At 28.7% G+C, this 144,179-nt stretch overlaps 6 protein-coding genes across 11 annotated transcripts; 3 read left to right on the top strand and 3 right to left on the bottom strand.

Moving 5' to 3' along the window:
* Positions 1–94,096: 94,096 nt before the first annotated feature.
* LOC134834208 (proteoglycan 4-like) lies at positions 94,097–97,466 on the bottom strand. Its single transcript, XM_063848793.1, has 6 exons — positions 97,399–97,466; positions 95,649–97,205; positions 95,185–95,510; positions 94,919–95,127; positions 94,749–94,857; positions 94,097–94,694 (listed from the first exon to the last, which is right to left on the bottom strand). The coding sequence occupies exons 2-6, from the start codon at positions 97,169–97,171 to the stop codon at positions 94,507–94,509; spliced, it is 2,355 nt and encodes a 784-aa protein (XP_063704863.1). The 5' UTR covers positions 97,172–97,205; positions 97,399–97,466; the 3' UTR covers positions 94,097–94,506.
* Positions 97,467–98,407: 941 nt separating this feature from the next.
* LOC134833415 (DDB1- and CUL4-associated factor 10 homolog) lies at positions 98,408–106,252 on the top strand. 2 transcript variants are annotated; one of them, XM_063847727.1, is made up of 6 exons: positions 98,408–98,848; positions 103,979–104,092; positions 104,147–104,713; positions 105,286–105,779; positions 105,840–105,953; positions 106,011–106,252. In XM_063847727.1, exons 1-6 carry the CDS (start codon positions 98,655–98,657, stop codon positions 106,250–106,252), a joined length of 1,725 nt encoding a protein of 574 aa, XP_063703797.1. In that variant the 5' UTR covers positions 98,408–98,654. The 2 variants fall into 2 exon arrangements, with proteins under 2 accessions (XP_063703797.1, XP_063703796.1); XM_063847726.1 differs by having other exon boundaries at positions 105,286–105,953.
* On the bottom strand, positions 100,764–103,386 carry LOC134833429 (serine/threonine-protein phosphatase 5). Its single transcript, XM_063847744.1, has 8 exons — positions 103,182–103,386; positions 102,890–103,069; positions 102,491–102,834; positions 102,133–102,432; positions 101,834–102,076; positions 101,596–101,774; positions 101,450–101,531; positions 100,764–101,385 (listed from the first exon to the last, which is right to left on the bottom strand). The coding sequence occupies exons 1-8, from the start codon at positions 103,222–103,224 to the stop codon at positions 101,326–101,328; spliced, it is 1,431 nt and encodes a 476-aa protein (XP_063703814.1). The 5' UTR covers positions 103,225–103,386; the 3' UTR covers positions 100,764–101,325.
* Positions 106,253–106,257: 5 nt separating the features above from the next.
* On the bottom strand, positions 106,258–109,747 carry LOC134833414 (zinc finger protein 91-like). Its single transcript, XM_063847725.1, has 4 exons — positions 109,677–109,747; positions 107,470–109,609; positions 106,573–107,236; positions 106,258–106,518 (listed from the first exon to the last, which is right to left on the bottom strand). The coding sequence occupies exons 2-4, from the start codon at positions 109,591–109,593 to the stop codon at positions 106,319–106,321; spliced, it is 2,988 nt and encodes a 995-aa protein (XP_063703795.1). The 5' UTR covers positions 109,594–109,609; positions 109,677–109,747; the 3' UTR covers positions 106,258–106,318.
* Positions 109,748–110,327: 580 nt separating this feature from the next.
* On the top strand, positions 110,328–111,686 carry LOC134834301 (probable trafficking protein particle complex subunit 13 homolog). Its single transcript, XM_063848922.1, has one exon. The coding sequence runs from the start codon at positions 110,379–110,381 to the stop codon at positions 111,645–111,647; it is 1,269 nt and encodes a 422-aa protein (XP_063704992.1). The 5' UTR covers positions 110,328–110,378; the 3' UTR covers positions 111,648–111,686.
* A 641-nt stretch (positions 111,687–112,327) lies between these two features.
* On the top strand, positions 112,328–133,906 carry LOC134836175 (guanine nucleotide-releasing factor 2). Of its 5 annotated transcripts, none has more exons than XM_063851432.1 (15): positions 116,871–117,040; positions 121,936–122,408; positions 127,053–127,221; positions 127,500–127,599; positions 127,803–129,127; positions 129,616–129,773; positions 130,077–130,100; positions 130,267–130,691; positions 131,026–131,206; positions 131,695–131,863; positions 131,926–132,285; positions 132,346–132,498; positions 132,741–132,866; positions 132,927–133,058; positions 133,121–133,906. In XM_063851432.1, exons 2-15 carry the CDS (start codon positions 122,072–122,074, stop codon positions 133,296–133,298), a joined length of 3,837 nt encoding a protein of 1,278 aa, XP_063707502.1. In that variant the 5' UTR covers positions 116,871–117,040; positions 121,936–122,071; the 3' UTR covers positions 133,299–133,906. The 5 variants fall into 5 exon arrangements, with proteins under 5 accessions (XP_063707503.1, XP_063707502.1, XP_063707499.1 ...); XM_063851429.1 differs by having other exon boundaries at positions 116,968–117,040; positions 130,267–130,934; positions 133,121–133,905; XM_063851433.1 differs by lacking the exons at positions 116,871–117,040; positions 121,936–122,408 and adding an exon at positions 112,328–112,477 and having other exon boundaries at positions 130,267–130,934; positions 133,121–133,905.
* Positions 133,907–144,179: the final 10,273 nt, after the last annotated feature.

Genomic DNA, 144,179 nt, shown 5'->3' with positions numbered 1-144,179 from the left:
TTTCGGGCTCGAGCCTAAAGGATTACTTACAAATTAAAATGTATTTTTTGGTAAAAAGGGGTGTCGATGCCGCGGATTTTGACCAAACACGTTAAGATAACCTTCCGAGCGCACCGTTGGCATCCCTTTTTTAATCCCTCTTATAAATTGCTGCGTGCGAATAATAATTAAAGTCATAAAATAAAAGAGGACACACGCAAATTAAACGCTCAATTTATTTAATTTTGTTTTAGATGTCGATAAATGTGATGTTTGTTGGTCGTTTACATGACACTGCGCACGATTTCGATAAAAATCAATTAAAAAATCACTTCGATGCAAAAGTTTTGGTCCCGCAAGGAACAAAGTTGCTGTTAAAATTGTCGCTTGTAGCAATTCTAAGCGAAACAGACCGACCAAACTTGATAAAATATGCAATTTAATAATGGATTTCGATTTGAATTTACAAAAAAAAAAAAAAGAAAGTTTGAAAGAGATGAAATCCAGAGAGTGATTTTAATTGATTCCCATGAATAATTTATTGCGTTTGGTCTGGCACGATTGCTTTTCAAATAGAATTAAAAGATCTCTTTAAAAACTTTTTGTAACAAAGCTCAAGAATATTAATTTTTCGTTCGTCAGGTTGTCTTTTGTCAATTATTCTTCAGGTTTCAACAAATATTCTTCGAAATTCTTGGAAAAACGAACAAAAGAAGTAGCTTTAACACTTTTGCAATCTTGTTTTCTTTAAAAACGTCGAATTTTTCCCATTTCCAGTTTGAGCGAAATTCATATATTAAATCTATTGAAAATACGTGTTGTGAGTGTTACGAGTGATATCACGATCCAAATAAAATTTAGATCCGATTTATCTATTTTTTTCCTCGTTCATTTTTTTTTCGTTGTCGTCGTCGTCGTCTTTCATACATTTTTATGAATTCAATATATCTACATATCTCGAATGAATACGATTTTTTTTTTTTGCGTGCAAAGTCATCTCCTACACACCTTTTATCTTGCCTCCAGCCAGCGCACGTACTCGCCGATCATGAAAAAAAAGCTCGTCTCATTTTTATTCAATACATTTTTGTATTTTTTTTTTTTTTTTTTTTTTTTTGAAAAAAAAATATATCCGAGAAAATAACGATGTAACAATAAACCAAATCACGCCACACACAGTTCATTGGGAATTATTTGTGGTGAATCTGCCTTGAGCCACGAGAAATCTTAAATCGTAAATATTTTGGATCATGCACCACTAAATTTGTTTTTTTTTCTTCCTCTTTACCTGTCGTCGTCTTCGTCGTCGGATTACTTAAACATACACAGACAAAAATATTATGATTCAATTTTCTTTTTTTTTCTCGTTTTCACGTGCGAATGGTGCCAATATATGATGAAAATGATGATTTTGGAATGTAAAAGGGTCGTATTTTATTAAAATTTATGCAAGTTGATTTTTTTCTTTGAATGGTTTTTCTTTTTATTTTCAGAAAAAATTACAACTTCTAAGAAAATTTGACTAATTGACGTTCGTTTTTGATGTGAGTTGTTCGAAGAAATATCAACAGGTCAGAAAACTTCGTGGAAAATGTTCTTTTGTTCAATTTTATGTGTTTTTCTGCCTGTAATTTTCAAGAATTGTATAGAAAAGATCATAATTATATCCGTTTCGTAGAATCATGAGGAAATAATTTTCCATTTTTTGTGGGATTTTTTCCTCATGTGTTGGAAAATATGTATAAAAATGCTTTTTGCTTATATTTGTTGTTTGAAAAAAGAAATTTCAAATTTTTTTCTTAATTTTTGTTAGCTTTAAATTTTTTTCTTTAAGTAAAAATGACTAATTGTTGATCCCTGATCCAATTTTAAAATTTTTTGTACGAGTTTAAGTGACTTTTAGTATTGATGAGTCACAAAAATGCCATATTCCATGTATAAAAAGTCAAGTTTTAGTTCAAAAAGTCATCATTCAATTTTGAAACCTTCAGAGAAACACTTGAAGACTTGAAAAATCTAAAAATGAAATTCAAACAAGAACAAGAACTCGAAGTTTTCGACGATTTATCAACAACTACGAGCAGCAATGACAGCGGCTTAAGTACTCGTTCCCGCAAACGTCGTCGTTCTTCATCAAATTCCGATTCAAGCTTCGACATCAAACCCGAACTCAACTCGAGCCTTCGTTCCGGCCGATCAATCGTCATAAAACCCGTCGATCCAGCAACAAAATGTCTCACGCATGCAACTTGTCGTCGTATCACGGATCCCATTCGCATCGCCATCAATCGAAATTTTGCCTCCTTGGATTATCAAGAGAAACGCGACTTTATCGCGAAAAGTGTCTTGTGCTCGCAAGTTCAGAACGAACGCAACGGAAGATATGCGAGGAAACATTCGAACGAGTATCATCTCTATTTCACTGACACGCTCGGCGAGTTTCAGGATTTCACAGTTTGTCGTGCCATGTTCATCTCGACAATTGGAATCACGCCATGGACGATGCGAAATTGGTTGGGAGAGAATTTGTCGTTGCAACAAGCGAAGGAAACGAAAGGAGTGAAAATTTTCAAGGGAAGAAAATCTCTCAAAAAAGTCAAAAATGAGATTCTGGAGGAAAAATTAGAGGAGAAGCCTTGTAAGAAATTCAAAAGTATGCTTTTGGAACGATATTTGAAAGAAATTAATTCATAAAATAAAATTTTGTACTAAAAATATGATAATAAAAAACGTTCTAATAGAAACAATTAATTTTAATTATTAAAATTAAATTTCTCTTGAAATTATAAATTTTTGTTGAAAATTATTTTTTTTTTAATTTTTGGTCAAATTAAATTAATTATCATGTTCTAAAATAAAATCATAATTTAGATTTGAAATTGATAAATTATATTTAAAAAATTAAAAAATTTTTTTTTTTTTGAATTAAAAATTTTGCTTGTAACATGTATTCAACCAACAAAAACAATAAAAATAATTTCGTATTTTTTTACGTATTTTTTACGTATTTTTTTTACGTATTTTTTACGTATTTTTATTAATTAATTTTCAAACTTAAGAACTATAAACATTCAAAAATTTATGCATTTTTCCATGAATTTTTATGAATTTTTCTCTGAATGTCAGAATTAAGCTACAGATGGCTTAAATTAATGTTAAAGGTCTAAATTGCTTTAAAAAATTTTTTTTTGAGCTGATAAGATATAAAAAAAAAAATGTTAAGGCAAAATTTGTCTCTATGAGAATTTCGATATAAATTCAAAGTAACTTCAGCATGCGAAATATTAATTAACTTTTGAAGACGTATCCGCAGCATGCATTCAAAGAAAATTCTCACAAAGCTTGATTGCATGACGTCTTGGAAATTTCAGTTCTTGTTCTGCAATGAATTTCAAAATGTTCAATTCTTGGAAGAATGTAAATTTCGACGCGTTTGTCACCTAAAAAGCACTAAAATATAATATCTCATTAGTACGATGGCAGAATATTGGTGCCTTGTTTCCATTGTTCTATTAAAACCATTATTGTTCGTGTAGAAGTAAGTAAATAAATTATCACAAGACAATGGAACACAATTTATGCACCAGTTGTCATTTGCTTTTAATCCGCGTGTTGTTGGATTATTATGATTATTATGTGGCTACTGCTACACACAAAGGGAAGAATTAACAATGATAAACAGACACCTACACCCTTCGTATATTCAATTAATGGCGAAGTAGCGAAAAACTCTGAAGATAACTCGTTCAAAGGGATTTTTTTTTCATTTTTTTGCTGAATCTCGAAAATGGGGAGAAAAACAGAATAATTCCAATATTGGCGGATTATCGTAAAGACAAGCAAGGGATGATAGCGCGAGCGTCAGATTTAGCGATAATGTCTACTTTTCACCTGATTTAAGCGCCTGCTCGATGATTTGTGCGACACTGATGCCGAAATTGCTCGCACAAGTGTGCGATTTAGTCAAATGTGTCAAATTGCCAAAAAAAAGAATCAAACGTGAAAATTGATGACCTTGTGTGTCTGTCAACGTTACCTTAACATGTTTCCCTTTTAATCCTGAGTTGAAATCGGAGCAACAGTCAAAATCACACAGATTACGTCAAGTTTATTCAAAGTTAAATTCATTTATCAAGTGAGATTTGATGTCATTTGCAAGTAATTTTCATTTCATTTTCACTTTTTGTTCTCTCGCACGTACATGTGTGTAATTTGTGTCTTATTGTGCTCCGAGCCCACATTGTCACTAAACACTCTTACTTTCCTCCCGATTTTTTTTTTCGGGTCGTTTTCCGTAAATATTTTACATTTTCTCGATTTAGATAACTTCGTCGCATGGCAAAAAAGAAGAAGAAGAGAAGGAAAAGAGACAGGCAGCAGGTGGGCTACGCAAAATTTATAGTAAGCACATGCGATATTTAAGTAAAGGCGGTAATGGATCAGATAATGGAAATATATCTATTTTTTGTCGTCTTGTAAATTTTTTTCTTCTTTTTGGCGAAAATAGGTACACGCGAAAATAAATAAAATTGAATCTCTAAAGAGATGTTGATATATTTGTGCGTACTATTTGCATAAGAAGGTACATGAAAACATGAAAACGAAGGAAAAATTGAGACATTTGACGTTAAATGGAGTCGCAACGTTATTTTTGTTGTGTTGTATCTTTGGCTTCGGTACGAAGAAAAAGTGTGAAAAGCAATAAAGATTGAACATGATAGAAGTAAAAGCGTCAATGAACTGGAATTTATCGAACAGGGTGCAGTTAGTGAGAGTTTTTGAGGTGCGTAAGGGCACTTTTTACTTTTAAAATTTTCGAAATGGTTCAATTTTCTTAAAAATTATTTGAAAAAATGAAAAAAAAAATTTTTTTCAAAAAAAAAAATGTTAAAAAATTTTTTACGTTTACCTTCAAGAAATTTTTAAAAAATTTAAAAAAAAAATAATAATAATTAAAATTTAATAAAATTAAATAAAACAAAAAAAAAATTAAAATTTTAATTTTTCACGAGAAATTAATAAAATTAATTTTTTTTTTTAAAATGAATAAATTTAAAAAAAAAATTAATGAATAATAATTAATAAATTAAAAAAATTCATAATTTCGACTTGAATTGTCGAAAAATTTAAAAAATTTTGAAGAATAAGCTCATTTGTTTTTTTTTTTTGAAAAAAATTTGTTCATCCGAACTTTTGTTTAACTCATGCAAAGATAAAAATTAAAATTTCATATTTTTAGTCAAAAAGCGTCCCATTTTTCATAAAATCAGACTCTCTCGTGTGTACTTTGCCTTGATCATGAAGACATGGTCTTATTGAAATATTCATTATGTGCCAAGAACTTGATGCTCTCATGCTTCAGTTGAACGTTGACTCACCTGGAAAGACATAAAAAGAACAAGAAGTCATGAATTAGTATTTTTTTCGCTTTTAATCCATAAAAATCGACAAAAAAATATTTTTTTTTATTTAAATTACATTCAAATTCACACATATTTCAATCTTTCTCAGATTTTATTATCCCAAAAAATCTGTTGTTATTTTATATTATTTGTTTTAAAACTGTAACTTTTTCAAAGAAACCCACAAAACTTCTGAGATACGTACATCGGTGAAAAAGGGAACAGGCTCAGTTACTGCAAACTTTTATTTTTATTTCTACTTTAAAACTTTTGGGTTTGCTCTTTTATATTTGACTCGTCCCAAATGTTTTTTTGCTGCATACTTTTTGCGAAGAATTCTTGCAAGCAAAGAAAGACGTAAATTTTCGTCTATTTTTAGTTGCTTGTGTGTGTTGAAGACAGCGTCGAAGAACAGATAAGAGCATAAAATTAGTCAGATTTTAAAATAATAATAAAAGGGAAAAGTTGCAACATGCAAGTGTCTGTGAGAGTTTTGCACAAAAGTTACACAAAAATTCTTCGTGAAATACTTTGGCGGCATTGGAAATGGAAGGAAGAGATAAAACTTGTGGGTGGTAAAAATTAATTTGAATTTACAGCAGCGATTCTTGCTCCAAATAGTTCAATGTCACACGTTGCATAAGACAAAAGCGTGGCTGTGGTCCATTGTATTAAAAGCGTTATTATTACAATTTCCCCAAATAATAAAAAAAGTCAAAAAAACTTACGAAAAACGAAAACGGAAGGCGAAAAACTATAATAATGCAAGCGAAAAGTTTTAGTGAAATTTAATCAAAATGCCATAAACTTTATCCTTTTATTCGAACCTACTTGATCTGACTTTTATATGAGCGGTTGCTTCCTCACGAGTACAAAAAAAAAAATTCGAAACAAGTTAACTGCCATTAGCAATGATGATTCACTCATAATATTAATTAGCAGACAGTGTTCACTTTATTTGGCCGAAACTAAGGAAGAAAATCAATTTACCGAACATTATGGCATTTTCGTCTCAACCTCATCATTTATAATTTTCGCCACACAGTAGAGGTTGTGTTTGGGGGCATCATGATGTCATGTGTGGGTTTATTTTTAATGTGTCAGAATGTCATGAAAATCAAACAAATGGTCTTCTTCTTCTTCCTCGTGCGTTATGTATCTGGCTTTAATAGAAAATGTGAGGAGATTTCGATTTTGGGGAAGTTTCAAAAGCTCGAGATTTGAAATGAACTCTTAAAAATTTGAAATTTTTTTTTATTTAAAAAAAAAATTATTTTTTTTATTTTATTTAATTTTTTTTCATAGAAGGATTCAAAAATAATTAAAAAAAAAATCACTTAAAATGTGCAAGTTTTAAAATTTTTTTATTCTGTGAGAAACTTTATTTTTTTATAATTTTTTTTTATTTTTTCATAGAAAGAAGCAAGAAGAATTTATAAAGAAAATTCACTCAAAATGTGAAAATTTAAAAATTTTAATTTTTTTTTTTTTTGAGAAATTTTTTTTTTTTTTTTTATTTTTTCATAGAAGGAAGCAAAAACAATTTATAAGAAAAAATTCACTCAAAATGTGAAAAATTTTAAAATTTAAAAAAAATTTTTTTTTTTTTTTGAGAAATTTTTTTATAATTTTTTCATAGAAGGAAGCAAGAAGAATTTATAAAGAAAATTCACTCAAAATGTGAAAATTTAAAAAATTTTTTTTTTTTTTAAAAAAAATTTTTTTGAAAAAAAAATTTTTTTTTGAAAAAATTTAATTTTTTTTTTTTTTAAATAAGTTAATAATTCGAAAAAAAAAATTTTTTTTTTAAATTAAAATAATTTTTTTTTCTTATCATGTTTAGCAAAAAAATCATTTTGAATACTCGAGATTCACACAAAACTTTTTTTTAGAATCCCCAAACTGTGCGAATGACAACTTCTTGTATCTATTGTCGTAATTGATAGCGACTATGTGAGAAAGTAAGCTACCAAGCTCATAACAATAAATAATAAGGAAAAATTTCATTACATTTTCGGTCGTTATTTGGATGAGAAATGTTTGGTTTTCGAATTGCTTTTCGAAACATTTGGCGGTTCTTTGTAAAATTCTCACACACATGAAAGAAACCTCAAACGACAAAAATGCTTATCATACAATTGCACAACTTTCAGGAAAGAATTCTCATTGATCGATTTGTTGCACATCGTAAAACTCGTTTTGTCGTTAAAAGACCTGTGAGAATATTGACACCGACTGAGTTAGCAATAAGTGCGTATCATAATTTGTTTCACCCCTGCTGGTCTCCGTCGTCGTGTTTTCATTTTTATTGCTACGAATTACAACAACAACAACAACAACAACGAGAGAGACGAAATATGACAGAGTGAATGAAAATCGAGAAAGGAGAAACAGGAGAATTTGATACGATTACAACTCGTATTTATTGCTTCTGTAATAATATTATTCTCTTATTATTTATCGTCATTATTATGTTGTGACAGAAATGTAATACCAGCAAAATTTGTCGTTCAACTGGCATGGGGATCGCTTTGATTTACTTCAAAGTATCAAATTTTGGTGAAATTTTGAAATGGACTCCGCACAAGACACGACGAGTCGGATTGTCGTAAAATTTTAATTAAATTCCGATATTGATTTAGTGAAATTTTCGCACAGTTGTCACTTTAATGGCACGAATGGCACATTTAAATTAAGATTAAATTCATCAGGGGAGTTGCTCTCGGTAAACGCCTACTGAAAACTTAATTAACTGTCTTCCTTTCGTGCTGCCGTTCCTTCAACAGATGCGAAATTCGGTTAACCTCGAGTTACTTATTGATTCGGACTTGATGATTTTTTAATGCGTGAGATGATTTCTCTCACACGGAAGAAAAAATCTCGGGGGAACGCTCAACAAAACTGGGTCAAAATGTGTCACGATGACGACAGCCGTAAATTTCATCTGTCAAAAGAAGGCACAAAAACAAAAAAAAACAGTGAATCAAATAAAAGTCGTAAAAGCGTGAAATCGTGATGATTTTCGTTGTGCATTTCTACTCGTGTGGAAGCGTGACCCAAAGGAGTTGCTATGACTTGATGTCTCGCAGAAAAAACGTGCCTTCATCATATCTCAAGTCTATTTTTAGTCGAGTAAAGTGCAAATGTTTGTAAACAAAAAAATGTTCTTATCACTCGAAATTCTTGCGTTTCAAAAAAAAAATCTTTTAATCTTCGGGCATTGTTAAATTTAATTTTTTACAAGTTTATTGGCTTTTTTTCGAATATTTTTTTAAAAACTTTAAATTTTGGCCCGCTTTTTAACTTTAATTTTTGTTAACTTTTTTTTAATGTTTAAGAATTTTTGTATTGAAAATCTTATTTTAATATGAATTTTCTTCTTTTACATTTTTTGAAAAAAAAATTATTTTTTCAACAATTTTCGAAAACTACATATATGAATTTTTTGCTTAATTTTTCAATTTGAAATACTCTGTGATCAATTTCAAATCAATTATCAAATCTCAATGCAGAAAAAAAAAGTTAAAAATTTCATAAATTTTTTTTTTAAATTTTAATGTTTAAGAATTTTTGTATTGAAAATCTTATTTTAATATGAATTTTCTTCTTTTACATTTTTTGAAAAAAAAATTATTTTTTCAACAATTTTTTGATAAACTACATAAAAACTGTAATTTTTTCAAAATTCCTTTTATTAAAGGCAAATACTTTTTAACAATCCTTCAAATCAATTATCAAATCTCAATGCAGATCGCTTAAAAACATTTATTGGGGTAAAAATATTGTTTACAGGTTCATGATTCAAAAACTGCAACTTTGCACTCCAACAGCCAAAAATAGGCACATCAATAGTACGAGCAAGGTTTTGAGAAATTTCATTTTTTTTTAGAACTTTTTGTCTCGATTGTCAAAAAACAACTGAGATGCGAAAAAAGCTATTAACTTGTGAAAATTAAATTTAGCAATGCCATGGAAATTACAAACATTTGCACTTTACTCCGCTATTAATAGATTTGATTGTATGGAAAATTTTTTTTTAGCAATCTCCTTCATATTTAACTTCCTTCATGAATATTTTTTATCATATCAGGGTTCGTTTAATTGGAAACTCAAAATTTTTTTTTTCAGGTAAAACACAGGTATTTCAAATTAAAAAATTAAATAAAAAAGTTTCATAAAAATAATTGTCGAAAAATTCTGGAAAAATAAATTTTGTGAAAAAAATGTTAAATTAAATTTTAAATAAATTAAATTAATTTTTTTTATAATTTTAGGAAATTCTTGAACTCTAACAAAATTGAACACTCCAACTGGGCCTGAGGAAAGACTGTGATATATTCAATGGCAACGAAATGTGAAAGAAAAGATGAGGTTTTTTGAGCTTAATGCTTTTTCCTCCATGATGTAATCTTAATTTGATGAAATGAATAAATATGAAAGAAAAAACCAGAAAAACGGTAATTTTTGATGGAATTATTAACTTTACTTCATTTAATTTTCGAATTTTGAATGAGGCATGGGACAAAAAGTTCAACAAAAATTTGGAGCATCCTTATTGACTTTTTTTTTTAATAAAAAATAATTTTTAATTTCCAAATTAACGAACTTTTCAAACTAACCAAACTAACGAATTTAAAAACTTTTTGTCTATAATAAAAACGAATTTGCGTAAAATCAAAATTTATTTTTATCTGACAAAGTCTCTGAACTCTTATCAGAACGAACTTTATTCCATCTCTCAATTATTGATTTTTTTGCGTTTCAAAAAATTCTTTTAATCTCCGAGACATTGTTAAATTTAATTATTTACAAGTTTTTTGACTTTTTTCAATCCATTGAACAAAAAAATGTTCTTATCACTCGAAATTTTTTCCTTAAATTCATCGTCTTCTCGATTTCGCATCTCAGTTGTTTTTTTGACAATCGAGACAAACAGTTCTAAAAAATGAAATTCCTCAAAACCTTGCTCGTACTATTGCTGTGCCTTTATGTAGCTGTTGGAGTGCAAAGTTGCAGTTGTTCCGCTAATGATCCTTATGAACCTGTATGCGGCACAAATGGACAAACTTACGAAAGTAAATGTGCTTTTCGGTGCGACGCATTGTACAAACCGGGTTTGAAAATCAGACATGAAGGACGTTGTTAAAAAAAATTGTGCCTTTAATAAAAGGAATTTTGAGTAAAATTACGAGTTTTTTTTTAAATTTAATTTTTGTCTAAAAAAAAATAATTTTAAGTCTCCAATCAATCGAACCCTTCAAAAATCATCAAAACACTCACTTAATGATGTGAGATGGTAAATGATGTCGCAACAAACTACATCATTTACTGCTTCAATAAACATCCTCTTTCGCATCTTCTTGCTCGTTCGCTCAAAAAAAAAAAATATTCCGTTCCATCATTATTATCATCATCGGTTATGAGAATTTATGGCAAACACAAACAAACTGATAACCTGAAACCGTGCATCGTTCGTCTTCTGTCTTCTCACACACGAGCGAACATGTTGCGTCGTCTAATAAAATGGACAATCAATATTATTTTTTATCATTTCTATTGATTCGCAATAAAATTCGCACACTTTCGTTCGCAGGAGCAAGAGTGAGTCACAAATTGTCAGAACTTCATTCGAAGAACATTTTCGGTGTCTTACAAGCAAAATGTCATAAATTCTTCCATAACGATGCCATATCATAATAATAACGCGATAGAGTGAGAAATTCAACCCTTTTTCCCTTCAACTTGCAAAAACTCCAAAAAACCATTCACAACATAAGGTTTCGTTCATCGGTCAAAGAAAGCAAAGCGATTATTGTAAAAATTCATTGTTATCGCTATTTTTTTCTCTTTTTCAACCTCAAATCAAGACAATTTTATTATCATTATTATTACGAAGCGGCAAAAATATTCGAAAGTCGTCCCTTAATGCGATTATTATATCGTTACGTATGCAAAATGACAAACTTTTCATCGATCTAAATGAACGGTGTCATGTCGTCATCATTTTTATGGCGAGAAAAATATTCGAACGCATGTAAATTTTTTTATTTGATTTTCCTAGATTCATCGATCGACGAATGTAACGTTTTATTTGTGCGAAAGGAAGAGAGAAAAAAAAGTGAATGAAGACACAAATCGTTTAGGGAGCATTTTAGTCTCATGTGTGACAAATCATGTTTTTTGACGGCGCTCAGACTAAATTTATTGAGTTTTTGTATGGAAATTGATTGGTTTTGATATTTTTTATCGCATTTTGTGATGTCATCTAATTGTGTGTCAATGAAACGTCAAAATTTACATTTATAATCGACTAAAGTGAAAAAAATTTAAATTTATTGATATTGAAGTGAATGCTTCTTTTTTACTTTTAAGTTCGTTTTTTGGTATTTTTTCAAGTTTTAATTTTTTTATTTTAAAAATTTCATTTTTTTTATTTTTGAAATTTTAATTTTTTTTTTTTTTTTAATTTTAAAAATTAAAAATTTTTTAATTTTTTTTTCAATTTTAAAAATTTCAAGTTTTTAAATTTTTTTTTTAATTTTCAAAATTTTTAATTTTTTTAGCTTTGAAAAAGTCGTTTGTTTTATTAAAAAAAAAAAAAAAAAAATATCCATCCTTGATGAAGCTATAAAAATACATTCATAACTATGGGAAACGCTTTTCAGTCCAATCAAGATTAAAAATTCCTTTTTGCTAGAATAGCCTTCTCGACAATAAAATTATATGAAGCGGAAAATTTGTATGAGCTACATTAAAACGGCAAATGCATTTTTTTATTAGCTCAATTTCTTTCAACTCCTTTTTTTAATAACGGACTCTGTGAAAAATCATTCGTTTGAGACAAAATTCGCGGAAAATCATCGCACTCTTTTCATAATGGCCTTAATTATTCACTTTTTACCTGTTCATTTGCTTTGCATTTATTCATTGAGTCGCGCATGATGATGATGATCGTATCAAAAATAATGAGATTGCTTCTCTCTTGTTTTCGCAAAACATAAAATTTCACTTTTTTATCGCATTCCAAGCTTTTCGGAGAATTATTAGCAATCAACTGTCATGTTGTTGTGTATCTCTCAAGCTTTATTTTTGGAATTCATTAGAATTATTTTGAAAGTTCCCCGAAATATGGTTAAATTATTTGCTTTTCGTGTTAGTTGCACAAAATATTCTTGTTGAAATTACTAAATTAACAAATAAATGCAAAAGTAGAATAAATACAATTACCTCGAAAAATAAACAAAAATGCTTGTTTATCGTGAAATTCAGGCAAAATCACAAACAGAAATTTTCCTGTGGTTTTAAGAATTGCTTCAAGTGATAAATTGACAAGAAATGCCCAAAAATTATTCAATATACGTTTCATGTGCATCATTCATCCTCCCTTTCGGGCAGACATGAATGTCCTCCTCTCGCATCAACTAGTTGTACGCCTTTTTAGTCGAAATTGTATTGTGAAAAATTCATGTCTCGTAACTAAAAGTTTTTATTTTTTTTCTTGAAATTTTCAATTTTTGTTTAAAAATTATTTTTTAAGAATTTCTTTTAATTTTACAAAATTTTTAAAAAATTAACTTTCTTAATTTTTTTTTAAATATTATTTTTTTTTTCATGAAGCTTTAAGAAAGTTCAAAATTTATTTTCTTAAATTTTTTTTTATTTTTAAAAATTAAAAAAATAATTTTACTTATTTTTTTTTTTAATTTTATCCTGAATTTCTTCTTTAAAGTTTTTTTTTTAATTTTACAAAATTTTTAAAAAAATACTTTTTTTTATATTTTATAATTTTTTTTTGTAAAGTTTTGTTTAGTTTAGTTCAAAATTAATTTTTTTACAAAATTTTATTAATTTTAGAAAATTAAAAAAAATGTTTTTCTTTTTCAGAGAAATGCAAAATTTGAACAGTCTCAAATAAATAACGTAACACAACGGGACACAACATGGCAAAAAGCTGCTTGGAAACCAACCCAAAACAAGTACTTTGTCAAAATATGCTAACAACGTCAAACATATCAACGCACCTTTCGCAAAACGAAAATGACCTATATTGTTATTAGCAAGTGTCTGTGCTCATGTCTCTCCGCACACACAAAATAACGACAATAATTCAGGGGGACTCGGACCATACGTTACGCCATTTATGGACAAAAACTATTATTATTATAATTTTGTCGGGCGAACGAGCGATGTTGACGCACGACATCGTCGTTGATTATTATTATATCATTATTATTAAATTTGAAGGTGAAAGCAAATAAAATGTGGATGTGTGCAAAATGGGAATTGATATCGGTCTCTAAATATCTCTCTCTCTCTCTGTCTCGTGCTTAATGCAAACACACACAAAAAGCGACACGTGTGCAAATATAATTAATCATGTGCTTGTTTCGGAGGCAGGTTTTGACAAGCACTGTGTGTCAAATAGACAATTTCCCATCGCATTGCACTGGAAAATTGTCTCTCGGACTGTTTTTCACTCGTTTGACCCGTGAATTGAACACAACAATGAATTAATCTAGTTTTTGTGTGCTTGCTGTTGATTATTTCACGACGAAGTACTTAACGTTTTTCGGCATGCGGTTGACGGAATATTATTTTAATTAAATTTGTTTACTCTGGAACAACAAAATTTTTGGCATTTCCAATGAAACATTCCTAAATTGCATTCAATTGCACGGGAGCAACCGAATTTGTGGGCATAACCAACAATAAAATTCAATTTCCTCTCAAAGTAACTCTGAATATTTTAATCATTTCAGGATCTGGTCATCTTTTTTTTTTTGAACTACGCTTTTTACAAAATTTATATTGAATTTGCTCTACAAAGTCTGTTGTGACCTTATAACTCGAGAACGATGCGTCTCCGAGCATATGTTTCATGGAGAAAAATTATCTACTCGAGTCAGCGCATAATGTTAGCGAAAAAATATTTTTAATAAATTTTTTTTTAAATATTTTTAATTTTAAATTTTTTAAAAATAAAAAAAAATTTTATATTTTTTTTTAATATTTTTTTTTTATTTATAATAATGAATAATCAAAAAACACATTTTTTGTGTGTGTGCTCATCTATATTTTTTTTTCAATCATGCTTCATGAAACGAATAAAAAAGAGATCTTTGATATTTGGAAGCTATTATATTCATGTGTGTGTTATGTGATCCTTTGTTGATTTTTTTTTTCAGTATTTTCTCTTTTAATATGTAATATGAAAACCTTTTTAATTCATTCATAAAGCAAACATGAGAAATTTATTTTTTTTATAATAAAAAATGCTGGTTTAATTTTTATAAATTTTTTTACGTGCAAAAAAAGTCCATAAACATTAAATTTCGTCGAAGGTCGTTGCAAGAACGTTTAATTTTTATAAAAAATTCAACAAATTTTAAACTAATGAAATTCATTGAAGCTTTAAAGTAGATTTTTAACATGAAGGAAAAATACGAAAAACTTTAAAAAAGAGAGAAAATCGATAATCTCCTGTTAAACGTTAGACCATTATCGACTTTTGCCCAGAATTCAGACCACAACTCGAACTATTTCCCCCTTTTGGTTCGTTTTTTTTACAATTTAATCAAATTTCCGTAATAGCACATGCAGAGAAGTGCCTTTTAAATCCAGAATTTTGTATCGAATTTTATTGCATCGACATGGCATGCTGTTTTTCTTATGTTTCTATTAGTATTTTATGTTATCAAATTATGTTTGTGTTCGAAATGAATAAATAAATAGGTGAAAAAATAACAAAGAAGGAGCAGCAGAAGAGAGTGAGAAACGGACGTAATATAATAATACTACCGGTTAGTCGGTCAAATGCATGAATGTTTTCTTCTTCATTCGTTCCTCTCGATATTTTTTTTGTATTTTTTAAGAACATCCGCAAACCATACTATTTCCTGTGCTGTTTGTGAGACTGAGTCCCTCATCGTGTTTTTTGCCTTTGATGCGGAAAATGTTCCGTTATGCGAACGACGACGAGGGGATGAGGCTCTAAACCGGGAAAAAAAGATAAAAAAATAATAAAAAAAAACTGAAGATGAGAGGAAAATTGAATATGAACGTAGAACGAAATCTTGTTTGCTTGCAAAAATGTTTCAAATTTAATAATGAGTGTCTTTGTGCACGTAGAACGAAGAAAAAATAGAAGATAAGCAATCAAAAGCAATGTAGAGGTACATTATGTGGTCTCTCGCTTTCATACAAAACACAATTTTTTTTTTGCTTTCCTCTTCCTTTTATAATACGATGATATTCTATGGGGAGCTTAATGATACAAAAAATAAAGAGGAATTATCTCATTCAATGCTTCTTTTGTACAAATACGAAGAGGAGATGAGACAACAACACCATTCATTGACACACAGAGACACTCACAGAGCGAAAGAGAAACACATAAGAAAATGCCCTCTTTGAAATGAAGAAAAACTGGGATATTGTTTCCTTTTTTTGTTGTATCAATGGCGAACAAAATAGTCAAAAGCAAGCCATTCATTCAAATATTGATTGGTTTTTGTGCGCTTTTATGCTCGATGTTGTGCTTCGGATTTGCTCTTCGGTTTTTTTTTTCTCTCCCGCATTTCTCGGAATTTGATGTAAAGATTAATCAAAAGATTAAATCGCTTTTTCCGTAAACATTTCTATCTAAAAAAAAAATAATTTCTTTAAAAAAAAATTTTAAAAAAATAAATTAAAAAAAATAAATAAAAAAAAAATTAAATAATTAAAAAATTAAAAATTTTAAATCAAAAATTTTTTTATAAACATTTCATAAATTAAACTTTAACATTTTCATCTAAAAAATTTATTTTTTAAAACAAACGAAAAATTAAAAAAAAAAAATAAAAAAAAATCAAATAAAAATTTAAATAATAAATTAATTAATTTTTTTTTCAAAAAACATTTTTTTAAATATTTCATAAATTTTTACTTTAATCTTGTAAAGGATTTCCTGAAATAATTTTTCCAAGAAACCAAAGGAAATCGTATTTTGTTTATTTTCCTTACAAAATCTATTTTTTGCAGACAAATCTCGAAAGATAAAGAGATAAATGACCTTTTGTCCCTTCCATCGCTTATTTTTTTCGCAAAAAAAATTTTGTGATGCGATGAAACAGATTAAAAAGTGGCTATTTTTTTGCTTTTTCATGGTGAAAAATTAATTGTCAAAAATGATTTGAATTTAATTGAAAAAAAGCAACAATAGCCGTGACATTTGCAAAATGCCTCGTTTAACTCCGAGTGAGAAATTGCGGAGAATGATAGACGAAAAAACGTCAAAGACGAGAGAATTCAAAGTCATCGAGACGATTAGAAGAACCACTTGAGCAGGGTTAGAGAGTCATGTTCCGGAGTTTTGTGAAATGGATTCAACCACATTTTTTTTATTGCCAATGTGCGGTTTGTGTTTGCGTTTCTCGCTAAGTGGTCTCTTGAGGCAATAATGGTTTTAAAGAAAAAACATTTCAAATCAGTCAGATTTGTCTCAGAGGAGCTTTTTGTACAAAACACATTGAAGTAAAAAAAAACTTTCACCTTGAACGAGTTTGATTGATTTTCCTTTTGAAATGCGATTTGTGTGTGTGTGGAAACTCTCAAAGTATTTTGTTATCTTCTTTCCTGATTCATTATGCGCTAATAATATTATTCACCCCCTTTTTTCCAGCACATTATATACCATCTGTTGTTCAATTACTGCCACAAGTCTCTCGATCTTTGTAGCAAATTGGGTTTGTCTCTCTCATTTTTACCGCATTTCGATGAAAAAAAGTTCGTTTTTATCAAAAAATTAAATTTTTGAAAAAATCACGTGGTTAAAATTTTCAAAATGTGCATTGGGTCAAAAATTCAAAATTTGCATTGGGATAAAAATTCAAAATTTGCATTGGGTTAAAAATTTAAAATTTGCTGTGGGTTAAAAATGTGAAATTTGATCACAAATTGTATGTTTTGAAGAAGTCACGTGGTTAAAATTTTCAAAATGTGCATTGGGCAAAAATTGAAAATTTGCATTGGGACAAAATGTCAAATGGATCAAAATGCGCCTTTTTCCTTATTTTAATGAAAACTCTTAACATATTTTTATTATTATTCACTTCCTCCTTGATGGAGGTACTGTTTTGCTGCGCGAGATCATATATCGCCAACGAGAGAGAGAAAGAGCTTACATTCCAATATAATGAATGAAATAATAATAATTTATTCCTTTTTTGTTTCAAACGTTCGACGTACACTCATTTGCGGATGTTTTCATAAATAAATAAAATATATTCCGACAGGCAAACCAGCCAACCTCTTGCTCGTGTTTTATGTGTTATTTATCAGATCTAATCAAGTGTAGTAATTTTTTTCTTTCTCTGGCATCGAATTTCATTGTCTATGAAAGTTGAGTGTGTTGTTGTTTATTACACGAATTTCCGCAGAAGGTAATAAACAAAACTCGAAAACTTATCACTTGACAGACACGCTTATGAGCATTTACACAAGCAAATGAATTAGAATCGAAGCGAAGTGATAACAACGTTTGGGTGTGTTGTAATTGCACGAGCGAGAAATAAGCAATAAAATTATAATTTGTTTTTTTTTCGGGGAAAAATTAGATTTTGACCATTAGAAGGATTTTGTTTGATTTTTTCCATTGAATTTTTTTCTCTTTTCTAATTTTTTTTTTCTCTTTCTTAAATTTTCTCAATATTTTTGTTTTTTTAATTTCGGTATTTAAAAAAAAAAAATTAAAAAAATTACAAAAAAAAATTAAAAAGCAATTTTCACGAATGTTCTTAATAATTTTTTAAAATGTAAAAAAAGCGAAATTTATTTAAAAAAATTATTTATAAAATTTATTTTATTTTGTATTAAAAAATAAATTTAAAAAAAATATTTTTTTGAAAAATTCAAGTTTGATAACAATTAATTTTAATTTATAAAAAATTTAAAATTTATTAAAAAATAAAATTTTGAAAAAAATAAATCTTGAAAAAATTTTCAAAAAATTAAATCTTGAAAAAATTTAAAAAAAAATAAATATTTAGAAAATTGAAAAAAAAAATAATTTTAAGAAAATTAAATGATAAGAAAAAAAATTTAGAAAATTAAAATTTTGTGAAAAATGGAAAAAATAAAAAATTCTCACATAAAATCGAATAAAAACAATCTCAAAAACGATCCAATTTCCCATTTCTCAATAACTTATGTTTCAATTGTTTGTGCGCCCATATGAGCATATTTATCGTTTGTGTGGTTTGAGAGTGTTGTTAAGGTATTTAACTGAATTCGCGGAAAATTCTTCTTGTTGTTGTTGATTGAAATATTTCTTTTTTGCTCACTCTCAATTTTTTCTCAAAAAAAAAAGAAAAAAAAAATGCGGAAAGAATCCAAGCAACTGGTATTTCACCGGGTTCCCAAATTGAAAAGAAAAAGCAAAAAAACTGAAGGACGACGACCGAAGATAGAAGAGATAAAGTTTGTCAGTAGAAAGAGTTAAACGTTACACGAGCAGGAGAACGAGCAACACATGCAAAGAAAAAAAGGTTCTTTTTTTTTGAGTTTTCTTTTCATTTTTTTGCTTTCTAATGACAAACAAATGTACAAAGAACGAAAGCATTTTACAGAAATGCCGGGATTCTTTTTTTTTCTTGTGCTATTTATTAAATCATACAATTTTTTGTCTTTTGCTGTGTGTTTGTTCCGTTCCCCAACCTTTTTGTCATAACTTTCTCTGACTCAACATAGTTAACTGACAGTGTTAAACAAACTTTGTATCCTTTTTTTACGTTTTCTTGCGAAAGAGCGAAAAAATCTGTCGTGATGAATGTCAACATTCGCAAAGGAAGCAGAAAAAACTCTCTCGAGAGACTTCTTTTAGTGCTTTTTGATTGCGCGCGTGTACCTTTTGAAACTTTTTCTCGTGAAAAGTGGCTTTAAGCAGAAATTATTTGAGTTTTTAATGACGAAAGTTTTATTTTTTTGAAAAAATTGCAACGAATTGCATCTTCAGGAAATTTGTTACTTCGAAACGAAATTTATTGCTTCCAAAAATCAAACTCATTCCGACGATTTATTGTAATCGCATGTGTGATGTATGACTCGTCTCGTGAATAATGTGTCACCGATCTCAAGTAAAATTTATTTTTCTATTCAACAGTCGGGCGACGTGTAAGGAAGGAGCCTTTCTGCAATTTTCTCTTTCAAAAGATGAAATTATAATATAATAAGGAAGTCGGAAAAGAGAGAAACGGCAAAAAGATGAATTGAAGGTAAATTGTTGACGACATTCGTGCTGACTTCTAAAACATGCCGAGAAGAAGGTAGAGGGATGCAAACGACAACAACGAAGGAACGGAGGAAAAAAAAACGAATAAATTGGAAAAAAAATCGAAGTTTTGGTTTAAATTTAGATGGAAACACAGCGGCGAATGGAGGTAAGTGACTTTCGTAATATATCACAAAGTTAATTTATTATTTTTTTTCGTTTTCAGGTCAGAAATTCATCAATTTCGGATATTGAGTGATTGTTTCTGTATAAGCTTAAAATAACCGGGCGTTCTCTCAAGAGAATTTTTCTTAAAAAAAAATTTTTTTTTGAGAAATTTTAAAGTTTTTTTGTATATTACTTATCAAAGAGACTTGCCTAACAAAAGGCTCTTATTTCCAAAAAAATCTCCTTTTTGAGGATCAAGTCGAGAAAATTTCATGAACGTCATTTCAAAAGAGAAACAAAAGAAAAGAAATGACGAATTATGAATTTTTAATTTAAAATTTCATAAAAAAAACTCGCTTCGCCTTGGTCACAATTAATACCCATTACACGTATTGAACATTTTCCAACAAAGTAATAAAACCATTTGCCTCCTCTTTGTGCTTACTCAATGTTACTCAATGAATGCAATCAAAACTTTTACCCATTTAACTCTTTAAAGTATTTGTCAAATAAAGACTTTTTACGGCAAAAAGAAAAAAATGTGAAAGAAGAAACTTTTCCAAGTAATGTTTCTCACCGAAGTTTATGCAAATGTAAGAAGAAAGAAGCAGTTGTCAAAATAAATGCAAAAGTTTTGATGAATCTTACAAGAAAAAAAATGTAACATTGATGTCAACCGCAAAACCTATCGAAGAATTGCAAAAAAAACTTTTTTCAAAGTGTAAACAAAATGATCATCCAATTGTTCGATCATGGTCTGAGTTTTCGCTTCATCCATTTTCACTCCCACATCCTGCGCGAATAAACTTGATACCGTTGCAAATATTGCGCTAAAAGTTATAAAAAAATGCATTTGTGACGCAATGTTTTAGAGTGCATCAAAGTGCATTTCACACATTTAACAAACACAATTCAGGTGCGATATGTAAAAGTTTTGCGAGTGTTCTTTGGATTTAGTTTTGTGCACAAAAATATTATTTTCATTGTTCGTGTTTTTTTTTGTGGGGGATTTGCTGCGGTTTCAAACGTTGAAATGCAACTCTCTTGACAAAAGTTTTTTGATATTTCCTTTGTTTCTCGGGTGTTTGTGTCTTTTTGATGGAACAAGTGTTTTATGTGAAAGGTGTTTTGTTTGTGGGTAACAAAATTATCCTTTGCTTTAGAAAAATGGAAGAAAAAACTTTTGGATTGACTCAAACGTAGAAGAAAGTTGTTTAAAAGAAAATGAGCCCAATGCACATTTTAAAATGTCTGCATGATAGATTTTCGAAAATTTTATCCCAAAAAATATTCCGAGTATTAAAATATTAAATTATTTGAAGAAAAAAAATTAATTTTTGTATCTAAAATTGGTCTCAAATCATATTTTAAGTAAAAAAGGCCCAATGCACATTCTAAATTTTAATCCCTATGGAAATTTTAAATTTTGTTAGAGATCGTTTAGAGATCAAATTTGACATTTTTAGTGTAGTTATCATGAAAAATAAGAAATTTTTGTCAGAAAATGTAACATTTTATGATTTTTTGTCATTTTTCTTACGCAAACTAACTTTGCAATCAATATACATAAAAAAATAAACATCCATTAAGCTAATAGGAAATCAATATTCTCCTTCTTCATAAATTAATCTCGATGCCCAACATTTGTTAATAATTATAGATAACCGCAAACATCTATTCACTCCAACTAACCTACGAGAGAGACACATTTCTTGCCAAACCATTTTCATATTATATATTCAAGTATTTAAGTGGCTCCAAGATATTGTCACAGTGTAACAAAATTGCTTTTTTCCAAGGGAAGGCGTTAGTTTCTGTGATGAGAGATTGTGCAGCAGCAGTGTGCAGTATTCCTGACCAGCTGCTACAGATATTTAATTGCCTTAATCGGATATTCAACTAAAATATGTGGTTATAAACACCATAACTGGAACATTCTTCGTGTGTATTCGTTCACAAGTGGCTAATATCTGAGAGAATTTCTCCGTCTGTTGTACACAAAATGAAATCATAATAATAATTTTGTTCGTAAATATCGAATTATAATGCGCTTAACATGTGTGCGTCTCGTTGCTTTTTGTGATTTGACGATAATGATGATTATTGTGGGTTCATTGAACACAAAATTGATGAAAATGGCGTAATTATGTGGCATTTTCACGTAAGACTTTGCGATGTTATAAACTATTCTTATCACAAAAAAATATTTCTTCCGATTTATTTTCACAGAAAGAGAGAAACATCAGACGTCTTTATATTTTTGCCCGGAGATGTTGCTGTCATCTCCGTTCGAAATCAATATTAAAAATCTTTTCCACATTTCCCCGAATGGAAAAACGCAAAAAGATTATCTCGCGTCAAGAAAACTTTAAAAGAACGCTATTAAAATCGATTCAGAGAAATTTCAAGTCTTGACATGTTTTCACGGGAGTTGCGAAAAATATTCAAACAAACACAGACATAAACATCGCTTGCATAAGTAGCATGAGGCGCATTCCTCATCATCATCATACACGCGAAAGCTGCTCGCAAACAATAGAAGAAAGTAGAATAAATACCATTCCAGAGATATTTTTGCATGGCAACTACTTTGGAATTCACATCACATTACAATCATAATGTCATAACATTATAAAATCATTTTTAAACAGGCAATGTCTAGGCTAGCGCTCGTCGGTACGTGCATGGCGTGCTGTGATAATGTTACTGTATTTGACATTGTTCGGCAAGGCAAAGAAGGCATTTAGCAGAGAAGGAATGGAAACTCTGAGCAAAATATATTCTTTTATTACAAATACATGACGACACCTCTTTTCTTTTTTTTTCAAAAAAAAAAAAAAAAAAAATAGTGTGAGATGCTTTTGAAGTAATTTTGCTCGAAAAAAATTGTTTTAAAATGTGAAAATCTGGAAACAATAGAATGACGTTTTTTAGGGTGTCATTTATTTTTCATGAAAAAAAATAATTTTAAATTTAAAATAATTTTTTTTTTAAAATTTCCAAATTTGATAAAAATTACTAAATTTTCATTAAAAAAAATCAATTTTCTAAGTATTCATTAAAAAAAACAAATTTTAATTTTTTTTAACAAAATTTTTAAAAATTGATGAAATTAACTAAATTTTCGTTAAAAAATCAATTTCGAAAGTTTTTATTAAAAAAAAAAAAAAATTAAAATATTTTTTCAGAATACTATGAAATTTACTAAATTTTTATTTGAAAAAAAAAAATTTCGAAATTTTTCATAATTTTTTTTTAAATTTTTTTTTAACAAAATTTTTAAAAATTGATGAAAATTTTTAACTTTGAAAATTTTTATAAAAAAAAATATTTTTTTTAATTTTCAAATTTGATGAAAATTACTTCATTTTCAGAAAAAATTAAAAAAAAACTTCGAATATGAGAATTTTTAATAACTTTTGTGAACCACCTAATGAAAATCCTCCTTATAATAATCTTAAATTACCGTAAACGACTCTCACACACTTTTAAAAATGACGACAAAGAGACGATGATAGAACGGATAACATTCAAGAAGATGTATAAAAACCCGATAAAATTGGCCACTTATGCACGTTCCGTACTTGTTCATGTAAATAACGTATGTAACGTATAATGATGATGATTACGACAAAAATGCAAGAAATAGGTCCTTTAAAAAAAAAATTGAATGAACTCACACAATGAAAGTAAATTTCAATTGGATCAGATCGGATTGAAAAAATAAAAAAATGAGCAATTTTTGCGTTTCTCTTCCCTCTTTCGCAAAAATAATAATGGTAATAATTGTTATGAAGCGCCATTCACTTGAAACATGAGAGAATGCGGGTGATCCGAAGCACGTGTGTCACTTTTTGTCAAAAAAATTCAGGGAGGAGAAAAAAGTTGACAGATTAACCTAAAATAATAGGCGAAAAAGAACGAAGCAAGAAAAAAACTGTTTCTAAATGTCTTTAAATTCACTCTGAAATGGTGTTTGTTTACACCCAATCTACTTTTTATTTTACGTTTATTATGATTACTTTGCACGGCGGCAATTTTTATCTAACTTCATGCTAAGCACACAGCAAAAAAATGAATGTTTAAACAAAAGGCATGACAGAAGAAGACGAAAAAAAAGTTTTTGAGACACTTTTCACTTATCATCGTCATTTTTGTACGTGTGTATGTGTGAAAAAAGTTTATTTTAGGCCATTTATTTTTTTCTACTTGCTTCTTGGTATTTCCGAAAGTGCTGGCACGCATAATTTATGAAAGTTTACGTAATATGACGAAGTGTTACAGACAAAAATAGACTCGTTAAAGTTGATCATCAGGTGAGTTTATGTACTTTTTCATCTCTGACGTTACATAATTCAACATAAAATGCAAGAAAATTCTTCATATGAGACAAAAATAGAATTTTTCTCTTATTACTATTAAGTTTTTGGGTTTTTGATGCCTCAAAACCGAAAATTTATCGAGTAACTTCACAAAAATTCAAATCTTTTCCAATTAAGAAAGAGACACGCCATCATCTGCGTCAAATAAACTTCACAATTACTCGCAAAAACCAATTATTTCTTCGAGTGCCTCGAATAAAACGTCAATTCCCATCAATCAATCGCTCGAAATTGCAGTTCGCCATAAGCTAAATTTGACGCAAACCACGGTAGTATCAATTTTCACGATGAACAGAAGACGATAAAACTTTTTTATTTTTGTTTGTACGCGATATAGCTTTAAATTAGAGGCGAGACGAGGAAAGCAAACAATAACAACTGACACACAGCAAATAAGTTATTGCTTCACAGAGCCGGGTTGAAAATTGTTTTTTCATGGAATTTTCTTGATTTTGTAGGCGGATGATGATGATTCTTCGTGTTCATTGAATATCCATACTTACGATGCTGTTTTTTTAGTTACATACCTGAAAAGAGAAAAAAAAACATTTTTTTAGTCTTTTTATTGTATTTGCCCTACAAGATCTGTTGTAATTTTATAACTTGAGAACGATGCGTCTCCGAGCATATGTTTCATGGAGAAAAATGATTCTTATGACTCAAGAAAGGTAAAGCGCGAAAAAAAATAAAAAAAATTTCATTGAAATCCTCTTATCATATATTTTTTATATTTTAATTTTTTTTTATTTATTTAATATTTTTTTTTAATTTTATTTTATTTTTTTTATATATTTTTTTAATTATTTTTTTTTATATTTTTTCCAATATATTTTTAAAAATTTAAAAAGAAAAATTTTATTTTTTTTAAATATTTTTTCAATATTTTTTTTATATTTCCTTTTTCGGAGAAATATTTAAGTAAGTAGCTTTTTCAGGTAGCTTTCGAATAAGTACCTATTATTTATTTAACTTTTAGCTTCTTATGTTATTTTTTTCCGCGAAAAGGCCGATAAAAAAGCAAATTGTCGGATTGTCGGTTATTCTAACATGACAGCGCTCATTGATACAAATTTAATGATTGATTGACAAGGTCGTCAGTTATCGCGTGCCTTTTTCTCCGCTTGATTGGAACAATACTCTGTCAAAAGTTGTTTCTTATCTCACAAAAAAAAGGAGCGGAAAAAGTACCTTGTCGTTGTCATTATTACAAAAGATGATATTTTTCAAAAAAATAAAAAAAAAAATAAACGGGCGACGGCGTGTAATATTTTAACATGCAATGCACGCATTAAAAATTCATTCATTATATTCACTAATGCCTTTTCTCTTGTCGACATCGTCCTCTTCGTCGACGACGTGCCTTGTACTTGCCAGTCCATACACAATATTTTCCACTTTTTAAGCAGAAATTAACAATGTAAAGTTGTTAAAAATAGCAGAATATAGTCAAGGATGGAGTGGAAATGTGTTACAAGCAAGCATAACATCCGCATTGGAAGCAGCCAGGCAGCATATGAAATGTAGGACAACAACCAGATAACACACACACACTGGCACGAAGCGTAAAAAAGGAAGCAAAGAAAAATTAATCTCATTTGCCTAATTGTAATCACATAATCTTTTTTCATTGTCAACATAATATTTTTGCGTCCCTCTATTTTGACATTCTCCCAAATTTCCTGTGTCTCGTTCGGTTATTAACGTAGATCCATGGGAGAATAGTAGTGACTGCCATGAATAGATAAATGTTGAACATAATAGCACACAGCAATAAACATGTAAATTTAAATACAACTTCCGGGCTATGTACACAATTTACTTTTTTTTTGCGTTCCTGTATTTGTGTATTTTGCGCCCAAATTTTAGTTGGCATTTATATGAAATGTTAACGACCTAAAATGACATTTTTAAAGTAATTGCGTTACTTTTTGGACGATTATCTGTCTGTTTTTAACAAACTTTGGAAAGAAAATTATTCCTTATGTTACTTAATTTCATTTGAGATGCGAAAAAATCAATAAATTTCATCAAAAATTTGAATTTTGTGATTTGACATAGTTTTGTTTTGAAAACTAAATCAAGAGCAAAAAAACTGTGTCAAAGCATTTTTTGTCAAATTTTGCTCCAAATGGATAAAAATTTGTCAGAGAGCTCTAATTTATCATTTTTAATCATTTTACAACTCAAAACTGCCAAAAAATTGAAACTGAAAAAAAAATTTTCCTTTGACATAGTTTTGTTTTAAAAACTAAATCAAGAGCAAAAAAACTGTGTCAAAAACTGTGTCAAAGCAATTTTTGTCAAATCTTGCTCCAAATGAATAAAAATTTGTCAAAGGGCTCTAATTTATCATTTCTAATCATTTTACAACTCAAAACTGCCAAAAAATTGAAACTGAAAAAAAATTTTTCCTTTGACATAGTTTTGTTTTAAAAACTAAATCAAGAGCAAAAAAACTGTGTCAAAAACTGTGTCAAAATTTTTTGTCAAATTTTGCTCCAAATGGATAAAAATTTGTCAGAGAGCTCTAATTTATCATTTTTAATCGTTTTATAACTCAAAACTGCCAAAAAATTGAAACTGAAAAAAATTTTTTCCTTTGACATAGTTTTGTTTTAAAAACTAAATCAAGAGCAAAAAAAACTGTGTCAAAAACTGTGTCAAAGCATTTTTTGTCAAATTTTGCTCCAAATGGATAAAAATTTGTCAGAGGGCTCTAATTTATCATTTTTAAGCATTTTATAACTCAAAACTGCCAAAAAATTGAAACTGAAAAAAAAAATTTTTCTTTGACACAGTTTTGTTTTAAAAACTAAATCAAGAGCAAAAAAACTGTGTCAAAGCAATTTTTGTCAAATCTTGCTCCAAATGGATTGAAATTTGTCAGAGGGCTCTAATTTATCATTTTTAATCATTTTATAACTCAAAACTGCCAAAAAATTGAAACTGAAAAAAAAATTTTCTTTTTTGTGTCAAAGCAATTTTTGTCAAATCTTACTCCAAATGGATAAAAATTTATCAGAGGGCTCTAATTTATCATTTTTAAGCATTTTATAACTCAAAACTGCCAAAAAGTTGAAACTGAAAATTTTTTTTTCTTTGACACAGTTTTGTTTTAAAAACTAAATCAAGAGCAAAAAAACTGTGTCAAAGCAATTTTTGTCAAATTTTGCTCCAAATGGATAAAAATTTGTCAGAGAGCTCTAATTTATCATTTTTAATCGTTTTATAACTCAAAACTGCCAAAAAATTGAAACTGAAAAAAAATTTTTCCTTTGACATAGTTTTGTTTTAAAAACTAAATCAAGAGCAAAAAAACTGTGTCAAAAACTGTGTCAAAGCATTTTTTGTCAAATTTTGCTCCAAATGGATAAAAATTTGTCAGAGAGCTCTAATTTATCATTTTTAATCATTTTATAACTCAAAACTGCCAAAAAATTGAAACTGAAAAAAAATTTTTTCTTTGACACAGTTTTGTTTTAAAAACTAAATCAAGAGCAAAAAAACTGTGTCAAAAACTGTGTCAAAGCAATTTTTGTCAAATCTTGCTCCAAATGGATAAAAATTTGTCAGAGGGCTCTAATTTATCATTTTTAAGCATTTTATAACTCAAAACTGCCAAAAAATTGAAACTGAAAATTTTTTTTTTCTTTGACACAGTTTTGTTTTAAAAACTAAATCAAGAGCAAAAAAACTGTGTCAAAAACTGTGTCAAAGCAATTTTTGTCAAATCTTGCTCCAAATGGATAAAAATTTGTCAGAGGGCTCTAATTTATCATTTTTAAGCATTTTATAACTCAAAACTGCCAAAAAGTTGAAACTGAAAATTTTTTTTTTCTTTGACACAGTTTTGTTTTAAAAACTAAATCAAGAGCAAAAAAACTGTGTCAAAAACTGTGTCAAAGCAATTTTTGTCAAATCTTGCTCCAAATGGATGAAAATTTGTCAGAGGGCTCTAATTTATCATTTTTAAGCATTTTATAACTCAAAACTGCCAAAAAATTGAAACTGAAAAAAAATTTTTTCTTTGACAAAGTTTTGTTTTAAAAACTAAATCAAGAGCAAAAAAACTGTGTCAAAAACTGTGTCAAAGCAATTTTTGTCAAATCTTATTCCAAATGGATAAAAATTTATCAGAGGGCTCTAATTTATCATTTTTAAGCATTTTATAACTCAAAACTGCCAAAAAATTGAAACTGAAAAAAAAATTTTTCTTTGACACAGTTTTGTTTTAAAAACTAAATCAAGAGCAAAAAAACTGTGTCAAAAACTGTGTCAAAGCCATTTTTGACAAATCTTGCTCCAAATGGATAAAAATTTATCAGAGGGCTCTAATTTATCATTTTTAAGCATTTTATAACTCAAAACTGCCAAAAAATTGAAACTGAAAAATTTTTTTTCTTTGACACAGTTTTGTTTTAAAAACTAAATCAAAAAAACTGTGTCAAAAACTGTGTCAAAGCAATTTTTGTCAAATCTTACTCCAAATGGATAAAAATTTATCAGAGGGCTCTAATTTATCATTTTTAAGCATTTTATAACTCAAAACTGCCAAAAAGTTGAAACTGAAAATTTTTTTTTTCTTTGACACAGTTTTGTTTTAAAAACTAAATCAAGAGCAAAAAAACTGTGTCAAAAACTGTGTCAAAGCAATTTTTGTCAAATTTTGCTCCAAATGGATAAAAATTTGTCAGAGGGCTCTAATTTATCATTTTTAATCATTTTATAACTTAAAACTGCCAAAAAATTGAAACTGAAAAAAAATTTTTCCTTTGACATAGTTTTGTTTTAAAAACTAAATCAAGAGCAAAAAAACTGTGTCAAAAACTGTGTCAAAATTTTTTTCAAATTTTGCTCCAAATGGATAAAAATTTGTCAGAGAGCTCTAATTTATCATTTTTAATCATTTTATAACTCAAAACTGCCAAAAAATTGAAACTGAAAAAAATTTTTCCTTTGACATAGTTTTGTTTTAAAAACTAAATCAAGAGCAAAAAAACTGTGTCAAAGCAATTTTTGTCAAATCTTGCTCCAAATGGATAAAAATTTATCAGAGAGCTCTAATTTATCATTTTTAATCATTTTATAACTCAAAACTGCCAAAAAATTGAAACTGAAAAAAAAATTTTTCTTTGACATAGTTTTGTTTTAAAAACTAAATCAAGAGCAAAAAAACTGTGTCAAAAACTGTGTCAAAGCATTTTTTGTCAAATCTTGCTCCAAATGGATAAAAATTTATCAGAGAGCTCTAATTTATCATTTTTAATCATTTTATAACTCAAAACTGCCAAAAAATTGAAACTGAAAAAAAAAATTTTCTTTGACATAGTTTTGTTTTAAAAACTAAATCAAGAGCAAAAAAAACTGTGTCAAAAACTGTGTCAAAGCAATTTTTGTCAAATTTTACTCCAAATGGATAAAAATTTATCAGAGAGGCTCTTATTTATCATTTTTAATCATTTTGCAACTTAAAACTGCCAAAAAAAATTGATACTGAAAAAAAAATTTTTACCGCATTTTATTTGAATGTCTTTTAGATGATTTTTAAGCTTCAAAATTGAAAAATTAAAAAAATGTAAAAAATATTAATTTTTTTTTCAAATGTTTTATTTGTTTGTTTTTAAGCTTAAAAAATATTTTTATAGAAATAAATTTTTACAATTTTCAATACAAAAATTTTTTAAAATTGAAAATATTAAAAAAAAAATTTAACTGAATTTCAACAAAATTTTAACCTTGAATTAAAAAAAAAAGTTTAGAAAGAAACCGAATTCAAGCAAAAATCATGCTGGTTGCTTTTTAAATGCAAAATTTTTTCCATGATTATCATGCAAAGGCGGAAAAACAGAAGAAAAGTAAGTAGAGTTCTCATTTTTCTTCAAACAAACTGATTAAAGTTGCAAAAGAATTGTACTTCGGTATGTGTGTCGATGCGAAACTTTGTTTGTGTTCCATAACTTTTTTTATGCTTTTCTGTCATATCGCGTTGCACTCAGTTGCTTTGCATAAGCGTGCTCGATGATCATGGTAATCCATGAGCTGTTTAAAAATTAGTTTGTTTTGCCATAATATGCGAAAAACAGCAATTGAATGAATTTTTCATGCAAAACTTTTTCTTTTGCTTCGACGTGGATTTCTTTTTTGTTTTTTCTCGAAATTTTTCGTCGAGGACTGCAGCACAAAGAAATCAAAGTATGACGACGAACTGCATCACCGCAAGGAAAAAACAGCAGTACAAAGGTTAGTTTTTCCGCCGATAATTTTCTTTTTCCCCTGTTACGTTTCTTCGTTATTTTTTTTTTGTTTTGAGAAAAGTTCCTTTTGAAAAGTTGTTCGTTGCTGTTTTTTATGTAAATTTTGGCAGATTTTCCTTTGTAAAGAAAAAAAGGCAGATGTTTGCTCAAGCCTTTCAACGCCAATCAATTAAGCCCAACTTTCTTCGACGTGATCGGTAATTTGTTGTCTTTGCTCTCGAAAGCATGCAGAAATCGAAGACTAATGTAATTTTATTGGAAAAGTACATAAATATAAATGAAATGATTGCAAAAGTTTGTGTATCCGTGCGAGATGCGGCGCAACGGAGAAAATTCATCGGAGGAAACGCAAACGAGACAAATCAAATGATCAACTTTTTAATGAATGCTAAATTAGTTATTGATTACATTTTCCGTGAATTTACGAGAGAAAATATAAATAAAATTTAAATTGCATCAAGATTTTGTGCGCAAACACATGAGGAGCAATGAACACACGCTCGCTTGAAAGACATTTTTTAATTACATCAAGGAAAAAATTACTTTTGCCTCGTACGATCTCCTTGACGATGAAACACTAATTTTCTGCATCCCAAACAAGCACAATGTGTCACATGTTTGGGCTTCTCTGCCGTTTTCTCCATTCTTTCGTAATTTAATTAAAAATAAACAAGCATTTAAATGAAAATTAAGAGAGTTCTTGCCTGTTCTCTGCACACATATGGGTGACACGTGAGTGCTCTTAAGTACGAGGCATAAGAGGAAACGGAGAGAGAAAAAAATGTTAAAATGCATTTTCCATCATATGGCATCATGATATGAAACGAGATGCATTTTAGACGTGTAAGAATGTTTTTGATTATGTCCATAAGTTTTAATACACAAGAGCAGGATAAATTAACGAGATGAGGAGGATGAACGTTTTTATGCAAGAAAATTCTATAAATAATTAAAAAAAGTCAAAATTTGCATTAAGAAAAGGTTTTACAATGTTCATCGGGATGAAAAATTTGAATTTCGCTATGGGGCATTTTCAAAAATTTGCATTAAATTATCAATAAATCGAAAGAATTTTTCACATTTAAATTTCTGACGATCCAAAATCTCTCGTAAGTTGTAAGAAACTCGAAAAATAGGGAATTCCGAAGATTCCTATGCTTCATATCCTTCCCCCTCAAAATGAATTTCATGCACATAACCGTAACTTTTGTGGATCATTAATTTTATTTAAAACAAACTAGAAACGACGTGAATGCTGACAACCAAACGAAAACGACGACGACGACGAGAGTGAATGCACATGGCACGTGTTTATTCTTCGAGTTAGCCTTTCGTTTTGGTCGAAGACAACATTCAAGAGTTCCATAACTTTATCCTTTGCGACCTCATTCCCGCACAAAATGCCATGGAATTGGGTCAAAAAGTTTAAAATTTTCCGAAAATGAACATAACTTTCGACAAAACTTGTATTTAAATGACCTTAGGTTATTCCTCTGCACTAAATTTTCTGCAAAGAAGTTTATTATTATGATTATTTTTCGGAGAGAAGACGACGAGAAGCAAACTTAGAAATGAACATTTTTTGGCGTACGTTGTTCTCTCACACACAAATTGTTCAAATATTGACTAAAAATTTAAATATCAAAAACTTTGTCGTAAAATTCACTTACCGGAAAAAGGAAGAATAAAGAGAGTTTGGTTAAAATATTACTCGAGTCCCGTTATCATCAAGGTCAAGTCTGTGTGTATGGAGATTTCCGTCGTTTTTTGTACTGTTTTTAACGGAAATAAACTCGGATTTTCCATCCGTTAGAAACTTTTAATTTTAATAATTTCAGCCACGATGGTGCTCTAACTAATTTTCACGCTTTTTCATTATCCGAGAAAGTTTTGCTTCGTGTAAAAAGCTCATGTTTCGCGAAATTTTATGAAAAAACTCGAAAAAATCAAAAAATTTCGTTCTATGAAATTTTCATTTCATCTCAAAAAAAAAATTTTTTTCTCTTTAACATCGCAAAAAATCTCACTAAAATTGCAAAAATAAACTTTCTTACACTGTATCTATCCAGAAAATGTTTCGTGTGCACACTAGAAAGAGGTTTATGCCCATTAAAAATTCAGTCAATTATGGTTGTGCGCGCCTTTTATGTATTTTTGTTATTAAAAACGCTTAAATTTTTCATGATGATGAAGTTTTCGCATCTACTCACCGCTATGGCTCCGTTTGTGTATAGCGCGAAATGAACGAGAGAAAAGTATAATTAGTTGAGTAAATGTTGGGGGCAATTGTTTTGAAGAGGTTTCCGTGAAACGAGAACAGCAAGTGTGCTAATTATGTTCAAGTGTGAAAAATAAAATTAACCAGACGCCTCCATTAGCAAAAAAAAAAAAAACAAATAAATTGATAAATAGACAAAAATTCATAAATCTCGTCTGACATTAAAAATCTTTCACATGTGACCTCAGCAATTAATTACGAGTTAAAAACTTAACACATTAGTGCTAAAAATTATATTTTAGTAGCGCACTTTTTTGCTTCACATGGAGGAAAATTTTACAGTCGTATTACTTGTAGGGTGACAAAATTTCGTGTCTCGCTCAACGAATGCGGCAGGAAATGTGTTTGTTGCACTCTAATTGCCGGATGCCGTCGTTCCATCTCAGTGTATGGGCAAAAATTTGAGTTAAAACCAAAATTTATTATCTTTGCTTCATTACACACACACACACCCATAGTGCATGTCACTGCTTAGCATATAGCGAGACTTTTATAGTAACTTTATTGCAAAATTTTTCGAACCAACACTTTCGAACGGAGGAAACGTACGAAAATGTAATTTATTTATTATAAATAGTTTCGTCGTTGACGTTGTGCAAGATTTTCAGCCAGATTTCGCCTCCGTTCTACGTCATACGGAAAGGAAAGGAACAAAGATGTTTTGATTATTAATATTCTCACTCTTTCTTTCGCTCCGCATGTGACGCAGTTTTTTTCTCGGATAATGACAGGTCGTCCTTTTGATATGATTATCATGATGTTAATGCCATTAGGCGTGCCTAATGTGGTGTGCAAGGAATTAATGACATTAAAATGACTAAATTCGTTCGTTCGCATCAGATCTTGCGGGAGACTCACCTTTTTGACGAAGAATTTTAGGAGCAAAATCCTGCAGCATGACGAGACAAATTCCCGATTGAAGCGAATCACGACCTCGAAACAAAATTCTTTTGAATAAACTTCTTTTTTTTCGCTTTTTTCGGTTGGAAGAGAAGAACAATCAATCATTTTTTGCCTCAGTCATATATTAAGCTGGTGTCATGATATGTTGATGTCGTCAGTTGGTCGTCTCTATGTCGACATTTTTGCGGAACATTTTAGATAAGTGAGTTTTTTTGTATCTTTTTTATGATTTTAGGCAGATACGATGAGTGAAATTGTTTCATCATTTCAAATTTTTTTAAATTTTTGTTAAGAAATTAAATTCTTTCAACGAAAAATTTAAAAAAATTAAATTAATTAAAAAAAAAATATTAGAAGTTTAAGAATTTTTTTACAAAAATTACAAATATTTTTAAGAAAATGAAAAAAAAATTTATTAAAATTTTAAAATTTTTTTTTAATTTTTAAAATAAATTTTTATAATTAATTTTTTAAATTTTTAAAATTAATTTTTATAAAAAAAATTAGCATTTTCTTAAATCAAAAAAATTATTTTTTAAAAAATTAAAAAAATTGTCATTGTAAAAAAAAATAATTTTAAATTTTTTTAATTTTTATTTTTTTTTAACTTTTAAAATTTATTTTCATAAATTTTTAAAATATTTTTTTTTTATTTTAAAAATTAATTTTTTTAATTTATAGTTTTAAAATTGTTTTTTTTTAATTTATAAAATTCATTTAAAAAAATATTATTTTATTATAAAAATTATTTCTCATTGTATCAACCTTAAAAATTTGTTTTTTCATAAAATTTATCAAAAGGAACCTCAATATTGGTCTTTTGTACAACATTTTCACATGTGACATAACAACAACAACGTTTGACCCTTTTTCGTGGTTTTCATCGCTTTACCAACAAAGAAAAAGAAAAATCCTTTTCTCAACTCATCACAGCATTTTTAACCGTGTCATTCAGTAATCGTTTGTCAAATATTTATAATAATAATTTTTTTTCTCCTTTACTTTATGACGAAACAGATCAACGACGTTCCATCTAACCTTGAAGAACGCATGTGAGGGACAAATATTTGTGGACACATGTTTTTTGTGCGTGCGTGTGACAAAATTCAACAAAAACTTTTTTTTTATTTTTGCGGTTAGAGTGATGGAGGCGAAAAGGTCGTACCTTCCTCACTCGGGAAATTATTCTCTTTTTCGTCTTTGATGTGTTTAATTCAGTTATCCTCTTCTTTCGGCGCCCGAAAATTTGTCAAAAGATGTTTTTTCCGGGATTAAATTGAGATTTTCATCAGATTAAAAGTTCAGAGTACGGAAAAAAATGATGCTGCAACTAATGGCAACGCATCAAAAAACATTTGAATTTTAAACAAACGCTACAAAGAGCGAACAATTCGGGCGAAACATTTTTATTACAAACGAGATTTCTCATGAATTTCACACATGAGTTATAATGAAATTTATTGTGTTACATGTTGAACGTTTTGTTTTCCATGCGCGCCTTTGTTGCAGTAATAATTCTTTGCCAATGGCACGATTTACGAGAGAAGTGCAACAATTTCTACGCCTCTAAAAAAAATTCTCGACTGCAATAAATTTCTGGGCGAAAATGTGTGTCGGAGTTGTAATAATAATAAATGTTTGGAGCGAGCGGGCATATCAGTTTACTTACAAAAATGCATCAAATATCATTTATGTTCATCAGCAACATGTATGTCGTCTTGAATTTGTCGGAATTTTGATTTATTTTTCAGATACGAACGAGACGCCGACGAAGAGCCTCAATAATAAATTATTTTCACACAAATTGGATAAAATTTCTTGCAACAACAACAATAACCGCATACTGTTGCGTTTGCAGTAAAACGGAGGAAATGCAGCATTTTTTGTCTTTCCCACAGGTTCCAGATGTGTGCTCGAGAGTTCAGACGATATGATAATGTAAACTCATTTCTCCAAACACACAGAGAGAAATTGTGGTGCGATGCATTTGTCGAGTGTCACAATGTGTAAGAAGAGACGTAGCAGAAAGCCATCTATTACCAAGGGAGAAACCGATTTAAGAAATGGTTTACCATGACATTATAAATGGTTTGGATATTATTATTTTTTTATCTGGTTTTGATGCAAAAAACGTCTGAATGCGGTTTCGTAGATTTATTTCAATTAAAATTACTGGTTTCCCTTAAAAATTGAGTCAGATGCAAACATTTTTAATTTTTTACAAGGATTTTTTTTTAATTTTTTACAAGGATTTTATTTTTTTAATTTTTTTTTTTGAATTCTGAATTAATGAATAAAATTCAAAATTTTTAACTTTTTTGAAAAAATTATCAAAATTTTTGACAATATTTTGTTTTTTTCTAAATTTTTTTCTTTAAAGCCATCAATTGCTTTATTCTGACATCAAAAGAGGAAATTACAACTATCTACTGAAATTTTTGATTTTGCTTGATTTTTATGAATTTCTATTTGATGGTTCTTAAGCTTAAAAATAAATTAATAAAGATACGTAAAAAAAATACGTAAAAAAATACGTAAAAAATACGTAAGAAAATACGAAATTTTTTTTAAAATTTACTTTGAATGTTATCGTGTAACATGAAAAATCTAAATTTAAATTTTTTAATAACTCAAAGTAAGCTTTTAGCCCAAAAATGCAAAAAAATATCGAACATTATTTAAGGCTTAAAATTTCACATCGAAAAAAATCAGGACAAAATCCTCTCATAACTCACGAAACCGCCAACTATAAATTACGGTAGCGGGCATTCCATACCGTAAAATCCCATATATGAAGGATTACATTGCAAAAAATTGCCCGATTTAAAATATGATGTGAACATTCCGACAATGATTCTGATAAAAAAATTTTTTTTCATATCCCAATCCATCAACGGCAGAACAAACAAACAAAAAAGTCACATTAATTCTAAAGGTTCTTATTATCGGGGAATCTTTGCCTCTCACAAGCTTACTGCTAAAGGACTTATTGATTGCCCTTGGCTTTTTGATGAGATTTTATAAATTGCTCGTCTGTCTGCGTTATTTTTCTCTGCGGTAATTTTACACGAACGCAACAAAAAAAAGCGAACGAACATGCAAGTACCTCTTAAAAACAAAGAAATGAGAACGGATTTAACCGCTATTAATCACAAAAATACGTTCTAGTTGTTGTGGGTTGTTAAATTTACCTTTAATTTTTCTACTTCTCTCGTTCTCTCGTAAAGATTTTTTTTTTGGGGAAAAGTTGTCTTCGAATGCGGCAATCTGTTTCTACTTATTTTTTGTGCTCGTCGTAATGGTGCTTGGCTAAAGTCTTTATTATATTATTATTATAGATATCTGCAAAAAGAGAGGGAAAGAGGAAAAATGAGTATTCGTTATGGCTCATGGCATAGCAAGCAAGCAAGTAGACCACACACAAACACACGAAAGAAGAAAAAAACGAAAAATAATTTATGAGTACGTTATAACGGGCTATCAATTTTAAAAAAAGAGGAGAAGAAGAAAGTCTCCACGCCCGAGTTTCGAAGCAAAAGTAAAGAAGAGAGCAAAATATCGAGGATAATACATTGTTTTGTCTGGATAGTTTTCGTTGTATTCGTAAGAAGATTTATTTTTTGCTGAAAAAATGCGACTTTTGTCGTTCGCGGCACAGATTTGTACAAGAGAGTGTAATTTTCTTTGGGCGGAATTTGTGTTGTGTTCAACAGAAGGTTAACAACGAATAATCACATAAATTTCTGTAAAGTTTATGGTGCATTTTTCCGATCATTGATCATAAAAAATGTCGTTTGTTACTTTTTTCCCTCAACGTGCTTTTGTTCAGTTAATGGCAATGGATTCTGATAGGAAATGACCTTTCTTGTAATTTTTTAAAGAAAAAATTAACATTTTTCTTAATGTTTTGAATAAAAAATTGCATTTTTTCGTAAAATTCAGATTAAAATAAAAAAAAAATAATTAAAATAAATTTTTACAATAAATTTCTTATTTTTTTTTTGTTTGTAAAAATTCAGATAAAAATTCGCAATTTTGAATAAAAAAAATAAAATTTTAAGCCACAAAACGAGTGAAAAAACATTTTTTGTTGATATCTCATCAATTCGGATCCAACATAACCTAAAAAAGACCCTCATCTGCTCAATTATCGTCATTCCCATTAAACGGGCTTGATATATTTCAATTAACAAACATCGAAAAACTATTCAAATCACACCATGAAATTCAATCGACTCGAACCCAAACGTTGTTCGCATTGATTAGTTTGATTGGCCCCATATTCATTTCCCATATCTGCGTAAATTGCTTTGGAGAAATGTTTGTGCGACCTTTTCAGTTTTGACAACAACAACATCGGGGGAGATATGCGACTGTGATTTGATTTTATATGGGAAACGTGACATCTAGCACTAATTTGACGATAATTCGGGAAAAATGTGTGCGCATTTACATCCTTTTTCGCCTGAGGCACTCCAACGTGGCATCTAATGAGGCCATGTCGCTTGATTGCTTGTTTATTTTTCCGTTTTTCTATTTTACAGCATTTTATGACGATTTTTATGCGACCCAAATTGGAGCAAAACAAAACAATCAACATCTATCAATCAATCAATTACTTAATTTCTCAGTGAAATTAGGTAGATATGAATTTCGGTTCGTGCGGCGACCCGACAACAACTATTATCTGCCATCTTGATATGGTAATGAACCGTAAACGACGATTGCTCATTGATTTTCGTTTGTTTGCGCGCTCATTGATATTGTCCTTCATGCGGCAAGGCATGAAATATTCAAATGTTTGTGACGTCGCAAATAAATTATATTATCGGGACAATTAATAAACACCTTTAGCGCGGATGTGACGTCACGAAATGTCATGAAACTCACAAAAATTTGTGTTTTGTAAATTATAAATAGAAAATATTCGAAAAATATTTTTAAATAAAAATTCAGAAAAAGAATATTTTTTTTTAAATTAATTTTAAATTTAAAAAAAATTTATTAAAAAATAAAAAAAATAATTTTTAAAAAAATTTTCAAATTATTTTAAAATTTTTAATAAAAAAAAAATTTTAAAAAAAATTCAATAATTCAAATTAAATTATTGTAAAATAAATTTTTCTAAAAAAAATTAAAATTTATTTTTTCGTAAAAATTCAAAAAATAATAAATAAAAATAAAAATAATTAAAATTTATTTTTAGAATAAATTTCTTATTTTTTTTCATAAAAATTCAGATAAAAATAATAAAAATTAATTTAAAGTCAAAATTAAATTTTTAAATAAATTAAATCAATTTTTTTATTTAAATTTAAAATTAATTTTTAGATAAAATTTCGAAAAAAAATTTCGTAAAAATTCAGATAAATTTTTTTTTAAATTTTTCTTTTGAAAAAATATTTTTTTATGAAACAAGTTACAATTTTTCATCTGAAATTTCATCCAAATTAGCTGTGAATTCTTAAACAGTAATCAGCATGTTCATTGAACACGCGCCAAAGCGTCTCCCAGCAATTTCGGAGAAACTTGATTCACGCAAAACTGAATAGATTCGCAACGAAAGATGATAAATATAATAAAATTAGTTTCATTATGGGAATACGAAAAAGTTTCGTTCAAGTTCATGTTTGCCGACAACGTCGACGACATCACGTAACAACTATCGCAGCGTCGTCGTACACTTTCATTACATCATTTATTACCTACTTAACATTTTCCAACAAGACATTTAATTAGAAAGAGAGATTGTCTCGTGTATGTGTAGTGCAAATATTTCGAAAAGTAACAACGTTTCGTGCTTTCGGGCCTCCTTTTGAATAATCATGTGTGTGTCTGTGTGTTGAATTATTATTACACTAACTACAAATAAGTCTTTTCTCCATGGAGTAACAATGTGTCGTGTTTCTCTGTCTTTTTTTTTTTGTCTTCGTCGTCGTGTTTCGTCGCTGTTGTGTGCATGAGCGCGAAAGCATGAAAATTTTTCATAAAGGAAATTTTTAACTTCTCACAAGAGATGCATCTACTACGTTGTAATGATTATTAAAAAGTTTATCATGAGTCGCATCGTTGAGTTTGTCTTCCATGTGTGGATAAAACTCGAACAACAGAAAAAAAAACATATGTATACTGCCAATTTATGTCATAAGCGACTTTCATGGTGTTTACCGAGAATTTGGTTGGATGGAAAAACGGTTTCCAAGAATAAAAACATCGAGGAAATTTTGACAAAATGGAATTTCAACGAAAACGAGACAAAAATTAATTAATCCAATGAAAAGTACTTGGTTGGTGAAATAGTTTTTCAACACTTTGTGAGAAATTTTTAAGAATTTTTTTCATTTTCAATAAAAAAAATAATTTTTATGAATTTCTGAAAAAAAAAATATCAAATCTTTTTCAGAAATTCATAAAAAATTATTTTTTTTATTCAAAAAGAAATTTAAAAAAAAAATGAACTTCATTGCCTTTGATGTTTGCCTTGTTAATTACCGTTCGCTTGAATTATTCGCCGGATATGATACAAAAGAACAACTTCATTGGAAATATTCCCCTTGATTGTTATTTTTCTGAGAGAGACAGATATTGCACTTTAGATGCATTTTCATCAATAATGCTTTTTTTGCATTAACTTTTTTTTCTCTTTCTGTCTCTTTATCCTCATGGCAGAGTAATATCCTTCGGCAAAAAGTGATGCATCATCATCATCATTATTATTATGTTTCTTTTTTCTCTTTATTATTGCTATGCTACGCTAGAATAGAGACAATCTAAATACAAATAATAATAGTGATAAACAATAATAATGAAAAAAGGCTTCATTGAGTAGTAACTGCACTTTGCACTTTTCCTGCTTGTTTTTTTTTTTTGCTCTGTAGGGCTTTTTAGTATTGTTATTAGTTTTTTGTTGTTTTATATTTTTATTAGCTAAACGGAAGTCACTGTTTCAAGCATTAAATTACCGTATCGTCAAATCTGTGTCATAAACACTTTTTTTATTTATAAGAAAAACGGCCCAGATTACTGTTAATATATTTTCATAACCTTAGGTTAGGTTAAAATACATCTCGTGCTATATCCGCTTCATCTCGCATATTGTCATCAACAAAGATAAACACACACACGCCATGCACACATGTAGCACATTTGTGTGTTTTGTGCTTTCTAAATTGCAATTTTAATAAAAATGTCATATCAGCTGTTGCTTTTTTTTTGTGCTATCGCTAGCCTACCTATGGTGCCTCTTCTTTCTTTTCGTTTCGTTCGTGCGTTTGTAAGCCCGTTATTATTATGAATAAATTTTTTCGTCTCGCACACATTTTTGAATCACCGAGGCTTTAAGTCATGTGTTTCCTGTTAGAATATGGAAAAAGTCGTCGTGTGTGTGTGGAAGGAAATGACTTTAAACGTATCTACGCACAATAGCGACACAAAAAGTGGAAAATATGGTTTTTCTAATCTAGATGCCACAACTTTTATACACAATATATTTTGTATATAGATGTCATCGGTGCGGTATATGTGTGTGTGTTTATACTTATTTATGTGTGTTTTTCGGTTTTGTGGCAATTTTATACCGACGCCATATAAATAGAGAGAAGGAGAGAGAATTTTCATCATAGCTTTGGTATTTTGTAGATTTTTCGAATCTCTTTTGTTCCTGATGTTATTATTATTATTATTTTTGCTTGTGGTAGTGTCATAATTTGTACATTGTACGATGATAAAACTTTGATGTGATGACATAATTTTTTCCTTTTTGCTCCGCTTTATTATTCGTTTATGCATCACCGGAGTAGCGGTTTGGTTTTGACTTGTCTTTATTCATTTTTTTCTACTTCCCTCTGTTTTGTGAAAGGCTTTGGTTTGACAAATATAAAAGTTTCCATCAAATCGAATACTTAACAGCATTGTCATTTTTCATTAAATTTTGAGAAATTTTTAATTTTTTACAAAATTTTTTATTTTTTTTTTATAAAATTTTAATAATAAAATTAAATTTTATTTTTTTAATTTTTCACTTTTTTTTTTTTTGTGAAAATAATTAATTTGAAAATTATATATTTTTTTTATTTTTTATTAAAAAAAATTTTTGAGACTTTTTTCTTGTTAAATTTTTTTATTTTTTTTTATAATTTTAAATGTTCTATATTTATCATTTTTTGTCCTTCCACGAATTCCTTTAGAAATTTTTCTAAATAAATCTTAAAACTTCATGTTTCAATTTTAGTTGACCTGCAATGTCATTAACAAGTCGAAAGAAAAGCTTCCAAATACGGTAAAAGGTCAAGCAATCCTTATCAAAACGAGCATTTACGTTACTTTTGATTTAAAACATCATATTTTTTTTTTGTTATTAATTCTCAGCATGAAAAGGCCTAAAAGCTCATTTTTGTTGCTATTTTTATTAAAACATTATATTTACGGCCCTTTCAACGATATTTAAATAAAATGTTGCTAATAAAAATAACCTTTTTTTTTACTCGCCGTCTCTGTTGCGAAAAAATCACTCAAATCTGAAGCGCATTTGCTAAGATGCCTCTCGAAAAAAAACTTAAAGCCATTCAAGTGACGCCGCATTTCTATCTATTTATTACTTAAATGCTCAACATCAAAAGCTGGCAAGTACCTATCATGATGATAGGCTTCATCTCAGTTTTTTCTGAATGAAATTTGTTTCAAACGAACATAAACACAGCATAATGCTTTTAAGAGCATTGCTTGAACAAAAAAAATAAAAATATAAAAAAATAAATAAAAAAAAATGCAATGAAAAAAAGGATCCAGCTTTATGCAGCATTTTGTGGTAATAAATTTTAATGTGATTGAATTTCTTGTCTGTTTTTTTCCAGAAGAAGAAAATATAAACAGCGCGCAATTGAATAAAATTGACTCATTTTAATGAAATTTTTCGCCAAGTGCCTTGCAGTTGTATTTGCTTTCGAAAAACAGAGGAAAATGCGTCAGAAAAAATCAATTAGAGCCGAAACGTCATTCATTTATTGACACTTCTCGTCGTTTAATTAAAATGCCATTAGCTTCATGTTAATGATAATCCGTGTACGCAACATAAACCTATTAAAGCATGAACTAGTTAGAAAAATCCATGTCGCAACTTCTACTGCATTAACTGTCACTTGTTTCGGAATCCACACACACAAACGACGACAACGACGACGTAAAATGGCTTTGGTCCAGTTATGGCGATAAGAGTTTGCCTGTTTGTTATTCATTGTTAAACCTCTTGTCTGTTATTCTAACCACACCTTGCATGAGTGTATTATATAAACATATATATTTTTTGGACAGTAACTATGGCAGGCAGATTAGTCCCTGAACGAACATCAACTGTTTAGCTTGTTTTTCTCGCACTCGCCATTCAAATACTACATGCGAATCCATCTTCTTTATTACACACGATGCGAGAAAAACATTTATTTAGTAAGGGTAACACCGACAAAAAATTAGCCAAACTGTCGGGACGAGGATGTACGAGGAGCATTAGTCGGGTCGCAAAAGGGATAAGCACGTTATTTTACGGAGGAACCGTATCGAAATACCCAAATATTGACAGATTATCGTATTGATGCACAGTGAAATATGAAACAATTACAACGAATACTCTCTCTCTCACTCACGAATACTTGACCTGCTTGTTTGCTTGCTGTCGTTTCTGATGAAAATTTGATGAAATTGCACTCACCTGGAAATAGAGAAAGCAAGAGAAGGAAATGTTTTTATTAGAAATTTAATATTGTTTCAAGTAAATCAAGAAAATTAATAAAAAACACAATATTACTTGTCATGAATGGGTTTGGAACGCAAGTCATCAAGAGTTGCGAAATTTGAATAATTTTTTTTATTAAAATAATTTTAAAAATTTATTATTTTATTAAAATTTTTTAAATATTTTTTTAAATTAAAAATTAAATTTAAAATTAATTAAAATTAATTAAATAAAATGAAAAGAAATTTTTGAAAAATTTTCCTTATTTAAAAAAAAATATAAAAAAATATTAAAAAAAATAAAAAAAAAAATATAAAAAAATAAATTTTGAAATAAAAAACGAGTTTATAAAAAAAATTTTTTTTAAAAAAAAACCTTAATTTTTTTTTTATTATATTTTTTATTTTTTAATTTTTTTTTATTTAAGAAAATTAAGAAATGTAAAATTAGAATAAAATTAAGTACATGTAAAATTGTAAAAACAAAATAGGAATTTTTTATAATATTTCGCAATTTTTGATGAAAATCGAAGCAAAAAAATTTTTTTTAACAAAAAATATCCATTACATCCGCAATTCATTTTTTATTACGTCATTTCCATGTTTAAGTAACAAGCAAATTCTTATTAAAGTTTGAATTGTTTTTCTCATAAAATAATTTTCTTCTTATTGGCATCACAAAAGAAAATTTTTTAAATAAAATTCATGCAAAATCTTATCTACCTGCCAAGAAAACGACCATTTTTGCAACATACACTCAATGTCCCAATTGAAATGTCGTAAAAAGGTTTCTTTCCTTTACTTTAACACACAGAGACACACAAAAGATGAGATGATACGAAACAAAAATAACAATCATAATAATAAATAAATACAGATAGTCGGAGAAGCATTTCTGACAAAATAAAGTTTAAATAAAAATTTCTCTTTTTTACTCATTTCTCGTGCAGAAAGAGACTCTGACACAAAAAATAGTGAACCAGCAAAAGAAATTGGATTTATAATATCTTATTTCTTAGTTATACAAAACATTTCTTGCAAGATGTTTCATTTTACTGAGTTGCTTTGTTGTTACAAGAATTTATCTCTCTTTGTGTTGCTGCTTCTTCTTCCTCGGCATGCAAGGTATGTGCACGAGAAAAAATATTAAAATTTTGTGCTCTAATACACCTTTTTTGTGTTATTTATAACTGCTGTATTGGCAAATGTTATTGGTTCTGCTTATCAACTGGATCGGGTCATCGGCACGAACAGGGATTTTTCAGCAAAAAAAAAGGGGGAGCAACCTCATGAAAATGTCACCCTTTTTTGTACTGAATTTATTGTCGCACTAATCTCAGCTTTTCAACTTATCTGATCTTAAAGTGGATATTTATGCTCACGCTGACATATTTTAAATATCATTTCTTTTTTGAGTTGAGTTGTGTATGCGAGAAGGAGAAAAAAAGTAGTATCTGTTATCGGATAATCAGATTAAAAGGAGAAAAAATATGTATCTCGAGAACTTTGTTTACGCCGTAATCGGTGACCTAATTTCATTAACGCGATGATGATAATTATTCATGTTGCGTTCGTAGCAAGGTAAGAAACATTGTTTTTCTGCTTCTCAAGAGATTTCTTCTGAGACGACAAGGGCGTTGTACCAAAATGGCGTATGTCTTAAAAAATAATAATTTAAATTTTGATTACGATCAAAATAATTCGAGAAACATAAATAATAAAAAAAATATTTAATAAAAAAAATTTTCCATAATTTAATTTTTTTTTAATTTAAATTTTTTATTAAAAATAAAATTAATTTTTGTCTAAAAAAATAATCAACTAATTGAATGTTTGTTAAAAAAAATAAATAATTTTTTTTCTTTTATAATTAATTTATTTATAATTTTTAATAAATTTTCTAAAATAATTTTTCTTAAAAGTTTTTATTAAATTTTTTTAAACGTAATTAAACATTATTTTTAAAATAAAAAAAAATATATTTCAATTTTAAATTTCTCATTAACTTTTAATTGCATCATGAAAAAACAATTAACTCGAATTAAAACTACAAGAAAATATCCTCTTTAACCTTTCAACTTTTCAAAAGTAACTTTACAAGATTTCCTTTCCACGAACTGTTTTTTCATATTCCATTCGTATTTTGTAATGTTTTGAATTTAACATGGCCTCTGTTTACAAACTTAAACAAAAAAAAAACAAAATTTCTACCCACACAATTTTTTTTTTTTTGCATGAAATATAAACTATCATAATGGGATTTGTTATGAAAAAAAAATTCACTATATTTTATATAACAAGACCATTAAGTATCAACCATGGAATAGTAAAAAATTGGTCTATCGCATAGACAGAATCATAATATCTTGTTAGGAAAGCACACACACAAAAAATAACAGAAAAACAAACAACATCGTCCCATTTCATCCGTTCTTACTTTGCTGCTATGCGTCGTCGTCGACTGTGGGCCTGAGTAACTGCAACCATTTAATGGTGTAAAATTAGACAATCATCTTTTGTTGTATTTTTCCTCTATTGTTATGATTTTTTTTTATACTTTTCCTAACTATGTTTGCTCGTGCATTTGGTATTTCATAAAATTTATTTTTGAAAAAACGAACAAGAAATCCTATAACGAGTCAAGAGATTCTGCACATAAAAAAGTTGTTTTTCTGGATTTTAAACCGACTTTTTTTGATGCAACGAGAAAAAAATGAGAGAAGTGGTTGATTGGTTGCATGTTGTTGCGTTTTATTAGTTCACTTTTTGTATGTTTTGACAACGGGTTTTAACGAGGCACAATTTAAGATGATTTCATGAGAAATATTTTTTTTACGTGAAAATAATTTAAGAGAGAAAATTTTTAAGATTTAATGAAAATTTTTTTTTTAAATTCGATTAAAATTTTTAAGATGATTTTAAGAATTTTTTTTTATGTAAAAAAAATTTCATGAAAAATTGATTTTTTTTAGATAAAAGAGAAAATTTTTGAGATTTAATGAAAAACTATTTTTTTTATTTTTTTTTTTCAAATTTTAATTCACGAATTAATTTCTTTCAAATATCGTTCCAAAAGCATACTTTTGAATTTTTTACAAGGCTTCTCCTCTAATTTTTCCTCCAGAATCTCATTTTTGACTTTTTTAAGAGATTTTCTTCCCTTGAAAATTTTCACTCCTTTCGTTTCCTTCGCTTGTTGCAACGACAAATTCTCTCCCAACCAATTTCGCATCGTCCATGGCGTGATTCCAATTGTCGAGATGAACATGGCACGACAAACTGTGAAATCCTGAAACTCGCCGAGCGTGTCAGTGAAATAGAGATGATACTCGTTCGAATGTTTCCTCGCATATCTTCCGTTGCGTTCGTTCTGAACTTGCGAGCACAAGACACTTTTCGCGATAAAGTCGCGTTTCTCTTGATAATCCAACGAGGCAAAATTGCGATTGATGGCGATGCGAATGGGATCCGTGATACGACGACAAGTTGCATGCGTGAGACATTTTGTTGCTGGATCGACGGGTTTTATGACGATTGATCGGCCGGAACGAAGGCTCGAGTTGAGTTCGGGTTTGATGTCGAAGCTTGAATCGGAATTTGATGAAGAACGACGACGTTTGCGGGAACGAGTGCTTAAGCCGCTGTCATTGCTGCTTGTTGTTGACAAAATGTCAATTTCTTCGGATTTGATAAAAACCATTTTTTAGTACGATTTTTGAAGAGTGAATGATGCAAAATTTAGAAATGTACGAGATTTTATATGGAAAAAAGGCTCTAAAATGACTGTACCGAGCAATTATCACAAAAAATGACAGGAACAATGAACGACAAAAAAAAATTATTCGAAATCCGAATGTAAACAAATTCAATTCACGTAATTTTTTTTAAAGGAAGATTTTTTCAGGACTTTTTTCACTAATTTTTGAAAAATTAATTATTTTTCTTGCAATTTATGTCCTAAAATGATTAAAATTCACTTAATTTTTTCATTTTTTAATATAAAACACGAGCAACAAGCAATTTCCTTATCAAAAAATTTAAGGAAGAAAAAAGTGACGTCTTTCCTTGAATTTAAAAACTATCAAAATTTGCATACGATCGTCACCATTTTATGACAATGACTCATCAGAAGAGCTCTTCTCCGCACTTGTCTATGAATATTAATCACTTTTGGGCACATACTTAGTGCCGTTTATCGCATCGCCCTCTGAGATCTTATCTCGCAAGACATTTACGGAAAATAACAATTAAGAATGAAATATTAATGCGACGACCTTCGCGTCTCACTTAGCATTCAGGTATCGTGTCGTAACCTTACCCAAAAATAATTACATTTTTTTCCGTCGGAAAATTCTTTTGAAGTGTCCAAAACATCATCTAATTCTCTTCGTCTTGACAAAGGCCGAAACGAGAAAAAAATCTTTATGCAAAAAAGAATGAGACGACGACTTTTTTTTCATATAATTTTTTTTATTATGCAAAACTGACACTAAAAGCACCTTTTTTCATGCGTTCACAGTTCGTTCGAGGTGCCAGCAGACGATGACGGTTTGTAAATAAGACGTAAATGAGCAAAACAACAACAACAAAAAAAAATTGTACGAAGAAAAGATTTGTTGTTAAGCCAACCAACAATCCAACTCCGCCTGCAAATCGGCAAGTAGAACAACAAAAAGAAGAAGAAAAAACTTTTACAGCATGAATAAAAATAAAATAAAAATGAGTACGAGATGACATATGTTGTCGTTGAATTTTATGCCGCTCTCAGCAGCGCGACAGACAACAAAGATTCAACAAACCGAGAAAGATGACAAGAAAAAGCAGGTAGAAAATCCTTTTGAAAATTCGTTGAAATCTGCGGGTGTCGCACAGGATAAAAGTAATTCAATATATATTCACAACTTTTCTTTTTTTTTCATCTCAAAAATAAGATTTCTGATTAACTTTCGGTGTCACGTACAAAAGTTAAACGAAAATCAAAAATTCCCACTAAACGATACAAAATTTCCAGCAGACTCTGTTAATCATAGTAATTTTAATTAACCATTTATGTAAGTTTTCGACATCAAAAGTTGTCTCCAACGGCAACAAAAATGATAATAATTATTGAAAATTTCGAACAAAGAAACTTGATGCCATTATCATATTTTCTTATTAATAATCAAAGCAATTTTTCCTTCTCTCTCATGTTTCGACGAGAATATTAAATTTTAGCAAATATTTTTGCCAGATAACGAACACGAGGGTAGGGAAAATATTTTTTTAATATTATTAACAAACGAGGATTAAAATTTAATTATCTTGACGTCAAAGTTCTAATTACGCAAAAAAGAGACAATTTGTGGCATTGATTTTTTTACATGCAAAATGGAATTTTACGCTCAATTAATTACGTTTAACATACATGAAAAAAAAGTTCTCAGAATTCATACAAAAAATTAAAATTTTTAAATTTTTTTATATAAATTTAAATATTTTAATTTATTCAAATAAATTTGATTATATTTAAATAAAAAAATTCTATAAAAAATAAATGAAATTTACATAAAATTTTTTTTTTTAAATTTGAAAACAAAAAATTTAAAAAATATTTTATATATTAAAAAAATTAAATGGTATTTCTTGAAAAACTTTTTTAAAAATTTGATTTGAACAGAATAAAATTTTAAATTTAATTTAATTTTATTTAAATATTAATATAATTAAATAAATATTTTTTTAGTACAAAATATTTTAAATATATTAAAAATAATATTTTTTAATAAAAATTAAATAAATTAATATTTCTTCAAAAATTTAAAGATTTTTTTTTTATTTTGAAATTAAAAAATTAAATTTGAAATTTTATTAAATTAAAACATATTAGAAATTTGTAAAAAATATTTAAAAATATTCTTTTAAATTTCTTTTAAAAAATTTGATTTAAAAAAAAATAATTAAAGCTACCTTAATAAAATTTTTAATTTAATTTATAAAAAAGCAAATTTTACAGTAATGCTCAATTAATTACGTTTAACATACACACAAAAGTTCTCAGAATTAATACAGAAAAGTATAAAAAGACGTTCTTTTGTGTGTAATTGCTTCAAAAAACAACAACAACTAATTTAGTGCAAACGTGTTGTACTCATCTACCGCAGGAAAATATTCATCTCCATTATAATCTGTATGCTGCTGTAGATATTTGAATGGCACTTACAAAAGAAAAGCCAGCAAAGTAAACATTTTCAATTTCATTCATTTACTTACCGCACACCCACACACACGCACACACATTTTGCACACAAACAAACGGCAGATAAGTTGTTTGCTTCCGTTTGAATAATCTTTTAGCCAAATATTTGTAAATGAGCCCAACAAGAACTGAGATATGAGCAGAATTGATTAAAAGGCCCGATTGTGTGTGATTTTGATTGAATTTGACAGGCGAAATCATCCAGAAAAGTGCTCTTTGTGCAAATTAAACACAGAAGGAAAAGCACCCAAGGCACAAAATTTGACGTAAATGACCAGGCGTAGGCATTTTCACTCAACTTTTAGGATTTCTTGTTAATTCTAACACTCGATTATTGAGCTTAAAGTCTTTAAACTGTCAAATTCAATCCAAAATATTTCATAAAATTTAATTTTTCGAATTCTATGAAATGAAAAGTTGTTTTCTGCAATCCGATTTTCACAATAAATTTTTTTTTGAAGATTTTTCCATGAAAAGCGATAAATAAATTTCGACCTACGCATCAAAAAATTCACAAAATTTCACGTATTTACTTTGATTAATGCTGTAATACCGCAAAAACTCAAAATGTGGCGCAAAAACTCTAAGAGGCTTTTATTGCGAATTACGGATTTCGCAACCAAACACTACAAATTAATTAAATCTCGTAAAAGCAAAACCATGCATGATTTCCACGAAAAGTCTCGCGTAAAACCTTGTCGTGTTTTTATTCCATTTCCCCATTTTTTTCTTGCTGGCAGGTGCCTCAAACTCTTTTTTGTTCTTCCTTGACATGCAAAAATTATGACATCATCTCCGGTACACTAAATTAGAGTCTAGCAGAGAAAAAAAAGGTTGTCGTATGAGAGACAAGACAAAAAATACAAAAAAGGGGGAACGAGAAAGTGCCTTGAGCCAAATAAAACATATAATAAAGTAATGTTGTTTTTTGTGAGATTTTTCGCAGAGTTTGAGGTCTCATGAAGGTGATAAGTAAACCACAAACACACGTATGAATGGAAAAATCTGAATAAGAGGATGAACGAATGAGTTGCGCATTTCGGCGAAAAAATAAAACTCGTAAAGAGATTGAATTTCTGTGTAAATGGAAAATGAAAGAGTTTTGAAAGCAAATGAAAAAGAACAATTTTGCACAAAAAAATGAAGAAAAAAAAAACAAATTGCTTTTCAAGATCTACCGGAATCTTGTCTCATGCTCAAACGTGACAATGAGGTCATTTTTTGTCTTTTTCTCTCTTTCACGATTTGGGTTTGTCCTCTTAAATTTGTATGCGAACCAAAAAAAAAGTTCGATGATATAAAACATCTTTTATGTTAAGAGTCTCTTGAAAATACTTTAAAACTCACGCAAGCGGAAAACTAAATTTGCATTCCTTTTAACAAGCAAAACAAAAAAAAAATCACAAAATGGACTCAAAATTGTAACACTTTCGAACAGAGAATGAGAAATTATCAAAGTTGAAATATTTCATCGGAAATTTTGTTTAAAATAATAAATCCTTTGAGCTCGATTTCGTTTAAATTGGATCAAAAACACATAAAGAGCCCGAAGGAATATTCGAAATGGAGCAACTAAATAATTTCGGAGAAATTCCTTAAGAGGAAATTTTAAGCGGCAATATAGTTGTCACAAAAACGCAATTTGATGCAATATTAAAGAAGTGCTTCCGCTTTAATTATTCACACGTATCACGGTAATTAATTGAAATAATTCGGAGCAATATTAGGTGAATAATTAATTGGCTTTTAATAGACTTAAATACAAGAGGAACAATGCAAATATTTACTTTAGTAGTAATGTGAAAGTGTATCGCTTGTAAGATTTAATGATGCGTTTAATTGAATTCCGATAAACTGCTATTTTTATGAAGAGTTCAAGTTTAGCGACAAATAATGCATATTTTGAAGGAATTTATGAGTCAAGTCATGCAATTTTTAATTAAAATTTTAAATTTAGGGCGATCCAAATTTTTTTCATACAAAATGTCAAAGATGTATCAATAAGAAAAATTTCTTAATTAAATTAATTTTCAAGCTCAATTCAACTAAAAAAATTAACAATCAAAATTTGATGAAAAAAAAAGTCTAAAAAAATATTAGAAAATTTTTAAAAGATATAAAAAAAAAATATTAAAGAGCAAAATAAAAATTATAATTTGTTCATTTAAAAAAAAAATAAATAAATGAAATTAATTATTTTAAAAATATTTCAAAAATTTTTAATTTTTTTATATTTTTAATATTGCACAATTTTTTTAATTTTATAATTTTTTTTTAAATTAAAAATTGAATTTATTTGTTTAATTTTTGCAAATATTTTTTTAAAGAAATTTTTAAAATAATTAAAAAATAATTTTTCTTAAAAAAAAAACTTTAAAAACATTTGAAAAAAATTTGAAAACATAAGTTCAATGATTTTGGAAAAAAAAATTTAGAGACGAAAAGTTTAAAAATAATTTGGAGAGGCCTTAAAAAAAATTTAAAATTTTTTAATTGTTCAAATATTTGTGGTTAACCATCTCTTACAATGCAATTCCATTGAATATCTTGTCAATTTATTTCCTTTTGTGAAATATCTCAAAACATTCAACAAATGATGAGATTCCCCACATGAAATCAAATCCTTTCATCTCAAATTTCTTCAATTCTTATTTACAAAGGGAAAGCCTCTCTATCTCTGAACAAAGAGCTGCATCTTTTGAAAGTCCCAAGCACACCTTTGCCAAAAATACAAAAAAAAGTAGACTAAACTAAGTACTTTATCTATTCATCTCTTTACACACGAGACACACACGAGCGAGAACGTGACTCACTTGAACCCTATCCTATTTCATTATTTCCTTTTTCCACGCGTGTGTAAGGAAAATGTCTTACTTGTCGTTGAAGAAGACGTTCAAAACAGGTCGGGAAAATTTTTTGAGTATATTGAATATGAATGCAATACAATACTGAACAAAGCAGGGAACATAAGGAATACAAATAAAAATGAGATAATAAAATCTTTTGTGAAATGAGGAACTTAACCACTTTTGTGTGGATTTTGAGTTTTCTTTGTTTTTTTATGAATTTTACGACATTTAAAAAAAATTATAATTTTTACTTTTTTTTATTTTTCAATTTTCAAGCTTAAGAACCATCAGAAAGGCATCCAAAGCACTTTTGTATGATTTTTGCTCAATTTCAAGCTTAAGAATCATCAAATATGCTTTCAAAATGAAAATTACGTATTTCTTACGTATTTTTTATTTTTCAATTTTCAAGAAAAATAAGCCTTGATACGTCAGTGTAACATTTTCTTTAGGTCTCGATGGAAATTTTCCATAAATTTTTCGCAATTTTATACATGTCACTTGAAAAATTTCGTGAAATAAAATCTATTACACTTGAAAAATTCCTTGAAATAAGCGTCAAATACAATTCTTCACCTACAATGCGAATTCCTTTCACGATGATCTACTTCAGTGCGAGTCAAAGGCTATTTGTATTTAGTTTTCATTAAATTTTTTATTCGATGTCGCCGATGGATGGTGTCTCTACGGCAAAGTTTTGTAATGAATTTCAAACAACTTTTGTTGTTGTTTAATTTAAAATGCAGAAAAAAAGTGTAACAAATCCCGAACTATCCGTCGAGGGAACACAAAACGGTTGATCTATCTTTCCATTCTTGCATGGAGGACAAAACATGACGACGACAAAGTTGAGTCTTTTGAGCCGTTTGTTTGATCAGAGGCAATTACCGCTCGTCGTCATCGAGGGACATCAAGGTCAATTTTTCGTTGTTGTGTTTCTCTCTCTCTTGTCGCACAACGACAACATCAACGTGCTGTTTCATTATTTGCACAAGAACAAAACATAAAGTTCTAAATATTGTGCATGCCAGTGACACACGCAATGGATGCCAAAAAACGGAACAAACGAACGAAGGCAGGAGCGAACAAGAGAAGCAGTAAACAAAAGTTTGTGTAGATAAATGATGAACCAGCAGGTTTTCTGCTGTGTTAGCGATACAAACGACGTTCTGTTGCTGTTTTTGTTGTCGTCGTTTCATGCGGACTCTCCAAAAAAGCGGAAGGGAAGACGCAACCGAATGTAACGTACCATGAAGTTATTGAACATTCATGTAAATTTTCACGAAACAACGAACCAACGAGTGCAATGAACGTTTCGGGGCACTTGTCGTAACTTTCATCCCTCGTCTATATAATGAGCATCTTATCTCCCAATCGATCTCGTGATGTTCTTCTTGTTGTGTTGAAAGAAGGCATTTTTCTGTTTTATTAATAAAAACGCCCAACATTTTTTCCGATGCTTTTCCAATTTATCACAAATTCCACAAGTGATGTCGTGGACGTGTTCTTTCATGCGCAGCGTTGTTGTTGCTGCTGCTGCTTGTTTGTCATTGACATCAGGTTTCGGGGCAGACAACGACGAACAAAAAAAAAAGATAATGATATAAATATGTTTCATGCAAAAGTTTTCCTTTGTGCCAATTATACTCGTTTCGATTCATAAGTAAAATCAAAAATTCAAATGAGAACCGCTCGTTCGCTCTGTTTTGTTCTCGTTATCGCAATTTGGCTTTCATTAGCTACACATAGTGGCTGAATGCGAGAGAAAATCCCTAATTAGCCTAGTTGTGTGCACGAAAATAGCGCATTCATTATCCTTTCTGTAGTTAAAGTCCAGTTGTCGAGACCTAATTATGTTTTGGCTCATTTCCTTAAAATTGAAATTCATTTTTCGGAGAACAAACAAATCAATTTGCGATATATTTCGAGGGAAATAGTACAGCACATTTTATTGATGCGATACAAAATTTTATTCGAAGCAATTTAGAAGATTATTTTTTTACTTTTTTGAAATTTTTAACAAAAAAAGATAAATTTTTAATATTTTTAATAATAAATAAAAAATTTTTAATTGATAAAAAAAAATATAAGTTAATAGAATTTTAAAAAAAGAATAAGGCCGCTCCAAATTTTTTTCTATGTTTTTGTCCCCTGCCCCATTTCAAATGCCGAAAATCCAATTTGGTATTTTTCCATATTTTTTAAAGAAATTTTCAAAAATTTTTTAAAATATTTTCAATTTTCAAGAGTTATGTATTGAAAAACAAAATTTAACATGAAAAATTCATTCTCAAAAATATTTTCAAAAAAAATATTTTTCAAAAATTTTTGAAATAAAAAATAAATGCTCTGAAATTAATTTTAAACTATCAAATTTCAATGTAATTCCCATAAAAACAATTAAAATATTCATAAAGGACCAAAAATTGTTTAAATTTTGTCATTTTGTATGAAAAAGTATTTCAAAACTTTTTTTTTTTATTTTGCCCCCTCCATTTTGAAAAAAATGTTTTGGGACAAAAACATCGGAAAAAATTTGGAACGGCCTAAATTAAATTAAATAAAACTAAAAAAAAATAAATTTAATAATAAATTTTTAATTTTTTTTTTGTGAAAAAATAAATAAAAAATAAAATTAATAAATTAAATTATAATTTTTTATAATAATTTTTTATCTGTAAAAAAATCACAAAAAAAAATAAAATATTTTTTAAAAACTATCAATTTAAAAAAAAAAATTATTTATGAAAAATTCACAAAAAAAAAATAAAATTTAATCAATTTTAAATCAAAAGTCACTAAACGAAAAAATTTGAATTGACACTTACAATTTTCCATCTGTCAGTTTTAGAATTTTTTCGATTTAACAAAAATTGTCAACTAAAAATCATAAATATTTTTTTTTTTCAGAAATATGTTGCAAAAAATTTTCCGCTCGCACAACTAGAAGAATGAAAAACAATCAAATAATAGCAATAAAATAATTTAAATATCTATTGGTGATGTCGATGATGATAACAGACTTGGTTGTTTATGCATTTCACCGAAAGACAAAAAAAAATTATTTGCAAATTTTCATAACCACAATAATTTAAATGCAAATTTCGCAACGTGAAAAATAATTTTCGCAGCTTATTGTTATTTTAGGTTTTTTTTTTTTGTCGAAAACAATATATGAATTTGAGTAATTATGATAGATCAGTTTCTGTTTGTTTTATTTTGTCAACATTTATTCATAAAAAAATAATGGAAACATTTTTAGATTTTTTTTTATTTTTTGATATGCAGTGAAAAGTATGAAATTGATAAATTTTAATAAAAATTCATGAAAAAATATTTTATATTTTTATAAATTTGACGAAAAAACTAAAAAATTAACTGTTACATCACGTTAAATGCCTAATTTGTTGGTATTTAATGCCTTTTAAAGCCTATCATAAACATTGTTTATTTTTATTTAATCCTGTAACGTAAATAAATTTCGAAGAAACGGCTTCTTTTTCAATGTTAATTGGATTAACTTTTGAACTTCTGAACATTAATTAATTATATTATGTATATTTTAGTTTATTCGTTCGTTTATTCCTCCATGCAATTAAAAACCAATTGATTAATTAAAATGTAACAAATCCTGTTACAAAAAAAAAATAACATCTGAAAATGAATGAACGATAAATAATATCAAATAATCGGATTTCTCTTTATAATACTGCTCCCCATAATGAAAATGTGTAATTAATGCGAAATTGGGCCCAATATAAAGTGACTATTTTTGGGCGAAAATAAAGCTGCCTGAACGCAAAGAAGCAGGACAGCAGTCATCCATCATAAATTCCATCATTATTTCATAACACAATGCAGGTAGGGACAAAAATTTATAATTAAAAACAGATTTTTTTTTTCGCTGTGATAATTGTTATTTAATGAAGCAGTTAAAAAATTGATGATTTTTAATTGTTTATACAGGAAATGATGAGTGCAGTGTGAATACCAACGCAGAAAATCGATTTTACAAAAGGATAATCTGTGATGTAACTGGATTTACGTTCAATGAATGAAGTATTTGAGCAATATGGCTTTGAGACATGAAAATCAAATATTAATTTTTTTTAATTGTTTTTAATTTTTTTTTTATTTTTTAAAATTCTTTAAAATTTAAATTAACTTTTTTATTTTAATTTTTTATTTAAATAGTTTAAAATTTGAATTATTTTTTTTATTTTAATTTTTTTTAGATTATTTAAAATTTAAATTAATTTTTTTTTTATTTTAATTTTTTTTAAATTAATTTTTTAAAATTTTAAATTAAATTGATTTTTTTATTTTTAATTTTTTTAAATTTATTTTTATTCTTTAAATTTTAAATTAAATTTTTTATTTTAATTTTTAAAAAATCCTTTAAAATTTTTAAATTAAATTTTTATTTTAGATTCTAAATTTAGGTTAAATTTAATTTTGACATCCAAGACGAAAATTACAACTTTCAAGTAAAATTCATGAAAAATTTTACAATTTTCACACAAGAACTTTACGAGAAGATATCAGTTTTCAGCAAAAACACTCGAAACGTGCTAATAACTTATCTCGTAATTTTTCCAAGAATTACGCGCGGATCATGTTTCGTTCATCAAACGTGCCGTTCACACTTACCTGACACACTTTCGCACACAAGATGATTAATGACCTCAATTAAATCGACAACAACTCACAAAAGTCTCCCCATAAAAATAAGTAACTTTTTACCAACTTGGATTTTTTTTTTCATAATATTATTTATGTCACTTTATTTGTTCACGCAACGAACGGGAGAAAATGTTAGAGAACTGCAATAAAAGGGTGGCATGTAGTTATTATTCATTCCTCATTGTCGTCATCCGCATTATCATCCATCCATCCATTCATCCGTTGGCAGAATCGGAACAATCGCATATAAAAATCTACATAAATTAGCGTGTAACACACGTTTTTCTCGCTCGTTATTTAGTAGTTTTGTTCTCTGACGACGTTCGTGTAAAAGCGATTTAAGTCACGGTGCTTGACGATAATGTATGAGACGTTTAATTGGCCAAAAACATGCAAAGTCATATTTGTTTATTTTTTTCTGTGATTTTTTTGGGTGTTTGTGTTAATTGCAGTTCGTGACATGCTGCGAACGGGAAATCTGGGAGCAAATTTCAGGAAAAAAAATTTCCTGATTTTTTTTTTTTTTTTTTTTTTTTGAATTCAGAGAAAAATATTGTTTGCAAAAAAATATTTCGACACAAAATTCGACGTACAATTCCTTTGTTTAAAATTCTGACTTCACAGAATTGTCGTCAAAACAAAAAAAACTCTTTAATTACTTGTTTCGCAACAAATGCGCGAAAAAAGGCAACAAGAGAGCAAAAAAAAAAAGGAAACCACATTTCCCTAATTTATCATCTTAATTTTCGGAAAAGTACGCAAGATGTTGTGCATTCGGGCGTGCCTTCCTTTAAAAATGTAACCTAAAATAATTCTCGAGACACATTTCGTTGCCTGACTTTTTCCTTGTTGTCTGCGAAAAGTCACACTGAAGTGAATAAATAAATAAAAATACAAGAAAACTGGGAATTTTGTTCGGTGTCACGATCATCCCGTGTGTTGTTTGTGGTAATCGTTGTTTTTCCATTCCCGCAATATTTTATTGCCTCACACAACATTTTCCTCACTTTTCGTCGCCGTACAACAACACGAGAACATCTCAAGCAGGCAGGCAAGCGTTAAAGATGTTCATCTCCCGTTTTTTGCACAGTTGTTGCTACTTGTGCTCTCCATCACTCATGCACGAGAAGAAATATCGGTCCACAATATGGGAACGAACCGCATGTAAAAAGCGTAAAAAATGCTAAACGACTACTACTTTTTTTTCCTTTTTCATCTTTTTTTTTTCGTTTGTTTGTTGTTGTTATTCTCTTCTTATAAGTTACCATTTTTTTTTTCGTTCTTTTTGAAAAACAAGCGAAACGAAAAATAATGGAATTTATTACTCCGCAAAGAATTGTTCGTTGTTTCAATGCAGACAACGACAGATAAAACAGTTTAATATCAAAGTGCTGTTTGTGAAGAGAGAGAGAGAGGGCAAAAAATATTAGAAAAAGGAACATGTGTAATGAATATTGGTGTTGTGTATCTTTCATGAAATTTACAACATTTATGGCTTACAAGGACAATGAATATCGAAAAAAATGTACTTGAAGTAACATAAATAATAAGAGGATTTTCTTTGAAAAGTATATTAAAAAATCAATTTTTTAATGAATTTTTAATATTTTTTTTTTTTTTTTGTAAATAAATTTTGCCCTTTCATTTAAAAAAAAATATTAGTGAAAAAATCATTTTTTCATAAATTTAAAAAAAAATAAATGAATTTTGCATTTTTTAAAAAAAAATTTAATAATAAAAAAATAGATTTTTCATTGAATTAATTTTTTAAAATTAATTTTACTTACGTTTTATTCAAATAAAAGCAAAAAATAAAAAAAAAAATATTTTTTTAAAAAATGATTTTTTAAAATTAATTTTACATTCGTTTTATTTAAATTTAAAAAAATGAAAAAAAAAAATGATTTTTTAATAAACCATACACAATTTGTAAAGTAATAATTTGAATGGTTTTCGAATATGTTGTAAAAATTTTCCATTAGCTATTAGAAGGTTTCTGTGCTTAAATTACGTAACAGAATATAAGAAAATTATGGAAAATTACAAATTCAATATATAAGCTTTATTGCATATTTCTTAGAAGCTAATAATTGTGAATAACTTTTAAAAAATTCTTCCTTTAAAAAAATTTCTAGAATTATATAATATATGTTAAATAACGAGAAGTTTCTTTTTCTTCAAAGGAGAATTTTTCAGAATTTATTAAAAATTTTGCATGTGAAATCGAATTAATTTGCAAAAAAAAAATTATGAGAAAATCAAAAAAAAAATTTTTTTTGTGACATAAGAGACAATTTTCACACATTTTCCATCGAAATAATAATAAAAACTTTTAATGGTAATTTTTGGAAAAAAATGACATCAAAAGACTCACAATATTCATTTTCTTTTTTTTGTTAAATATTATTTGCTCTTAATGGAAATATGTACTAATTACGGTCATGAGGAAATGCTCACACATGATTGCACAAAGTAACTACAGTAATTATAAAATAATAACATAAAACGAGACCACAAAAGTATAACACAACTTTTACAATTATAAAGCAAAAAAAAGCTTTTTATAAAAATTTTAATTATCTTTTTTTTTTATGCATTTTTTAATGAATAGCAAACGCACCTTTTAAAAAAGTCTCTAATCAGCAGGGAGTTCCGTCGACTCATCATCTTTAAAGTAATCAACTTTTTTTCCTGGTTTTTATTATTACACAAAATTTCGTGCCCCAAAATTGCAGGAAATAAAATAAAAAAAAAATATTATTGGCGAAATTAAACGTGCCAGGCAGCTCCATTGCACTCCAGCTGCGGTGTCATTGAACGAGCAGCAGCTTACATGTGTCAGCATGAGGTACATTATTTTTCCCCGTACGTTTTTATTTTTTTTTGCGCGACTCCCATTTTTTGTGATAAAGTCCGAGAACGAGAAAAAAATCATTTTTCTTGCATTTGCCATGACATAACAATCATTTTTCATGTGCTACTTTTTTCCCTATTTTACTTACTTTGAATCATCTAATTTGACATAAATCTATCTGTCTTGTTCATGTACTTTTAGAAGCAAAACAGGAGAGATGTGTGATGAAAAAAAAATAAAACAAAGGTGAAGCTACTTTTCTTTTTTATTTTATTTTTTTTTTCACGACATAAATGATATTAAATGAAAAAAAGTGTATGAAAAAAAAATGAAAATGATGAGAAATAAAACAATTCCTACTTTAGACGTAGGAGACGAGGGCAACCCTCCTATTTACACAAAACATTGTTTGCATTTATTTATTATTATTTTACACACACACACAACATAATAAGAATATTTTTCATATTTATTCTTTTATTTTAAAAAACTACGAGTCTGTTTGTTCGTCATAATAAGAAAAAAGAGAAAACAAAAGAAAAGAGAATATTTTAGCTTTTCAACGCACGTATTCCTGCCATTCTTGTTGCCGTACCTGTGTGTACATATTTGATTGTTATGATTATGATGAGTGAAAGAAAAATATTATGATGAAAATTTCTCTCCTCTTCTCTGCAATTGTCCAGTGCATGTGATTTGTTGCACTCCTAAACTCAAGTAGATGACGAGGAAGAATTTCAAAAATGCATTGTTTGGAATAAAGTTATGGTTTTTACATTTTTTCTGAAGAAATAATATCATCGTCTTTTATGAAAAAATAACTTGAAAGAAAATGAGAAAAGAAGCTCTTGAGAAATAAAAACGGTTCATGTTTTGTGAATGAACCTTTTTTCTGAGAATAAGCTTCAATTTATTCTGCTTTGAAAAAATCCTTGTTTGATACTTTCTATTTAAAATGTGACCTTGTAGAAAATTTTTATCAAAGAAAAATATTTTTTTATTTTTTTTTATCATAGGAAATATTTTAAATTCTAAAGAATAAAAAATTTCTAAAAAAAAATAAAATTTTTGAAAAATTATTTATTTTTTTTTTGAAAAAATAATTTATAACATTTTTATATAATTTTTAATTTAAAAAAAATGTTTGAAATTCTGAAAAAAATAAAAGTTTAAAAAAAAATGATTTTCAAAAAAAAAAAAAAGAATAAATAAATAAAAATATTTTAAAAAAATTGGAAATTCATGAAATTTATTATTTTTGAGAAAATTTTCAAAATAACAAAAAGTAATTCTTTTGAATTAAAAAAAAAATAAAAAATAAAAATATTTAAAATATAAAAAAAAAAATTAAAAAATTCATGAATTTTTTATTTCTGAAAAAATTTTTAAATAACAAATAAATTTAATTTTCTTTAAAATTTAAAAAAAAATAATTTCTTTTTAATATTCGTAAAATTTATTATTTTAAGGAAATTTAAAAAAAATATTTTTTTAATGTCAAATAAAAATAAAGAGTGTTCAATCATCTTCAACTTTAGCATTTCTTACATTTTTTTTTCATTCAACGTTCACGACTTAAATCCTTCATTTTTCATTTGTCATTTCCAATCCACTTTTCGCTGCAAAAACAGCAAATCCTGAACGCACACACACACACACACATAAATCACAGATCACTTGAAAATATAGATAAATTATTGCATTACAGGGCAGATCATCGTTTGTTATCATCTCCTTCTGTATGTGACTTCATGATGGCAGGTGTTTTGTAGCAAGGAAAAGAGGAAATTAAATGTAAATCCAAATTTGATTTCACATTCCAAAAATGATAAGTTGATGCACACACACACAGACAGATGCAGTTATAATTCCTAATCGATATGCGATATAAAAATTGTCTGGCGTAAGAGTAAAATTTATGTAAGGAGACTCGTAATACGATTTTTTTTTTTTGCCTCGAGAGGATAAATGTGGAAGCCAGACATTCACTTTTTTTATTATTAAATCAATTTCAATTTCGGATCTCTAATGGATTGAGGATTGTTGATGCTTGTGCATATTAAGAAGCACGTTGCAGACACATAAAATTCGGATTTGGATCGAATTTAATGATTGGCAGTTATGACTTTTGCAAGAAAATGCAAGATTTCCAAAAAAAAAATAATTTTTGTACTAAAAATATTTTGTTTTCAACTTTTGATGGATGTATTTTTGTAAATATTTGATATTTTCTGTCTCGTGGTTGTAAAATACAACAAACGAGTGTCAAAAACCTCAAAATTCGAGTAAAAACTCGCAATTTATTTACGTTATCTGGCTAAATACAACACAAAAAGCCATGTGTTTGCCGCATTATTTGACGTAACAAACCATTGTTTACTGTTTGTTCAAAAAATATTTGTTCAGTTAATCATACAAAAGCAATTAATTACACCGAAATTTATGTACTGACTTGTCTATGACCGATTTTCAGTGGATAAACTTTCTAAAATTCCCCTTGAATGCTCGTTCACCCCGATAAAAGTTCATTACCAATTCCGTGAATTGGAAAATCAAACGAATATTTGAATCCGAATCAGGAAATGATGAAAAATGTACAAAGAAAACCCCATAAAAAATTCATCAACTTCGTCTCTCTCTTTCATCATAGCGTTCATAGCGTCACATTTGAAGAAAAGGAAACTTTTCATGCCAGACAGCATCAGCCATCATCGTGTTTATGTTTGTATTTTCGCAAAACAGCTCCAAGTCACAACAGAACTAATTCATTTATTATTTTTTTTGTGTTCTGTTTAAATGTGCATTTGACGACGACGAACTTTTGGCCTTTTTGTTGGATTTCTCGAGTTTTCGAGGAGGGAAACGAAGAATGAAAAGAAACAATCATTTAACAACGTTTTGCGATGAATAAAAGATAAAGATAATGTTTTAATGTTCTTTTTGTTATTCTTTCGCTCCGAGACTTGACAGCGGAGCGGAGGTTGTCGTCATCAGATTGCGTATTGTACTGTCAAAATTTAAAAATAACAGCTACAATGACCCCCGTTCGGAGTCGAAACACATTGTTCGCTGCCACGAAATGGTTTGTATTCAAAATTTTTATTGTGTCGAAAGATTTTAATGGAACTTTTGTTAGCTTGACAGCACTCAACAGACAATGGAGTGGTGCAATTATAACAACATTATTGCATTTTCTCATTAGATGGATATTATTATTATTTTTTATCTACATTTTCCTACAATTCAAAATATTTTTTTTTATTTTTTCAAATTTTTTAAAATATTTTTAAAAATATTTTTTTTTAGTTTTTCAATTTTTTTTATATTTTTTTCTTATTTTTTTAATTTTTTTTTATATTTTTTTTAAATTATTTTTTTTTTATTTTTTCAAATTTTTTTTAAATATTTTTTAATAGGTATTTTTTTATTTTTCAATTTTTTTTTTAATTTTTTTAAATATATTTTTTAATTTTTTTTTTCAGAATAAAAAGTCACAAAATTCGTTAAATCATGAATTTTCCATCAAATTTCCCGTAACGATCCAAATATTTGCCAATCACAGTCATTAACGTGATTCAAAAAGCAATAAGGAAATGCACAAATTCACATGAAACATCTATAATTCGATAAAACCGAGGTCCATTCAACATCAAAAGCGTTAAACTATCGTACGTTCCATTACTCATCTCCGCCGTTTCTCGCTCAGTCATTTGCATGTCGACCGAATCAAATCAAATTAAAAATTGGCTGCTTGTTTCACATCCGCACACCAACCCCGAAGCATGTGAAATGGAAAAGGGAAAAGCGACCGAGCGTATTTGTATTATTTACATGGAATTACACTTGAAAATCGTCTGAATTAGAGTCTAAATTTAGAAAGAACAAAAAAGAGGAAAACCGAATAACACACACAGAGAGGAAAAAAACGAAGAAAATTCAATTAACAATGAAAATTTAATGTATCCATCCGCCATCAAAGGGAACAAAGTCACTCGTGCGTTTGAATAAACATTTGGGCAATTCTCAAAAATCAATTAGCGTGATTTGATGATGATGTGATATGTCATGATTTGAGGTAATTCGCAAAATAAAAAGTAATTTTAGTGGATTTTCGCTCGATGAATAAATAACGAACTAATTTTGTGCAAAAAAAAAATATTTTTCCAATAGAAGAGACCGTTAATGAAAATATCGAGTCGATAAAATTTCAATAAAAACCACAAATTTGCATAAAGAAAAATTAAAAATAATTTAATTACAGCTCTTAAAAATAACACGTCCCGTGAAAGTCAGATAAAAATATACATGGCGCCAAATTACCGTGATGAAAACACTCCAATGTACTTTTTTTTTTAAAAGATAATAATGATGATTATAATAATGGAAAAAGTACATTAAAGCAGCGTGAGTAAACACAGCTACAGGTGATTTTTACGCACTATTTAATATTCAGGACATTTTTCAAACAAGAACAACAAAAAATCCGAAAAATATGAGAAAATTATAATAATGATATTAATAAAATGCTTCATACGGCGCAAAAAAAAAATAATTTACACAAAAAGGAATTGTGTGTTATGGACAAAGTCCCAAAATGATTATAAAGTATCCCGTATCACATCCAAGTATACGTTTGGATGTTCCGTTAATGAATTTTATTGCGATAAAAGTGACATGAAACATTATAAAGTTGATATAAAATCTTTTTTTTGTTAAATTTTTTTTTTATTTTTGGGAAGTAATTAAATATGAAACTTTTTTTTTACTTTTATCATTAATCATCAAAAGAGAAGCTTCAATTTTTATTTTTTTAAAATTAATTAAAAATTTATTATAAAAAAAATATAAATATGAATATTTGAAAAATGTTTTCGATGATTTTATATTTTTTTTTTTTTAAATATTTAAATATTTTTTTTTTAATATTTTATAAAAATTAATAAAAGATGTATTATAAAAATGAATGAATCTTTTTTTAAATTAAAAATATTAATTAATAAAAAATTACAATATTAATTTTTGAAATTTTTCTATGAATTTTTTGAATTTCATAAATTTAATTTTTTTTAATATGTATTTTATAAAAATGTTTTAGGAATAAAAAAAAATTAAAATTAAAATTTTTCATGAATTTTTGAAATTTTTCTGAAGAATTTCTTTGAAAATTTTCATAAAATCAATTTTTTTTCTTAATATTTACAAAAATAAACTTTAAACATAAAAATGTCAATTCTTGAATCCTTTTCAACACTTTTCGACTATCATCAAATAAAAATAATCATTTTCTATTTCAGAGTGTCGGTCCATTCTTAACAACAATAAAATAAAATCAGCCACAAAATCAATAGTACCCGATTTAAAGTAAACACTTGCCGGATTTCTCGGAAAAATCCTAATATTTGCTTAGCAAAGTGAATAAAAGTGTCACAAAAAGTGTGTTTATTAGAATGATGAGCGTTCACTCGAGAGATTGCGACAACGGCAACGAAGGATATAAAAATAAAATAAACAATAAAATGATGTAAAGGGGAATCATTATATATATTGATCATCAACCCTTTTTTCGTGTCCCATTTTATACTTTCTCTTTTTATTTCCTTTATTTTTTTTTTGTTTTTCGTGTAAGAACATTGATTATGTTGATGATCTGAGTTTGTACTGTGTCACCATCATCATTGTTCTCTCGAGTGGCAATTTTAAGTAATATATCGAAGTGATAAGGATCTCTTGATTGTTTTTTCCTCACTTTTATTCGTATTTTGTGCGAGACAGTCTCTTGTTTTGGCGTCGACATACAAATACGGAACCACTTTGGTGCGGTGCGACGTCATTTATTATTATTTTTTTCGGAGAAAAGGATTTTGTGTCAGATGTTTTACACTAACCCACAGTATTTGTGCGGAAGATTGATTGAATGGCATTGTTGATGGACAATTATGACCTTGTAACGATTTTTCTTTATTTAAACGGAAATTAAAGAGTGATAATTTGCTTAAAAATGTCAAAAGTTGTTTTAATTGACAAAAAATCCTTCCCGGAAGCGTTTTTGACCTTAGAAGAAAAAGAAGAAGAAAAACAAGAAAAAAAGGGTTCGTGCCAAAGCCTGAAAATATTTTCAATAAATGGACAAGAAATCCAATATTGATCCCAAATTACACAGAAAGCACTGAATCATCATCTTTTTTCGGTGTCCTAATTTTAATTGACCAATTTTCCGTACCCCAAAATTTATTTATTTATTTATTCATTTGAACAATGCCGAGTGTGCCTGCCGTGTTACAATGAATATGTTCGTGTCCCAAAAAAAAAATTATATTCATATATATTTGTTTTTACAACCATTTAAAGTTTGTCTTGCTTCCTCCTGCCTTCCTCGTAAAATATCGAATTTATATCATTTATTGAAAAGTCCTCGCAAATACAAATGTTTTTGGTACTAGATCCAATTTTGTGTGTTTCTGACATCTGTTTTTTTCGTACATACGATACGCAAGTTGATTCATCCATTCATGGGGAAAAGTGAAAATGACCAAAAAAGGGGGAGACGAAGATGTTCCTTGTGTGTGAAACGAAATTTTGTGACGAAAAAAGGGACAATTGTTGTTATTAGTTATATTGAATGACGAATAAAGGTGATTTTTGGGGAAAAGTTTACAAATAATTAGACTTATAAAAGTATAAGAGATGGAAAAAGGGTCGATATACACCAATTAATAGCAATTAAAATGGGTTTGCGAGAAGATGTTCACTTCGAAAACGCAAAGAAAGTTTAATAAAGCGAAAACTTTGTTCGAAAGTTTTCCTCAGATTTCTTAAGATTTCAATTTAAATTAAAAAAATTATAGTTTCATACAAAAAAGGAAGTTTACATTAAAAATATTAACAATTAAATCGATTTTATAGAATTTTTAATAATTAATTGAAAAATTAAATTAAATTAAAATAATTAAAAAATATTACCTAATATTTAATATTTAAAAAAATTATAATTAAATTAAGTAATATAAAATTTAAATTAATTAAATAATATTTTTATTTAATACTGATTATTATTTTAAAAATTAAAAAATGAAAAAAAAATCATCCTGAATTTTTAATAATTCAATAATAAAAAAAAACTTCCTCATTTGGAAGAAAATTTAAAAAAATCAAAAGAAACTGTTTAAGCGAAATTCATGAAAGTAGTCATGAAAAAAAAATTCGCAGAAAAAAAACAATGTTTTAATGAAAATAAAACACAAAAGGAGGTACTCACCAATTGTGTTGCGAGTCGCGTCGGTTCTGCTAAAAATTTTATTTTTTACTGCAAAATAATTCAAAGGGTTCACAATATAAATTTTATTATTATTTTTTTCTCTCTTTGCACAAATCACAAACTGTTGTTTTTTTTTGTATTTATTTTATTCTTTTGCGTGTCCTTTTATAACAATTTTTATGTATATATTTTCTCTCTCTTTTTCACTCACTTAATGAATGAATGAATGATTTTATTATTATATTTTTTTTATTTATTTTTATTTATTCTATTTATTTTGTATTTTGTTAGTTTTAGCGAGCAAGTATTTTTTTGCAATGAAAAATATTTTTAAATAAATTTCTTCATTTAATTAAAGGGAATTTATTTTTTTTTTTTATTTTTTTATTTATGTACAACGAGAACAACAACAAATTATTAGGAGATATTTATTTTTTTATTATAATTTTTTTTTTATTTTTTTGCAGTGACAGTGAAGAAAAAACACGCAACGTCAAGTATTTTTATGTACAATGAACTTTTTTCTGCACACAAAAAATTTTTCACTTATTTTATTATTTATTTTATGCCGAGTCGAATGTTCAGATAACAGGCAGGCAGCACACAATAACAATAACACACGAGCAAGCGTGCGTTCAACGACACTAATAATGAAAATGTTGCGGCAGGAGTATATCGCCTGTTCCTTTCTACTGATGCTGCTGCTCCAATTTACACATATATTTAATATATTTTGCTACACTCTCGATTTTGTGTACATTTTTTTTTTCGTCGGAAAAATATTTACTTTGCGAATCACTGATTCCTCACTTTTTTTTTCGTTTCACTGTTAATTCAATATCATTTATTGACACATCAATTAAGAATTGAATTCATTATATTCTTGTTATCAAAAAAAAAAAATTATTTTTTTTTCAAGAGATCGTAATCGACATTAATATATAAAATCTCAATAGTACTTGATGTGAGAATTGTCTCGATTCTCTCAAAAAAAAATAATAAAAAAAAATATTTTCAGGCTGAAATTAAATCACGGATTATTTGGCGCTCTTAATCACCGCGGCGGCGCTTCGGTCCGTATTTTATTTTAATTAAATGCACAGGAAAGAATTAAGGGTTTCGTGGTTTCCTGGGTTTTTGGACATTTTTCACACATACACTCGTCTGCTGCTGTTTATATATCGGTATGTACACACGAGATTTGCGAGAATTTTATCTAATTTTCGTTCGTTGTCACTTTTTAGCTGGAGTATAGATTGAAATTCGCTTCATTAGTTGCTGATTTGACCATTTTGTCGCTTAGTTTTGGATATTTCACATGAAAATCGAACAGATTTCCAGATATTTATTAGATTTTCAACACATTCACGCACGTACGGCCTGCACCATATTTCCCAATGTACAAGAAATTTACCGAAATCACCTGTGTTGCGGGAGAACATCGACCGAACTGTCATACAGTTGAAGCCAAACTGAAAATTCGAGTGTAGTAAATGGTGTGCGCACAAATTTTCCCGTTACATAGGATTTTTTGGGCATACCTCACACACGTACGGCAAAGGATACGTCAAAGAGAAAAGTGAGAAAGAGAGTGAGTAGCAACAGGAGATGACAGCACGCGGATGCTGCAAACATCGGGCAACCCGTGATTCGCAAGTATGTTCCTTACACAGGATTGGGCTTCTCTCCCATGTTTGGAGACTTGTCGAGAGTCTACATTTTGACAACTGAAAACGTCAAAAATAGAGCGCATGCCCAATGTTTGTTGCTTTTGTGATGCACGACGCGCTTCTCTTCACGTTCCCGGACTCAAAGTAAAATTTGTTGCACCTGTGAACATGCCTGAGATATGCGAAAAAAATATTCATTGATGCTTTGGCATGCGAGAAGGAAGAAAACGACGAAGGAGGCGACGCAATGAATTTATATCTAAGCAAATTCTATCATTGGGGGTATTAAGAATAGATTTGTTTTGATATGGAATTACATCATGTGAAGATGATTGTTTTTTCTCCGTCTCTGTGTGTGTTTTCGTGTGTATGTTAAATGATTGATGAATGAAATGCGGAAGCCGTAATGAATTATTGTACCGATTTGGGAAATTAGCGTACTTTCTCTCATATCGATTACGATAATTTTATTGTTTTTGCTCATATTTCTTCGCTAAATGATTTTTTAAATGAATTTTTTTTTCAGCCTTTACCAAAAAAAATAAAATGAGCCAAAATTTATGTTCCCCTGTGTTCTGAACCAATGTACTGTGCAAGTAATGATAAAAAATAACATCAACACCTCGTCGGTATAACAAAAGAAAATTCCATCCACAAATTTTTTGTTAAAGTTGACTCGTGATTTAATCCTGTCTGATCGCATTTCGGTTGGCTTTTGTGCCAAGTTACGATAACATTTAAGGAAAATGGTTTTGAGGATGACCAAGGTATTTTCACGCATCATCCATCCTGAAGCTCATCATCATCTTTAGGGACCATCACTCACATCGACAAAGCGTTCCCCCGAATTTTTTTCGACTTGTAAAGAATTTGTGTTTCGCAAAAAAAAATATTTTTGAGGATTTTCAATTGAAAATTTTTATTTAATTCTAAAAAATTTAACTTTTTCATTGAGCTTTTTTTTATCAACCCGAAATTTAAAAATTTTATTCAATACGAAATTGTTATTTTCAAAATTTTGGAATTTAACTCATTGAATTTTTTTCCAAAATTCATTAAAAGTTTGAAATTTTATGAATTATGAGAGAAAATTTTTTATTTAATAGATGTTTAGGTTTTAAAAAAAAATTTTAGAAAAAAATTGAAATTTTTCCAATATTTGTTTCGGAAAATTGTCAAATAATTTTTTGATAATCAGAGATATTCACAATTTTGAAAATTTTATTCAAAATATTTTAATTTTTTTTTTTTAATTAAATTTTTTCCTATATTTAGGTCGAAAAATTGTCAAATACGAAAGTGAAACATCAACTTTTCACACTTAAAGGTGCGTCTTGTCGCGTGTGCCGACAAGATTTATCGGCTATGATAAAGCAAGTTTCTTGTAGATTTTTTATCATTATTATTATGTCGTCGTGGCTCTCAATGACAACGTGCTTTTAATGATGATTAGAAGAAGAAAAGAAAGCAGAAAAAAAACCAATGTCATATTTTTGATTTATACCGAAAAATAAAAGGACGACGCCACAGAACGAAAGAAAGAAAACAGCAGTAAACGTGTGTTGAATAGAGCCGGATATATATTTATCATCAACACTGATAAATTTTTTTGTAAAGCAACAAGTAATTTGATAAATTTAATTTTGTGGCGAATCTGACCTCTTATCTGTTTCGTATTTCTTTATTATTTATAAATATTTTTTTTTATTATTATTTAGGACTGTATCTTAGCACGAACAATAGCAAAATATTGGTTCAATGCCTCCTTCTTCTTAAAAAAAATGAGAGAGAAACGTTGCTATTGTTGTAATATTTCGTTTAAACTTTTTATTTGTGTTTTTCAAGAGTATAAATAATCCAATTTACGATTTTTTTTTCTTCGTTTATCCTGCAATTTTTACAGAAGACGAGATTTTTTCATATTTTTCATCAATTTAGTGGCGAACGTACAATAAACAGTTCAATTATCGCAGCATCTGTGATTTTGTCTGACACGCTCGCTTTGCATCAGACAGTTTTTTAACCTGATTTTTAATAGTTTTTGTTATGTCAGCACATTTCGAGCTGTAAATTCCTCTCACGCCTCGATATTTTTTCGGTTGATCCGCAAAATCATCTTCGCGACGAGAGCTCAAAATCCGAGAATTAGTACGGAGAGATGACATTACGTGCGCGCGCTCATTTTCAGGCTCCAAATGAAAAAATTCGGAAAGTAACAAATAAACAATGCTTTTGCAACACTATAATAATAACATAACAACAACAACAAAGTCGATGGAAGACGAAAAAGAACGAGAAGAAATAATAACATGAAAAAAACATATCTTCACGTGACTTGACTCGCAAATAATTTTTTGTGTGTGTGCTCGATTTGGGGCTTTTCTTTCGGTAACAAATTTAATACTAAGCCCTTTCTTTGTCTTCCTACGTTTTTTTTTCGGCGTTCTTTAAAATAAATGTCCGTACGTGTGTTCGTTCCATTTTTTATTTACTCCTTTCGCTTTTTCGTTCCCCTTTGATATCCATCCTGACTCTCGACATTTATTTACGCACTTTATGAAATTTTCGGGCAGTCAAGCATGTCACTGCTTATTTTTCTTTCATTTTTTTTCCTAATTTTTTCACGGGCATTACACATTTATCACTTGTCTTTTTATTTGTTTTCTCTCGAAATTTTTTAAAAATTTAATTTTTATCATTAATTTTTTTTTACAACAAAGATCCACAGATGGAAAAAAATAATTCAATAATTTTATTTTCAAACTCATAAATTTTATTTCCATTTAATATTATTATTATTTTTGTTTGTTTTATACGAATAGTTTGCAAGTCTACATGCAAAAAATGGTCCCGACAGCAACACAACAACAACAAAATAGCACAAAAAATTTATATAAATTTATTTTATATCGTTTAAATATTTTAATAGCCATGTTTATTTTATTTTTCATTCAACATTATTTTCCAGTTAATTTGTGTGTTGTTGGGTCGGTGTCTTTATGCATTTAAAAAATTTACTGTACAAGTGTTTTACACTGATTACAACACATGCCATGTTTTTGCGCGCTTTTGTGTATGGCTGCGATTGTAAAAAAGTGCAATAAAATAATAAAACAACAAAAACTATTGAAAAGTTTTTGCACGGTACTTTGTGGGGCACACAGAAAAAAAAATATTATTTATATTTTTTTGTATTCTACTAAATATGGCCAAATAATTGAGTAAGTTTTAAATTTCATAAGCGAAATATTTTTATTTAATTTTCATTACATGCGATGGCTGTTGGCAGGAAATTGAGTTGTTTTTTTTTTGCATCGTGAATTTCGATAAACGAAAAAAAAGTTATTAGAAACCATTTTTTCTATATTTTATTAAATATTAATGAAACTTTATTGAGAAGAAAAATTTTAAAATAATAATATTATTTTTATGATTTCATTGAATATTTTTTTTAAAAAAATTAATTTGTCAAAATTAGAAAATTTTTAATTAAATTTTAAAAAAATATATTTTAATAAATTTTTCGTTGTATCATTTTCAAAAAAAAAAAAAAAAAAAATTTAAAAAAATTAAATTGTCAAATTTCCTCAATTTTCAATCAAAACAAACACAAACCAAGTATCAATCAGAAAAACCAAGCTGTTTACAAATTTCACCCATGAAACACCAGCCTACAATTTCACAATTTCAAAAGTGTTCTGTGCTTGCGAAAAATTATGCAACATCAACCTCCTGTGGTCGAAAATGTTAATGTATCAAATGTTTAAATAATATTTGCTTTTATAAGCTCACATTCACGTATATGCGAAAATAATTTTGAACATTGAATACCAAAACCGGAAAAAATACTTGACCAAATTAAATAAAATGAAATATTATGCTTTTTAACTATCCAAATTGCATGCGAGAAGAGCAACTAAAAAAGGAGGCTTTCAAAAATATGTATGAAATACCATACAATAATAAAATATGAGATGGATATGAAAAAAAAACTTACCAATTTAATAATTTTCATCCAGCAAAAGTACTTTAGTGATCATTATTTTGTACTATTTTGGTTCTGTAGAATAATTTTTGATGAAATGCAGATAAAAGCAGAGAAAATGTATCCTATGGATTATAAAGAGATTAAATTAAAAGCCCTAAAAAATTAAAAAAAAAATTGTTATTAGAAGAATTTCAGCGAAAAATTAGAAATTTAAAACACAAAATAAAAATAATATTAAAATAAGGCCGTTCCAAATTTTTTTCGATGTTTTTGTCCCAAAAGATTTTTTTTAAAAAATAAAAAAAAAGTTTTGAAATACTTTTTCATACAGAATGACAAACTATGTTTGGTCATTAATGAATATTTTAATTGCTTTTATGGTAAAAATATTAAAATTTGATTATTTAAAATGAATCTCAGAGTATTTCAAGTTAAAAATTTAAACAAAAAAAATTGATAAGCTGTCCAAAAATTTTGAAAAATAATATTTTTGGTAAATTTTTTATAGAAAAAATTCATGTTTAATTTCATTTTTCAATAAATAAAAATTCTCGAAATTTGAAAATATTTAAAAAAAAAAATTAAATTTATTGAAAAATATGAAAAAAGACAAAAAACGGTAAATTTTGAAGAATTTTTTTTTATTTTGCTTTTTTTTATTGATTTTCGACTTTTGAAATGAGAGAAAAACATAGAAAAAAATTTAGAGCCGCATAAAAGATTAAATTAACCCATTTTTAGTCAGTAGAGTCAGCAAAGAGTAAAGAGTAGTTGTATCAAATAGTGTAGGGGAGCAACTAATTTAATTTAGTTTCAGTGATTTTCTTACCTTTCAAGAGAGGTAAAGTAGTGTGTGTGTGTGCGTCGATGTTTGGCATCATCAAAAAGGATAAAAGTCTCGTATGATTTTTGGGGGAGGAAAGAGCATGTGGTTTCCTCGTCATATGTACGTTGTTGTTGTCATATTATTAAAAAGCTCTTGGGAAAAATATGAATTTGCCGTGTATACCTCGTGCACTCTTTTTAAAATATTTTATTTAATATGTCGAGCATTTGAGAGGCAAAAGTAAAAATGTATGTAAATGGCATCAATTTAGTTCGCATAACAGGTAGCCAACATGAAATTGATATTAATTTGGGATAAAAAGGTTGAGTAATTGCAATTTTTCATTTAGGACGCTCTTTTTTTATGACTGCAGCGCGTTGCAAACCGGCAGCAGCAACTTAACAGTCATGTATTTGCGCGCCGGCACACATAATAATTAACTTTTTCGTCCCACGCGCACACATTAATGAACAAACAAACTATAAAGTAAGTGAGTGTGTGTGTAAAATTTTGCGTTTTTTAGTTTACTTAACAACGTGAGAAATTTTCAAATCACAGATAATAATAATGAAAGGGGAAAACGAGCTGAATGGAGCAAATCCCTTTCCAACTCTGCTTGGCATGCAACGCAAAATCTCAATACTAATAATTTTGGATGATATGACAAACATTTCGTTTATTTCGCGTGCGTTGCTCAAACATGTGAGGAACATCCGAGTGTTTGTTTAAAAGCAACATGATTAAATCCCATGTCAGTACTAATTGTGTGTGTGTGTAGCTTTTATTTGTATTTTAAAAAGGTTCATATAATTGTAATCAAGACAAGAAAAAGGATTAGTTTCGTCGTTGTCTTCATTGTGTATTTATTTTTTTTTTATTTTTGTATAAATACTGAATCAGCTTATATTTGCCTTAGCTTCGTAAATATTTTATAAAGGTTTTTGTGTAAAAAAAAAATAAATTCAAAAAATTGCAGGTTGTTGCTTCTTTTGTTTTTCTTCTTCTTCTTCGCTTTTCCATTGTTAATCTTTTAATTTTTCTACACAACACGCCGCTCCTCGTTTTCTCGTGTTGTATGAGAACAAACATTTCGCAATTATACGATTAAAAAAGAGTATCGTGTTTGCTGGAATTTTCTAAGCTGCTAATGCTATTTTTTACAACGAACACAACAATAATAAAACGTAGAAAAGACAAGGCTTATGAATATGTGTCGCGTCTGTGGTTTTGTTCAATGTTTTTTTTCTCTGTTTTAGGTACGTAGATGGAAGAAATGCGACTAAGCAAAGCTGTTTAGCACTAAATAAGAGAAAGGATGTGTTATGGAATTAATAACCTAAGCCCATTTTACTCATTTTTGAGATTTTTATAAGAATTTTTATTTAAAAACATTTAAAAAAAAATAATTTTGTTAAATTTCTGACTATTTCAAAATTGTTTTCCTTTAAATTGTTTCAGAAGGACAAATAAACGTGAATTTTTTCAAAAAAATTTCAAAGAAAAATTCTGCTTCTTAGAAAATTTAAAGATAATAATTTTATTTCCATTTTTATTCCTTCACATGTCTCGCATAGATGACGGTAAATTAATGTTGAAGAGGGTTTATGGAGGATTTTGCCCCACATTTAATTATGTGAGTTTTAATTGCTTGCGAGATTTACAGAAAAAAAAATGTTCATGACCTTTTAAATTGTGTTACGAGCGATATTGTGACACAAAAATTTACCATTCGCGCTTCCATCTCTCCAAAAAAAAAAAATTAATTCAACAATTTTCCAAGAATTAAGCTTAAAAATGCATTTTCATTGAAATTTCATGGTAAATTGATGTGCGTTTTGTGTGAAGGATATAATAATAAATCTGCAATTGACGTACGACAAAATTGAATTTTGAATGGTTTTACTTGTTTTTCTTGGTTGAGCTGTAAGATAGAACAAAAAGCAAACAAGACAAACTTTAAACAACTTTTCATAATCTACGTTCATAAAACTTTTTTGATGAACTTTATTGTTCTGGACATGACACACTGACTTTTATTCACTAACAACAAATTTTGCGCAATTAAAAACGTAACTTTTCGTAGTTATCAATCAAAGTTCAGAAAAAAATGCGATTTTTGCCCCAATTTTCGCACAAATTCACGTGAGAAACGAAATTTTTCTATTTTACTTTCATTCATATTCGCTCCAAATATTTCAGGCTATTTCAATGAACAACTTAAAATTTTGCACAATGCCCCATTTTCAAATTTTGGTAAATTTTTTTTAGAAATGAAAATGAAAATTGAATTTTCTTCAATTTTAAACTTTTTTTTAAAAGCTTTGATCGCAAGCGATCGATAATTCAGAGAAAATAGAAGGGATTTTCCCTTTTATCCACTCAATTGTTCTTTCCTTTTTTGAAAGAACCTAACTAACCTAAGCTAATAAGCACTTTTCGTTGTTCCCTGCGAAAACTTAAAAACTACCTATCGCTCTAAGAGCAGAAACCCTTACATACTATAGGAGAACACAATTCTCGTTACGAAAAAAATTGAAGCTTTCCCTATTAAAAAAAAATCTTTCCCTATTAGAGCGACACTGCTCTAAACTTAAAACTAACCTGAAAAAAACTTAAAATCTACCCTATTGACGAAAAGTGCGGGAAATGCTCTTAAAAACTAAAGATTTAGGAACTTACGGTTTTCCTGTCGTCGTCATCTGTTGTTGAATCGCTCGTTGTCGTCCTTCTGATGTCCTTGAAAAGTTCATCCAGGTCCTGTTGACGCCTTCTGATATCCTTTGGGAAAATTTCTCCTGTTGCTTCCTTCAAAAAGTTGATCCAGCTCCTGTTGACGCCTTCTGATGCCCTGTGGAAAAAATTACGGAACTCCTCATGACAAAATTTATCATGAGGAGTTCCAAATTAGAATTTGTTCCATGAAAATTTTATCATTTACCTCAATTTTTGGCGATCTTCCCATCCCCTGCACGATGCCATACGCTGCGATGATATTTTTCCCATTTTCTCGTCTCTTCTTTATTTTTTCTCCAAATCTCCATTATTTTCGGATAGAATTTCACGTTGCGCTTCCTTCCTGCAAAAAAAATCATTAAAAATTATTAAAATCCATCAAAAAAAAAAGAAATTTCTTACCTCCGCTCACTTTCCTGCTGCACGTGTCGAATCCAATATGGCGGATTTGATCATTTGACGTTTGTTTGTTATTGTCGCTTGTCTCCTGTCGCACGTCGCCGATCATCGTCAACTCCTAAAAAAACATAAACAAACAAAATTTTCATTTCAAAAAGCCTAAAAAAGTCACAATTTCACTCTTTTTTCCAGCATTTTAACCATAATCGCACAAGTTATTCATAAAAAACGCGCGTTGTCGTCGTCATTTATGGAAATCTGTCTTTGTGTTCGCATCTCGTGTCACAAGTCATTTTTGTGTCTTTCTCCGAGGCAGCGGCAAACACACAAGAAAATGAATACATGAATATTTTTTTTTATTTTTCGAGTCAAATCATGCAACAACTGATATGCAAAATTCCATCATCATCATCATCGCCATAATCATGTAAAGTTTAAGTGTGTGATGTGTTGTAAGGTTGAAGCACCTTCGAGCCCTTTAGTCGAGTCTTTGTATCGAATAACGAGAAAAAATCTTCTTTTTTTGTCGATAATAAGGTTATCGTCATGTGAACGCGAGTGTGTGTGTGTGTAATATTAAATTTCCTTTCCTTTTTATTTCCGTTTTGAATAGAAACAATTTTATATTTTTATTTTGGGTTTTTTTTTGTTGTTACGAGGGATCCTTGAACATAAATAGCTGAGAAAACACACACATCATGATGATCGCTATTAAATGTAATGAATAATTCATTGCATTTTTATTATTTTGCTGTTTTGAGCGGAATAAAAGGAAGGAAAATACTTCGAAGCAACGTGTGAAAGTCAACGAAAGTCAAAAAATTTTCTTTTGAATTTTTTTTTTAAATTTAAAACTTTTAGAAACTAAAAATTTAGGTTTTGAATATAAACTAATGACTTTATAATTTCAGAAACGAGGCTCCTGGATCAATTGAAATTGATGAAACTTTCACGTGCTAAAACAAAAATTGAAAAAAAAAATCATTGACACAATTAATTACATTTCTCTTCATTGATTTCAACGAGAGAGCTGCCTATAAGACGACATCAGCTGCAGACTCGGCACTCAATCCAGCGTCATTTTTAAAACAATAGATGATGAATTGTGACAGGTTAGTTGTGTTATGCTTCCCGTACATTACACATTACGTGCTACTATTTATTACTTTATTTTTCGTGCGCATTATATTCAATTGTCCGATAACAATAATCTTTCTCTGAGAAACAATGCCCGCCACACATTGTCGATTGGAAGGAAATTTAACACGTAAAACAATTTCTGCTGACGATGATAATTCTGTTTCGGTCATTTTGAATTATTATTGTTGCTCTGTGTGCCTTGTAATGTTGTTGTTGTTATTATTTCAACTGGCACGACGCGCAAGGAATGTCCGATTCAATCAAAGCCATTTTTTGCATGAAGCTTTTGTCGAAGGAAATTGAATTACTGAGGTTATGTCATTCATGATGTGCAATCTTGTTTCACGCACTCGACCAAAAATAAATTTCGATTGATTTTCAGCTCCAACTCTGTCTCTGTGAAGGATAAAACTTCTAATCATTTATGAAAAGAAAAGCAAATTACAATCCATTTTGAAAACAAAGTGCCTGAACAAAACCATATAGTCACACGTATATCGAACTAATGAAAAGCATGTGCATTTATCTAACCCAATTTTCCGTCTTCTTTACTCTCTCACATCGCATCCGAGACGCAGTACGAATCTTGTTGTTGTTTTGTGTGTTTTTCCAATGTTTCCCAATGATGATTATTATTGCTGCTGGCTGACTCTATTTACATTTTTACTCGAATATTGGCGATATTGGTTCTTTTCTGAGCCGTGCGAGAGACGGAAGCAAACAATTTTCCCGCACAGTTTGCATTCTGTACTCGTTGCAACACGCAATATTTGGCAAGTTTTGGTTGCACGTCGTTTGATACTTTTTCCTCGTATTATCACATCATGTTACTTCGCATTTTGCTTCATTAAATTGCAGTCCTTTTGCTGTTTCACAATTGGAATGTTTGCTAAAATTGCACGATATGGTAAAGATGAAAAGACAAAAAAAAATAAATTGAACTTTTTTTGTGACGATTTAAAAAAAAAGTAAAAATTAAGAGGATTTTTTATTGAAAACTTACTTTTTCTATAAATTTAATGAAAATTTTCTCTTTTTTTTCAGGTCCTTTCGAGGTCCTTTGTATCTCGAGAAAATCATCATCCATCGTAAGAATTTATCAAATTTAATTTTTTTTTTATTTTTCAAATTTAAAATAATTAATGATAAATTTCAAGTTCAATTAATTTTGATTTAAAATTAATTTAATGTTAATTAAAATTTTAATTTTTATTTAATTTTGAAAAAAAAAATTTTTACGAAAAAACATTAAAAAAAATATAAAATTCGTAAAATAAAAAAAAATATTTTAACTTTTTTATTTATTTTTTTTTTAATAACTTATTTAACGTTTTTATTTTTTTAAAATTTAATTAAATTAAATTAATTACTTAAATTAAAATTTTAAATATATTTTCAGATTTTATCAAATTTAAAGCTCAAATCAAATCCAACGAATTTTCTCAATAGAAAACCTTGAATCTTGCAAATCCATATGAATAAACAACTTACCAATTAACACCCTCACAAAAGAGACCACGAACACATACTGCATCAAATCACTAATTGGGCTTTATCTATCTTTGGCTATCTTTGACTCGGCTCCAAATAACGAGCAAATTCAAGATATTTCTCAACTCATGCAGAATTTAGCAAAGTGAATGATGGTTTTCATTACCTTTGTATTTGTGCCTTCGAACGGGTGTTTACCTTAAGTCAATTTGCAATGCATGCTGCCTTCAAGTGGCTCTAACCAGATTTTGTAATTGAAAGCCTTTTGAAAGGGACTTCATTCGGAAATATTTCTAAAGCGAGAAAATTGGTTTCGTTTAATTGGATTTGTCTTGAACGTTTGAAAAACATATTTTTTGCATGCCACTCGAGAAATTCATTACAAAATGTTGTCCGTTTCACGTCGAATTTCACGTCAAAAAGGAAAAAAAAATATATGTAAGGAAATATTTTGACAGTCCGCATGAGAGGTGAATTACCCCTTTTTATGAGTAAATATTTCGAAAATTATCTCATAACAGCCACAAAATGTATTCTGCATGCATGAATCAATTCATATTCATTTGATATTAAACTAATGGCATATAAATCGGAAAATGCGCTTCAGGCACCAAAACATATCAAATATACATATAAAATAAAATATTTCTGCCCGAGTATCGTCGGCAAACACACAAGCACGAGCTGCACATTGTTGCAACAAATACAAACGACTACGATGGAGGAATATAAATATCAGATGTGAAAATTTTATATAATTTATATGTTGATGCTTACTCTCTCGCACGATACGAGAAACACAGCGCGAGTAATCGTGTGTGCATTTCATTATCGATTTTGCGAAAATTTGTACAATTTTTTTAAATTTTCTTGTTTGTTGTTGATGCACTCCCGAACACACACACGTTCGCCAAAAAAAAAACTTATTGGAAATAAAAATGAGTTAGAGCGGAATGCGGTTAGAGCTGTTGTCGTAAAATTTTTCCTTATGAATTTTTGCCGTAAGTATATGGAAAATTTATGACTTAACCTTGCTTCTTCACTTTTCGTGCTCGACCATGAAAAGCATATTTTTTTACGAAAAAAAGATTTTTGTTCTTTTAGAATGATTCGGGAATGGATAAAATGTGTAGAAGTGGAACAAATTGATAAGTAAAAGAGGGATGGGATGAAAATATTCTACATAATCAAGGTCAGATTTGCATGACCCGGACGAACTTTTACACATACGAGACGGATAAAGGATTTAAAATTATAAAAAGAAAAAGATTTTTGTCTGTGTCTGTTTTGTTTGCGATTAAAAGTGCGTTATCGACAATTTTTTTGAATGTTTCGTTCAAGAAAAAAAAAATTTTTTTTTTTTTTTTTTTGGTTAAAGAATAAATTTCATTTTTTTTAAATTTTTCAAATTTTAATTAAATTAAAATTAAAAATTAATTAAATAAAAAATTATTTTAAAATTTTTAAATTAAATTTTTTAAATTATTAATTTTAAATTTAATTTAATTTGAATTTAATTTTAATTTAGTTTTAATTTAATTTAATTTTAATTTAAAAAAAAATTACGAAAATTTTATGATATAATCAAAACAAAAAAAAAATTATTTAAATTTTTTTTTATTTTTAGGAAAATCAAAAAGCGCTTTCATTACTCGCCTCAAAAAGTTTAATATTTATTTTTTTTATTATTTATCATCATTGGAGTCCACACACACACACACACAGATACAAAGAGAATCTTAAAAGGATTCGCAAAAGTAGCAAAAATTTGATTATCAATTTGTTTGTTGAGTGCCTAAACCTGTTTTGCTCATCTCGACGTAAATAATCCCTTTATTCTGTTTTGATATTCATCGTAAAACTTTTTGACGGAAATAACGAAGAAAAGGGTTGAAAGAAATTTACCCAGGAGACCATTTTTTGTACTTTTCAAATGAAAACTTGAGAGGAAGGCTGCAAAAAAAGCGTCACACGATAATGAAATTCCTGTTTTTTTTCGCACACACATTCACTCCGAAGCCAAATCGTCATCATCATCATCATCGTCGTCGCTGAAAGTCTCGAGGCGAAATGCAATTTTTGGTGCATTTTAATGAAATAAAAATTCCCCAAGTCTTTTTTTTGTATTTCTACTCGACGATCGCGCATATTGTGTCCCTGCTTAAATTATATCGCGCGCAATAACAGTGTGAAAAAATATGTTTCCGCTGCTAAATATTTTATTATTTAATACGAGTCGTAGAAATGAATTTAAAGGGAGCTGCAACACACAAAAAAAAGTTTATATATGAAAATGTTGTTGTTGGTGTTATTTATAAACTTTCTATTACTTGCACATATTTCATCAGTTATCTTTGTCTCCGGAGTACTTTCTTGCTGAACATTTGCATTGCTGCCTTTTTTTGGACTTGATCCAAACGGGCGAAAATAAGCTTCAAAAAACCTTTTACATTCCCGCATGGAACGGCAAGTGTGCAGGGAGTGCTTTGTATGTCGATGAATTTCACGTCCCTGAATGGGAGGCAATGTTCAACGAGAATGAATGTGAATGACTTTGTACATTTCATTATAAAAGTATCGCTTTTTTGTGTGCTGTGCAGCGCCGTGTCATGACGTCGTCGCTCTTATTTATGATCTGTGGAGAGAAAAAGGATGGATTTGAGTCAAAAAAGTTGAATTTTTGAAGTTAAGAGAAAAATTTGGAGACTTCAGAAGAAAATTCAGACACTGCAAGGGAGATTTTAGACCTCAAAAGGTAAATTTTAGACCTCAAGAGATAAATTTAGACCTCAAGAGATAAATTTTAGACCTCAAGAGATAAATTTAAGACCTCAAGAGATAAATTTAAGACCTCAAGAGATAAATTTAAGACCTCAAGAGATAAATTTAAGACCTTAAGAGATAAATTTAAGACCTCAAGAGATAAATTTAAGACCTCAAGAGATAAATTTAAGACCTCAAGTGATAAAATTAAGACCTCATGAGATAAATTTAAGACCTCAAGAGATAAATTTTAAAAAATTTTAAACTTTAAGACGAAATTTTACTTTTGACGAGTTAAATTTTACCTCTTTTTAGCTCTTTGGGCACATAAGAGACTTACCAAATGATGCAAGTTGGCTTGTATTGTATATTATTATTATTACATAATAGAAAAAAGTGACTTATAGCATTTAGAGTGGTTGGTCGATCGGGTCGTCGTCGTCGTCGACAATGCACATTTTCCATCATTTTATCGTCATGATTGCCATTCAATACGTGCCTTGCAATTATATTTCAGCAAGTCATGATGAACGAATTCCGGCAGCCATGTAACCAAATCCTCTCCCGAAAAAGTTGCAGCGTTGCGGTTTTAAAAGACCTGAAAAAAATGCAACCAACACACACACACACACTCATGAAGTCAAACTTTTGTTACATTGATAGTTTTGCTGTAAATGTTTTTAATGGTGTCATTGTGTGGTTTCTGTTTGGAAAATACGAAAAAAAAAGTTACAAAACAAAAATATTGCGATGCAATTCGATTCGGAGATGGAAAAAACCCATATCCCGTAGTTTGTGTGAGTGAAGTGAAGGGGAAACCCGAACGTAACAAGATAGAAAAATTACTCTTCATGTAAAAGTTTAATGATGCTACCTGTTATGATGATGCAAGAGCGCATAGCTGCTGTAGTTGACATGTAAGTAAGTCATGTCAGTGTGTCACAGCAACCATTGTCAGAAAAAGTTTTGCTTCTTTTTTTTTTTTGGCGAACAAGACGAGCAAGGCGTTGCGTTACGTTCGTAAAACGAATTTATTGCTAACCTATTTGGAAAACAGGAACAGGAAAATTAGTTGGTAAAGTGTGTGTTTGTGCAGTTTGTCCTATCTGAATGGTACAAGCATTTTAATGGTAGGACGACACTAACAATAAGACACAATTTATTTGGTTCACAAGTTTTTGTAAACTGTTTTAATTTTTGCCTGCACACGAACTTTTTCTGTCGTATCGGGCGTTTTTTTTGTGTCCTGTTGATATTTAAGATGTTGCGCTGGCAGGCAAATATTTAAAGGTGAAACAACTTGATGAAGTATTTAAAGCTTTATGTTTTGATTGTGAGCCAATTTCACGGAAAAATTTGAAGTTGAAGCATCTAAAATGGATTTTTTTGCTTGGTTTGAATTAATTGGAAATTTCTGAAAAGGTAAATAAAATTATTTTATATTTATTTTTATATATTTTTAAAATTAATCACTTAAAAAAAATAAAATTAAAATTAAAAAAAAATAATTAAATAAAATATTTTTATTAATTAAATATTTTTATCTTAAATATTTTTTTAATTTATTTAATTATTATTATTTTTTTTTTTATTAAAAAATAATAAATTAAATATTATTTTACTTACACTTCAACGTCAGTTGAGAAACAAAACCGCTGAAATTAAAAAAAAATAAATATAAAAAAATACATTTCTTTTGTCTGTAAAATGAAAAATATTGCAATTAAAATATATTTCCGCATTGAAACAAAAATAATTAATTAAACAAACTTATTTTTTCCACAAAAATTTTTATAATTAAAATTATTTTGACACAATGAAAACCCCATCCATAATAATGTTTTGTTTTCTAAGCTTATTATTGTTATTTTTACTTATAATTTTCCGCATTTTCCTTTGTGCCATAATTAATGCGATTAATTTTCTTCATATTTAACGCGTAAAAAAAAATTCAATTGATATCCTCTTTAAAAAGTAACAAAAAAAAGAAAAAATTACGGAAATTTTTTTTCGAATGTCTTTTTGATGGTTAAAAATTGAAAAATATGAAAAAACGTAAAAAATTCTTAAAAAACGTAATTTTTTTTCGAATGTCAATTTAATTGATCTTTAGCATGAAAATTATTAAATATAAAAAAATGGGTAAAAAATTCGTTCTTCAACTTAAAAAAAATTAATACTTACTCCCTTTGAAAATTGAATTGATTCGTTTCATCCAATTTCAAGCACCTTTCGACACGTGTCATCATTAACGACTGTTACTCAATAGAAATGTGACACAGAACGTCATTACATTTTGTCTGGATGGTTCTTAAGAGGTCAATGCTCCACGCCTCCTCTGCTCTTCAAAGAAAACGATGCAACGACGACGATGATGAATCGTTGAAAAATTTTTTGAATTTGAATAAGGGAAATCTCATAAGCTCCAAAGTATTTGTCGGTATGGAGAAAGTCTCCCACAGCTCTTTTGTGTGTTTGTGATACCGACACATTTGCTCTGCTGTATGAAATTAAGTCAATCTTAAGAGTGAATAAACTTCCTTTGATGTCACGTTAAATTTCGTGCAAGACGTATGACGAAAGACGAGGAAAAAGAAGGGAAATTCTGACATATAAGATACTTCCTTTTACAAAATATGTCTTTGTGTCTCTCTATTAAGCAGTTATTTTAAAGGCAAATTACGTATTTCTACATGAAGCGAGGAGAGAAATGACGTTAGAAACGATCAACTCTCTTCTCCGTGCGATTTGTGTGTGTATGGCAGACAGGAAGTTTGCTTGTTAGAAATTGCTTAACCCGTACACAAACGTCGAGGAAGAAAAAAGAAATGAATGGCATCGTAACAAGGCAAACACACACAGCAACTTCACTTCCTTCCAAACAAACACACATTCACTTTATAAACTGTTTATATTCATATTTTATGCAAATTTCATTCGCACACAGTCGTCATAGAATCTTATTATGAAACATTAATTTCATTTTTATGTACCTTCAAATATTTTCTTCGTTTTTTTTTCGCGTACACACAACTACATTTTTCACTTTATTTTTTATAATTTTTTATTGAGTTTGCCTTACAAAATTTGTCGCTGAGAGGTAATCTCGAAAACTATACGTCTCAGAGTATAAGTTTCATAGAGAAAAATGTTAGTTATGACGTGAAAGATGTTATTCGCGAAGAAGTTGAAAACTTAAAAAAAAAAATTTTTTTATTTTTTTAAATTTTTTTAAAATTTAAAAAAATTTTATTTTTGATTTCTTTTAATATAAAAATTATTTAACTTCTTCAAAAATGTTTGTTTTTTTTTTATTTAAAAAAAAATTAAATATTTTTTTAAAAATATTTTTTTTAAATATTTTTTTTATATTTTTTTTTTCTGTTTTTTTCTATTTTCTTAATATTTTTTTTTATTATTTTTTTAAATATTTTTTTTATTTTTAAATTTAATATTTTTTTAAAATTTTTTTTAATATTTTTTTAAATATTTTTTTTTATAATTTTTTTTTTTATATTCTCTTCAAAGTACTTACAGTTATTATAAAATTTTCCTCTTTCTTGTCACACTCGTGATATTTCTTTTAACGAAATTTGTTCACGTAAACATTTCACTACCAAAAAAAGAAATTTTGTCCTTTTGGAACGACAATTTGCGAGAACGCCTCCCAATGTCCGACAGGGGCATGCAAAGCGTTATTCCCAGGAAACGACAATTTTTCACATTTAATGTGTGTGTAAATTGTGTTTTTATTATTATTTTTTCTGCTTAAATATTTTTTTTAACCCACACACCAAAAAAAAAAAACGAAAGAGTATTATGTCGTCGTCGTGTTGTCATCCTTTAATGTGTGTGTTAAAGAAAAATTTGTAAGACAAGAAAAACTACACGAAACTGGACAGCTATCTTCCTTGGGGACAGAGAAAGGAAGTTAAAATGAAATGTAGAAATAACGTGACCGTTATCAAAGTTATTCTTGCATAATTTAATAGATTTTCCTTTTAAACATTGTCTTTTTTTTCCTTTTCAGACTCAATTTGACATGAGGACAACATTTTAATGGTCAAATCATGATGATACGAAGACGACGACGCTTGATTGATAATTCCGAAAAAACGCTTTCTATTGATTGGCTATTTTAGCAGAACTGCAATTAATCAAAGCACACAAGAAGATAAATTGAAAATACTGGTAAATTTTCTGTTCAATACGATTCTTTAGAGAAGAAGTGAAGTAGAGCAAACATTTGTAAATAAATTGTCGAGTTTCAATTGAATTGAAGTTTTTGCCTCACACACATGAGAGATATTGAAATTAAATAGTTTAAAGCTACAGACATCATCAAGGCGTACAAGAGTTTAGATAAATAAATATATATGTGTTTGTGTGTCAAACGAACATTTCGTGTACTTGTCGCATCAAATGAGAAAGGGGGAGACCTAAAAACATCACAAAAAGGTATTGTGAGGAGTTTGATTCTCGGAAATTGTTTTAAAGAGGTAAAATAATGAAAAATTATACTTTAATTTTTTAATTATTTTTTTTAAATTTTGTTACTTAACTTTTAGTTGAAAAATTTAAAAATTTTAATTCGATTTTTTTTAATTTAACTTTTTTTTACTTTTAAAAAAAATTGCATTATTTAAAAATTTTTATTTATTTTTTTTTATTTTTAAAAAAATTTTCTAAATTTTTCAACTTTTTTTTTTTCTTTAAAAATAATTTGCAAAATTTAAAAATTTTAATTTTAATTTGATTTTTTTTATTTTACTTTTAGTTGATTTGAGACTTTAATCGAACAGTAAAAATATTAAAAAAATTAGATTGCGAGACAAAAATTTTTCACAAAACCGTACTCCAAAGAAAAGGGAAAGGCCTTCACATTTCGGAACAGGTTAAGGTAAATGTGTTGTACCTACGATCTGATTTAATAGCTGATAGTATTTAATTCAATTTTGGTTTTGCTCAATTTGCTGTTTTATTTTTTTGTCATTTTCCATTTTCTCCGTTTTTTTTTTCAGGCGAACCATCTACAAGGAGATATCATTATTGGTATCATCTGCTCCACAAACGACTGACACAAGTCCTAAATAATGAGAAAAAATATGATGATGTTCCGCATTTTCTTCGCTCTCTGTTTGTGTTTATGTGTTTTTTTTGTTGTTGTGTAAGTCACACACGCCATATTTTTTATTAAAATACGAAAAAAATAAGATCTTAAAAGAAATTCTCTCTCTCATACGTACGACGACGAGGAGGAGGAAAAAAAGGAGAAGCAAAAAAGGAAAACTATTATACGTGCCATCGTGCCATGAACTTGAAAAGAGATATTATCTTTATATATTTTTTAAGTATCTTATCTTGGTGCACACGACTCGACTCGACTCAACGACGAGAATGAAGTGGCAAATAGGTAGAACAAGAAAAAAAATTGTAAGAAAAAATTTAAGTGATAATTTATAAGAAAGTACAGAAAAAAATTTCCGAGTAAGAGCATTTCTGCGAAAGAGTCTTGAGTGCATTTCAGATAATTTCACGAACTGTTTGCTCTCTTTTTTGTCTGAATTCCATGAAAAATGTGTTTTTTCCATGCAAATTATTATTAGTATTATTCTGTGATGTAATTCATTTTTTTTTGTGCTGTTCTTGTTATACTCATGAGAGGTATTTTTCACTCAATTTTGTCTCTTTTTTATGTAATACTTGAACAAGTTTTTGTCGTTTTGTCGTGTTTTGAAGCAAAGTTGTTGACTTCTTCTCTTCGTGACATCTATTTGAAAGCATCAATCGACAATGGGGGATTCAAACTAATTAACTTTGGTGACTTCGGCGTACAAAGTAACGTAATTTAATTATTTTGGTCGGCGAGAAAAGTGAATCAAAAAAGTTTGCAAATTTGATCTTTTTGTAAATTACTTCAGTTTAATGATTATTTTATCATATTTTGTATTTTTTTTTAACGAAATTCGATTTTAATATTTTTTTTTAAAGAAAAAATTGAATATTAGAAAAAATTTTAAAAATTAAAAAAAAATAGAAAAAAATTCAAAATAAATTTTATCGTTCAAATAAATAAAAATAAAAAAAATATATATAAAAAATAATAATAAAAATAATAAATTTGTTCAATTTTTTTAAAATTTTAAAATATATAAAAAAAAAATAAATATTAAAAATAAATAGATATAAATTAAATTTAAAAAAAAAAATTAAAATAAAATAAATTCTTTAAAATTTAAGAAAGTTTTTCAAAAATTACAAAAAAAATTTAATAATAAAAAATAAAAAATTATAATAATTCAAAATTTAAAATAAAATTAAAAAAAAATATTCGTTCAAATTTCTAAAAATTTTTCAAAAATTACAAAAAAAATTATTAAAAATAAAATAAAATAAAAATAAGGTAAATTCTAAAAAAAATCTAAAAATTAATATAAAAAATAAATTTAAATAAGAAAATTATTTTAAAATTTAAAAAATAATTTAAAATTTTAAAAAAAATAAAATCCATAAAATAATATTTAAACGATTTAAAATTATTCATTCAATTCACTCACCGTAAACTTTTTCAATCTCGTTTCAGATTTTACTTTGGTCTCTGATTAAAGGAACGATTTCACTTAATAAATGAGATGATAATTGAAATTGACATGCTTGAAAGAGAGAGAGGGTGACAAAATGATTTCCAATGAAACGCGATTTTCCCCTTCGCTGTCGTCATCGCCGTCATCGTTGTTGTTGTTGTCACCTTGCCCAAAGGGAACTCGTGTAAATTTGCATAGATGGCTGTAATTAAGTGTTAGAGGACAATTCTCTGCCATTTTATTTATTCACAAACACATAAAAATCCTCACTTTTAATGATATGACACACCATTTTTGCCTCGTGCCGCAATGATAAGCGTTCAGGAAGAAGCCAAAAAAAAAAACGAGCAACAACATTAAATGAAATGGAATCTCGTTTGCACTTGTGTTATGGATGTTAATATGAACCGGGTTCGGGTGAAGGTGATGCCGCCGCGACGTGCACACGCATTCACAATTCACATAAACACGGGAAATACGAGAGCAATTTGTAACTTTTATGTCCCAATTTAAAATTTTCTAGTTTTTCATGCACAAAAAGCGATGTTTAGAATTTTTACCTGCACTAATTTGACTAATTTCGACGAAAAAATAAAACTTTTGTAAAAGGTTTTTTAAATTAAATCAAAAGTTTTAGCATTTTTCGTCGAAATCAAGTACAAGGCGTCTCCATATTCTCATTCCAGATATTTGAGATGGAAAATTTCGTTTTACAAGAAATAACGGATGACAGACAAACAATATTATTACATTAAATTTCATCGCGTTCTTTGTCATTACGACACCACACAAGAAATGCACAATGTCAACACCATCAGAAGCAACAGCAACAACGGCAGCAGCGAAGAAGAAGTACAACTGCAAAAATAACAGCAATTTAATTTTTCATGTTGGAATTTGTTTGCATTTTAAAAAGTGTATCAGCATCATCATCAACAGTTGTTACTTGATGTCGTCGTACGCCGCCGCCGCCGCCCGTCGAAACGGGTTGTTCTTTATTAATTCCATCTTTATGCATTGTTTGGACGTGCAACGGAGCGTGGTGTGAGCGCAAGTGATGAAAATTAGCATGGCAATGAATAAAAGTGACTTTGCATGCGGCGCTCGTCTGTTTTCTTTCCTCTATTTTTTATCAGTTCAGGCGCAAAACAGGCACACGAGTTGATAAAAGGGAAATTATTTTGTTGCACGTTTCATTAAGACGACAGGTAGATGCAGCAGAACGGCAAATTTCCTTGCAACAAAAGGGTGTGACGAGCGGATAGCAGAATAAATGCAATAAAAAAAGTAAATTGAAGGAAAAAAATTTCTTGAAAAAAAATTTTTTTTTCGAAAATTCGTAAAAAAGCTAAATTTTCGAACATTTTCGAAAATATTTCAAAACTTTTAGATTTTTTCGAAAATTATTTCAAAAGCTTTCAAAAGGAATAATTTTCGAAAATTTGTAAAGAAATAATTTTCGAAAATTTGTAAAGAAATAATTTTCGAAAATTTGTAAAGAAATCATTTTCGAATATTTGTAAAGAAATAATTTTCGAAAATTTGTAAAGAAATAATTTTCGAAAATTTGTAAAGAAATAATTTTCGAAAATTTGTAAAGAAATAATTTTCGAAAATTCAAATAAAAAGCAACTAAAACTAAAAACCCTTCAACTTCATTAAAAATCACACAAAAGGTTGAACGAACTATGAACTTCCATAACAAACGACAAAAAACTGCACACTGCTCTCATTGTGTCTCAATATGCTCTCAATCCGCATCTCGTCAAACGAGTGCCATCATCATAATTTTTTCATCGTCATCATTCTTCTTCATCATTTTGAACGGAAGGCAGCTTTTTCGCAACATATGTTTGGGTGCTGCTTTCAGACGTCGGCGTCGGATTTGACACACGTGCCGATTTCAATTCGCACCTCACCTCTCTCTCTCTCTCGTGACAAAGTGCAAAATAAATAATAATAATAATAAAATCAAAACAACAAAGTTGAGCCAGATGCCGACACATATTAATTAATGATGATGAAAACAACACAAAACTGATAATTTATTACAGCAAATTTTTCTTCATTCGCAGGCAGAGGTTCGTTGGTTCGCGCTTAATGACGTTGCAAGGCGTGCTCGCATCATTAAGAGCACGAAACAAATGAAAGGTAAACTATTTTTAATAATAATGAATGCAATTAACTTTTCATTTTTATTAATAACGCAGAAAAGTTTATCCGAGAAGAGAGAAAAAAATTGAAACAAATTGACCTATCTTTCTAAAGTCGCTCGTTAACGTTGCTGAGATGATAATTTGAAGCACATTTTCTGAAAAAAATGAAAAAATCATAAAAACAGCAAGAAAAGCGCTCTAAAAATTTCATTTAAAAATCTTTGGGGCAATTTAAAAAGCAACCACAGACAACAAACAACACAATAATAATAATAAAATAACAGACAATAATCATGAACTGACGACGACGACGTCGACAGAGAGATAACAAGACAAGGCAATAATCCTGAGAATTTGCAGCAATATCCCAACAGCATTTTTTTCGTATTTATATTTTAATTCTTTTCAGTCTGTTTGTCTTTTTTTGTTCATTATGTGACAAGCTCAGCTACTTTGATTCAGACATTCTAATCTAATCATCGTGCTACCGCAATGTCATTCCATCTGTTGTGCATTGATTCCTCCCGCAGAAAGACATTCGAAAATCCCCTTCGTCTTAATAATAATTTCTCCAGCTAGATCTCTCTTTCGGGATTACGGGTGACATTGAAAAGTCGCTCGTTACAAAAACATCCATTTATGATTCGTTCGATTTTGATATAAAGATTAGGCAGAAAAGTGAATGAATGACCAAAGTTAATGAGAAAATGGAGATTATTTTCATTTCAATTATGAGTTTATGGGATGAAATGATATTTTTATTGAAATTTCTTTCGGTAAGTTATTTTTCGAAATGAAAACGAAAGCAAAAGATGACGACTTTACAAAAGATTAATTTTTATGTGAAAGGAATTTTATTTATTATTTTCATGCGAAATCTGATTTGACTAAAATTTCAATTTTTCTTTATTAAAAAAATATTTTTTTGAATAAAAAAACATAATTTTTATTAAAAAAATTTTTAAAAAATTTAAATTTTTAAAAATTTTACAAATTTTAAAAAAATTTATTAAAATTTTTTAATTTTATAAAAATTATTATAAAATTTTTTTTTTTTTTGAAAATTCTGAAATCCAAAATTTTAAAAGTAAATTTAAATTTTTTTTAATATTTTTAATTAATTAATTTTAATTCAAATAATTTGTTTTTTAAAAAAATATTTTTAAAATAAAAATTTAAATTTTTAATTTTAAAAAATATTTTTTTATTTTAAAAATATTTTTTTTATATAAAAATATTTTTTTTATTCATTTTTTTAATTTAAAAAAATTTTCTTAAATACCTACAAAAAACTAATGTTTTTAATAAAAAAATTCAAGCCTTAAAATTTTATTAAATTTTCTTAATTAAAAAATAATTTTTCTGAATACAAAAAAATATTTTTAAATATAAAATTTTAATTTTATTTATTTTTTTAATTTAAAATATTTTTTAATGAAAAAAAATGTTTTTTAATAAAAATTAATTCTTTTTTGATTTAAAAAAAAATCTTTTTTAATATAAAATAAAATATTCGTTCTTCCTCATTTAAGCAGTTTTTGAGGTTTTCTTCATAACGACCACATCCTCTTTATCTAACATCAAATTAAAATGAATAAATCAAAGCATAGCAAAACATCAAACTATTTAATTATTTTATCAAATCCAAGTCAATTACATCATTCAAGTACATAAGCTCTCTCTCTTGCTGAATATTGAAAAACCAAATCGGATCTCAAGTACATCGGCAAAAAGTTTTTGTGTGTATTTATAAATATTCTGTTGAAAAGAAACTGAAGACAGATAAAATTATATTCTAAATAATTTTGTGTTAAAAGGCTTTGCAAAAGTTTCTCTATTTTACTCTCACTCTGTCAATAGCAACATGGCAAAAGTGTGTATTAGAGACAAAAGTGGTAATCCCTTATTTATATAAACAAAAATATATTTTCTCATTTTGAGCCATTTATTGATGTTCTTTTTGTTGTTTGAGCGTAAGCTTACTTTGCATAAAATAAATGAAAGAACACTAATAAGCTATTTATTATTAGGCATTTTCAATGTTTTTCGATGATGTTGATGACGATAGTTAGCTGATCATTTACATATAAATTGTGTTACAGGAAAAGTAGGTTCATGAATAATAAAATAAATTTATTAATTTTAAGAGAAACTTTTTCTACCTTGACACAGAAAAAAAAATCGAAACCAAACAAAAGCTGAAAAATTATTAAAATAAAATAATCAAGGAAGAGAAGAAAACAATTTTTTTAAAGTACATTATTTTTTTTATTGATTAATTAACTTTGATTTCTCTCATCTAAATCTTGAAGTACATCTACAATTATTTTTTTTTACCAATTTTTTTTTTTTTGTTTTTAAATTTCTTGACGCTTAATGTCTAAAGGTACTATAGTTTTCTTTACTTTTTTCTCTTTTTTTATAATTATTTTTTATAATATGTTATTTTTTTTTACCAAATTTTGATCTTTTGGTCATGTTTATTTTTAAAACTATTGGCTCCTGTTACAAATTGATCAGTAAGAAAGTGTATCTGTTATTCTTATTGTTTAATTTTAAAATTAAATTTTTTTGTGATGAATTCAAGGATAATGAATGAATGATATCTTTAATGTTATCTTTTAATATTAATCTTATTTTTTTTAATTATTTTCTTTACACAGAGACATAAAACATATTTTTACGTGTTATATTAAAATGTATGTTGTTTGTGTGATAAAAGTTAAAAAAAATTATATTATTTTTTATTACTACTGAACTAAACATATATAGGACAAAATACATATTTTAAACATTTTATAAATGTTCTGTTAATTATAACGTGAAAATTATTTAAAAAAATAACAAAAAAAAAATTAAACATAATTGTATACAAATACTCGTGAATTAATAATTATTTTAAGTTTTAGTTAAAAAATATCAATTCCTTAATTTTGTTCTATTTTTGTTTCATAAAATTAAATTTAATTGTAAAATATTATTTTTTGTTTAAAAACATGCAAGATTGTTATGATTATTAATTATTATTTTTACGCTAATTTATCATATATTTTTTATATTTTAAAATTTTGATATACAATTTTCCTAAATTTTTGTGTAAATTTTTAATTTTTTTTATTTAATCATCAAATTTTGTGCATACTTAAATTTCGCTCTCGAAAATTTTTCTATAACGTGTCATTTTTATTATTTATTTTATTTTTTGTATTACACCTTTTTCTTTATTTTAGCTTAACATTATATCGCTACTATCTTACCTAATAATTTTTATCATATATATATTTATATTGTTTAATATAATAATTAATGATATTCTAAGCAAATTTTTAAATTTGAGAAAAATTCGAGATATAAAAAAAGAATTTCCTGATTTTCGAAAATTATGAATTTCTGTTAAGAAAATGACATTTTTTCGCACAGTCAAAAAAAAATTACACATGTCACACAATACACAATCATATAGAAATATTCAACATTTTACTATCTAATGTTTTCTGCTTTTATCAATTATGTACTAAAGTGACTTTTTTCACTCGTTTTTCATTTTTTTGCAGCGCGTGTCGGTCTTCCTGTTGCTGGCGTCTCCTTTTTCGTTGTTGCTGATGGTTTTTCTGTTGTCGTTGCCTTTTTCGCGGGAGGTTGTTTAGCTGCTACAGGCTTTTTTGTGTTAGCTGGTTTTGCTGTTTCTTTCTTTTGAGGCTTTTCAGCGGGTTTTTCAACTTCAGTTGCTAAAATTAATAAAAAATTATTATAAAAAAAATTTTTTTAATAAAAATATTTACCTTTTGCACTTTTAGCAGGAGCTGCAGCGACTTTTTTAGCAGGAGGAGCTTTTACGGGCTCAGGTGCTTTCCGTTTCTTCGTATCTGGAGCAGTAGCACGTTGTGATTTCTACAAAATTTATTAAAATTTTAAGTTTTTCTGTTAAAAAGATCGTTTATAAGAAATTTACCTCTCGAGGCGGTTGACTAACCTTTGCAGCTTTTGCCAAAACAACATAATCCGAGTCATCATCGTCTTCGGAATCATCATGAGCTCGCTTATTTGACTTCTTTGCCGTTGATTTCTTTGTTGTGTTGGTTTTCTTGCTCGATTTTGGTGTTGTTGGTTCATCAGAAGGTCTTTCCAATTGTGACTCGTTCGTGTAAAGAGATAAATCGACTGAAAATTTAAAATTTTTTGAAAATTTAATTTTTTTTAATGAAAAGATAAACTTACGCCCATCAGGATTTTCTTCCGTGATTTCTGGTTTGGGAACAATTCCTTTCTCAACATCCAATGCATTCTTCAAGATATGCTGAACTCGTTTCAATTCGGGCTCAGGTATTTTATAATTAGATTTTCCTGATTTTTCCAACTCGACTGTCGTTAAAACGCATTCAAACTCAGTTTTGTCGAAATAATCGGGAATGTAAATGCCTGATCCGGGATCTTCTTCGTTGTACCATCGAATGTTGATGCGTTGACCTTTTTTCGTGACGTTCGAGACAGCTTGGCATATGTAGAATCCGCCATCAGCATTACGCACGGCAAGAAATTCGTTTCTAAAAAAAATTTTTTTTTAATTTTTGTATAAAAAAAATGAAATTTTTGTACAGAAAAAATTTATTTTTTTTAAATTTTTGTATAAAAAAAAATTTTTTAAATTTTTGTACAAAAAAAATTCAAAATGAAGAACTTACTTGTAAAAAATGATCAATTTATCTGCGGGTTCTTTGCTCGCAGATGCTTTTTGCGTAATAGAAGCCTTTTTAGCATTCTCAATTTCGGGAATTGGGCTTTGGAAAGGTTGAACTTCTTTGCGGGCGCGTTTTGTTCTGCCTGTTCCGTCATCCTGTGAGGTAGAAGCTTTTGGCTCGACTTTCGGCGTAACTTGAGCTTTTCGTTCTGCTTTGGGTTTTGCAGCGGGTGTCTTTTTTGTCACTTCTGCCTTGACCTGAGGCGGAGTTTCCTTCTTTTCAGCAGTTTTGGGAGAAACTTCCTTCGGAACTTCCGTTTTCGCTGGAGTCGATTTTACCTCGACAGCTTCAGGTGCTTTGACAACTTCAGGAGTTTCTTTCTTTTGCGGAGATGACGACGTTACGTTGTTAGTTTGAGCAGAATTCGGTGATGTTGTCACGTTATTTGCGACGGGAGAGGGTTTCGTCGCTTCTTGCGTCGTTTTCGGGGGTGATTTTTGTTCAACTTTTGGAGATGTTGTTACTGCGGGTTTAACGGGAGTTGTTTCCTTCGACTTTATCATCGCATTGGGACGATCCGTTGAAGCAGTATTTGTAGCAGGAGGAGGAGAAGAAGGAACTGAACGTTGCTGTTGCTGCTGCGACGATGGAACGTTGACAGGAGGACTCTTTTTGGGCGTCGTCTTGATTCGCGGAGAAACAGTTGCCAACTTGAAATTACTTTTTGTCGGAGTTTTCTGAACAATTGAGGTTGCAATCGTGTTTTGATGCGATACAGGTCGAGGCGGCAAAACAGGCGTTCCTTCTTTCGCGGGAGTCGTTGCTGTTTTAGGCGGCGATTCAAGCTTCGCGGGACTCGTTTGGGCTTGAGGAGGCTTGGGCGGTGTTGTTGTTGTTTGCGATAACGGCGTCAAAGCGGGAGGTTTCGTAGGCGGCGAAACGTTATTAGGGACAACTTTAGCAGCTTGCGGCGATTGTGCATTATTTTGCGATGCATTTACGGGATTTGCTGTCGTTGTTGGCGCCAAAGATTGCGTTATCGGGATTTGAGCAGCGGGAGTTTGTTGTTGATTGTTCGCTGTTTGCGGCTGCGGAGGCGTCGAAGGAACCGAAACAGCTGCTTGATTAACGGAAACGCTTGGGGTCGGTACTTTTGATATGGTGACATTCGATTGGGATTGTTGCTGAGGAGGATTTTGAGGCAATTGCTGAGGCGCCGTCGTGACTTGATTCGGCATCAAAGGTTGCTGCAAAGTCTGCTGCATTAAAGGAGCCAATGGCGAAGATGAAACCGTTTGTTGTTGCGCCAAATTTGCCCAATTTTGAGCGTGAGCCAACACTTGACCAGCCTGTTGCATGTACATTTGCTGCTGAATTGTCGACAAGATTTGCTGCGGCGTTTGTTGAAACGCATTATTTGGCTCCATTTGAGGAGTATTGCCTGCCGGTTGTTGTCCCATTGGGCGATTTCCTCCGTTTGGCGATTGATCTTTCGCCGTAGGCGGACCCTTTGCCATGTAATTCATCTTCGCAATTCGTCGTCTAACGCCCGAAAATTATCTGCGAAACAAATAAAAACAGAAAATTAATTTTTTTTTGCATACACAAAACATTGACAACAGGGCGAGTGTGACGCTCAAATGTTTTCTCCCAAATATTACCGCAAAATATTGCATTTAACACAGGAAAAAAACTTTTGCGTTATGTCTGAACCAATATTGAACTCATTTAACACAAAAATATCGCTTTTTACCTTCAATTTCTCACTAAAATCGATTTTTTATCCGTGGATTGTTGACGAATTCTAATGAAAATCGCCTAAGTAGGCCAATACAACAAAAAAATTGTTTCCAATTTCTTTTATGAATTTTTATGATATGAGAAAAGAAATTTTTATTAAAATAATATTAAAGTTTTCATATATTTTGTATCAAAAACTTCAAATTTAAGAGAAAAATTATAAAATTATTCATTAAAAATTTGAAAAATTAAGAAAATTTCACAAAAATTAGGTATCGAAAGAATTTTTGAATATTGTATTGTCCTTATGTTATCAATTTCATTCGTCTCAAAGAGGCTCAAAACTGAAATTCATCTGAGGCTAATGACTGGATTTATTTTAGGCCAAAAAATTATAAAATTTGTTTCAGACTTCTTCCTTTTCAGCTAATTTATGAAAAATTTTTAATTTGTTAATTTTAAATTTTTTGTTTTTTTAGTTAAAAAATTTTAAATTTCAAAATAATTTTAAAAAACTTTTTTTAATAAAATCAGATCAAAAGTCATTTATTTTTAATTTTCAAAATTTAAATAAAAAAAATTAAAATTTTTATAAAATATTTTTTCAATGAATTAAACATAATAAAAAAAATTAAAAATGTTAAAAAAATGACGATGAAAAAAATATTTGAAAAATATAAAAAAAAAATTTTAGGAAATTGAAAAATATCTTTTTTGAAAATTTATTTTTTTTTCAAAAAGTTTTTATGAATTAGAATTTCAATTAATTATAATCAAATTTTATAATTTTTGTACAGAAAATGATTAATAATTTCAATAAATTATTTAAAATAAACTAAAAAATAAAAAATCTTAAAAATTATAAAAAAAAAATTAAAATTTCTTCTTTAAAAATATTCAAAATAGAAAAAAATATTTTAATTGTATCCGCCTTATCACTCTCATTCGTCTCATCATGGATCTCAACATTGAATTTTTGTAGAATAGAGCGATTCTTTCGCTTCTCGGTTCAACATGTTACTTAATTAACGCAATAAAAACCTTCAAAACTCCGCAGAAAAAAATCGCAAAAATTATCAAAGTTTTTTGGTGAAAAGTGCAAAATCGAGAAATGTAAAAAAAGAGAAATTCTTTCAATGTTTACACTTTTTCTTCTCATCGACGTACGAATAAAAAACAGAAGAAGACAAGAATAGCAAAAAAATAATAAAAACACATCAGAAAAAAAATCTATTTTAAAAGTGCGAATAAAAAAAAACAAGAAGAACGATGACGTTGTACTCCTGGATCAGAAAACGTGAAGCGGGGTTTCGACCTCAAATTGGGGGCTACGACACGATTTACAGAACTTTGTATAACGCAGTGTTACCTTTCGAAAAAGAAGGTTCCCCAAATCCGCAGCAAATTAAAACGTTCGAACGCAGCGAATTCGGAGGTGTTTTCAACTTGGAATTCAACGATGGGTAAGTAATTTGAGCAAAACAACAACAAAGGCACGAGACTGTGACACTTTTTTGTTTCTGTAACTCTCTCAATTTGAGAAGTTGTGATGGAAAAACACCGGTATTGCGGTTTAGAATGCATTTTTCGCGAGTGTCGTGTTTTTCGTGCGACCTTAGACGAGACGCAAGCAAGTGTTAATGCACAATGCAACTCTAACGCTTTTAATAATGCACGTAGATGTAGCATTGGCCGTGATTTGATGACGACGAGTGCAAGTCATGCGACTCTATTCACTTTACTACATGTTTGTTTATTTTTTTGCCATTCATACTGGTTCCATTAAGCATCGCGGCGTGGATATTTCTTGTTCTTGAACTTGCTACTGAAATACTTTGCAGCAATTTTTCAGACTGATTGCTTCATTGAGCAGTGGGTGTGCGAATTGTTGCGAAAAAACTACTTGACGAATGAGATTTAAACAAATGATAGGAAAGAATAGAACAGAAGAAGTAGGAGAATTGCCAAATAAAACATTTTTTTGACGTAATAGCAATAAAAAAGATTCGTACACAAGATTTCCTGGATTGTGATATGTTTCTATGCGGTACCTGAAACCCATGCGTATGTTTAGAAGAATAAGAAGAAGAAACAAAAAATACGAATCTGACCTTGAGAGATGATAAAAAAGGGGTAACGGGGTCAATTAGTATTAGATTCTTTGAAAAAAAATCGATTGATCCATGCGACTTCCTTCATTAGCGATGGTTTTTGGATCAAACTATTAAAGAAATATGTCAAGTATGAATTTGGCCAAGTGTAAAAAATTGAAAAATTTAATTTTTATTTTATTTTTTTATTTATTATTTTTATTTTTTTTTTTTTTTTTTTTTTTTTTTTTGAAGAAATTACTTGAAATGAGTTTTTATTAAAATTTAATATATTTTCTTAATTATTTTTAATTAATTTAATTTTTATTAATTTTTTTTATTTAAATTAATTTTTAATTTAATTAATTTTTTTAAATTTATTTTAAATTTTGATATTGTATTTTTTTAAAGCCAAAATTTCGCTTGAACTTAACTTCAAAAAAAATTCTGATGATATTGAACTTTTTTACGTTCAATTAATAAAAGAAAACAGGTTTTATATTCGGTTTTTTAAAGAAAAGTTGAATTTCTGTTAGAACTAAGTTAGAACACGGAAATAAAAAAATATTTTTTTTTGCATTTTTAATCTCATGAATCAAGAACACTTTTAAAAGTTTGTATTTTGTCAACAAAGTAATGAAAGTCTTTCGAGGTCGATGTTTTATGAAAAATTTCAATGATCATTTTATTTATTTTAGTGAATGGACCCAAACGTGATAATGTAATATGATTTCAATAGGAAGTTAATTGTGTTTAATGAAGGATTTTTCTTAATTTTTAAGATTTTTTTACTTTTTAATAGAAAATTTAAAATAAAAAAAATTAAATCTTATTTTTTTTTAATTTTCCCTTATATTTGATTCGAAATTAAAAAAAAAATATTTAATAAATTTAAATTTAAATTTAAAATTTTTTAAAAATTTAAAAAAATATATAAAAGCCTACAAAATTATTAAAAGTTAAAAAAAAATTTCAAGAATTTTAATTTTTTTAAAAATTTATTATATTAAATTTTCGAATTTTTCAAGACTAAAAAATTATTAAAAATAAAAAAAAATTTTTTTTGAAGACTTTTAATTTTTGTTTTTTAAATTTATTATAATTAATCTTAAAGTTTTTCAAGACTGAAAAATTATTAAAATTTTTTTAAAGAATTTTTAATATTTTTTTTTTTAATTTTTCAAATCGATGAACAAAAACCTTCAAATTGACTTCAAATTATTTTTAAAAAATTTTTCGAAAAAAATGAAAAACAAAAACAAATTCAATTTCTATTATTTGTGTGAAAACTACTTTTTTGTCACAATTCTTTATTGTTTTCTTAATTTGCCTCACAATTTTTTTTTACAATCGATCTTCATCCTACATACTTTTTATTTATTCATTATTATCTTTATTAAAGTTTACTTTGGATTACAAAATTAGCAAATATACGCGCGAGTGCTGTTTGTGTCGATTTCCCCTAAAAACCACTAAATTCTGCTTCACCAACTGCTCCAATCTCCTATGTGTATTTTTTGTAGTCTATTATTTTTCTACGTATGAGCGCACTTATTCGTAAATTATTCTATTTTTATTACTTTTTTGCTCGAATTCTCTTTTCAATAGTAGCAAATATTCTTACATTTAATATTAATTACATATTATTTTTCTATTTTTATCAAACAATTAAGCTTCAGCGTGACTATTATTAACGAAAAAAAAGAAGTTTTAATTAAAGACTGGTTTTTTGTGTATTTCATTATTATTATCTGTTCCTGTAGTAATACAATTTGTAACTGGGAATTTCTTTGATACCATTGAAAAAGCAACGTGATGCACGTCGTCATTTGAGAGAATTTGCTCGTTGTTCATAATATGAGGTTCATCAAGTTTTGTGCGTACGCCATTGGTTTGACGGGAGGATGAGGCTAAAAACAAAAATTTTTAATTAAAAAATTTTGAAAAAATTGATTTTTTAAAGAAATTACGTACCACAGCTTCATATGTAGTATATTGTGGTTTCATGTCTTTTCCATTGAGTGTGATAAATGCACCTAAATTTCCCATAGTATCACTGTAGGATGAGAATTTCGAATTACAAAACACGTTTTTTTGATATTTTCAAATGTTTTACGAACCAGTAATTAGGAGCTGAAAACACAGTGATGCATTTGCCATCATGGGCTTCTTCATATCCAGAGTCTTTTACCTCGTGACTTCGAATGAGATAGTCCAAATTGTTGTTTGCCAAGAACTTGTGAGTAATATCGGGTCCAAATTGGATTCCCACGCCACGTTTTGAGGCGCCTCTGCCCGGCTAAAAAGTTTTTTTATCATAAAAATTTAATTTTTTAAGGCAAAATTTCGATTTTTTACCAAATTTTGTGGATCAGACCACAATAATTCGCAAAAAATGCCTTCTTCGGGCGGTTGTCGATTTCGTTCGATCTTTCGGATGTCATCCAACTTCACATTGTCACCCGAAAACAATCCGCCATGCATGCAAAGTACACGCTTATTCAGACAATGACACAAAGGCAGCCAATTATAGACTTGCGTGAACATGTCAGCCATTGTACTGTTGTATTTTGCGAGAACTTCTCCCGTGAAGCCATACATCTGAGGAAATTTTCCATTAATTTTTCGTAATTTCTCGAATAAATTATTTTTTTTACCTGATTCATGTTAATTGTTTCGTGGTTGCCGCGTGCCATGAAAAAGTGATTTGGATACAAAAGTTTGAAACCGAAGAGCGTAAAGATGCATTCGACGGAGAAGGATCCTCTATCGACGAAATCGCCATTAAACAAGTACGGATTTTCCTCCGATGGCAATCCATTGATCTTGAAAATGTTCAAGAGATCGTAGAATTGCCCGTGAATGTCGCCGCAAACGGTGAATTTTTTATCATCTGGAATTGGGACATCCACGAGAGTTGGTTGGGTGCGGAAATAGGTCTCAACATCACAAAGAATCTACAAAAAAAAATTGTATGAAAATCGATTTTTAAAAGAAATTTTGTGAAAATCTTACTTTGTACGCATATTTGCGATGCAATTTTTTCTGTTGTCGATACCACTCGAGCAGCTCTTCCATGAACGTAAGCGTTACTTTGCCATTTTCGAGTTTAGGTCCCGTATAATCGTCTTCAATGGCAATGGATTCCAAGTCTTTGAACATTTCCGACAGCGTCTTTTCGACTTTGTCTACCGCGATGGCCTTCTCAAAGGCGAGTTTTTTGACCATTTTATTGCATTCCGTGTACTTGGTTTTGGCATCTTCGTCATTCGGCGCCCTTTTGCACACAATATCGTAATCGATGAGGGCTTGTTTGAACTTTCCGAGTGCCACAAGGGAAGCAGCTCGTCGATAATAACCTAAAAATTGGATAAAAAATTAATTTTTTATGAAAATTTGTGCGGAAAAACTCACCTTTCAAGTAAGAAGCGTCAGTTTTGATCGCTGTTTGAGCATCTGTGAGCGCATATCCGAAACTTTCCTGCTTCAAATGCGAAAATGACCGGTTCGCATAAAGAACTGCCAACTTTTTCGCATCTGTCTCGACTTCAATCGCTTTGGTATACAGCTCGATGGCCTTGGAAAAGTCTTTTTCTGTGAACAAAGACGGAGAATTGCATTAAAAACGCCCGAACAGCAAAGTTAGCATGGATGCATGTGATAAATAATGTAACAAAAAGTCTTTTTTCTTGAATATGGGACGTACTTTTAAAGCACTCGTTTGCCTCATTCTTCAATTGATCAGCCATTTATGGGAAATTAAAGTGTAATGGAAACTAAAAACGACGCAAGGTTGTGTTGAATGTGGAGATTTGACGCGTTTTTCCACAGAATTTTCGCGAAAATAAAAATTTCACCGAAATTAAAAAAGAGAACCGTGTTACTCTTCTGCTGTCATGCAAAATTCGCATGTGACAGGGACCCGGCAAAGTAACACTGGGCATGAGATAGTTTGAATTTTGTCGATGATATTGAAACCGTTGAGGAAATTTCTATTCAGTAGACGATAAAATTGCGTGATTGACTCAAAGAGGTTCCGATATTGACATTCCATGGGTACTCTGGCTCATTTAAATGCAACAAATGAACACGAAAGATAGTTCCGGTGTCTGATTTTTAGCGCATTACTCGAAAATTATTTAAAAAAAAAAAATTTTTTTTGATGAATTTTTTTAAAAATTCTTCAAAAATTAAACATTTAAAAATTTTTTTTTAATCAAAAAATATTTTTTTGTAAGGAAAATTGACTAAAAATGCACTTAAGTCACATTAAAAAGTCATAAAAATGATTGAAAAGTTCTTCCTGATCAGTATCAGTGGATTACAAGTAGATTACAACGCTTGTCTAACTCATTGGGCATGAAAATTTATGGAGTTTCGCATGAATTGCGGCTCTGACGAGTGTTTAGGTGTTGAAAAAATTCATTTTTTTGCATAATTAAACGAAATAATCGATTTAAAGTAATAAATCTTTTTAAAAATTCTTTCCTTTTTTTATTGCAGCTCAATTATGGTAGCAGCGTGTGAAAAAAAGGCAATCCAACTTTTCGATCCAATCACAACCGAACGTATTCATACCATCAGAAATGCTCATGACGATTGTGTCAATTGTGCAAAGTAAGATTTTCTTTAAATTTTCTTTAAAAAAATTTTTTTTCATTTTTTTTTTAGATTTCTCGACAATCGAATGTTCGCAACGTGCTCCGATGACTCAACCGTCGCTCTATGGGATACGAGAAATCTCAAACAGAAAATCCGTTGTTTGCAAGGTCACTCGAATTGGGTAAAAAACATCGAGTACTCACAACAAGACTGTCTCCTCGTCACATCGGGCTTCGATGGAAGCATTTTCACGTGGGATATAAATTCGTATACCGAAAGCGGGTTAATTTATCAAAAAGTTTTCCATACGCCGGGTCTCATGCGATGTCGATTGTCGCGTGACGCTACAAAACTCGCAATTTGCACGACAAGCGGGTATCTCATAATTATCCATGACTTGGATTTGTTCACATTGGCCAAAGATTTGAATGGCTTCAAGCCAAACGTTTATCGTCTCATGCAGTTGCGACGACAATTCATTCCGAATGCCGCGAAATTCGACTATGCTTTCTCCAAGAAGCAAAAGAGGAATCGCGTTGAGCTTGTTAGTGACTTTCCGCAGGGAAACGATGCTGAAGTTGTTAGTTCGTTGCATATTCATCCGCAAGGTTGGTGTGCGCTGACACGAAATATCAGGTAAAAATTTAAAATTTTCATTTAATTTTTTTTACTTTCTTTCGAATTTTAAATTTTTTAACAACAGTGTCGCACATAGAATTTGTCAAAATACGTAAATTTGTTTTTGGGCTCCTGTAAATTTATTTTTGCGCAAAAGGCATTCAGACCTATTGTAATTTGTAGCTTTGAATCTTATCTTTCAAACGAATGTAAATTTGACTGTCTACGATAAGTGCAAAGCTAAAAATTCAAATTTTAGGATGGGTATAAAATACGTAAAAATACGTAAAAAAATACGTAAAAAATACGTAATTTTGTTTTTGGGCTCCTGTAAATTTATTTTTGCGCAAAAGGCATTCAGACCTATTGTAATTTGTAGCTTTGAATCTTATCTTTCAAACGAATGTACATTTGACTGTCTACGATAAGTGCAAAGCTAAAAATTCAAATTTTAGGATGGGTATAAAATACGTATTGTATTTTTCGAAAAATATTTTTTTTTTCGTGAAAAAATTTTCAACAATTTTTTTTTTCAAAATTTAAAATTTTTTATAAAATTTTATTTTTCATATTTTTTTTTTATTTTTTAGCTACGATGAAAGTACAGAATGGACCTGCGTTCACGACATTCAAGATTTGCCTTCTACTGAAAATGAGACGAACGAAGAAGACGATCGCCGCGAAATTTTGCCTGTTGAACTTCCGAATCCCTTATTAGAAGATCTTCGACGAACGCCTCCGCCTCAAAGACCCGCCGCCAACATTGTCGACGATTTCCCAAACGAATCTCAGCAACAATCACGTCGAAGCAACGTTCCTCGTGTAATTGTCGAACCTCCGGCGCCCTCGTCAACGAACGATGCTCAACAATCGAACAACAATCAACAATCCAGTATTAATAGCAATAACAACATCTCGCGACGACGTCGAAGAAGCGAAGATGACGAAGAAGAAAATGACGTCGAGGATTTAGGGCAAGTCGAAGATACGAGAAGCACGAATAACGCAGGCAACAATGCTTATTTGGATATTTGGGCAGCTGCGATTTCCATTCAACATCGGACTTTGCGAAATTCCAGCAACGGTACGTTCAATTCGGCTCATGTTTATGGCATTAATAGTGGCATTATTACTTCAAAATTAGCACGAAAGATCCCACAATTGCCGATTGCGCAAAATAAACCGCGTCTCATGTACTACATTGAAGAGCCGAGCAAAGGCAAGGGCTTTATCAAAGAGCTGTGTTTCTCCTCAGATGGTAAATTTTTGTTCTTTTCTCAAAAAAATCCAAAAAATTCATGAAATTTATTTTCAGGTCGCATAATTTGTAGTCCCTATGATCAAGGTATCCGTTTACTTTCCTTCACATCCGAATGTCAAGAACTTTCGTCGATCGTCAATCCCTTCGAAAGTTGCGTGCCACGCGAATTACATCAGATAAAAATCACAGAATGCCATCCCGACATTGTCGTGAGTACGAAATTCAATCCCCGATATCCATCGGTCGTATCGGGATGCCTTAGCGGGAAAATTGTGTGGCATCGACCGCAATTTTAGGTTAAATTCTACCAATTATTACAATAAATTATGAAGTTTTATTAAAAATTTCTTTGAAAAAGGGCTTCAAACTTTCAATTCGGGCGAGAGAAGTATTTGTTGCAAATGGCTCGAGTTCGTTTCGTCATGAACTACCGTCAAATAAAGCTTTTCCGCATCTTCGTGAGATTTGTCATCGAGTTTCGTGTGAACTAACTGATGCTTTTTCAATGTAGCTGCTGCCGAAAATGACTTTTGACACAAATTACAAGAGTATGGTTTGACACCTGTGGATAAAAAAATTTAAATCTATGAAATTTTATGAAAAAATTATTTCTTACCACTGTGACTCAACATATGCTTCTTCAAATGAACCCCTTGAGTGAAATTCTTATCACATAACGAGCATTTATATGGCTTAATTCCATCATGAAGCAACATATGCCTTCTTAAACTGCTCGCCAACGTAAAAGAATGCAAACAAATCTCGCAAGTAAAATTTTTCTCCTTTGTATGAACGATCTGATGAGTCCTCAAATGCGCTTGTTTACTAAAAGTCTTTCCACAGGTCTCACACGAGAACGGTTTAATGCCTGAATGAGTAAATAAATGTTTCTTCAGGTAAGCTGGCGTCATGAAAACCTTCCCACATTCGTTGCAACGATAACTTTTGGCATTCGAATGCGTCAAAACGTGACTTTTTAAGGAACTGCTTTGCGTAAAAGTCTTCAAGCAAATGTTACATTCGTATGGTCGAAGTCCTGTATGGGTCATTTGATGAGATCTCAACGTGGATTTCAACGTAAATCGCTTATCACATGATAAACATTGATAGTTTTTAGCATTTGAATGGATGTTCATGTGACTTTTCAAGTCGCCAGATCGAGCGAAGTTTTTTCCACAAAGCGTACAGAGGTAATTACGAAGTCCCGTATGAAGAGGTTTGTGATTTCGCAAAGATGAGGCATGGGTGAAGCTTTTGCCGCAAATATCACAATTGTAACCCTTGAAAAAAATTGAGAATTTAGTGAAAAATTTTAAAATTTATGCCCTATGGGCGAAAAACGGGTCAGATTGATGCCTTAAGGGATCACATTGACCCCTCAGGAATCAAATTGATCCCTTAAGCGATTAAAAAATCCCTTTAGGGGATCAATTTGACCCCTCAGGAGTCAATGTGATCCCTTAAGGAATCAATTTGACCCGATTTTCGCCCATAGGATGAGATAAAAACTCACTTTGAACGTCGAATGCGTCCTCAAATGACTCTTGATATCCGATTTTCGAACGAAACATTTTCCACAAAAATCACAAAAGTACAAATTATCCATTTCCGACTCCTGATGCGACTCGACATGAATTCTAAACACTTCAGCATCCGCAAACGAGTCTTTACAATAACGACATTTCAGTAAAATTTGATTCACTTCGGGATGAGTCATCAAATGACGCTTCAAAATCAAGGCACTCATAAAGCGACGACTGCAAATCTGGCAAATGTGACTTTGTTCCTCAACTTTTTCAGGTTTTAGAGCCTCTTGCGTTTCCATAAACGACGAATTATCAACAGTTGTGATGAAATCCGTGCTAAATTCAGGACAAAGGGACTCTTCGAAGACAATTTGAACGTTATCGTTGTCCAAATCCGTTTGTAAAATATCATTTGCGGTATAAAAGGCTTCCGATGTCGCATCTTTTAGCCGTTCTTCGTCAAAGGAAAAGTTATGGGTGTCATCTTGTTCAATAGTATACTCGATTTGGGTGTCATCTTTGGGATTTTGTACGAGATAGACTTGATCATATGTGATATTTTTGGATTTGGGCACTTCAACTTCATATAAAAGGGCTTCTTCTTTCACTGTTGATGCTTGAGACTTGTTCGGAGAACTTCTTGGAGGCACGACAACGATTGTTTCTTGTATCACAGCTGCCGGAGGAGGTTCAATGACTTCTTCGACGATCATTTCCTCTTCGATAGTGTCTTTTTCTTCACTCACAAGACCTGTACTGTAAATTTTATTTGTACTATGAAGCTGAATATGTCGTTTCAGGTTGAAAGATTGCTTGAATTCTCGTTTACAAATGGGACAAGACAAATCTTTTTGCTTCGCGTGACTTTTTAAATGTTTTTTCAAGCCATTTTCGCGCGAACAGAGTTTATCACATTGGTTACATTGGTAAATTTGGACTCCAGTATGGATCAAGCAATGAACCTTGTAGTTGCTTAAAGAGCTCAAGACAATTCCACATTTTTCACATTCTCGTCCGGGGCGTTTTCGTTCAGCGAAAATTTGCGTCTTGCTTGGATGATTTTTCAAATGTTTGTTTAAGTGACTTTGGCAAACGAAGGTTTTCGTACAAAGTTCACATACGAAGGGACGAATATCGGTATGCAGAAGCATGTGTTTCTCCAAAGACGATTGTCGCGTAAAAGTTTTGCCACATTCCGGGCATAAAAAAGTTTTGTTACTATCCGTTGCGTGAATTGTCATGTGCGCTTGAAGCTGATGTCGTTGTGCAAATTTCCTTCCGCATTCGTGGCATTCGTGAGGTCGTTCCCCGGTGTGAGTTAACATGTGTTTCTTCAAATTTCCCGCTTGGGTGAAGCTTTTTCCGCAACTTTGACACATGTAAGCCCTATCTCCTTTGTGAATATGAGCATGTCTCCGTAAAATACTCGGCTTGGCAAATTTTTTGTGACATCCTTCGACATTACAAACGTACTTTCGCACCTCCGAATGACCCATCATGTGAATTTTCAAGTTAATTGAACGATGAAATCCTTTTTTGCAAATCTCACAAATGAAAGTTTTCTCTTTGTTATGTGTCAAGAGATGAGATCTCATATGAGACGATTGAAAAAATTGCTTTGAACAAATGGGACAAACGTAATTTCGTTCCCCCGTATGAACAACTGAATGCGTTTTCAAGTCGCCTGAACGAGCAAAGGCTTTTTCGCACCCGGCAACGGTACATTTGAAGGGTTTTAAGCCGAGATGCAAGTAGGAATGATGTTTCAAGTCGTTTGGGCGTAAAAATTGCTTGTTACATTTGTCGCATTTGTAAGCCCGTTCGGAGCTGTGCGTGAATTCGTGATGCAAAAGTTGACTGCGATACTTGAAGGTCTTGTTGCAGTGACGACAAATGTTTTCTGTCTCTGTTTCGTCTTTCTTTTTAATTTTTTTCGCGTTTCGCGTGTTGTGAGGTCTTGCATTTTCATCTGGAGACAAAGCATCTTCTTCGGTATCTTCTTTTTTGACTGTTTCGGCTTCGATTTCCGTGTTTTGTTTGAGATAAACGGCATTGAAATCTGCATTTTTGAAGGTTTCGTCTTCTTCCTTCACGAGATTTCCTTTTAACATCGCTTAAGGTCCTCTTCTGAAAGGAAATTTTGAATTTTTGATGAGTAAAAATTTTTTATGAATTGAAAAAAATAATTTTTTACTTCGAAATTTTATGATTTTTAGAGGATTTTGATTAATTTTTAACTTTAACTAAAAATTTGTTATTTCAATGTTTATCTTTTTATTTTTCGATTGATCGAAAGGCTGTTCCAAATGAATTTTTATTTAACAAAAGATTTAAAAAAAATTTTTTTCTTAATGTTTTTGTTTTTTTTTTTAATTAAAATTACAATTAAATTTATGTTATAATTTAAAAATAAATATTAAAAATAATAAAAAAAAATATTTTTTTCTTGAATTTTTTTTTTTAATAAAAATAATTTTTTTTTTTAATTTTTTAAATAAAAATTTAAACTTTCTTGAAATTTGAAAAAAAATTTAATTTTTTTTTTATTTTTTTTTTAATAAAATTTTTTTTTAAATTTTTTAAATAAAAATTTAACCTTTCTTGAAATTTTGAATAAAAAATTAATTTTTTCTTGAATTTTTTTTAATAAAAATTTATTTTTTTTTAATTTTTTAAATAAAAATTTAAACTTTCTTGAAATTTTCAATAAAAAATTAATTTTTTTAGAATTCAAAATTTTTTTTATCCTCACATCTAAAAATTTTTTAACACAAAAAAAAATTGAAACGGCCTAACGTGATTTCGATTGTCAAATTTTTTGTTTACATTTTCTCTCATTGAAATTTAGTCATCAAAAGTGAAAAAAATAAAAATTATCGAAAAATCAAGAGAAAAAATGACGACTGACTCCAAAGAGTATCTTCTCGCACTGAAAGTGATGTGTTTAACACGCCCAACTCTCTTGACGCCTCAAATAGTGTCATGCGAGCCCATCGATTTGCCTCAAAAAAGCTTCGAACACGTATTGAAGAAAGACATCACAGCTGTTCCTGAACTTCCTACTGTCGGATCCGGGCAATTTATGCTCTTGCCGCAAGCATTCCGTAACATTTATTTGGGCGAAACCTTCTCCAGCTACATTTGCGTTTATAACAACGTCTCCCATCCCGTACACAAAGTTCGTGTGAACGCCTATTTACAAACTTTGAGCACAAAAATCAATTTACCGATCCACAGTGACAAACAAGCCGGAGTGACACTCGAAACTAATGGCACGCTCGACGATATCATCCATCACGAAGTCAAAGAAATCGGAAATCATGTCCTCGTTTGTGAAGTAATGTACGAAACGCCCGCCGGATTGCCCGAATCTTTCCGCAAATTCTTCAAATTTCAAGTTGTCAAGCCGCTGGATGTGCAAACGAAATTCTACAATGCTGAAACTGGCGAAATTTTCCTCGAAGCGCAAATCCAGAACAAAACCACAAGTGCAATCTGTCTTGAAAAAGTCGATCTTCAAAGTTCCGACAAATATTCCATCGTCTCTCTCAACACCCTGCCCAATGGCGATTCCGTGTTCACGTCAAAAAACATGCTCCAACCGAACAATTGCTGCCAATTTCTCTACTGCATCAAACCAAATCCTGAATTAAGCGAAGACATCAGAGCGTTGCAAACGGAAACAGGCATCGGGAAGCTCGATATTGTTTGGCGATCGAATCTCGGCGAAAAAGGACGTCTTCAAACGAGTCAACTGCAAAAAAGTAACATCGACTATGGAGATTTGCGTGTTTCGATTGTCGAAGCAAAGAGCACTGTTCGCATTGGAGAAGCTTTTAATTTTGTCTTGAGAATTACAAACACGAGCGAACGTTCGATGGATTTAACTTTGAATTTAAATGCGAATCCAAAAGCAGGAAGTTCTTATGCGGGAACGACAGAGTTCAATATTGGCAATATCGAACGAGGAAAGTCAAAAGACGTGGATTTGACTGTCGTTCCAACGAAATTGGGCTTAGTTACTGTTTCGAATTTACAATTGACGGATCTCAAGAAGACCTACGAATTTGAGGATTTTGTGCAGGTTTATGTGGTTGAACAGGATTATAAGGAAGACGAATTTGATATGGATAAATTTGTTAAATATTGTACTATTACTGCTTAAAAAATTTAAATATTTAAAAAAAATAAAAAAAAAATTGTTACTCGAAAAATAATTTTTTTAAGTTAAAACTGAGTCTCAGGAAAATTTTTCTCGTAAAAAGTTAAAAAAAAAAATTTAAAATAATTTAACAAAATTTTATAAAAAAAAAAATTGTTAAATTTTCGAAATTCGAAAAAAAATTTTCGAAAAAAATTTAAAAATTATCCTTCGAAATTTTTTTTTATAAATTTCTCTTCAAAATACATAATTTAATTTTTGTTTTCTCATACAAATCTTTAAAAATTTTATTTTTTTTTTTAAATTTGATAAAGTAAAAAAGTTTTTATTCAAAATTCGATATTCGGATTCAAATTCGAAAAAAAAAAAATTAAAAATCATTACTCGAAAATTGATTTTTTAAAAATTTTTCTGAGAAACTAATTTAATAATTTTTTGTTTTCTCATTAAAAGTTTAAAAATTATTTTTTTTTTTTAACAAAATTTAATAAAAATTAAATGTTTGATCAAAAATTTTTAAATTCGAATAAAACTCACAATTTCTTGTAAATTTTCATTCAGATTTCACTCTGAATTCCAAATGACTCACTTTCAGGGTACTTTTTTGACAGCATCTCATCATTTTCAGCCGACTCAAAAACTTCGAGCGACTTTGACAACAAATCGCAAATCGCAATAGCACCAATTTTTCCACACTCCTCTTAAAAAACCAAAAAAAAATGTATTTTTCAAAGTTCCCCGACACAATGTGAACGGCAAACACTTGCCCAGCAATCGTAAAATCAGAAATAAGTGAAAAACCATGTCAAAAACACCGAAATATGACGGTTCAGGTAAGTTTGATTCAAATTCCTCTTTTTCTCCTTACCTTTTAGTGTTAAGTACCTGTTTTTGTTGTTTTTTCCGCAAAACGCGTTTCGCGTGTGAAATTCCGCCAATTTAATTAACATACAAACGGATTAAGTGATTTCTCAAGTGATGATTGTCCGATTGATGAGATGCTGCGAGGATTTCGCTGGACTCGCAAGAACAATGAAGATTTTTTGCACACATCTGTTTCCGCTCCTTTTTGTGTTGAATGTGTGAATCACTTTTTTTTAAGAAAAAATAAGAAAAAAATTGAAAAAATGTCATATTGCTGCATCGAGGCCACTTTTGATTTATTTGCGCGATTCGAAATAAAATAAAATACAACGAGAGAGAGCGAAACAAGAAGTTGTTCTACATAAAAGGAAATTCTTGGCACATTGAACTAGTTGTTGTACACGAAAGTCAAGTAACTCTGTGTAAACATGTCTTGTTACAAAAAAATTGTGAAATATGTTGAGAGCAATTTACGAAAATTGTGTAAAAATTGTCATTTAAAGTGATTTTTTGTGCATTTTTTGCGATTTTTTCAACAAAAACTTTTTTTCTTCAGATTCACACAGATTCCGTACTTCAAGAAAAAGTCTTCCGCACGCATGCCATGAGATTTTCGTCAATTGTCTTACACGGCGAATGATTTTTTTTCGTTGATTCGAGTTCAAGGCTGCTTCTCGCTTGACTTACTTCATCTCTTAGTCGCTCAGAACACGAATTACAACAATCGAAGTACTTGCTCAACTTCACCGATGGGCAAATATCATCTTCACACGTCACGTCCATTCTAAAAATGAATTTTATTTGGCTTTTTACATCATCTGAAACAAAAACGTGAGTTAGTACCATCAATTTTTGTGTGCAATAATCCCACAAATCAATCTAATTTTCGACCAAATAACACTCGAAAAATGTGTTGCTGTTAAATAATAATAAACAGTTTTGTACGATTTGCTTCGAAAATGTACGGGAAATGTAGTTCACTTTAATTGTGGATCATTTTCGGAGAAAAAAAGAATCGATTCGTGTGCGGTGATTGTTAGTATTTATTGCCGTTGAGTGATGCAATCGTTAATATCTTAATTGTCGATATGCTTTTATTACATTTTCTGTGGATTTTTATTATAGATCATATTTTCATAGTTTTTGTCTTTGATCGTGCGCCTTTCAAAAAAAATTTTTTTTTTAAATTAAATGTGAGGAGTGAATTTTTTTGCTAATGGACTTGTTTTGTTTATAGCTAAAAACTATATTTTTGTGAAAAGACAGACGTGAAATTTAGCAAGTTTTTAATTCGATTTCAATAAATTACTTAAATTTGTTGTCTATGTTTTGTCAATAATGTAAAAAGTGAAAAAAAAATTGTTTTTTCATTGAACTTCGATTTTTTTTCGGAATTTGACATAATTTTGACATGAAAATTAAAATTAATTCAAAATTATTCAAATTAATTAAAAAATTAAATAAAATCAATTAAAAAATAAAAAAAATTTTTAAAAAATTAATTGACAAAAAAAAAAATTTTTGAAAATATTTTGTCAAAAAAATTATTTTTAAAAAATATTTTTGTTTAAATTTAGTTTTAATATTTTTTTAGATACCTCTTCTATAAAATTTTCAAAAAATTTTTTTTTAATTTTTAATGATCAGTTAGGAATTCAAATTACGAGAACATTCAGACCTTCAACATTAATTTAAGCCTCAAAATGCTAAATTTTGTTACCGGAGAAAATTTTTTGATTTTTCATGATGGTTCCTAAGTTTTAAAATTAATTGATGAATTAAAAAAAAATATGTAAAAAATACGTAAAAAAATACGTAAAAAATACGTAAAAAAATAAGAAAAATTTTTTTTATGTTATCTGTTGGTTTTGAGTGTAGACCATGGTAAAATGAAAAATCGAAGTTCAAAAAAAATTTTTTTAATTTTTTATAAATTTTTAAATTAAGTTATTATTAAATTTATTTTATTTATATTAAATATTTTTTTTTAAATTACCTTTGAACTTATTTTAAAGAAAATTTTGAAAATTTTAAAAAAATATTTAATTACTGGAAAAAATATTAAATTTTGAAAAATGTCTTCAATTTAAGATAAAAAAAAATCAAATTTCGATAAAAACGAAAAAAAATTAGATTCAAGATAAATTTCAAAATCTCCAAGAAATGAGCTCACTTATCATTTCTAAATAATTTTACAAAACAAATAACCAACTAAAAGCATCTGGCTAAGCGATTGTAAAACATACCAAATTATGCATGATCACGTTTCGAAATGTCTTTTCATCTCATGCCAATTAACTATCAGTACTTGCAACACGAAAATTAACGAAATTGGACTTGCATCATTGATATTAAAATCGATTATTAGCCTAAATTTGCCAGATTTTTTCTATTTTTCATTAAATTCGAGTGATTGACATTGACAAATTAGCAAAACCCGAAACTTTTCGGCACAACTTTAATGACTTTTCTCATTTAATCGCATTTATTTACAAGATAAACTGCACTCCCGCACAATTTATGTGCAACAACTTTTTTTTTGTGTTTGTTAAATTTCAATAGAAAAGTAGAACAATGAGGTTCTGTATGGCTTCCCATTTATATTTATTTATTGTCAACAGAGCATCATCATTATGTGCTTTGCAAAATTCATGTGATGCTGTGAATAATGAATGCGAGAATCCCATGCGGGTACAGTTTGTTTATTCATGCTCTCCAAGTCAAATGAAGCCTTTATTATGCACACATGCAGCAAGCTCTTCAACAAAATTCTTCCGTATGAATTTATTTAGTCGGTCTATGGAAAAAAAAAGGTTTTGTTTGGATACAAATGGGTGATCATCATCATCGTCGTCGATGTCGAGAACGAAAAAGAATGAAAAGGTGCATTCATTTAACGTCATTTTTTGAATTATTTCACTGAAAAGCACTTATGATTTATTATAATTTCCGTGCTGAAATCCGGTTGATGTATCTCGGGTGTGCGTGTGTGCATTATGCTAATTTTTGATCGTTTACCGGTGAGCTGCTGGAAGACATTTCGACGAGAGGAGATTGATAGATGACGACTTTGATTAATGGAAAAGGGTTGAAATGGCATTCGGAGGACAAAATAAGGCAGATGCGAGGAGATAAGGATCTGAAAAAGAGGAAATGAAAATTAATCAGGATTTTTTTGAGAAGTAAAATGGGTCTAATTGTTTAAAGTTCAAAGAGAAGTCAAAAAATTAAAAAAAAAAATATATTAAAATGATAAAATGATCAATAATATTTTGAATTTCATTAACTTTTCAAGCTTTTTAAGAAATTTTTTGAAGAATTTTTGAAAATTGAATTTAAATATTTATAAAAAATTGGAAATTTTTTTAAAAATTTCTTAAATTTTTGCTTGTTTTGTTCCATGAGTTAAAAAAAATTATTTAAAAAATTCAATATTTGGCACGAAAAATTTTAAAAAGTACAAAAATCATTTTTTTTTTATAATTTTAAGAGAAAAATCTTCTTTTTACATTAATTTTTATCTAAAATGTACCAAAAATTCAAAATTTTCTCACTTTCGAGATATTTTATGTTAAAAATCCTTCCTTAAAATTCTTAAAAAGTAAAAAATAGAAAATTTTTCAAATTGATTTTCATTTTAAAGCATTAAATTGACATAAAATGCTAAATTTTGGTAACATTTTTGATAAAAACACAAAAATGTAGAGCTACTAAAGTAAAAATTCAACGACATGTACCTTCGTACGTCATCTTGATGTTCTTCTTAAAAAATCCTTCAACTTCCTTAATTACCTTCCTATGGTTTTCCAACTGGAGATTGTTAACTTTTCTCGACATCTGCTTTCCTCCCTCTCCTCGAACATCAACAAGCAACCACCAAACAGCGTCATCATCGTCTCTCTTCTTCTTCTTCGACGTCGTCGTCGTACAACAAACCAAAATATACAAACAAACAACAAAATAACAAGGCAATATATGTAAGCAAGTACAATATGTGCCGACAAACTACACAAAACGACAAATATCTTCTGCACGCGGCGTACTATCGCACATATTTAGCAAAAGGCAGGCATCTAACGAATGCAAATAGTAGAAGGCATTAACTGTTTTGTTTTTGTCGTGTTTGGTACTGTTCGCTCTCCTCCGCTAAAAATAAAAATAAATAGTGAAAAGATCGCAAAATTTAAACAAGAAAGTGATAAAAAAGTGATGATATAATGCGATTTATTTATCAAGAAAGAAATTAAAAGTAAAGAAAAAGATAAAAAAAATGAGAAAAAAAATTTCAAGAGGATTTAAAAAGTTTTAATTACCTTCAACGTCATTTATTATTGAGAAAGTGCAAGCAATTAGCGATTTTCATCGCAAAAAGGAATATTTTCTCACACAAAATTCCAAAAAATTCAATCGATGTGAAAAATTCCCCATCTACAAAAAAATAAATTTAACAACGTTAGTACTTTAATTAACACGTTCCGTTCGAAAAAACGAATTGACCACACACCAGCATGTTCAAATGCGATTTTTAGAAGGTTTTTGTCGTGACGTCTCAATTACATTTATTGGAAATTTTCAATTAGTTCAGCCAATAGTTGCGATGATTTTACGACACACGAGACGAGATCAAAATTTAATTTGATAATGAGATGCGATCTACCTGGTTGTTTGATAATTGGAGACGCCAAAAAAGGGAAAATTTGATTAGTTGTAGGCTGGTTTTAGTGCCTCAGTGATTAAAAGTTTCACACGATAAAATAAATTTTCGGTTTTATCGATGGTGAATTATCAAATGGAGCAATTATTTTGATGGTCAAATCTGAAAAAAAAGAAGAAAAAAAAAATGTTATTATAAAAATAATAGTGAAAAAAATTAAAATTTTAAAAAATTAAAAATATTTAATTAAATTTTGAATGATTTTTTTTTTTTGAAAAATTTAAAAATTTTAAATTAAAAAAAAAATTTTTTGAAAAATTTTTGTGATTTTTTTTAATTTAAAAATTGAAAGGAAAATATGTTGACAATTTATTTTAATTTAAATAAAAATTTTAAATTAAAAATTTTAAAATTTTTTTTTTAATTTTTAAAACTTAACAAAAATTAATTCAAAAGTCTTTTAAAGACAATTTAGATGAAAAAATGGATGTTAAAATGATAAAAAGTACATTTTTAATCCTCACTTGAGACAAATTCCCTGCAGTTGCCACTCAAGAACATCACAAAGATGCATTTCAATGCCATTTCGTCGCACGACTTTCCTTGCGAAACAAATTGAATTCGAGAGAACGTCGCGAAAAAAGGTCAAGCTGAAGCTCGTGCATCATTCTTGCTCCATTTTTGTGTTTATTTACAATAACAACGACGAAAACAATTCAAAATAAATCAATAACGAGGAATCGCTCATCAATTCAGCAGTATCTAAGTATATCAAACCTAGAAATAGTGAAGATATTATTTAGCAACTATTTACAGTACTACTAACCTTGTTGTTGTTGCCGCACCTTTTCATAACTTTTTTTTTTTTTTTTTTTTTGAAGAATAACGTAATGAGGGTGACTTAACTGACATATTTTTATCGATTTTCTCACAAATCAAGTCAATATCCCTTTTGTGTGATCCAATTTTCGACCTTCGAGTGTTTTTTTGTTGTCTCGAAGCTCAAAAAAGAAGAAGCTGACGTTATCGTTCGCCTTCGTTGCAGAAATTGCCATATTTGTCAATTTTTCAAAGCAATTGCTTGACTAATCGTTTCTCAAAGTGTTGTTGACCGTTGTTGTCGTTTCCTTTCCCGATCGACACTTTACAATAAAAGTCGTTGTCTAATCGAATTGAGTCAAGCGAGCCGACGTGGGTGAGCGACACAACCGTATTTGCCTGCTCAATAAATTAAAGACGAGCGATTTGTTTTGATTTTTATGTCTTTCTCGCTCGTCGATTGATATTTATTATAATTATTACTTTTTTTTTTGTAAAATGCTTGATTGTGTACCAAAAATAGCAGTCCATTCAAATTTTCAGCCCGAAATTGTGGGAATTTAATAAGAAACGAAGCCTTGACCTGCGTACATGCGTGCAAAACTCAAAATGGGCTTTTAATTAAATTCTTCCTTTTTATCAATTTTTTTCGCATGTCATTCCCGCAAATTACCGCCGAAAAAAATCCACGACGAAATTTTATGTGTAACAATTAACATTGAGTTTAACGATCATGTGCGACGACAAACATGTCAACAATCCATTTGCTCATTTTTTTCATGACCCAGGCCACGCCGCACTTGATTTAGGCTAATTTGATATTGAAACAAGTGTACTGTGATTGCAATTTGACAGAGGTAAAACAAAAAATGGTTGTTCCCCTTTGCTCGATAATTTGTGATAACATCTCATTCAGATTTCCTTCGTATTTTTATTACCTGAAGAAAAAAAAAATATGAAGAATGTTAAAATAAAAAGGAGATAATTGCAGTAATTGAAAAAAAAAAGTTGTAATAAATAGATAAGAAATGATGAGTTAATAGCTAATTATGTGATAGACAAGAGGGGTCATGTTAAATGTTTATAAATAGAAGGGCGAGTAACGCAGTTCAAGGTTGAATTAGGGCGAAAATAAGCGGAAATGAACTTTGATTTGACAGATTTGGAATATAAATCATCGTTTATGGAACGAAATTTGTGAATTTTGTACAAAATATGTCATTTTGATATTAATTTTTGTATTATTTTGAAATTTTTTTCCAAAAGTTTTTTAAATTTTTAAAAATTTTCGAAATTTTTTTCAAAATTGACATATTTTCGAAAATCCTTTGAAATATTCTTCAAATTTTCGAAAGTCTTTCGAATAATTCTTCAAATGTTCGAAAATCTTTCGACAAACTCTTCGAATTTTCGAAATAATTTGAAAAATTCTTTAAATTTTTAAAAAATTGTTCGAGAATTTTTCAAATTTTCGAAAGTCTTTCGACAAACTCTTCGAATTTTCTAAATCATTTGAAAAATTCTTCAAATTTTCTAAAATTGTTTGAATAATTCTTCAAATTTTCGAAATTGTTCAAATTTTAAATTTTCGAAGATTCTTCAAATTTTCGAAATCACTCGTATATTTGTGAAATTTTCGAAATTCTTAAAACTTTCGAAATTGTTCAAATTTTCGAAAATCCTTCAAGAAATTTTTCGAAAATTGATTTTTTGCCTTAAAATTTAACTCCAAAGATGATTTTTCAAACCCAAAGAGCTAAATTTGTCATTTAAAAGTACTTGTGAAGCAAATTTTTGTACTTCTTCATCAGCAAAGTCTTACATAAAAAATCAAATTTAAACTCGCATCATGACATAAACCATCCAACAAAGCATATCATTATCAAAAAAATGGCACAAAGGTTACGTTTCACTGCGACTGACACACAAGTTTAATACGAAATTAATAGAAAAAGACCCACAACAAAGCAATAAGTAACACAAAAAAGTAACTGCACGTAACAAACCGTCGTAAATAATAGCTTCATTACATGGATGGCAGCAATTTCACTAACGAGCCATATAACGCAAGTCGTCACTTGTGCAGAGTTTCAGATTTTTCGTCAATCCGTGGACTGCCGATGACATAATTGATGCGCAGTAAATAATTAGAACTTAGAGACGACGATGATGAAATTGACTGAGACTCGTGTACAAACAAAATAATAAACGTACTAAGTAATAATCTGGGGAAGTCAATAAAAATTAAAAACTATTACGTGTTTCGTCAGATAGAGAGATGAGCGCGCACGAAAATACTCTATTTTTAACTTTTTTTTTCTTCTTCTTGTAATAATAATAAACAATTATTGCTTTACAAGTAACTTCATGTCTTGCCGCTTAGCATGAACGAAGAATGTTGCAAAGAAATCTGAGGAAATGGAGGAGGAAGAAACTTTGATGAAACGATTTTCGAGTGAAGTGCAGTCTTAGCCGTATTTTAATATGAAAATAATTGAATCCGAATGCAGTTACGACTCTCGAGTAACCTTGTCTATCATTTAATTAAAATTACGTTACGATTTTTTAGTCATTTAGAGATCAAGAGTGTCGCATGAAATGCGTTTTAAACATTAATTTATGAAAAATTTAATATTTTTGACCTTTTTTCGTTAAATTTATCAGATTTTGATAAAAATTTCATTGAAGTTTAATTAAAAATTAACAAAAAATAAAATTTTTGTTTAAGTTTTTTACAATTTCAAATCAAAAATCAATATTTTTATTAATTTTTCGTTAAATTTTCTCGAAAAAAATAATTTTTTTTTTAAATTTTGATCTTTTTTTTAGAAAAATAAATATTTTTCATTTTTCATTCAAGAAAATTTTGGAAAAAAAAAATTAAAAATTGTACAATTTTGATCTTTTCTTTTAAAAAAAAAAAATATTTTTCATTCAATTTTTAAAAATTTTAAAAAAAAAATTTTTTTTTCATAAAATTTTAAAGAATAGATTTTAAATTATTCAAAATCTTTAAAAAAAATAATTTTTTTAATAATTTAGCGCCACTCTCAAAAAATGACCTTCATTTCTTTTCAAAAAGAACAATCAAAAATTTGCATTTTACGACATTTTACGAGAGTTCAATAGAAAAATCCCACAAAAAATGCACATGTGTTACTTGCTGATAACAATTTCACAACAAAAGAAGAAAAAAATTCGTGGTACCGGATGATTATTTTGTCAACTTTCACAGAAAACTTGACCACACATGTCAGTTGTTTACTTTTTGCCTTCGTTTCAGCTCAGAAACACACAAAATAGATAAGATTGTCGTCGTCGTCGACGTAATTTTCATTCATAAACTTTTCTTGTGCTTCTTCTTTTGTGTTTTGTCGGGCATCCAACGATGTCTTGAGTTCCCTTTGTTACAGTTACTTGCCCGAGACACGTTGTTACATGCAATTAATGCATAAAAAGTAGCTAGCCGGTGCTGAAAAGAAAGAAAAACGCAGAAAAAAATGTTAAAATCCATCAAGTGTAACATAGAAACAACAAATAACAGTTTTAGACACACCAAGTTCTTTCATTGTCTCGTTTCGAGTGAGTCGGTCAACAATTTTTTTGCGATTAAATAAAAAGTAATGAAAGAAATCGAGTGATTATTAGAGAAAAATCTGTTGACGATGACATAATGAGCTTGCATTGTCATTAAAAAAGCTGCGAGGAATTATAATTATTTAATTTTAAGGCAAAGATGACTTAATTATATTGTTTTGAATGACGGAGGAATGTCTCGTCGCTCGCAATTATCAGCAGCTTTACACTAATTTGCAGCTAAATGCATCTCGTTAGGGAAATAGTTTGGATTAATTAATTTTTTTTGCTCCGTTACTTGTCCAGAGGCTCATTCGCGCATGAACATGCAAAAAAAGTAATTTTGTGGTCAATTTGTTTAAAAAGTAATTTCCATAGAAAATAAAAGTGCGCGATCAATAACCTGAAAAATAAAAAAAAAAACAAAGTGTAAAAATGTAAACAAATAAAAAATGATGGAAAAAAGTGAAAAGTAAAAAATTTTAATAAAAAAAAAACTAAAAAAAAATAAAAAATGCCAGAATATGATGAAAAATTTCTGCTCGACTGCTCGAACTTTGAAAAGCAACGTTGGAAATCGTACAACTTCAAATTCAAATTCAAGCCATTGGATACAAATTCAAATTACCTGCTTTCTCCGGTCAAGTACACGCCGCTTTACAAAAGCACGATCAACGGCGATGGCGGCGACGTTGTTGCTGTCGCGGATAAAGACAGCCCGAAAACAAGTGATGTCGGCACTGAAAATGCGCCGCACGAATATCGACACTCCTTTTATGGTTTTCCCACGAGTCGCGCGAAGCAAGCAAATAGTAGCACAACAAATGACGACTCGAAACGCAAAAAATTAGGTAATGAAAGGTCACCTCGTTCGTAACAACAAAAAGTTGTAAATTGAATTGTTGATCCTTTTAAAATGCTTTTGCAAGTGTTTTCCATTTAGAGCATGTGTTTGAATGGCAATTTTAATTAGATTTAATATTCATGTGTACTTTTAGGCTGAAACGAAAATCGAAAATATTTTAAATTTTATATTAAAATTAAAAAATTAAAAAAAAAATTAAAAAAAAAAAAATTTTTAAAAAAAAAAAAAAATTTTTTAAAAAATTAAAAAAAATTTAAAAATTAAAAAAAAAATAAAAATAAAAAAAAAATTAAATTAAAACACATTAAAAATTAAAAATTATAAAAAATTTTAAGTTTTTTAATTTTTTTTTATAACTTAAAAAATTAAGTAAAAGTGTTAAAATTTTGAAAGTTAGAAAAAATTGACTTCAGAAAATTTTCTTTAAAATTTCAATTTTTTTTATATTTAATTTTTAAAATAATTTTTAAAAAATCTAAAATTAATTATTTATTTGAAAAAGTTATTTTTTTTTTATTTTCTTATGATTTATTGAAAAAATTAATTTAAAAAATTAAGAAAAAATTTCTTCTACTAAAATTTTTTAAAAGTAAGAAAAATTCAACTTTTTAACTTATTTTATTTAAAATTTTTATTCAAAAATTTATTTTTTTTAATTAATTTTTTGCATTTTAGATGATATTCCTTCTCAGAATTCAATGAAAAATTAAGAAGGAAGTAAATTAAAAATATTTTCAAGTATTTTTTTGGCCTAAATATCGATGGAGCAATATCGCATCAACTTTTACTGTGAATACTGCCGGAATATCAATGGATGTTTTCGACGATAATGCAAAGCTAATTTATTTTACATTAATTTTCGCTGTTTAAGGCGATGTGCAATATGGAAGTTGTTGATGTTCATTTGTGCAAGTTGAACAATGGATCGATTAAATCAGATTAATTGCTTTTTGATCGTGTTTGATGCGAACAGTTATGATAGTCGGATGTGGTTTTAGGTTAACGCAAAGTAATTTATCGATTTAATCGAAGAACATTGGCGCTACTTGTTGATCGTGAGTGAATTTTTCGTGTTATGAAGTAATTTTTCTTTTAAAATTTTTATTTTTTGTACTCGAACGATCTTGAAAGGATGAATTTTTAACAAAAATTCAATCTGGTAGTCTCTCAACTTCCATTCTAAGACACCAACATCGAATTAAAGTCATCTTCAACTGATTTAAATGGCGCTTACTCGTCATCGTAATAATTTAAAACTCCATAAATGGCAATTACCTCCATAATTCATTCATTAAATCATGTTTACTGTCTCGTTCCATTACATAACGTCGAGCATTAACATTCAACTTGCATTCGGCATGCTAGATTTTGCGATAATAATCAAAAGTAAAACAGAATCTGTACGACGAACATCCGTACAGAAGCAAGCAAGTCGGAAGTAGTCTTCCTCACACTCACACATCGACATTTAAAACGACTTGACTTAAAATTATTCAAATGCGTCTCTCTTTTCGAACGGAGAGGAACAAAGTAAACAAAGAAGAAATAGAAGAGAGACTTCTATTTTAAAACTTTTTCGTCTTACGTGAATTCTATTCATAAATTTTCAAGAATTCATGTTTGTTTATTTTTTTTATTATTTTGTTATTGCACATAAAAATGTCTCAATATTACAATTTTACAAAATTCTTTTAGAAAAAACATTAAACTTCATTAATTTTAATGGTTCATTAACATTTTTTAAAGAAAATTTTTTAGAATTTAATTTTTTTCATAAAAATCATAGAAAAACCGCAAATAATTCTCTCACTCGTTTTGTACTTTACATGTTCATGTGCACGTCGTCATCCATATGTGAAGCAAAAAAAATACGAGAGAACTGAGAATACTTATTAAATACGAAAAAAAAAAAAATACTGAATGGAATTTGTCATTGAAACGACACGTAATCGCATTTTATTTAATTTTTTTTGGTAATTTTTATACAGAATATTATTTTTTTTTTTTAATTCTTATTTTTCATTTGAATGATATTTTAATATAATTTTTGAAAGAAATTAAAAAAAAAATTTTTTTGAAAAAAAAAATAAGTAAAAATAAAATTTAAAAAAATAAAAATTTTTATAAAATAAAATTTTAAATTTTTTTAAAAATAATTTTTTTATTTAAAAAATAAAATAAAATAAAATAAATAAAATTAAAAAAAAGTAAAATTTTATATTTTTTTAAAAATATTTTTTTTATTTTAATAAATATTAGGTAAATTAAATTTTTAATTAAATTAAAATTAAATTAAAAAATATAAGAAAAAATAATTTTAGGTCTGAAGTTTTTTTTAAATTTTTTTCATATTTTTTTAAGAATTCACTTTTTTTTTAATTTTTCTTTTTATGAGACAAAAAACGAAATTTCAAATATTTCACTCGAAATGCACAAAAACCATAATCACTCGACTCCAATAATAACACAAACACACACGCGGCACACAAGACAGGCACGGCAAGAAGAGCGACAGTTTGTTTCAGTCGATTGAACAATCAACATCCATAGAGTTGACGACGGTAGTTATTTATAGTGACATTAATAACATTACTTATTATAAATAATAATAATAATGACAATTATTGCTATTTACAACTGATCTACTGTTAAGCTCACGAAAAACAGTAGACGATTCATCAAAATTCAAGAATATTTGAATATTTAACGAAATTCATTAAAATATTGAATGAAATAATAATAATTTATTCTAAAAATAGACCGAACTGACATCAATTTCAGTGATCTAGTGGGAAAATCTTGCAAATTATTAACAAGGTATTGTCTTGAAAGAAAAAAAGTGAAAAAGACGTGAATTTTGATGGACATGAATGAATGAAATATTCATCAAATTTGGCAAATCAGACCTTTTTTAGCTCTATTAGCTACCAATCTAACGGTTGTATCTTTTGTTTTGCTTCTTCGACTACTCGGTAATGCTCGTTTCGTCGTACGAGATTACCTGTAGTACGTGCAACGATGATTATTTTGTCAGAATGTGAGATGAATAATAATTTCCTTGTGATTTTTTTTTTTTTGTACTTTTTGTAAATAAAATGTTCCTGTCTTCGAATTGTAGGTAAATAATAAAAGAAACCCAATTAGTGAGAAGAGTGCAAATGTTGTGTCATCGGCGATGATTTCATTGTAATTTACTCATGACTCGTCTACAATGGTCGTTTTGTTTGATAATAACTAAACTTGCTAAACTGTCTGTACGTAAGATTTTTTAGCATGAGGTCAATGATGTCATTTACATTTTTGAGTCATGTTTACGATTTATTGAATGAACTGGAAGAATGTTACACAAATCGATTTCAAGGTCTCTCCCCGAAGTGAAATGCGCGGAGAAATAGTTCAGGATTGTTTATTGTTATTGTTGCACGAACCTTCGCTGTTATCGAGTTAAGTCGTTAAGGAAATGACGTAAATTGGAAAAGAATTTGTATCACTTTAACGACGGAAATGACAGCCAATCTAAAAAATGAGGAATTTTGTCATGTCCTTTGATAACAAAAATGATAAAAAAAAACTTTTAATTATAAAATTTATTAAAAATTATTAATTTTTTAAATTTAAAATATTTTTTTCAATTAATTCGATCATAATTCAATTATTTCGCCTACTTTTCATATTCAATTACCTTTAAATTACCCCACAAATTCCAATCAGTCGATAGTTAAATATATTTATCATCGCGCCGTGAATAAATAAATCGATGCAACAACCCTGCAACCCCTCGAACATTTTATGCAAAAAAAGTAGTGTTTGATCACCATTTTATGCTATTTCACGACTATAAATAGAAAGAAACTTCTCTCGCAGAAGAGAAAAAAAACCATTAAATGAATCCCTTATCCATTTGATACGCAAATGCTTGCGATTTTCCTACCTACAGCGACAGCTATGACGACAGTAAGAAAAAAAAGGATTATTTCCGTTTTCTTCACAAACGAAGAGAAGAAAATGTTTTTCGATTAATTCTATGGAGACGATCAAAAGAACGATGCGAATGACATAGAATGCTGAGACGGAAATTGCAACTTGAACAACCTTGAAAAAAACATAAGAAAATTTTCTCCTTTTTTTTTAACAAAAAAAAAAAAAGCATCGCGAGTTAATTCAATTTAGCCCCGTAATTATTGCTTGAAGTTAATTAGGAGAAAAATGAAATCAAATCAAAGCATCTTCTCGAGAGGAAATTCGCATTTGTCTGGCATTTTTGTCTACGACCTTTGCCATTTTCTCGATACATGTATTTTTAGATTATAATTCTGTTATTTGTTGCGAGACGCGTTACTTACATAATTCAAGAGATAAATTTTCCAGAATGGAATTTTTTTTCGTAAATCGTTTCGCGGAATTCATTTGTGTGTTTTTGTTCGAATTAGAGGAAAAATTGTCAATTTCCTAATTTTCGTTTTTTTTAAGCACGTGAAAGTTGCACCAATATCTAAATGTTTGTATGAAGGCAGTGTCGGCGACTAAATCAACAGCGTCGTTAATGCTAAAAATAGAAAGTCGTGGAATTTTTTCACCCATTAATTTGTTGATTCAAGTTTACTTACATTTTTCTTATTTTTCTTTGCAGATTGTGAGAGCGGCACAATCACTCCGTCATCCGGTGTTGGATATCCTGGATCCTCGGGGCATAAGGGAAGTTTACGGGGCACAAAATTAGCGCGACGTGCAAGATCTTTCAAAGACGATTTTTTGGAGAAAATTTCGCAGATAAGGACTCCAACGAGCACGATGACGAGGTAAGAATTTCTTTTATTTTTTTTTATCAAAAAGCTCGGAATTCAATTTTACGTTTTGTGCAAAATGAACGATACCTGAAATGATAAGAAGACAAAGTTCGATGTGTGTGTGTGTGTTTAGTATTTAATTACTTTATCAGGCACACTCCATCAGTCTCAAGATAAAAGTACGTTGTCAGTAAGTTACGAGGCGTTAATTGAAACGTACCTGAAAATTCCGAGAAAATGTTGAATATTAGAGTTGTAAGAGCACTAATTCATGTCAAAAATAAACGTAGGTCACATTCGCCGCACAGTCCAAGAGGCAGGAACAAAATGGGCAATGACATGACAGATGGAGTCAAACCTATCAAAGATTTAAATTATCATGTTAAAATGGTGAGTCATGATTTTTGTTAACATTTTTTAAAAATGAATTTAAAAAAAAATAAATTAATTTAAATTAAATTAATCAATTTAAATTAATTAAAATTAAATTATTTAATTTTTTTAAATAAATTTAAAAAAAAATTAAATTAATTAAATTATTAAATTAATTAATTAAATTAATTTTTTTTAAATAATTTTTTTTACCTTTTTAGGTGAGAAATGCACTGCAATATTTCAAAAGTGTCATTTCCACAAACAAATTGGAGATGCTTGCCGATAACGGGACCGTCGTTTTGGAATCCATTTCGAACGTTCACGCCGCTTTACAATCCTATGGCTTGAGCGAACACAGCAGCGCTCTGATATCAGCGACGACACAAGTTTACGATGCCCTTGGAAAACTAATCAAACTCTGTGATGAGGTAATTTTAAGCGATGAGGACGAAAAGTGCGCATCTCTCAGCAAAGAAAATGTCGAATGTGTCGTCGAATTAGTCGACAATGCGGTACAACAACTCGCCAATTTGGCAAACGAAAAACTCGCCGAACAGCAAAAATCGATGTCAAGTCCCGCGCATTACAGCAAAACGACGCCAAATACACTGCAACGACCCGTTATTGATGTAGCTGCGCAACGAACGTCGCTTCCGGATATCCCATTGACGCCTCGCGATCGTGATATTTTGGAGCAAACAGCAGCTGCGGCAAATGTTCGTCCTTCGTTCAGTACGGAAAATATTTTGCGCGATACGGATAGTCCTCCGCCGAAGCCCCCGTTACCAAATCGACACACAGATCCGCCGCCTTTGCCTCCCAAACGGCGCGTTAACAACAACAAACCCCAAAATAACTCGTTTCACGAACTCGACGCCACTTTGGATCCGATGTTTTTGACACATTTAAGCGTTGCCGACAGAAATTCGCTGCGTTCACGTTCGCCCGAGGATAATTCTAGTCTTCTCAGTGCTGGATCACTGGATTCTGCGCTAAATCATTCGCGCGAAGAGGAAGAATTGAAAAATCTCACGATTGACAGTACGCACGACGAACATCCATGTTCCGATATTGGACTCATCAAACACAATTGGAGCGACGAAGCTGAATCGACACAACATGCCAACGCAAGTCTCGAAATGCATCGCAATTCGAACGAATCGGGATTCGTTTCTTTCCGTTCGAGCACGCAAAGTGTTAAGCAGTCCATTTCGTGTAGCAGTAGCACGACTCTGACGCAAAAAAGCAATGCCGCCGTGATGCAAAAACTCAATTCGAGCATCGATGCCATTGTTGAACAACATAATTTCGAAAGTTCTTCCAGTTCGAGTACGACTTTTATGCAACAATCGACGATAATGGAGCATAAAGAGGCTTCAATGGTATCGGGAAGTAATACAGAGTCCTTGAATGCGAGTGTTGAAGAAGTTTTTGGTAGCGGAACGTTCGACAAACCGCCATTGCCCGAAAAAACTCGTAAATTGAGCATGCGACGCGTTTCTACATACGATAATGTCGATGAAACGGATGCAGCTGAATTAAGGTAAAACTTTAAATTTCCAATCAAGAATCTAAAAAGCAAAAAAATAAAAAATATTCCTATATTATTATACAAAAAATTATAAAAATATGAAATTTTTTTGTTGAAATCAAGTCAATTTTTCATCATACTTTATTGAACTTTAAAAACAAATTTCTGTCAAAAATAAAAAAAAAAAATTAAATTTAAAAAATAAAAATAATTTTTAAAAAACGTAAAAATATAGTAAAAAAAATCTGTTAAAAATTAAAAAAATAATTCAAAAAATTAAAAAAATAAAAAAAATTAAGTTTAAAAAATATTTAAAAAAATATAATAAAAAAAATTCTGTCTAAAAAATAATATTTCAGAAAAATTTTTTTCTCGAAAGTTCAATTTAGTTAGTTAAAATAATCAGTTCAATAAAATATAATGAAAAATTAAAAAAAATATATTTTCAAATATTTTAAAATATTTGAATTAAAAAAATTAATTTTTCCTTTCTTTTTTAGAAACAACTTTTCCGCATTACAAAACAACCCGGCACTCCTGCGCATTAATAACACGCATCTGAAGCACCAAAGCCTCATCGAGACACGTCAATTTCAGCAACAAACCCTCTCTGGAGATCAACCCCCGCCGTTACCGATAAAGCAAAATAAAAAACACAGTAAGGAATTTTGTTTTGTTTTGTCTAACACGATTTTTCGTCGTCACTCACCTTATCATCTGATATTTCGACAAATATTTGTCTTGCGATGATAAGCTTAGAAGTTTGTTTACGAAAAAAAATCACGATTTGAGAGCATTTTGAACGAGTTGAAGACGTTACAGAGCAAAAATTTCAAATTTTTCCGTGAAAAATGCTTTTAGATCGTCAGTTTTGATTGAAATTTTATGTAGAAAAGTTGATTTTTGATTCCCTTAACACAAAATTTTTCTCTTTTGTGCTTCCTTTTGTAAAATTTTAAAGTGTTTCAAAGTGTGGCATATTCCGGTGAGTTTTGTAGAATTGAAAAAAAAGTGAATGTTGAAATATTCTGAGAAATTTCACGTGACGCACGTTCGAATATTTCTGCATAATCTTATCGTTTTGTAAATAAAAGTGTAAAATCGAGTCATTGTCCTATTTTTTAATAATATTTTTTATTTTTTTTTTTTAGTTATGGCTTACATGGAAATGCTTGGCAATTGCACTCAAAATAACAACGAATTTTTGCGATATTCCGTGCCGGCTTACGGTCTCACACACACAGCAACTGCCGCAGAGCATCTCGCAGCGACACATAACTTCACAACAAGCAGTATTAGTCATAGTCAAACGATGACAGCAACACTTTCGTCATCGTCTTCAACTTCGTTATCGCCCTCCCATAATCACAAACCGCAAATTCCGAGTCCTCTTGCGTCGCCAAATAGCGCCGTTGTGCACGGAAAACCTCCCGCACTTCCGCCCAAGAGTGTTCGACAAAATAGTTTGACGCATCGTGACGTTCCGACGCCGCCATCTAGTCCAAAACCCCCATCGCTGACGTTGAGCAGCAACAATTCGACGGCGTGTCACAGTCCCGTACTTAAAATCTCGCCGGTGAGACTTGATCCGATTGTGTTGTCGGATCGCGGCGGCTACGAGTTTCTCTCGGATGCCGTAACGACAAATACTAATAATCATGTCAATAACACATCTCCCGTGAGTCCCTCTAACAAAGTAGTTGTTACTAACACGAAAATTCCCACGAGTCCCTCGACGAAAGTTACGGTTAGCAATCATGACGAGAATAACGACGAAGAAGAAGTTGTCTTGCGACGCAATAAAAACCAAAGGGAAAAGGTTCGAAATCATTTTTTTATGTCAATTGCATGTTTTTCTCTCAATTTTGAATAAAAAATTAATTTTTTTATTTTTCAAAAAAAATTTTTAGATGAACGGAACAATACTCAACAATGAAACCACGCAAAAAGAAGAACCGAATCTCTTGGAAAAACTCGAAGTTAACGAATATTTGGTCTTCAAGAAGGAATCTGAAGATGGGCCTGAAGTTAAAGGAGGAAATATGGATGCACTCATAATTCATGCAACAAAAGTGCAGAAAAATTCTGATGGTAAATGTTAAAATTTTTAATTTTTTTGATTTTTTTGTGTTGGAAAATTTTTAAATCGCACATTTACTCACTTTTTTCTCAAATTTTTTCGCACGCTTCTATTTTTCTCATTCAAATTCAATAAAAATTTCATCAGAACAACAAAAAGATGGTAAATTGCTTGTTCTCAGTAGAGTAGAGTAGTTTTTGTAGTTAATTTAATTTAATTAATTATTAAAAAAAATTATTTGAAAATTTTATTAAAAAAAATTTATTTAAAAATTTTATTTAAAAAAAAATTTGAAAATTTTATAAAAAAAAAAAATATTATTTGAAAATTTTATTAAAAATTTTTTTTTTTTGAAAATTAAAAAAAATTATTTGAAAAAAAAAAAATTTTATTTGAAAATTGTATTTAAAAATTTTTTTTTTGAAAATTAAAAAAAAAAATTATTTTAAAATATTATAAAAAAAATTGTTAATTAAATATTTTTTCTTTGCAATTTCAGCGTATGGTGAAGCCTTTTTGACGACATTCCGCACATTTATCAGCCCGAAAGATCTTATCGAGAAATTGACATATCGTTACCAATATTTTGCTCAACAAAAGCAAGATCTGAAACAGCGTTCTGCGAAGGAAGCGTTTTCGTTACTTGTGCGTGTAGTGAACGATTTGACGTAAGTTTTTTTTTATTAAAAAATTTTTTTTTTTCAAAAATATTAAAAAAAAAATTTTTTAGAATGCCCGATTTGACGATTCCCTTGTTAAAGTCACTTACAACATTTGAGCAACAACTTATCTGTGATGGACATTTGAGCATGACGCGCGTTTTGCGTGTCAAAATCATCGAAAAGATCAAACTCTTCAAGTCAAAATCGAATTCGAGTCTGCTCTTAACGGCAAAAGCTATTACGACAGCACTTCCAACGTTGTTAGATCTAAAAACGCAAGAAATTGCCGAACAAATGACATTGTTGGATGCGGAGTTGTTCCAAAAAATTGAAATCCCGGAAGTTTTGATATGGGCACAGGAGCAATGCGAAGAAAGATCGCCGAATTTGACGTTGTTCACGGAACACTTTAATAAAATGTCGTATTGGTAAGTTTTTGAAAAAGTAAAAATTTGAAGAGATTTTCATTTTTTGTGTTTTTTTAATAGGGCACGATCAGTGATATTGAAGCAAGAAGATGCCAAAGATAGAGAAAAGCATGTGATTAAATTCATTAAGATAATGAAACATTTGAGGAAAATTAATAATTACAATTCTTATCTTGCGATTCTGTCAGCATTGGATTCAGCGCCTATTAGAAGGTAAAAAAATTAATTAAAATTTATTTAAAAAATTATATATTTGAAAATTTCATTAAAAACTATTTAAAAAAATTATTAAAAAAAATTAATTGAAAATTTTAGTTTAATTTATTTGGAAATTTAAAAAAAAATATTTAAAAATTTTATTAAAAAAATTTATTTGAAAATTTTATTGAAAAACAAATTTTTTGAAAATTTTATTGAAAATAAAATTATTTAATTTTTTTTTTTTTTAATTTTAGGCTTGAATGGCATAAAACTATTACTGAAGGACTAAAAGAGTATTGCGCGTTAATAGACTCAAGTTCGAGTTTTCGAGCGTATCGTCAAGCACTTGCAGAGACAAATCCTCCTTGCATTCCTTACATGTAAGAATTAAAAATCTTTTAATCAAAAAAAAAATCTAATTTTTCCTTATTTTTTTTTAGTGGGCTCGTATTACAAGATCTTACCTTTGTTCACATTGGCAATTCCGATTTACTTCCCGATGGTTCCATTAACTTCATGAAACGCTGGCAACAGTACAACATTGTTGTGAATATGAAACGTTTCCGAACAGGGTAATTTTTCTTTAATTTTTCAATTTTTTTAAAAATTTTCTAATAAAAAAATATTTTTTTAGTTCCTACACTTTCAAGAAAAACGAACGAATTATCGCATACTTTGGAAATTTCGAGGATTACCTTGACGAAGATGCCATGTGGCAAATTTCGGAGACAATTAAACCGCGCGGAGGCAAGAAAACAAGCACAATTACAACGAATGGCACGACAAGCGCCAACACAAACAGCGGTAACTGACACACGGCAAAAGAAAAGTCGACGAAGAATTAAAATTTTGCGGGTAAAAAATATTTATTATGACGTGTGAGACTGAGAATCTAATATGAAAATCTACATGAGAAGAGAAACGTGGAGAAAACAAAAAAAGTATGAACAACAAAAAAAATCATATCTTTGAATTACTAAAATTAAAATTAATGATAAAATATGGGATAAAAGCATATTGTTAGAATTAAGTTTTATCTGAAATATTTTCACATTGAAAAAAATTATAAAAAAAAATTTTTAGAAATGGTGTACAAAGGAAAAAAATCGTTCAATACCGACCAGAAAAAAATGTAGAGACACGTACACACAAGTATTTTAGCATTTAACGTCGTAATAATCGTCAACATAAAATCGAAAAGGGAAACATTCTACTATTGATGTCTATTTAATCATTGAAATCACAAAAATTCACTCATTTTATTTTTTTTTGGACAGGAATCCAAAAATTACTCCTTATTTTATATTTATTTTACGTTAGAAATTAATTTTTAATTTATTTTTTTGTTTTTGAGATTAAAAACCTTGCTTTAAAATTATTTTTAAGAATTTTTTTTGTGTATGTTAAAATTATTATTATAATTTTATTGAATAAAAAAATATATTAAATTTTATTTTATGATTTTTTTTTTATTTTCTCCTTCCCAAGTAAGTAACAATCAAATAACCGTCTGAAAAATAAATAATTAAATAAATAGCCGTCATGAAATAGGAAAAATATTTAGATAAATTTTACATAAAAATACTCACCTACAAGTAAAATGAATCAAAAACCAATAATAATAACTTTTTACCTTTATTTTTAATCAATTTTTAAATAATTTTATATTAAAATTCAATTTTTCTTAATTTTTTTATAAAAAATAGGGTTACCAGATATAATTTTAATATCAAAACATTTCAAATTAAAAAAATAATAGAATGCCCAAAAGTCGACTTTTTACAATCTACATATATATTATCATTAACAACCCCATACAAAAAGACTTGAAAATATAAATGTAACTTACTTGAAATAAATAACAAAAAAAAAATATTAACATATATATTTGACCAGTGTGATCAAATTAAAGCAATACAAACTTCTTTTTAACACAGAAACAAACAAAAGTTGTAAGATTCTTAAACTTACACAGGAGTTAAACTAACTAATATGTATAATATTAACAATGAACATAAAAGGCAACGAAGCTCTAACTTAATTTTACAAAAAAAGAACAAAATAATCAACAACAAATAAACCATGAATGTAATAATATTCACATCATAACTTTTTATAAATGTCAGATTTTCTACTAATTTAAAAAAAATAATCAACTTTCATTAAAGCTGCGGACAAAATTATTTTTTTCTATGTTATATAGTATATAATATAATATATGTATCTAATAGGTATATAATATGCATATAATTTTTATATAAATTTTTTTCGTACTAAATATCAAAAATTTTAGAATAAATCGAAGTTTAAATTGTAAAAATTAAACATAAACACTCTTATTTCATCGATTAATGTTATAATTTTTGATATTTAGTATGAAAAAATATATATATATACATATTATATATGATTATAATATATTATATATAAAGATATACAAATTATATACATATAATATAGAAAAAAAAATTTTTTGTCTGCCACATAATAATATTTTAACGCGTATAACATTATAATATTTTTAAAATACATGAAAATTGCCTTTGTCTCGTGTCTAACAAAATATTTATTTTTTGCAAGTTGCTTCTTATTACATATATATTGAATTGCTTCTAAAATTGTTAATTTGCCAACCAAATTTTATTGAGTAAAATATTTATAAATAAATGTTGATACAATAAGGATACAATTAATATATATATTACGAATCGTCATAACATTCATAATATAACATAATATAATTAATAATAAAAATAGATGATATTCGACCAACTTTAGCAACTTTCTTTTGGTTAGCGGAAAAATAAATGAATTTTTAGGGAAAAAAATATGAAGAATAGTGATAAAAATTTACAAAAACGTAGCATATTGATGTCTATTGTAGCTGCATCCTCTTTGACCTAAAATTAAAAATTATCTTTTAAAGGCCTAATAATTATATATTTATTACTTTAATTATTAGAAACAATTGGATAGCAAAAAAAAAATAAGGGAATGCCCACCTGATGATGATGGTTATAAGAAAGTTGTCAAAAAAATGTCTTCTCAACATATATAATAATATACAACAAGTATAAACAGCGCTCGTGATTCTATTGAAAAGCCAAGTGAATGTAATAGAGGATAGAAAAGAAAATATTTTGGAATCTATTAATTTATTATAATTAATAATTAATGCGCTAAATGTATACTTTTTGATAGAATATTGATGTGCGATCGGAAAATATATTATATATGATATATAAAAATTAATTAAAAATGTACCTAATGAATATTATTTAACTTATTGTAAATAATATTTAATAAAAAATAATAATATTAAACGATGTCTTCAAAATTATACATTTTATTATTAATATTAATTAATATTATAAACATACTTATGATTCGCAGTGCATTTTTTTAAAAAAAATATATTTTTATTTTCCACAAAAATTATTTTTTTCGAAAAAAATCAAATATTTAAATAAAATAAATGGACCCTGATCAACATTATAATAATAATATATTATTATCATCATTGCCATCATCCAACATCATATATATATATATATATACAACTTATACATTATATATGAAAATATTAAAAAAAAACACAGCGCTTATGAATCTTGAATCTAAATGTTTTGTGTAACATTTTACAAAAAAAAAAAGAAAAAAATCAAGTCAAGTAGAAAAAAAACAGGAGAAAGATAAACTGGTCAAATGATAATTATAATTAAATAATTATTATTAATAACATAATGAAACATTAATTATAATAATAAATTAAAACATATTTGATGTGAAATTATTACCTTTCTTTTAAAATTTCAATTTTTTTTTCAGCTCGGAAATGTTGTTCTCAAGGCTTCACCATAGCCGCTGTCACACGCACAAGAATAAACTTAATAAACTTCTTGTGAAGTGGCCAGCAGCTGCAATGAACTCCTCATTAATGGGATTAAAAGTGTCTCCCTCGGCTTGTAATCCATCGCTGATGTCCTATAAATGCCCGATATCACATGACATGAAATTCCCCGTTAAGTAAAAAGGGGAGACTTGTATTGATTAAAATGTGCGTGATGCGAAGAAACCCTTCAAAAAATATGAATATTTGAGGGAAATTTAAACTTTCGTCGATATATTTTTTTAAAATGGGTCATTTTACAAGGAAAGTTCTAAAACAGATGCTCGGATTTCCATGATGAATAAATAATTGACAATTTTTTAATAATATGCGCCGTTCAATACAATATCCTTTGTCTCTTTGTGGTACTTCACTATTTTCTCCTTTTATTTATTTATTTTAAAAAAATATAAAAAAAAATATTTTTTTTTCACTTATTTGTTTTGTTTATGTCCTAACATGACAAAGAATTAATTTAAACTGGACAGTAGAGAGGTGAGCGCTTTCTTTTTATATCCTTTCGTACGTACGTTTTTGTAGTTCGTGCACTACTGCTGTGTGTTTCTTCCTCGCCAAACATAAAAAATAAAAGGTTTCAGTTTTAATTCAGATTTGAAGCAGTAGAAGTTGCATTTGTTTAACTAATATGTTAGTTTTTTTTTACTTACAGGTGAAAAAATACTCGCCTAATGTGTGAATTATTGTAAATTTGAAATTATTTTTTTGGAAAATCTTGAAATTCATGAGGAGTTTTTAAAAATAATTTTTTGTTACAAAAAACAAAATTAGGAGTAAAAATTTTTGTAAAGCGAAAAAAAGCCATATATGAGACCAAAAGGTGAATCTGTCATTATTTGAGCTTTTTTTACTATTATATGTTTTCAATTAATGCAATTAGCGATGAGAAAACTGCTAAATTTATGGGCAAACTGTTAAAAGACTTCCCTTGAAATGTCTAACTTTTATTAAATTGTATCATTTTGGTGTTGAGAATCCCTTGAAACTCACTTTTTCAATAATTTGAAGGCTCAACATACATTTTGCTTTTAAAATGACAATATTTTATGATATCTTGCTCAAAAAATATCTTTAAGCTTTTAAGTTAGATATGAAACATTAAAAAACGAAAAAAATAGATTAAAAATTGATGAAAAAATAAATTTTTGATGTAAACATTTAATATTTTTAATGAAATTCATGATATTTTGAGAAATTTCATAATTTAGAAGTTTTTTATCTAAAAAAAAAACTAAAATAAAATATTTATTAATAAAAAAAATATTTTATTTATTAAAAATAAAATTAAATTAAATTTAATGAAATTAATTTATTTAAGAAATTTATACTTTAAAAGAATAATTTTTCATTTTTAACTCGAATTAACTCGAAAGTTGATTTTTTATTTAAAGTTGATTCAAATTTTTAATAAACTGAATAAAACATATAAAAAAATTTAATTTATCAATTTTGTAAATAATTTTTCTAATATTCAATACAAAAAAAAATTATAAAAATTATTTTATTTAAAAATTTAATTTAATTAAATTATTTTATTAAAATTAAATTTAAAATATTTTATTAAAAGGTATATTAAACGAAATATAATATTTTTTTAAATTTTATTTTTATATTATTTTTAATATTATTTTTAATTTATATTAAATTCAAATTAGTTTTCATAATAAAAAATAATTTTATAAAATCATTTAAAATTCATATAAAAAAAAATCTCTAAAACATTTTTAATTTTTTTTTAGAAATTTTTTGACAAAAACGACAAAAAAAAAATTAAAATTCAACTAAAACGACTTTCCTTAACTTTTTGAACGATATCGTCAAGTAACAATCATTCGTTCGTGACGACAACCAATTACCCCTTCGAAAAGTTTCCTTTTTCACCTGAAGATGTAATTCGTGCACTAAATGCGTCGAACGATAAACTTAAAAGAGTTCATTATTCAATTAACAATAAACACAATTTTTGATCAACATTGAGGCAGGTTATGAAAGGTAATAACAAAGTGATAGAGAAACTGATAGTAATTACTCATAGTGCAAGGAAGCCACACAAAAGTTACATAACTTCCCATTTTTTTATTTTTTAAATAAACGGAATAAAAATAATGACGAATGAAACGAAGGACTGCGTTATTTCCGGAATAATTTTCGATTGGATCGAATTACAAAAAAAAAAAATTATAAAAAAAAATAATTCTTGTCTGTAGTAGATTATGTTCCTTGATGATGACAGACGTAAAACAAATTGGAATCGTACGCCAAAAAACGAAAATTTTTTTTCTCACATATCCTTCGACTGAAAATTTTCATGGACACACACGACGAGGACGAGCCTACCCGAACGTTCGATGCTATTTTTAGACTTCATACAACTGCTACAGCGTCTATTTTTGGCTATGGGGTACGTCGTTGAGCAGCAGCTGGAAATACATACAAAAGAGATGTCGTCCTTGTACTCGCTCAGCATCACACACAAAACTTTTTGATGACGAAGAAGCGTAATTTTATTCAAAAAATTAACTTTTTTGTGGCTTTTTTCGAGTGTATGTGGAAGCAAAAAGCAATAAATTTTGTACATGATCTCCCTTTTCGTGTATGGCGCGAAGACGGTACAGGAAGAGAAATATTGATAAACAGATGTAGGTCAGGGGACGGGAGTCGCGCGCTTCGTACGAACGAGAAAGGGGGATGAATTTTATTTTTCCCAATGACGTCAGTCGAAGAGGTTAGTGTCCTACTTTAAATGAATTTCTCTCTATTCTCGTTGTTTGTTTGTTTTTTTTTTATTTTCACTGAAATGGTTTTCTGAAAAATGCTTCAATTGAGTGGAAAATTTGAAGTTTATGGAAATTTTTTTTTTCAATAATTACCCGGAAAAATTGTTGAAAAAAATTATTTACATATCGAAATAAGCCTTTTTTCTGACCTTGAAATATTTTTTGACGTTTATTGTTATTATTTTGTTTCTTATATATTAATATGAAAAATTAACAAAGATAAAAATTTTAAGTAAAAAAATTAATTTTAGTTAAAATCAATTATTTTTCGTTGAATTCAAATTTTAAAAAATTAGTTTTGATTTTTTTTAATCAGTTTTCGTTATTTTTTATCTTTTAAAATGTCAGAAATTAGAAAAAAATTAATTTAAATTAAATATTTTTCAAAAAATTTAATTTATTGAAAAAATTTCCTTTTGATTAATTTTTTTTTCTCACTTTTTACCTTTGAAAATATAAAAAAAAAATTATCGAAAAATTAAGTTTTAATTGAAATTAAATATTTTTCATTAATATATTTCAATATTTTTTATATGTCTTTTTTGATCGATTTTTATTCACTTTTCGACTTTGAAAATGTCAAAAAATTTAAAAAATTAATTTTTCATCAAAATCACACGAAATAAATCTCCCAAATCTTTAATTTTCGAATTATTTTTCACACACATTTTTACAATTACAGATATTTTTTTTGCTCTCTTGCTCACTATGGTAACGTATAAGCGATGTTTTTCACTTACATTTACAATAAAAAAGTGTACCATCACGTTGTTGTAATAACATTGCAATGACGTCAGAGCCTGCGAGAAAATCAAAATATACACACAATATTTGACCTCGTCGTATCGATGTGAGTAACGTATTTTTCCTCTTCGACAAATTTTATGATTCATTGGAAAAATTTTAAATAAATTATTTTTTTTTTGAACTTTTTTCTCTTGAGAATTTGAAAATTAATTTTTTTTTTTGATTGATTAAAAAAAATTTGTTCGATTTTTTTTATGACATTCACTTTTATGGCACTAAAATTTTATAAAATTTCTTATTAATTTTTTTCTTTTATTTTTTTTAGTTAATTAAAAGAAGAAAAGATGTAAACTTTTTGTGGCTAAAAAACGAGCAGAGCTGATTTTCCCGACTAACCGCCTCGACATATACAATACAACTGACACTTTTCCATGTTCTACGTGTGCGAGCTGCTGTGCTGCCTCAACAAATTTATTGAATGGGGAAGCGCCTGGCTCTTTCGTACAATTTCGTGAATGAATTCGTTCATAAAATGTCAGAGTTTTCCTGTGGCGCGTACGGAAACTGTGTCAAATATACGTGCACATTATCTTTCGCGCAACGTGTGCTTGTGTGCCTTTATCAGAGTGACGTCATTGTATTGAATATTGTGTGTGTTGCGGAGAGATTTTTCCGTTGTGCATCTATCATCATCGAGCAGTGTTGTGCTGTCGATGAAAAATGATAGTGTTTTAATGAAGACAATTGATTGTGATGATAAAAACGAACAAAAATTATGCATGGAGAGAGAGTTTATCAGATGATCGATAGTTAAATTGAGAAGATTCAAGACTTTGAGACAAAATTTGCATTTTTTTTAATAGAAATTTTAAGAAGTTCTAAAAAAAATTAATTTTAACTCAAAACTTCAATAAAAAATATTTTTTTTACATTTCAATAAAAATATTTTTTTAAAAAATGATTTTAAAAGATTTTTTAAAAAATGGATTTAAATAAAATTTTAAAATTATTTTATATTTTAATAATTTATTCTTAATTTAAAAATTGATTAAAAATTTTAATAAAATTCATTAAATTTTAAAATAATAAAATTAACTGAAGTTCAAGAAAAATTAGAAATTTTTCATTAAAAAAAGAATTTTCAAAAATAATAAAATTAAAAATAAAAAAAATTATTAATCATAAATTTTACATTAAACTTGACTTTTGATTTCACGTCGAAATTTAATCGAGAATTAAATATTTAAATTTTTTATTTTAAAAAATTAATAAATAAATATTATCACTTTTAAGATTTTTTAAAATTTTTAAAAAATTCACCTTTTAATTTTTTTTAAAGACAATTTTCTATATGGAGACGTCAGGTACACTTTTAAATATTTTCATATTTTTATTGACGATTTATTTTATTTTTATATAAATGTTTTATTAATAATTCGCTCTTTAATGCACTTTCACTTTTTTTTTCATTTTTCGATTATTTTTTTGAATAAAATAATATTCTTTAATAAAATTAAATTTTTTGTTTGGAAATTCACTTTTAAGTTTTAAAATTTTAATTTTTTATGTTTAAAATTCAAAAAAATAAATAAAATTAAAAATTTCTCCGTGATTCGCAATGTTCATCGTTACGCGTCAAAGTACTAACTAAACTACAAGTCTATTTCTTGTGATGCCTTTTCGACATTTGTTGTTGTTGTTGGTGCTGCTGCGTCCTTCTCTCTTCTTCTGTACGTGCACATTTGCGTGCATTTGCCACTGTTGCACATTTGTGTGTGTGTGCATGTATAAATTTTTCATATCATTTTCATTATTATTCTTATTATTATGCAGTTTTGTGGAATTTACGTGTGTACGAGTTCTATTTTTAATCATAAATGGTACAGAATGCAAGGGGTTGGCGAGCTATTTTTAGAATTGCATATGAATGGCTTTTGTGTGACGACGTTGTGCAGCAGGAGCGTAGCAAGGATCGTTATGACGATGCACACAGCACATAGGCACAAAAGTAGGTTAAAAAAGTTTATTGAACTCTTTCCTGCTGTTCCATCTCTCCTGTACGTACGTGCGGAAAATCAATGACGCTTCCGCTGTTTTCTTTGATTTTTCCTCCTGAAATGGATTTTTTGGATTTTTCTAAAAATTAAAAAAAAAAATAAAATTAATTTTTTTAGAATTTGAAAGAAAAAATTTTTAAAAAAAAATTACGAAAATCGGAAAAATAATAATATAGCGCATACAGACATCAATGACGTAAGTTGCATAAAATCCTGAAGGATTCCTCCCCTCGTGTTTTCCTCCCGTTTTTCCCTCTCGTCGTCATTTTCGAGTTATGAGGATTCATTTGTTAAGGGCGCATTTTTCTCTAAAATAAAAAAAAATTGAAAAAAATTAAAATCCTTGAAAAAAAATTTTTTTTTTTAATTTTTTTGATTTTTGTTTCGAGGCTGTTTTTCCACTTTTGACTTGTTTTTGCACCGAAATGCATCACACACTTACCTATGTGCAGTATAAACATTAACAGCATTGCTGACGTCAACGGCAAATTTAGGTCAGTGGGAAAATCGTTTTTCATATGTTTGCATTGCTTTTGCATGCACACACAAGAAATGTATTCCGTTTGAAAGTTTCTTGTTCTCATTCGCTTTTTTTTTTCGTCGTTCGTAGATGCAGCCACAGCATTCGAGAGAGAGTGAGTGAGAAACCTACTGCCCCAGTGATGCAATTTAATGTGTGTGTGCAATGCTTTTGTAGGGCAATTGTGACGTCAAATCGTTGCATACACCAATATTTCATCGTGTGCCATCATTTTTGCGAAAAATGAACACAAAAAAGCATGTACCTGTCGCTCGCTGTGTGTTTGCGAAGGAAAAAGAGAATATAATAAATAAATAGTTTGTGAAATAATAATTAATGTTGCTACGTATTTTCACCCTTTTTTCGTTCTTCTGAGGACGATGACGACAAAATTGTGAGGGAGAAAAAAAAGTTGTGTACCTTTTTGAATGATGAGTGTTTGACAGGTGCTTGTGAGAAACCCTTCTTCTTCTTCTTGAGGGATGTTTGTTTGACAAATTCTTGGAAGAGGAAAATTTGTTGCGTCAATGAATGAATTCTCACATGCATTCGTTTTTTCTGTAAGCTCATTCTAAAATAAAAAAAAAAAATTATTTAATTTTTTGTTAAAAGGTGAGAAAAAAACAATTTCTTGTTTGCACTTTAGGTAATAAAAATTATAAATTAAATTTTCCTTTTATTTTTAAACAAAATTTAGTTCTTTGTGTTTTAATTATTGAAGAAATAATGAAAAATATATTTTTATCAATACTTTAAAATTTAATTTTTAAATTTCAAACTCGATTTAAATCAAAAAAAATTTAATATTTAAATATATTTAATTTTTTTTTATTTATTTTTTTTAAATAATTTTCATAAAAACATAAAAAAATAAAAATAATTTATTATAAATTATTTATTTATTATAATTTATTATATAATATTAAAAAAATTATATTAATTAAATGAATTTGAAAAAAAATAATAAATTTAAATTATTTTTTTATTTTTTTTCAACAAAAATATATTTTTTTTTTAACATAATATTTTTTTTTTGCAAATTTCAGTAACTTCATAGAGTCGCATTAGTTAAAAAAAAAAATCTTAAAAAAAATGTAATTTTCTCAGGATTTTCTCTCAATTAATGATTTTGGTATATGAAAATTTTTATATTAAAAAAATTAAAAATTATCTTTTATTAATTTATTAATTTATTTAAAATTTTCATAAAAAATTTCGAAAAAATTGTTACAAGATTAATTTTTTAAGGAATTTAAATTTATTTTAAATATTTAATGTTTATTGTTTAATTAATTATTTTTATTAATTAATTTTTTTATTTATTTATTTAATATTATTAAATAAAATTTTTTACACAATATTTTTTTTAACGAAAATTGCAAACTTGAAAAAATTCAATATTTTTGCATAAAAAGTGTTTTAATTAATTTTCATATAAAAGACAAAAAAATTATGAAAAATAGATAAAAAAATTTTTTTCATGAAATCTTGGATTTTCTTGTCGAAAAAGAATCTCATGTTAAAATTCATAGGTTGAGCCAAAACTATCGAAAATCTTAAAATCCTTACCTTCAAAGATCATTTAACGCCTAAAACTTCCTTTCAGAGCTTCTTGGATAAAAAAAACGCTTCACAAAAATTCAACAAGAACAAAAACATCGAACGTTCACATCATTTTTCATCGT

This window comes from Culicoides brevitarsis, chromosome 3 (assembly GCF_036172545.1).
Source record: "Culicoides brevitarsis isolate CSIRO-B50_1 chromosome 3, AGI_CSIRO_Cbre_v1, whole genome shotgun sequence".
Lineage (NCBI taxonomy): Eukaryota > Metazoa > Arthropoda > Insecta > Diptera > Ceratopogonidae > Culicoides > Culicoides brevitarsis.
This window is presented reverse-complemented; position numbering and strand designations above follow the sequence as displayed.

Excerpts from the sequence above, each read along its gene's own strand:
- LOC134833414 (XM_063847725.1), bottom strand. The coding sequence starts at position 109,593 with ATGTTAAAAGGAAATCTCGTGAAGGAAGAAGACGAAACCTTCAAAAAT. Across the intron at positions 107,237-107,469 it reads GGACGCATTCGACGTTCAAA|GGTTACAATTGTGATATTTG; the intron begins GTGAGTTTTTAT and ends ATTTTTTTCAAG. Across the intron at positions 106,519-106,572 it reads GCATATGTTGAGTCACAGTG|GTGTCAAACCATACTCTTGT; the intron begins GTAAGAAATAAT and ends TTTTATCCACAG.
- LOC134833415 (XM_063847726.1), top strand. The coding sequence starts at position 98,655 with ATGACGTTGTACTCCTGGATCAGAAAACGTGAAGCGGGGTTTCGACCT. Across the intron at positions 98,849-103,978 it reads AACTTGGAATTCAACGATGG|CTCAATTATGGTAGCAGCGT; the intron begins GTAAGTAATTTG and ends TTTTTATTGCAG. Across the intron at positions 104,714-105,285 it reads GCGCTGACACGAAATATCAG|CTACGATGAAAGTACAGAAT; the intron begins GTAAAAATTTAA and ends TTTATTTTTTAG.
- LOC134836175 (XM_063851429.1), top strand. The coding sequence starts at position 122,072 with ATGCCAGAATATGATGAAAAATTTCTGCTCGACTGCTCGAACTTTGAA. Across the intron at positions 129,774-130,076 it reads AAAGCAAAATAAAAAACACA|TGTTTCAAAGTGTGGCATAT; the intron begins GTAAGGAATTTT and ends AAAATTTTAAAG. Across the intron at positions 130,101-130,266 it reads TCAAAGTGTGGCATATTCCG|TTATGGCTTACATGGAAATG; the intron begins GTGAGTTTTGTA and ends TTTTTTTTTTAG.
- LOC134834301 (XM_063848922.1), top strand. The coding sequence starts at position 110,379 with ATGACGACTGACTCCAAAGAGTATCTTCTCGCACTGAAAGTGATGTGT.
- LOC134833429 (XM_063847744.1), bottom strand. The coding sequence starts at position 103,224 with ATGGCTGATCAATTGAAGAATGAGGCAAACGAGTGCTTTAAAA. Across the intron at positions 102,077-102,132 it reads AAACAATTAACATGAATCAG|ATGTATGGCTTCACGGGAGA; the intron begins GTAAAAAAAATA and ends AAATTTCCTCAG. Across the intron at positions 101,386-101,449 it reads ATACTACATATGAAGCTGTG|CCTCATCCTCCCGTCAAACC; the intron begins GTACGTAATTTC and ends TTTTGTTTTTAG.
- LOC134834208 (XM_063848793.1), bottom strand. The coding sequence starts at position 97,171 with ATGAATTACATGGCAAAGGGTCCGCCTACGGCGAAAGATCAATCGCCA. Across the intron at positions 95,511-95,648 it reads AAATTGATCATTTTTTACAA|AAACGAATTTCTTGCCGTGC; the intron begins GTAAGTTCTTCA and ends AATTTTTTTTAG. Across the intron at positions 94,858-94,918 it reads TTAGTCAACCGCCTCGAGAG|AAATCACAACGTGCTACTGC; the intron begins GTAAATTTCTTA and ends TAAATTTTGTAG.